The 144,179-nt window shown below is 42.1% G+C and overlaps 6 protein-coding genes across 9 annotated transcripts; 2 read left to right on the forward strand and 4 right to left on the reverse strand.

Moving 5' to 3' along the window:
* Positions 1-4,357: 4,357 nt before the first annotated feature.
* Positions 4,358-4,866, reverse strand: LOC128732861 (partner of bursicon). The gene is made up of 2 exons (XM_053826277.1): positions 4,713-4,866; positions 4,358-4,653 (listed from the first exon to the last, which is right to left on the reverse strand). The coding sequence occupies exons 1-2, from the start codon at positions 4,864-4,866 to the stop codon at positions 4,358-4,360; spliced, it is 450 nt and encodes a 149-aa protein (XP_053682252.1).
* A 14,592-nt stretch (positions 4,867-19,458) lies between these two features.
* On the reverse strand, positions 19,459-21,841 carry LOC128737762 (exonuclease 1). The gene is made up of 2 exons (XM_053832470.1): positions 20,393-21,841; positions 19,459-20,334 (listed from the first exon to the last, which is right to left on the reverse strand). Exons 1-2 carry the CDS (start codon positions 21,839-21,841, stop codon positions 19,459-19,461), a joined length of 2,325 nt encoding a protein of 774 aa, XP_053688445.1.
* A 424-nt stretch (positions 21,842-22,265) lies between these two features.
* On the forward strand, positions 22,266-36,936 carry LOC128737493 (acyl-CoA-binding domain-containing protein 5). Its single transcript, XM_053832138.1, has 5 exons — positions 22,266-22,449; positions 22,849-23,277; positions 35,254-35,365; positions 35,426-35,507; positions 35,567-36,936. Exons 2-5 carry the CDS (start codon positions 23,217-23,219, stop codon positions 36,266-36,268), a joined length of 957 nt encoding a protein of 318 aa, XP_053688113.1. The 5' UTR covers positions 22,266-22,449; positions 22,849-23,216; the 3' UTR covers positions 36,269-36,936.
* Positions 36,937-42,700: 5,764 nt separating this feature from the next.
* LOC128733087 (zinc finger FYVE domain-containing protein 26 homolog) lies at positions 42,701-49,731 on the reverse strand. Its single transcript, XM_053826692.1, has 5 exons — positions 49,594-49,731; positions 49,465-49,530; positions 43,552-49,395; positions 43,380-43,501; positions 42,701-43,317 (listed from the first exon to the last, which is right to left on the reverse strand). The coding sequence occupies exons 2-5, from the start codon at positions 49,522-49,524 to the stop codon at positions 42,879-42,881; spliced, it is 6,465 nt and encodes a 2,154-aa protein (XP_053682667.1). The 5' UTR covers positions 49,525-49,530; positions 49,594-49,731; the 3' UTR covers positions 42,701-42,878.
* Positions 49,732-51,873: 2,142 nt separating this feature from the next.
* Positions 51,874-82,377, forward strand: LOC128733027 (la-related protein 1). Of its 4 annotated transcripts, XM_053826566.1 has the most exons (9): positions 51,874-52,934; positions 62,337-63,199; positions 64,121-64,325; positions 64,397-64,485; positions 64,548-65,497; positions 65,555-66,695; positions 66,765-67,635; positions 67,694-68,045; positions 80,326-82,377. In XM_053826566.1, the coding sequence occupies exons 2-9, from the start codon at positions 62,510-62,512 to the stop codon at positions 80,765-80,767; spliced, it is 4,740 nt and encodes a 1,579-aa protein (XP_053682541.1). In that variant the 5' UTR covers positions 51,874-52,934; positions 62,337-62,509; the 3' UTR covers positions 80,768-82,377. The 4 variants fall into 4 exon arrangements, with proteins under 4 accessions (XP_053682541.1, XP_053682542.1, XP_053682543.1 ...); XM_053826567.1 differs by lacking the exons at positions 51,874-52,934; positions 62,337-63,199 and adding an exon at positions 63,400-63,615; XM_053826568.1 differs by lacking the exons at positions 51,874-52,934; positions 62,337-63,199 and adding an exon at positions 63,707-64,056.
* A 31,267-nt stretch (positions 82,378-113,644) lies between these two features.
* Positions 113,645-114,985, reverse strand: LOC128737794 (uncharacterized). Its single transcript, XM_053832502.1, has one exon. It carries the CDS (start codon positions 114,983-114,985, stop codon positions 113,645-113,647), a length of 1,341 nt encoding a protein of 446 aa, XP_053688477.1.
* Between the last annotated feature and the right edge of the window lie 29,194 nt (positions 114,986-144,179).

Here is a 144,179-nt window from a genome sequence, read left to right on the forward strand (position 1 = left end):
AAAAATAGATGAAAACGCCTCAAGAAAGCTTTTTGTTTCTGGAAAGTTACTAAATTCCATGAAGTAAAACTTTTAAGGGCACTTGACAGTATAAAATTTTCTCAGCCTTTGAATGAAAGTAACAGAATTGAGCTAGCTAGCATACTTTTTGTACTAGAGCTAATTTAAGGCACACAGAACCAAAAACTAAAAATGTTTAATAACTTTGTAACGATTCAGATTTAACCATATGCGTAGAAGGGTTATTTTCGTCAAATGTGGTCCTCTATTACCCCCTGAAATATTTGCACCGAGCTACCAAACATTCTGTAGAACTAGATCTGAGACTAATTAATACATGGGTGTGGTATAGTTTAAATGCGTAAAGCACTCGGGTACCAACCGAGAAATTGTGAGTTGGAGTCCACAAACTACCACAAACTACCCAATACTTTTAGCCGCAGATCGAAATTTTCCCAGTATTTAGTTGTAACAATTTTCGCACCAAACGCTCCTCTGTTTTAATCAGAATAGAGTTTACGTTTGACCGTGAAAAAGTCAGAGACAGTAAAACGAAGAAAAAATCTTGTAGAACGATGTTCAAAGTTATTGTCAGTCGGTTCTGATGCGAAGTGGCTCGGTCGTCGCTGTCGTGAATTTCCTTTGGCATTAGCTTTTGTTGTTATAGTTTGGTGCCCCCCAGAGCTAGCGCCCTTGGCGGGGGTCAGTCTGACCAACCGCACGCTACGGCACTGCTTTTATCTAGTCTATGGATGGTTCAGCTGGCTGGAGTCATATGTGGTCATCTGATGAGCGTGAAAGTGTGCGGATCCGCTGGGTCATAATACGGCGAACAACCGGCATTTAGGATGGCCTCAGTTTGAATCATGAAAGTCCTCAAATGTCAACTTCACGTCGTCGACGACACGCTTTAGGTGGGTTTTGACTGACTTCACGGCTGCTTCCCACAACCCTCCAAATTCTGGTGCATCTGGCGGGATAAAGCGCCATTCAATTTCATGACTGTGAGACAAAAGGACTCGATGGCGTTCACAGCTTGCTGATTCTGGAACTGCTGGTATAAGCTGTTCAATTCATGATTTGCACCTCGGAGATTGGTGGCGTCCTCCGAATGCAATTCATGAATCATTCCGCGACGAGCGATTAATCTTCGTAGAAATACCAGGAAAGCATCAGTACTCAAATCGGAAACGACCTCCAGGGGCACAGCCTTATATACCATGCAAATAAAGAGACCAGCGCCAGCGACGTGATCCTTAGGGAACCGACGTAATCCCGACCGGTTATGGCTGTTGGGGGCGATGGCACCACTCTTGACACTGGCCAGGTTGGTTCGGAAGCATTTCACGCATCGACGTGTAATGAAACGGATGATGGTTCGATTTTTTACGAAGTGCATTCAGTAGACCAGTTTGTCGGGTCGGGTATTTCTATTGACCACATTTAACACTAAAGATGGACGGGTTGCGGTCGGGTTCGGGTATCAAAAATAATAAACTTGCGGGTACGGGTCGGGTACGGGTTTTTACCTTTTTTCTTAATCGGGTACGGATCGGGTTCGGGTATTCAAATTTTCATACCCGACCATCTCTATTGAGAAGTCGCTCACATATCAAGAGACGACACTTTGTACTTTACTTGATATAGAAGGCGCTTTCGACAACACGTCCTTCGCGTCAATTATTACGGCTCTTTGTCAAGAGGGGATCGACCACACTACAATGAGCTGGATTCAAACAATGCTCTCGAGCAGAGAAACTACGTCGCTAACGATTTCGGTGATCAAAGGATGTCCACCGGAGAGAGTTCTCTTCTGGTCACTGGTGTCCGACGTATTCCTTCACGAGCTTGATTACGAGACCATTGCTTACGCCGACGACGTTCTACTTATCGTCAGAGGATAGTTTGACGCAGTATTGTGAAGTCACTTGCAAGGAGCTCTAAATACCACCATGTTATGGTGCTTACAAGAGGGACTTAATGTGAACCCCACCAAAACAGTCGTTATACCGTTCACTAGGCGCGAAGGATACATACCATTACTCCCCCTATACTGAGCTTCAGTAATGAAGTCAAACACCTAGGAATAATTCTCGATAAAAAACTGAACTGGACTGCCCACGTAGATTATGCTGTTTGAAAGCAGAACTAGCCTTTTGGTCATATACTACTATTGCACGGTCTAGGATAACCTATGCTGCAGTCGTATGGTGGCCAAAGGTGAATGAGGTGACAGCCCAGGCCAAACTAAACAAAGTTCAGCGCTTGGCCTGTCTTACAGTTACCAGTGTGCCATGCGTACAACACCTACTGCAGCCATGGAGGCAATGCTATGCTTGCTGCCTTTGCATCTTCATGTGAAGAAGGAAGCAAAGCTCGGCGCACTACGATTGCAAAGGAATAAAACTATACTCGAAGGTGACCAAACGGGAGTTCAATCTGACACCTCTTAGTAACTTCAGTCTCCGACTGCATGGAAGCCAGGCCCAATATGGACGTTCCATTTAAGGTGATTGAAATAGATCGCTCAATGTGGAATAATGGAGGGCCCGATCTTCCATCTGGTACCATCTGCTTTTTTACAGAGGGTTCAAAAATAGGGGCCTGCACTGGCTCCGGAGTCTACGGACCCGGCATCAGGGAAAGTATCTCATTAGGAAAGTGGTCCAAATTAGTTTGGGAGGGCAGCACAGCATTGAGGGAGCCCTTTATTATTAAGTTTTATTACTTTGGGTGCCCGGTCACTGCGGTATCGAGGGCAATGAATTTGCTGACAACCTAGCAAGACAAGGATCAGCTCAGCATGTTATTGGTCCTGAGCCGTTTCTTGGTACCTCCACATCCGCCGTGAAAGTCGAATTGATGACATGGGAAAAGCTAGAAATAGTATCCCGTTGGAATCAAACAAAGGGTTGCAGACAAGCTAAACGGTTGATCTGCCCAAATCCTGCAGTGGCCAAAAAATTACTCAATTTAAATCGTAGTGAACTACGCATAATCACGGGACTCCTAACCGGACACAGCCTCGCTCTTTATCATTTAAAGAATATCGACAAGGTATCATCCGACACCTGCCGCTTTTGTAACTCTGAACCTGAAAGTTCAGCGCATCTGCTCTGAAATTGCGGGGCTCTTGCATTGGGCCCTATTCTCACAGTCACCTCACCTCACCTTACTTCTCTCACGTGCCCTATTCTCACAGTCACCTCACCTCACCTAACGGCTCCCCGTTTGATTTGTACAGTCACCCAGGTGAGCGGAGTCACCTCACCTAAAAAATTTAGGTGAGGTGACTATGAGAATAGGGCCCATTATCAAGGCACAACTTCTTCGTAAGTTTCCTTCTTACTTCATATAAAGTATGGAGCCTAAAGCCCAAAACGGTCATTGGTTTTTTAATCATGTAGTACCGAATTGGGGCAGAGGATTACAACTATCCGGCTCAACTCTATTATTGGGTATGAGCAGTCCGTAAACTGTGTACAGCAATCGGAGCCTGCCACAAAAGACGACAATTAAGACTGTCGCAGTGGTCTTTTAAAAAATTTTAAAATTTTTAGCGGAGTACAAACGGAAAGCGGAGAGTGGCGTAGGTGTAAGAACCACGAGTCGTAGGCACTTCGTGAAGAGATTCCCATCGTACCCCTGGCGAAAGTTTGGAGATTATAGTGGGCCATCCACCACGCAAGGATGCCGGACGACTGTGTAGTGAAATCTGTTCTCTTCAAGAAGCACGAGACACCCGATTTTATGCTGTCAGAAGAAGAAGGCTGTTTTCGATTGGTTTTTGTATTTTAAACCCTGTAATGGGCACTATTTTCCGAATTCCTTTTTTTTTGGAAAATGACAACTTTCGAACGCATGATCAAAATATTGTTGATATAAAAATGACAAGAAATCTCTTCTGAATACATTTTTCGTACTGTCCATTCAAAACAATTTTCATACCTGCCTCTCTGGCACTAAAAGTTACCAATTAGAGGGTTGAAAATAGATAGATAGCACTATTGTACATTAACACATAATTTTAAAGAAACCAGCGCAATAATCCAAACAGAATAACTGCTTAAACACTTAAAGAGTGTACTACCGCTTGTTGTTTGAAACATAAATCCATTTGTTTTGCAGCATCTATTCTTTATTTTGATAGTCAGAACATATTTCAGCACTGTTTGGTGAGAGGGCACTTAGACTATAGCTCAAAACGAATTTTTTCCAGTTAAGCAGCATAACGATTTCGGGCACTGACTACGACAATCATCAAATCGAAAAAGGGGCCTCCAGTTCTCCATTACCGCGTCTCTTAGTTCTAATAGTATCATTGTATGTACACGCACAGTATCGGACTTAATTTTCTTTAGCGAACGAATTCACCACACTTGTAGCACTTGCAGTCGATCGGTTCCTTCAGGCGGATTTCCATGGTCGCGGAATCGTGGTCGGTCATCCGAACGCCATCCGGATCGTAGCAGTGGGTCAACTGCAGTTGACGTTCGCGCAGGAATGACTCCCGGCAGCAGTAGCACTCCTTCAGAAATCCGGTAGCCGTGATGACCGACGGCTGAACCTGACTGTTGCACTTGCCCTCGCACTTGTTCACCGTCACATCACCGTTACAGGTTCGAAATAACCGACCCAGCTCGTCGTATTCCTCTGTAAATTGACCGATATAAAATAAACCACCAGTAATTACACTTAATATGCCTTCGCACCTTTGATAAGATGAATTTCCGAGGGAAGAGTTTCGCACGTTTCGTCTCCCGGCTGGTTCTGTGCGTTGGCTACAGACCGGTAGAGCAGTTGAGGCAGCAACGCCATGCAACAGATTGCCGTGAAAATTTGCCCGGTGGCTGCAAGACTATACATTCTTGCGGCTGTGATTGCCTCCGCCAAAGAACAGAGTTTCTATTTCCGCTGCACTTTGTTGAATCAAAAACGTTGCACACGAATCCGGGCCACAGAACAGTTCCGTTCGAAATCACACGACAATCTGCGAAAAATCATCGTCCTGCAGCAGACTTAATAAATAATATCTCGGAGCCGATGTCACAGCCGGTGGTCTCTGCTTTCTCCTTTGTTGACGGTGAGGGGCGTAGAACATTGGGCAAGGTTGAAAATTTTCAGCCAGCCGCCCTGCTGCGAGTGAAACGATCGAACAAGCTTGTACACTATAGGAAACTCATGTGAGCAGGTTCCTCCCTCCCCCGGGAACGATTGGATTCTAGCTGTTGCGTTTCAATGAATGTAATGCATAATAGGCAAAATGACTTACTTTAACATTGAAGTCGATGACACGCCGGACATCGTTTTTTTTTTCGTTGTCAGGACGGAAGAAAAGTTGGAGTTCACGGAAATTCGATAGACGAAAGGACCGACCGACAACCGACAGGGCCAACCTGGCGACAGCCAGACTGTGGCCGAATTATCAACGGCTTTCGAACAGAAGCAATCCCAAGGTGTCGAAAAAGGTTGACTCCAGCCGATCCCGGTTTGGGGTACAAAAAGTTCAAGGATAATGGCGTTAATCGAAGACTGCGGAAAGGGTTTCGCTGCAGCGACGAAACATCATGCGGTCGTTTAGTTTAGTTTTGTATCGATTTTTTTTAGTTGAATGCAAAATAGTCTGATCATTGCAAAACTAGTGTCAACATAAGCAGGATAATCTGTAGAATCAAATTCTGAAATGAAAAATGAAGATTTGAAATGAAACAAAGTTAAGCCAAGTTAGTTTCAAATCGCAGAAAACAGTAACATTAACGAATCAAGTGAGTAAAAACTAAAACTAAATCAATAAATCAAGGCAAACAATACTAAAGCACAAGTAATACATTTTGTATAGTTCTTGTACATATTACGTTAGTGGTTTTTGCATTGATTTTGTGTTAGCTTTCCTCTCCTAAATGCTGCTTCCGATCTTTCTAAAGTTGAATCATTTGCTGAAGAATTCCAAATTGCAACGCCTCAAAACAAGAAATGAATTATCTTACTTAGAGAATCGCTACCATGGAGTTGCTAATTTTTGACAACGAACGCTCCGTAAAGGTCTCAGATTACTGAACAAATAGTGCGGTTCTTTGAATTTTATTAATCGAACCATCAGCAAGCAACATCTGAGCTTACCAAATTGCGCTCCTTGCGGAAGACCAGCAGCATTTGCTGATTCGGAACACGAAGAATGCCAAAGAAGCCTGGAAAAATCTCAAGAATTATCATGAAAAAATATATCTTTGCTCCAAACTTTTTGTTCCTTTTAGTTGCGCTGCTGAAATGCATTTGCAACAAATCGTTTAACGAAGGGGACGACACACAGCGGGACGGCTTCAACATCATCTTTTCTAATCTAATCTAATCCAATCTAATCTCACACTAACGCAGCCAATTCTTGAAGGCATCCTGGAAAATAACGATTACTTGAATCGATCATTTTTCTTGTCAACGGCCAGGCCAACTGCGCAGCATGTACCGCAGAGAGAATTCCAAGGAATCAAATGGAACCAGAAAAATATCTAATTCCATTAAACTCCTTGAAATCAAGCGGAAGGAAGAAAGCGTGGACCTCCCGTACCAAACGCTTCCCATATACATAGATAATGATTTATTTACAGTCGTTGAGAGTATCTTTGCTAATAAAGGTTAAGTGATACTTCGGACCCTCAGGGATGAACTAATGGCATTAAGACCAGAAGCCAGGCTGCAATTGGCCAAGAATATTGCGCCTTACTTCGTTCTCTGAAAATAGATTAGTTTGCCAAAAATATTAGTTTAAATCATATAATACTTGAAAATAAAGTCGTATGGTTTAATGGTTGCCGAAAATTACATTTGTAAGGTTAGGAATTGAAAACTGCACGACCCCGCACCTCCTAGCCAAGCTACAAATTGAAGTATTTCCAGGTATGGCCACGTGGAGGCGCTAGGTAGGGGTTTGGGATGGCTAGAGCTATGTTGGGCGCTCCTTCCTAGTTGCCTTCCCCATTTCATACCCTTATCGTGATCGTCAATACCCATTAGTAATAAATAGGAAACGAATTGATCCTTTCACATTAGCCAGTGAGTATTTGTCGATCCTTTTACTATCTCGAAAAACGGCAGGATATAGAAATTTAGCTGAAAAAATTATGGTTACCGACAAATTTATTCATTTGGTTTAATAATTGTTCAATATCCAATATTTTCAACTTTTATTTTCTGAAAACAGAATACCTTTTTTCCTTTTTTTTTCGGGTTATCCAACTGGTCGCTTATTAGCGTATAAAACTGCGCTGGACCCTTTTGTGATGTCAGGGAGACCTCAAACATCAGTTTTACCTGACGAGACAGGCAATGTCGCCCACTAAAACACAGGTAGAGCCCCAAGCATAGCCGACACGTCTATGCCCGCAGGCGGAGGCGTTTCGGCCCTGCGCGGACTCCACGAACTGACTTTGAGATTTCTCTGCCAAAGGCCGGAATGTCATATTTTAAATAAAATGATGATGATGATGGTGATAATGATTATGATGATGAGAAGAAAAATGATAGATCGAATTTATAAATGTGCTTTGCCCTGGACATTTTGTACTACTTGAGTTGCAAAATGTAGTATAGTGAAGAAGTAGAAGATTCGCCAGCCCCACCAAGCACCGGTCACTATCACTATCGCCCACTATCAATTTTCCAATACAAACTACCACAAACGAACCAATAGGAAAACCCATTTTGGATCGTTAGCGGCTATCAACTTATCAGGGCAATTTTTCATCTTACATTTCCCAGCATTTGAGCACTGTCCCAAAACAGGTCTACAAAGTAAATGGACGACCTGGACGTTCGCGGTAGCCGACAAAAGCTTTAAAATATAAAGTCGCACCCGCCTTCTAACCCTCGAGTCCAATAGCCAGTGCGGAGTATCTATAACGGATCTCCGTCACCAAACCTCAAAAACCGACCACTAGAAATATTATTACTGTGAATTAAATGTATAAGAATCGACTTGATTTTCCCATCTACTACCTTAGCACCTCTATTATTACCCGTAATAATTGTAGAATGCTCCTTCGGCATGCAACCCAGGTCTGATATCCCACTTACATCCCCTTACTGACCCTAAGCCCCCGGCCGACTCAATCAAACCGGCAATTTTTGGAGATGTTTGTGACAGCTGTGATAGATAGGGATGTACCCCAGAAACATTAATCTATTAATTATCAGAGATCCCCTTACTGGCTTTATTCTTAAACGGAATAAAAGCACTTTCTGAACAACGCAACAATCACATTTGGTAAATTTTAACCCCGAGTTCCACTTGAAATCATAAAAGTATTTTGTTATACACCCACATTCAGAAGTAAACGTGACCGCTGTTCATTTACTGATTAGCCCTACGCCACGTCAAGGTTCAGTTTTATCGTAGGGGATGGCTTCAACATCATCTTTTGCGTAGAAACTACTAAGTGTTCTGCATTTGTGTCTTCACAAAAGTTTCTTGATTTTCAAAGTACTTTTCTGTTAGACCAAACAAAAACTTGCGTTAAGGGGGTGGGTCAATAAATAATCAATTTAACTTTTTTATTTAAAGCTAAAAATAAACAAAGCATAAGAAATAGTTATAAAAAATGTTATTTGAGGAGTAACCGTAACACCGTATGTTACATCGTAATATACAGGGGTTAGACAAAATGATCGGGACAGGCAAAATTTTGATGAAATTCAAACGGCCATAACTTCCACAAAATTAGTGAATTTTAGATGAAACCAATTGCATTCAACGGGGAAATCATTCTAGTTTTTCTAAAATATTCTAAGATTTGCAAGAGTCAGCGGACACCGGAGATATTCCAGGTTATCTGGGGGTATGTCAAAAACTGATTTTTTTCATGGCTTGTATCTTTTTCTGTCATGGAAATTTATTCATATTCATATTTTATCCCAAAACTAGATTTCATTTCCAGTCGATTGGTGAAAAAAGAACGGAAATCCGACGAGAAAAAACCAAGTTACGGCCATTTTCGTTAAATCAGTACTAGTAACATCTATTGCTGCCAGTTTAGGACATGACGCAAACCATGTCAATATGAGCATCAAACGTTAAGATTTTATGAGCGATTGACACTGGAAGGATTTCCAGGTCCGCAGCGTGCCATGGCAACCCTGTAGCAGGTTGTAGGAACCCCGGCGGAGGTGGTCGTTTCAGGGAATATTCGAAATCATGTCAATATGGGTATCAAATTTCAGGATTTTCAACCTTCGTAAATTTTTGAAGTTTGACATCCATGGTTTTGGTCATGTTTTAAAATGGTCATACAGGTAAGACATTACTGGCAACATTTCCAGAACTGATTTCACCAAAATGACCATATCTCAGTTGTTTCTCGTCGGATTTCTGTTCTTCTTCGACCAATCGACTGGAAATGAAATCTAGTTTTGGGATAAAATATGTAAATTAATAAATTTCCATGACAGTAAAAGATACAGGCGATTAAAAAAATCAGTTTTTGGTATACCCCCAGACAACCCGGAATATCTCCGGTGTCCGCTGACTATTGTGAATTTTGAAATATTTTAGGAAAACTAGGAAAATTTCCCCGTCGAATACAATTGGTTTCATCTAAAAATGTTCAATTTTGTAAAAGTTATGGCCGTTTGAATTTTATCAATATTTTGCATGTCCCGATCATTTTGTCTAACCCCTGTACATATGAAATAAAACACACCCACGCAGTGCGTAAAGTAGCGGAGATTGGCTGCGCATACCTGCGCCCTTGTAAAATAAAGCCCCTTAAAAGTTGATTCAAAATTAGACAAAAGCTGGAATAGCTCGAAAACCAAGAAGGGTAGAGCTACACTTCTTTCAGCAAGTAATACACCTTACTATTTAAACTTCGTGGAACAACAAAACTGCGTAGAAATGAAAATAACCAAAAAGAATAAAAAAACTGGTATTAAAGGGATACATTATTTTGCAGCACTATAACTTCTTTCCCTTAAGAGATTGAAGTTTTCTTTCTTCGACAAAAACTTTTTAAATAACATTTTGTATAACTTTTTCTTAGGCTTTGTTTATTTTTAGCTTTAAATAAAAAAGTTGAATTGATTATTTATTGACCCACCCCCAAGAATTTTTTTGGTATGACAGAAAAGTGCTTCGAAAACCAAGAAACTTTTGTAAAGACACAAATGCTGATGTCCGTCAATTTTTGAAGCCGTCCCAATGTGCGACATGCATAATCATCTTTCCGAGCTGAAAGAGCTGTTCGCGAAACTGTCATGCGCTGGATTGAACTTGGGTGAACAGTTGATGGTTGCTCTCGTTCTTGCGACCCTACCCAATTCATTCGATACCATACGTTAACGACGGCGTTGGAGAGCCGGTCCAATGATGAGCTGAAACTGGAGCTGGTAAAGAGTAAGCTGCCAGATGAAATGAAATGGCAAAAAGGCGAAGTCCAGGATCTTCCAGTGCGGCGATGAAAGCAGAATTCTCGAAGAAAACAGAAGCCGATAACGTGCTATTTCTGCAAGGAGCCCAGGCACAAGCAGTCAGAGTGCAAGCAGTACGCGAAGGAATCTGACGACGGTAAGCAAAAATCTCCGAAAGCAAAAACCGGAGCGGAGCAAAAACCAAACTGTTTCGTTTGCTTTGATGGCGAGTGGACTTTTGAGCCTTGCTGAATGGATCGTGGATTCGGGTGCATCCGCTCACATGTGCCGTGATCGCGAATTCTTCGTGAAAGTCCAGGAAAGTACCGTGAAAACCATCACTTTGGGCGACGGAAAAATCGCGAAAGTGAAAGGTGCTGGCGCTGGAAAAATTTCGTGTTACCATGAAGACGGAAAAACAACCGAGGTCGACACCTCCTAAGCAACGTGCTGTTTGTTCCAAGCACGGAAATGAACCTGTTGTGAGTTCCGAAACTCGTGGAAAAGGGAGCTGCTGTAATGAATGATGAAGGATGTCGGATTCTCGTCGGCGGCCAGGTGACGACTGTTGCGTTAAAAACTGGTGGCCTTAAGGTGAAAACGACCAGTGAAATTTCGATAACCGTAAACGAGCACCACGACGTTGATTGCCAGCACGTGTGGCATAGAAGATTTGGACATCGTGTTCCTGAAGCTTTAGGTGATTCTGAGGCTGAATAAAAATTTTGTGACCGGATTAAAGGTGCACGACTGCGGCTTAAGCAAGGATGTAAATGCTGTCAAAGGGCGAAACTGTGCAGCAAGTCGTTTCCAAAATCAGTTGAACGAAAATCAGGTGACATCCTAGATCTTGTTCACACCGACGTATGTGGACCGGTGGAAAATGTATCGGTGTCTGGTTATCGTTACTTCATGACCGTCATTGATGACTATAGTAGGTTCTGTGTCCTATTTCTACTACGAAAAAAGCAGAGGTTCCTGATAAGCTGAAGGAATACGCGGCATTTGTGGAAACGCAATTTGGACGCAAACACCCAGCCAGCACCAACTCGTATATCAATGTACAAAAATTATCGTAAATGTCTCTTAATAAATTCGAAATCGTAAGTAATGGTTAATAAAGTGCGCCCAAGCTGATTTTCTGTCGTAAATAATGACAGTAACTGACATACATACGATATTCAGCACAAAATCGTATAGCAGCACGGAGTGAGCCGGGCGTAATCGGATATTATCGTATATAGTTACTTATATAGCTGAAACGCGTATATTTGTTTCTCATCACGTATATCGCCTCCAAAATAGTACGAATATGCCAGTTTTGCCGCATCAAATACGATTTATTAGCGTGTATATATGTACGTAATGCTGATTTTTAACTTTTTTATACATTTAAAATTGCTAGCTGGGCAGTCAGTCCCGAAAACATTCATGGAGTGGTACGAAACCGAACGTAGCACATTTGAAGGTTTTCGGCAGTATGGCGTTCGTCCATGTTCCCAAGCAGAAACGCAAGAAGATGAACCCAACCTTGGTGAAGCTGATTTTTGTTGGCTACTCTTTGGACCATAATGTGTATCGTTTTTTGGATCGCGCGACAAGAAAGATGATCATCAGTCGAGATGCCAATTTCGTTGAGGAGGAGCTAGCTTTGCCGGAAGTATCTAGTGTGACAGATGATGTGCCATCCGAAGAGATAGTCGAACTGGACATTGCAAGTAAGCTGATCAATTCTGGCGCTGAACCAGCCAAAGAAGCTGAAGAAGAAGACTCTGACGATGATGATTCAGGAAGCTCTCCGGTCGAGACGGAGCACTATACGGAAACGGATGTTGAAGATAACGATGAAGCAACTGAAATCAGAAAGCCTTTTCGTCAAACGAAAGGTATTCCGCCTTTGCGTTACAGAGGGACAGTTGGTGCGCCATCAAGCGATGATTGTGAGCCTCGTAACTACAATGAAGCCATTAATCATCCCAAGCATGAGTACTGGATGGCAGGAATAGACGAGGAGCTTCGATCATTGATGGAAAATAACACTTGGGAGATAGTAGATCTGCTCGAGAACCGTAAACCTGTTGGATGCAAGTGGTTGTACAAGAAAAAGGAAGACGTCACTGGAAATGTTGTGCGGTACAAAGCAAGGTTGGTCGCCCAGGGCTTGATGAAATCTTTGCTCCTGTAGCGTGTCAAGTCACATTCCGGACGCTATTGACCAATCGCTGCAGAACAGAGTCTCCTTGTAAAGCACTTGGACATAAAAACAGTGTGCCTGTACGGAAATTGGATGAAGAAATTCACATGAAGCAGCCTCCAGGGTACCAGGGAAACCAGTGGTATTGCGGGTGGAAAAGCGAAGGTATGCCGTCTCAATCGCAGTTTGGATGGATTGAAGCAAGCGGCACGAGTGTGGAAAAAAACCATCGACAACGTCTTCAAACAAGCTGGATTTCATCAGTGCAAATGTTCAACTGCAACTGCAAATCAGTTCAACTGCAAATGCATGCCTCTATCTTTGGACTTAGAATGCCCAGAGCTCGTTCCTTCTCATCTACGTTGACGATATACTGGTTGTGTGCAGCAAAGAGGAGGAGTTTCAAGAAATCGTTAACCACCTGAATCTGAAACGATGTTTCAAGTTGACTGTGTTGGGCGACATCCAGTTTCTTGAGATTCAGGTGACTAAATCTACAAAAGGCTCCTGTTTAAACCAACAGACATACATAACGAAATTCGCCAGTCAGTTTGGTCTGACGGATTCCAAAGGGTCCAAAATTCCTATGGATCCTGGATATCAGCAAAAGGAGAATTCTGTGGAACTACCAAGAAGTGACTTTTACCAAAGCCTGATAGGAGGTTTGCTGTATATCGCAGTGAATTCACGACCGGACATCTCCATTAGTTCCTCGATCTTGGGGCGTTCCGTCAGCAATCCAATGACCAAGGATTGGAAGAGGCCAAAAAAGGAACCACGGTACCTTGTACACGACGCAACGCAGACTGGGCCGGGGAGACGGAGCAGAAAATCTTCTGGCTTTCTCATTTTCCTCGGTGGCGGAGTTGTGAGCTGGGCTTCAAGGAAGCAATCGTGCGTGGCTCTATCATCCACAGAAGCGAAGTTTATCGCACTAGCTGAAGCATGCCGAGAACTTCAATTGATACTGAAGCCATTGGACGACCTCGGAAAGTCAATTGATCATCCGATTTGCATCTGCGAGGACAATCAGAGCTGTTGCATCTGGCAAGTAGAAAACGAGAAGGTAGATCAGCGATCGAAGCATATAGATGTGAAATACTGCTTCATCAAAGACATGAAAAATAAGAATGTCATCAGTTTGCTGTACTGTCCGACCGAAGACATGTTGGCAGATATGATGACGAATACGCTTGCCGTTAATAAGCTTACATAAACAAAACTAATGGAAATACAATTAGTCTTTAGTCTTTAGTCAACTGCCAATCTATTCTGATCATTTTCTCGCTCCTTCGGAATATACAATACGTCATCTACGTATAGGTGGATCAAGCAATATTTGAGAATGCTTCGAAGATCGCTTACATATAATGAAAATAAAACTGAGTCTAGAACTAAGCCTTGAGGCACTCATGATCTAACCGGAACATAGAAAATCAAGAAACAAACCAAAAAGTTTGAAAACGCTCTCTTAGGTATGAACTAATCAGTTCAACAACATGACTCAAAACTCCAAATTTGTTCACAAGATTTTGACACAAATTACTGTGCGATATCGTGCGTAATAAGTTTAACAATGCACTTACGTGAAGGTGTAATTTTGTTTCACTGTTCCCCAATTTGTTCACCGTTTTAAGAAGATTTATGAGTTGTCAAAATAAAGAATATCCGAAAGGCTGGTCAAGAATGCTTTCAATTTGCTAGTCCGGGCAAGTGCCTTTTGCCATGAACTTTTCGCCAAATCGTGTTTAATTTCGCATGCATTGTGTCTGTTCATTTTTCACTGAAGTTTTTGGAGCGTCTTAGCCTTAGTATTAATTCTTGTTTGCCATCTTCGCAGGTTCACCATTCCAGCCAACCGCCAGCGGACTGTTACAACCTCAACCTCTGAACGCAGCCAACAATAATATCCTCCTAGGCAACGGGACCGCGCCGTTAAACCTAGCAAAATCAGCAACTCCAAACGTTGGTACCACCTGGAAGAACGCCGGCAGCATCAATATCGATCTGGACAACCTGCTCGGCAATGCCAAGGGTGGCAAAAACAGCGGTAACGCTCCTTCCATGAATCAACTCAAAAGTATACACTCCAGCCCGGTTCACCAGCCCACCTCCTCGATGATGAGTTCCCCACCGATGCAAACAACGCCGATCTTCGGTACGACCGCATTTCCAGCGCAGGCCAACTTTTTCAACGCAACCGCCACGACCAACGCCAACAACAACCTAAACGCACGACAGCAAACTGCCGGTGGAGCTGCAAGCGGCGGGGGTTTAAACTTTAACGCATTCCAATGATCCTCGGCGGTGAACGCTGGCTACCATGGCGTGGCTGCGTTCTAGGCGCTGATCGTTTGTTCTTCTATTCTGTTCCCCTGTATCCCGCCCTATAGAATCACTAGGTTTATACGATTGCATAGCAGATCCCATCAGTCCTGATGCCAAAACCGACAAACGCGGATATAAAGTCCAAGCTGAACTGACCGATTGTTGAAGTTCATTTACCGTTTCGAACGATTTTGTTGTTGGTTGTTGTTTTCCAAACTACTAATACCTGTTGAACATTTAGCCACCCGCTTTCCCTTCCTTTTTAGAGAGAACTGGAACTGTTTTTAAGCGAAGTGAAATTTGTAACGATTCGGGTTTTTACTAATCAGCGTCGTAAATTGTAAATATTTGTTAGTGAAATTAAGCAAAGTAGAAAACAAAATCAGAAACTAGTGTTGATTACTAATTAACTGTTATACTACCGGGTGTGTTGAAGCAACAAACAGAGCCACAATTGTTGGCCCTCTGCAAACAGCAAAAGCAAAAAAAAAACAGTATTTAAAATAATCAACGCAACAGCCGCCGACAGACCCGAAAGGGCAAAGAATTCCTATACTATACTAGCGTAGCACCGGTGCGATTTTTACGGTTACATGTTTAGAGTTTCGTTTTCCCGCAAGCGGTGCATCAGTGGTAGTAGTTTTGTACATTCTAGCCAAGTTTACAGAGTTTTTTCGCAGGGTTTCTTCTGTGTGCGGTTGTTTGCCGGGGCAGTTTTTACGGATTTCACCGGGTGTGATAAAAACCCGTGAATTGATCAAGATTTGTGTGTGGATGAAGCGGAGCCACTAGACGTCAAAAACAGGGCATATACATTAATCAAACATCAGACAATTGCATGAAATAAATAAAAAAAACTTCCGGTTTCGAAAATTTGAGAAGGCACCTGAGTATAGATTGTTTATTTCTACCAGAGCAAACGGACGCTTTTAGTTTACATTCCTGAAGCTGCATTACTGCTCGACGTAACACTCCGCTTCCGGGAACTGTTTCAAAACCACAGAAGACAAATCCAACGTTTGTTGTAATACTAAATAATGTAAATATCATTCCCGTGCGTGTTTGTAGTGAAAAAAAGAGCGCATTGAATATAATAGTACTCTTTAGTAGACGGATGGCCCGTACTAGGTGCATTCGATGGTGGTGGTAAAAAGTAAAAAAAAAAACTAGCAGGATTATACACAATTGAATAGTACATAATGCAAAGCAAAAGTATCGGATTCAAGATTGATCGGCTGTTATTATAGCTGTTAGTAAGCGAAGGAATAGAATAATGAAGTAACGTGCATGGAATACAGACAACCGACTCGAGCATAGTTTCTTTACTTTGACTGCAGAATAGTCCTAAACAGTTACGTTTCAAACAAGGCTTCCATTTTTGTTGTTCGTTTATTTTATGTATACAGACTTTACAAGCACACAATTCGTTAATTTTACAAAGTCTAGCCTCTATTCTTTTCTGAAATTTTAATTTTCAATCAAACAAAACATAGCGCATGAGCATCGAAACAGCAACAGAATGTTACGAGTTCAGTGGCTATCATGCTTTAGCAATACGCTGTGAATTCCTGCGAAAAGAAGCAGCTCGGGGATGAGCCCAGAAACATATCACTTTGTTTTTTATTTTTCTATCGTGCTTATTTTAAACTTATAATTTATTTTTGCAAGCATAAATGCACACAAGAGATGCAATATTAAGTTACAAACAATCTTGGCTTAGAGGATAGTGCGAAAAAATAAAAATCTGTTTCAGCGTTGACCTGTATATTCAAAATTGTTTTACACGACAAAGCGGTTTTTCAAACAAACAAATAAGTTAATCTATGTTGAACGTTAGCACACTTGCGCAATACTACTTGAGCAGTTATAGGCTGCATGAATGCACCTGTGTGGAAAGGCAGCAGAAAATAAGCTGTTTCGCTGAAAGTTTCGGTCTAACTGTAGAAGAATAACATGATTAATACATGCAGAAGAAGAATAACCTTTCAACTTTGAGTGGCAACCGTTTTTAAAGGAATGAAAAAGAAATTTCCTCACTTACTACTTGAAACTACAACAAAAAATAAACGCTGGGTTTAAAGAATTTGGTGCCTAGGACAATCGGCTCATGTGGATTGAGAAGTAGATAAAATAAGCGAAACAATGGAACAGCTTGTAGTAATACAATCCCTGGATGTGAAAAATTAAAAAAGCAAAAATTTTCTTGACCAAACTCGTGACTTTAGTCATGACCTTGAAATGCGGTCAGGCATATATTAATATTTTATTTTGAAACGATGATTCTACAATTGATGAAGGGACGGTAAGGGAAAGTAATGAAGAAGGATTTTTTCGGGAATGAAGGGGAAGGGTGGAAAGGAAGGGGGGGGGGGGGGGGTAATAGGTAGCTATGGTTAACAAGTTGTCGTTGTGACTCCTATCTTTTGTCCAATGCTGGAAGCATCAAATCCTATTTATTTTTATTTTCCTTTTTTCTGCTATTAATTGCCATTTTAGAACAGGGACGAATCTGGGTACTGGGATCATTTCGGGAAAATTCCCATCCCCACACATGAGTACAATCTAGGGATTTACCGCGCCCGATAACGTGTTGTACAGCCTTACTCCCTTATAGAATAGCGAATTTTGAGTACTTACTCGTAGAACCGATGCCGAACGGATATCATTTGCTGATCTTGTACCATACCGGTGGATGTCTCTTCCTCGTGTGATCTTGGATGTCAAGTATGCTGGTGCCATGTCCTTTGCAATTTTGTGTATCAGCAGTAGAGAGAGGTACGTTACACGTTGCTTAATTGAGAGCCATTGTAGTGTTTGAAGCATTAGTAGAATGGAGGTCCTTCGATCGCATTTCAGGATGAGACGCATTCTGTATTTTTTGGAGGCGACGCATTTGCTGAACATTGGCGAGAAACAGAATCGAAGGGCAGAAGTCTATATGAGCCGAAATCAAAGTCTTGTATAAACGAATTAAACTCCACTGTGACAACTCCTTTTTTAACGGACAGAGTACTCCAAACTTTTTTGCTATCTTTTTCACTGTGTAGTCAATATCGCTTTTGAAGCTCAATTTATCATCTATGATAACACCCAAGTATTCAATTTGACTTACTCGTTGCAACAAATAATTATCTACAGTCACACACAAATTTTCACAGCTCTTTTTAAATTCAGAAACACCGCAATCCATTTTGCTTACTCTCCAGTTTTTCTTTGCACTTTGCTAGAACTAGATTTAAAGCGCTTTCACAGGAATGCTGCTTGCGGTATCCAGATTGTTCAGGAACGAGAAGATTATTTATTGTTACGTACTCCAACAACTGTTCTTTGACTACCAATTTCCAAACTTTTTCATATATTGGAAGCAGGTTTATCGGGCGATGTTCTTCGGCTTTCACCGTTCCGTTGACCTTTCCGATGGGCACTACAAGTGATTCCTTCCACGAATCCGGCATGTCCAGCGCTGCCAGTTGCTAGCGAGGTATTTATTATTTCCAACAACGTGTCACCAATAGCGTCGAAGGCATCTTTTAAGATTCTGGAACTGATCTTATCAGAACCAGATTTCTCCTCTAGGGACCATATTACTGACCTGAGTTTTTCAAGAGTAATTGGATAGAACCTCGATAGACTTTTATCTATGAAATGTTCATGTCTAGTTCTTCCTAGAGTACATGCGTACTCATTGCGGTAGACTTTGTATATTTGCGAAGCAAGGTCGGAGCGTTGCCGGATGAATTTGGCGAATTCAGGAGGTGCTGCTATAGAGTCAGTAGGATCTAGCCCCGTAACTGTCCTGTGCTCTAATAACTGGCAACGAAGTCTGTCAATAAAGAAGGGTCAAGTTCTCAACAGGACGTTTATAGCCATGGTTTTGCTTTTTTTGCATTGCTTCTTAATAGTTTTTCGTGGTGACGGCTTGCAAGAGCCCTCCTTCCCTGCCAGCATACGACCTTAGCTTCTACTGGGGTTAGTTACCCGATCCACCAAGGTTACTCGTATCCCAGCTGGTACTACGAGGAGGTAGGGACAGGAGTTGCTAAATACGGAGCTTTGCACCACTGTAGGGTCTATTTTATACCTACAGATGCGCAAGATACCTATGGCATTATTCAGCCCAGCCTATGATAAAAGTAATGTGATCAGTCGCTTACGGGAATTGAAAGGCCTGGGGAAACAGATCAAAATTGGAAAGGTCGTAAATGGCGTTGAATCGACTCTTCATCTGTCGTCCTTGCAGTTACGAAAGCCACCTTATAACTGTAAATTTGTTTATTTTATTTACGATCCTTCAACCTTCACATCCATTCAAGTCGATGGTTCACCGGTTTCTTCAGTAAATCCAGGGCACTTTCATTGGAAAATTGTGTTTTATTGTGTCAATAGTACCTATACAATCTCCAAAAGCAAACGAACACTTTAGTTGGTAGACTTGCTAGGCAGTGAGATTTGAGATTTCCATAATAATTGCCTAGCTCAGCTGCACTCTGCAAATAATTCGAAAATATAAAAGATTAATAGAACTGAACATTCCCACATTACTGCTGTATCACATACTTCTTTTGGAATCCAAACATGGAAAGTTTGCTCTGCGTTGGTCCTACGTCCTTTACCCTTTTTCCTTTAGCTAATCCTACCCGTCGACTAGAAGGCTTGGAATTTTGCCTACTTAATTGCACTCCTCTAGTGGTCGGATCAGGCTTATCAGTCTCCTCTTCGTCCTCAATGACAATCGCCAAATCGTCAGTCGATTCCGGCTGCTTCGCGTCTTGCGCTACAGTGACACTAGCACTGGTAACGTTCTCCGTTAGTCGAATGGGGTCCTGTTTGGAAAATAATTGCAACCGAGACGTTTTCCCATTTGTCACTTCATCTTTCACCGTGATCTCGTTCTCTTTCTGCGACGAGCTGAAGCCTTGTTCCGGTTCTTCAATGAACCCATTGTCCACTGCTTCCGTGCACTGGTCAAAACGTTTTGTCGGAGGATCTGGCGAGTACAAGCGCTCGACCAGTCCGGAGAGTGGTTTTTGCTTTTTGGGCGTTGAATCGCCTCGTTGGTGCAGCTTTGCTTCCGGCGAAAGCAAGTAAACACTTGTGGCGTCGACGGTACCGTCTTGGTTGCATTCTTCAGAAATTGTTTCGCTAGTAGCAATCGATGTCGAAAAAAACCTACTAATTACCTTTTGTCCATCGTCCACATTAGTTACAGTCGCCCGCTTAAACCGGCTTAGTTTATTAGTTTTACTGGATGTGGCTTGAATAGAATAACTAGTGGAACTAGCGGAAAATTCTATCTTCTTCACCGGACTAACGTTCCGTAGCAAAGAGCTATTTTCTATGGTGAGTTTCGTCGGTGATAAAACTTCTGACCTTGAGTCGCGACTCCTGATAGAAGTGGAATCGGTTGAACTTATCTGGAATATTAAAATGCATTGTAATGGACAAAATGAGAACGCAACTGACTGCATCTACCTGGAATGGATTACGCCGTGAATGTAGTTTACTGGGGCTGCATTCGAAAGATGGCATATTCTCAAGCACTTGTGTACTATCAGCAAAACTAATCGATGAAACAGAAGCTGTAGTCAAACAAAGTTTCTTCAAAGGTGGCTGTTCATTTTTTGATTTAATTCCATAAGCATTCAAGAGATCGTCGATAGTTTCATGCTTTTCAGCATTCTCAAAATCCGGATTAGGAACAGGTCGTTTTGCGTGCGTCTCTGCTGCTTTAAAGTGGTTTTTTATTATCAAATTTTCCCGAATACTTTCTGAACTCGGTCTTCGTGTTTGATAGTTAGGTTTCCAAACACTGGTATGCTTTGCAATTGATGATTGTTTCCAGCTCATCGTTTTTCCACCGGTCGGTTGACAGCCTTCATGATCCGGATGCCAGTCATCCATGCTTTTCATGCTGAAGGGATCCAAATTGCCCAAAGCAAGTTGAAGTGCCGTTCCTTCATCTAAAAAACTGCCTGCGTTGCAGCACAGCTCAGAATCCGTTCCCATCTCTTCAGGGTCATTCAACCTTGTTTGTTCTCTTTTCGTCGGATCATATACCACCATATGCTTAAATGTGGCATCTGCTTTCAGAAAATCCATCTTGTATTCGTCAGTTACTTCCAGGTGTCTCATATTAAGGTAAGCGGGTATTTTAGCTAGCGCTTTCCGTACATCTGTTTCTTCGGTCAGGAGAACAAATTTCCGCGCTTTGGCCAATCCTATTCCTGGAAGCGAGTCCATATAATCGCATCCAGACAAAATACACATGTAACGAAACTTATCAAAAGAATATTTTTCTTCTTTGCATCCCATAGCCAAGTATAGTTTATCGGCTTCAATCATCATGCCCTGTCCGTTAAGATCAAGTTTAAACAAAACCTTACTGCATCCGAAAAGCATCAGGTCGGAATCTTCCGTTATTACAGCCTGTGCAATGCCTTTCTTGTTGAGAAAAGCTAACTGAGCGTCGGCTTCATACGGGGCTACCACACAGTCCACGTTTCGCTTCCGGCACTCCTGTATCAGCTGTAAAGCCATACCGTGGGTGATGTCAACGCAACGACGCAGGAAACTTCTGGCTTCATCAATCCTACCATCCCGCAGCAATTCAGCTGCCCGTTTCTTAGAACTGTTTCTACTTTCTCGTCGCTTAGCTTCTGTAGCAGCTTTCGCCGGGAGGTGTCTGCCATCGAACACCAGAATCGGTTTGATATCGTGGGACAGCAAAAGGTTGACGTATTTTAGGCAGTACTGGATGTGAACGTCAGTCGGCTCTCCACGGGCAAGTTTGTCTGCACAGGCGAAAGCGCCTTTGTGTAGCCAACAGTAACTATCGATAGCTACGCACTGGCCCCGGAGGTCGCGCAAGTGAAACTGGCTGGACGCTTTTTCCAGAAACGGAATCAGCCCTGTTATACCCATGGTTATGCGAAAGAACACAAAATCGTGTTTAATATTAAATTCAATAGCACATCACAAAACACTCACAAAAGTACACAACACACTTGTAATACAACCTTTTAGTTTAATAATTGTTTATTGAACATGAAACCAGCAAAACAAAGCAGAACGAGCGGCGATAACTTTTCAATTTTCATTCAAAACAGAAAAGTGGCAGTTTTTCGCGCCAGCCGTACGTAACCAATGAGGTATAAAGCGATGTGCATGAAGAAGACACCCCTGTGACGTCCTCCGATTGCTGCATTGGCTGTATTATAACGTAATATTTAAACGGCACCCAAGTTACCAACACCACTGGTCAAACTGCCAGACTGTCAGCTAACATGTCAGATGAAAAAGTCAAGTTTGTTCAGTTCAATGGTTCATTCAGTCGTTCTTGGAACACTCCCTTTGCGTGTCGTGTTTATCAGCGTTCGTTGCTAGATGTGAGATTTTTTCCATTCGTTCATACATATTTTTCGGAATGATTTTTCCAAACGATAATCCGGTCATCGGTCAACTCGTGAGAACGCTGTGTGCATAACAGACAAATCCGATAGTCGAATTTGTTGGGCGTAAGCAAGTGTGAGGTAATGATAATTACTATACGCGGTTTCTCAAGTAAGCAAAGTACTGCGTTGCGTTGGTGTGTGAGGTGCTATCGGACGGAATAAAGCTTCGCAAAATGATTATTTTTTGCAACTTCTCGTGTTGAAATCTGGATTTTCCGGTAGTGAATTGACGAAAAGAAGTGTGTCCCGAGAGAAGGCAGCAATTGATATTAATGAAACAATAAGTTCATTGATCAAGGTCATTTGTTCAGCAACATAATAGTTTTTGATTGTTAAATCCAAAGCAACGTTAATGTAAACAAACGTAAAAATATTACAAATTATTTAAGAAGAAAGGAACTGCTATTGTACGAACAGCAACGTCGTGTTCATCGTCGTCGTCAGCATTTAATATGTACATATAATTACACCTTTCAGTCGCCCTGAAGTCGCTGTGGATACCGACTGGGAGTTGAACTTAGAAAATTGGCATATTGTAGTGCACCGGCCAGTCAGTCCAGTAGAGAAAAAACGCGTTTATTTACGTAACAGCGCGAGTGAGGTGGTGCACTGAGGCGCTGAGAGGTATCTTTGTCGGACGTTGGCATTTGGAGGACCGTGAAAGCGTATACTATTCTTCGTTAGGAATACTAATCCACTGCACTGCAAGCTGATCCGCTTCGCAAATATTAGAGAGAGGACAGACGGGGTAACGCAGTAAAATCAAGTTGGTTACGAATTCGTTTGGGCACGGTGACCGCTGAACGCAGCTGCGGGCTGCTAGCAGAAGCAAAACGACACGAACGATGTCTATCGAGGATCGATTCAATGCAGCCGTCAACGTGATTCGTGGCTTGCCAAAAAATGGTAAGTGTTTTATGGGTGTTTTTGTATGGAAATGGTTTATTTTTGTACTTTGCTTTGATAAGATTGCTTGTTTGGTTCGAACGGTTCGAACAAAAACATCGTATTAAGATGATAAGGTGTTTACTACGCGGTTAAAAATAATAAAATTTTAAAACAGTTTGTTATCATCATCGGCTATTCTCTATCAAATATTTAATAATTGACTGTATATGAGTATGGTCCTAATTTTTGATGAGAACGATATTAAAGTAATTTTGTACTGGTAGTGATTATATTTTATTCATGGTCACACAGAAAGGTAAAACCAGTTACTAGCATTTAGACTGGTTTCTCTTTAGTTATGTTGAGAAGCACCACGTACCGACCCTGCAATAGAGGAACCGGTCGGTCATATTTTGGATTAGCAAACGCTCGTATGTTTGCAGCGCACAACTGTACGCCTGTACTTTCTGTAATGCGACAGCAAAACAGATGACTTTAGCTTGAGCCGGCGCAAGATTTTTTTTACTCTCTGCTAAGCAGTACCTTTGCTCAACAGGTTATTAGCCAGTTCCGCTAATGTGAGCACGATCCATCTTGACCTTTACCACCATTAACGTTAGCACCTCGAGATTTCTATACAATTCATACAATACGGTGCCTTGTCGAAGATCACTTGCATCGAAATCAGCGAGGTATGGCGAATAACTTACAAGGTTCGCCGTAGACGGAAGATAAAGAACAGATGTGGCGGAATGGGACGAACCAGCGGTTAACGATGCAGAAAATCAATACAGTTGTTTGTTAGTTGCTTTTTAGTAACATTTGAAAATGTTGCACCGAAACTGGCAGACATGGTTCGGAAGCAATGCCAGTGGTGGACCTTGCGAAAAAATTATTTCGGTTGATTTGTTGATGACCACTTTTAAGCGTTCAATTCTAATGGGTCCGGAAAAAAGGAACAAGGTTTTTTGCCTTTGAGCTGTCACAGATTTTATCGTCCTTGCTCTGAACATCATCGTTTCAATGTTGTCCAAACAATAATTTGCAAAAAAATGGAATTTTCTAAGTTATTGTGAACGATCATTGGTTTGACTAGGATTATTAAAAAATTGTCACGTGTAAAATCGATTTATTCAAACATTTTATTCAAGCATTACTTAGCTCTACACCCTATTGATAAACACTTTCTGAAACAAGCAGCATTGCTTGCTTTGATTAGATAAAATGCCGCAGGGAGGTTTTTTCGAAAAAAGCACATTTGTCTCGGTATCTCTAAGTGCCGACTTGCCTACAAAATTGATAGAAAAAGACGCGTACTTGAAGTAAGCCACCACCACGAAAAACTATTAAACAATGAATGAGGAACAAAAAAATTCGGACTGGAATAATCGGAAAGTCCCGTGTGACGAAAAAGGACCATGGATTAGAAACTCGGGACATGAAATTGCCGAACTCTCAACTTCTGGACATTTCGTCTACCTGCTGCGGCTGCAACACACATGGGCTGGGTACAGCTTTCATAGTGATGGGCGAGATGCGAAAACGGGTGGTGGCCAATCAATCCTCAAATGTGCAAGTCAGAATGACAAATGTAAGAGCCGGTTCTTTAACATAAGCATTATCAACGTGCACAGCTCTCAACTCAGAAGTACTGATGACGACAAAATGGAATTTTACGCACAGGTCAAGATCGTCATCGGAGGTTTCAATGCTCAGGTCGGTCAAGAGGAAGAACACAAACCTCAAACCGGTGGTTGGAGGATTCAGCGCACACCCGTCGAACAAAATGGGTCTAAGACTGATCGACTTTGCCGCCTCCAAGAACATGGCCGTACGTAGTGTCTTCTTTCAGCAGAGATAACTACAAGAGTACGGCTGGAGGTCACCAAATCAGACAGAATCACAGATCGACCACGTTTTGATTAACTGTCGATACTTCTCAGACTTCATTGACGTCAAATCCAATCGAAGCGCTAACGTTAACTCGGACCGTAGTGAACAATATTCGGCACCGATGCCAACCTGCCTGGAAGAACAGGAGAATACGGAGTTAAAGCATCTGCATCGTTCTCAGGAACCGCGAAAGTTTTATCAAAAACTGAACGGATCCCGCAAGGGCTTTGTGCCGCGAGCCGCAATGTGTCGGGATAAGAATGGCAGTATTTTAACGGATGATCGTGAGGCAACCGAAAGGTGGGAGCGGCACTTCGATGAACACCTGCATGACGCCCAGACGGAGAACCATGGTGGTAGAAAAAGCAATTTCGGCGGCTCGACAAACGGGGAAGAGGTGCCAGCCCCAGCGATAGGCGAAGTTAAGGAGACCATTATGCAACTAAAGAACAATAACTCGATTGGAAAAGATGGCATCGGAGTGGAGCTTATTTCAATGGAACCAGAAAAGCTTGTCATTTGTATGCACCGGCTAACTGTTAGAATTAAGGATCAACTACCGGAAGCATGGAGTTATCTGCCCGATATACATGAAGGGCGCCAAGCTGGACTATGAGAACTATCCCGTTTGTTTGTTTATTTATTTGTACATCAACAGGCCTTGTAGCCCAAATAATACCCTAATCTAAAAATTACGTGCTGTTGATAAAAAACGGGTTTTCAGCACGTTACGGCTGACGTCAAATTCGAAGCTGGAGTAAAAACGGCGTTAAAGTGGCGTTGTAGACCGGTAATCTTGCTGAAGCTGCTGTAGTTAGTCCGTCGATTCGGCAATGTATGACTCCGGACTTGAATATCAAGGATTTCCAATATATATGGGCAATCCACTCGCGAGGTCAATAAATCGGAGACAATTATTGCTCTATTCACGATATCACGACGAACATGAAGGGGGTCTATGTCGATGAGCCTACAGCGTTGTTCGTAGATTGGCAGCTGGAAAGGGTTATTCCTTGGAAGTCTCCGAAGAGCAAAACGAATGAATCTGCGCTGTACTGACTCGATTCGGCTAACTCCATTTTGATAGCAGGGACTCCAAACTGGAGCACAGTATTCAAGATTGGAGCGGAATAATGCACAATAAAGAGCTTTCAAACAGCACACATTGTTGAACTTCTTGCCGATGCGCATAATGCACCCAAGGTTTCTGCAGGCTTTGTCCATGATGAACGCGATGTGCTGTTTGAAGGTAAGTTTAGAGTCGTATTTGACAGCCAGTAGTCAAGAGAGAATGGGTTCAGCTTTCTAGAAAATGTGATGACTTCACACTTGTTGGGGTTTAGCAGCATGCGGTTATCGACACACCATTTGGCAAAGATCGATAGTTCCTCCTGAAGGACAGCGGTGTCGGATAGATTTTCAACGTTTGAATACAACGTGAGGTCGACAAGAGTCGCGGACATTTAAGCAGGTAGTTGACGTCTTTGAAGTAAATAAAGAATGTTAAAGGACCGAGATGGCTGCCTTGTGGTATTCCAGAATGAGCAATGAACGATCCTGAGAGACTGCCTTCAATGTTCACCTTTATGTGGCGATCGGTTAGGTATGAACGGAACCAACGCAGAAACGGATCACCTATGCCTAGCTTATCTAGTTTGGCAGTGGCGATTTGGTTATCAGAGATGTACTGTTTGAAAAATGCAAATACTGGTTCAAACATGGCGAGCTCAAGCAGTTTCGAAATTGAGTTTAGAGCAGAGATTCCTCGATAGTTATCTACGTTTTTCCTATTTCCCTCTTTATGCACAGGGAACATGTGTGCCGATTTCCATGCTGAGGGAAAGATACCTGAGTTGACGGGTAAGCTGAAAAGAAGTCTCATTGGAGCGGCGAGAGCGTGGATGCATTTTTTCAGGAAAACAGGTGGTATACCGCCCGGTCCAACTGATCGAGAAAGTTTCAACTTTGCGGCGGCCGATGTAACCATCACTTCATCGATGGTGAGACTATTCAATGAATGGCCCAGGAAAGAAACACACTCGGTCGCTGTGGATATCTCTGCAATCGTCAAACTTTCTTCAGTAAATACACTGGAGAATTTCATCGAGAACAGTTCACCGTCGCCGTTTTATCACCCAGGAACATAACCGAGGGTAGACCGTCACCTTTCCGGGTTCCGGGATTTAGGGTTACGTTTCAATCTTCGCTCGACATTTCTCAGGTAGCTTCGAAAGTCGTAGTGGTTGCGGAGGGATAAGGTCCTATAACTCGAAAATTTCTTTAGAGCAGCTTTTTCCTTTCGGATTTGAGACGACGCAACATAGTGTTTAGCCAGGGTGTCTGGTTTAGAGCGGGAGCAGTTTTTTGGGAACGTGGCGATCGATGCCGTAGTTCCAGATATTAGAGAAGGTCGTGGCAGCAGTGTTTGTATCGTTATTATTGCAGTTGATGCTGCTTAACACATTTAGAATATCCTCAAATTCAGCATGGGCGAAGTCGTAGAAGACGGCTGGAGGCGCAATATTTACATAACGGAGTATTTGTTGGCTGGTAGGAATTAGCAGAGCTGGATGATGCAGAACATGCTTGACAAGCGGGGTAGGCGCCATCGTCACTTCCGGGGCCTGGCTACGAACACTGGCAAAGCATAGATCGCTGGGTATATCGTTTACTTGTTGAACGGTCGCAGTACTATAGCAATCGAGCAATTCAATATTGATAGGCCATAAAGTTGACGAACCCATGTCGGCGTACAGGAACCCGTAGCCGCGTTCACGCCATTTAATGCCAGGTAGATTGAAATTGCTCAGAATAAAATGGTCATCCGACGTAGATGCCATCGATGCTACTCGGTTAACTGAATTAATATGTGCATTCAGAATAACCGGGTCTCGGATGCGCTCAGGGGGTATATAGATAGCACACAACAATAGTCTACGGTTTGAAAGTTTGACATTTGCCCATACTTGCTCAACCGGCAACCACTCGACGTTTTCGATGGCGAAGGCCTGCAACTGGCGGTGGACCGCAATCAAGACTCCGCCTACCGTAGCTTTGCGGCTGTTGTGCACACTTCGATCGCAGCGAAAGACCTCGTAGTTCGGCCCAAATATCTGCCGAGAGTACGTACGGTTGTCAAGCCAGGTTTCGGTCAGCACAATTATCTCGTACGGACTGTCGGCGCATGCTAGCAGGTAACCAGGACTACTCGCGTTCATACCACCAACGTTTTGGTAATAGACGTGGACGGGATGGAGGTCTCAGAGGCTCGATGGCGATAAACTAGAAGCGAAGAACGGATCAGTAGGGCTGGGCTCAGCGATTTCAAACTTGCCTGGAAGGCGACTTTGGAAGCCCCGTTTCCTGCACCCGTAAGCAGGACCGGGACCGGTTGGTCGCTGGCTGGAAAGGCTCGACTGCGGCGGGGGGATCGGGGTCGTCCATAATTCCATCTACAGTGCGTCCCAGCATCACGATGGGCGATAAGACATGCGGATGTCTGAGGTCACGGTCGTCCTGGTGGAATATCCGGGTTCCAGCAGTTGGAGTGTCGAGCGATCATCGTTCTGAATGCCGCCTACAAAGTGCTGTCTCAAATTACTTTCCGCCGTCTATCACCAACTGCGAACGGATTTGTGAGAACTTATCAATCCGGCTCCGTTAAAGGACGGTCCACAACGGATCAAATATTTATCATGCGGTATATTCTTCAAAAAAGTCGTGAATACAGAGTTTCCACTCACCATTTGTTCTGTTTATTTTTGTTTATTTTCTGTGGAGTAGGGAAAAGCACTCGGGAGTGATACTCGATGTCGTTGTATCATCTCCCGTGGGCACAAAACCTCTCATTTTTTAATTGTACAACAGATAACATGACATGCTACAGTACAACATTGCTTATATACTATCCTATGCGCTAATTCACAAATAATACACCCAATTTATACACACTGATTAAATACTTATGAGGCAGATATAACAAGACGAAATTTCTTCTTTAACGTAGCACGAGAGACATTGAAATCGAATTCTTCATTACAAACGTTAAACACGCGACATACACTTACTAATGGTTCATTGTGGCCGTAGTTTGTGCGAGAACCAGGGATGAACAGGAGATTATTACGACGTAAATTTTGAGGCCTCACATTGAAATTGAGACGGTTAAGCAAATCGGGGCAGTCAATATCCGAGCGAATTAGATCGGCAACAAAGGTAGCCTTAGCAACATCGCGACAAACGCTTAGCAGGTCAAGTCCAGCTAGCTGACATCTACTTTCATAAGAAGGTAAATTATTAGGATCATTCCATGGAAGGAAGCGAAGGGCACACCGCAAGAATTTGTGTTAAATTGCTTCAATTTTCTGAATGCCATTTTGGTAATATGGTGCCCAAATAATAGATCCATATTCTAAAACTGAGCGAACCAGAGAACAGTAGACTGATTTAAGACAATGGACGTTTTTGAATAATTTAGTTACACGAAACATGAAACCTAGAGCGCGCCCAGCCTTTGCAGAAATGTAAGCGATGTGTTCTTTGAAGGTAAGCTTAGTATCCAATAAGATGCCTAAATCTTTGACTACAGTTATTCTATTCAATATTTGACCAAACACTTTATAATCGTATGATACTAGCGTTTTCGTAGCGTAGCGTTTTCGAGAAAATGAGATGACAGAGCATTTCGAAGCATTCAAAACCATTCGGTTGGTAACGCACCATAAGTAAAAGCTATCCAGTTGCTTTTGAAGAAAGATTTGGTCGTCTACGTTTTGTATAATATGAAACAATTTAAAGTCATCGGCATAAGATAATTTCTGGTATTCAATGGGTAGGTGGATATCATTCAGGTATAGTAGGAATATTAAAGGACCTAAATGACTTCCTTGCGGAACTCCAGATGTTGCGGCAAAAAATATCGATTGAGTCACCGATTTTTACTGCCATCTTGCGGTCATCCAAGTACGAGCGTATCCAATTCAGTATGGAGCCGGAAAATCCAAAACGTTCAAGCTTAGCAATTGCAATTTGGTGGTTTAGTTTATCAAATGCAGCAGAAAAATCTGTATATATTGCGTCAACTTGGAGACGTTGTTGCAGCGCACGGATGATTGCAGATGAATACACCATAAGATTAGTGTTTGTAGAGCACTTAGAAATAAACCCATGTTGTTCCTCCGCTATAAAATTACGGCAATAGTTAGTAAAGTCGAGTGTAATCTTTTCGAACAATTGGGAAACGGCGCTCAGAGACGCGATTCCACGGTAGTTGCAGCAGGTTGTTCGTTGACTTCAATGCCGCAAATGCTACCATCGACCGTAAACAGCCGCTTGGGCTGTAGTATAATGATCGACGACGATGAGTTTGAAGTAGTCGATGAATTTGTCTACCTTGGCTCACTGGTAATGACGGACAATGACACTAACCGTGAGATACGGAGGCGTAATATCAGCGGAGGTTGTGCTTACTATGGGCTTTATAAGCAATTGCGGTCGAACAGACTACACACTTAATCGGTTCGGTAAAATTTTACCGAAATCTAAACAGCAGAACGTTCGGTAGAATTTTTTATTGCACCAAACATTATTAATGATCTGTAAACGTCGATTGGCACCATCGAAATTTTTACCGAACGTTCAGCTGTTTAGATTTCGGTAAAATTTTACCGGATTCGGTGCTTTTTGTTAAGTGTGTAAGCCCCTGTACAAAGTGCACCCTGTAGAAGACGTTTATTAGACCTGTTGTCCTCTACGGGCAAAAAACGTGGACAATGCTCAAGGAGGTGGAGGACCTACGAGTGCTCAGAGTTTTCGTAAGACGAGTGTTGAGAACGATCTCCCGCGGCGTGCAGGAGAAGGGAGTATGGAGGCAGAGAATGAACCATGAACTCTATGGCAAACCCAGTATTAAAAAAGCGGTTAAAGCTGGACGGATACGATGGGCAGGGCATGTTGCTAGAATGCCGGACAACTGCCCTACAAAGATATCGTTCGCTTCAAATCAAGTAGGAACAAGACGACAAGGGGCGCAGCAAGCAAAATGGTTAGACCTGGTGGTGCAAGAGTGGGTTACCCGTCATGGCTTTCACCTGTCGTCAGGACAGCCCGGACGTCGTTTGCTAAGCTGCGTCGCCATGAGCCTCTGGGTCTGCCTCTTCTACGCTGCCTTTGCGGATTTCAGTCGAGTGCTTCTCGGTAGATCTCGTTCGCTCCTTTCCCCAAAGTGTGTCCGATCCACTTCCACCAACGTTCTCGGATTTCTGTTGCTATCTGCCGTTGATGACATCGACGATGAAGTTCCTCGTTGGATATCCAGTTGTGATATACCGCAGGCAGCGATTAATAAATGCCTGCAGTTTTTGCGTTATCTCCACTGAGACGCGCAACGTTTCGCAGGTGTACAGCAATACGAATTTAACGTTTGAGTTGAAAATTTTCTTATGTAGAGTGATTTGGTTTGAGCGCCAAATGTTACGCAAATCTGCAAAGGCACCCCTGACCTTTCTGATCCGTGTGGGTACATCAGTCTTGATACCACCATCGGGCATTGTCTGGCTGAAGTTTTTGGAGCGTCTATTTCAGGTTGTCTGGCTATCAAGATATTGAAAGGCATCCGCTTGCTCAACCTGTTGACCCGCTACTGTGAAGGATTATCATTGTTCACTACCATAGACACAGTCTTTGCTACATTGACTGTGAGACCTACTGCCTGGGAGCTCTCGGAGAAATCATCTGACTTAATCTGCGTATCAAATCGGCGTTGTGCGAGCAAGACAATGTCGTCGGCTAGGCCTTGGTCATGCGCCATCGTTAGAGTATTCTAAGGCAACGGTCAGCAGTCAATCGCTCCAACTAATATTTCATTCATAACGATGAGAAACAGCACCGGTGATAAAATACAGTTCTGTCTCACGCCAGCAGTAACCCTTCTAGGGTTGAACAAGACGCCGCACCGTGGGATGAAACCCAAATCTAGGTGGACAAAAGTAATTACGCTTAAACCGTTAGTCCTAGGTATAAAGTATCTTCGGAGAAAATTTGTTATTTCAACTTCCGCATTTTTTGCTGTATATGGCATTAGGGTGACCATCATAGTAGGCGTATGCAAAATATAAACTTTTTTATGGTTGAAGTTAGCTGAATGAAATGTTTTGCAAAGTTAAAGAACATTAAATTTTGAGTAACTTTGCTGAAGAAATAAAAGCCCTATCTTTTATGGTTGATGGACTGCGGTAATTTAAAGTTTTTTGGTCGGGGTGGACCTAAAAAATCCGTTTTTCCTTAATATGTCCTTTCGTGTTCATTTCTCACAAATCATACCTTCTGAGCACTTTCACATACATTGAAAACGCACATTTTATTTGAAGGAATCAGGTTGCTATCTCCTGCGGTTCTAAAGCTACAGACAGTTTTTCTAAAAAAATATGCTTTTTTCAAATGTCAATAACGTAAAAACTGCTCAAAAGCAGCACATGAAATTTTGTATGGATGTTTAGTAATATATTGGCTACCGAAATTAATTGAGATCGCATCGGTCCAGGTCGGCCCTTTTTTGCTAGACCGTATTGAATATGAAGTAAAAATTACCGTTTTACTTACCAAAATCACAATTTTTACGGTAATAAAATGGATTAAAAAACAAAAATAATTCTAAATATTTGTATTTAACTTAATCATGCAAAAAAAATACAAATAAATATTTTTGTTTTTTAATCCATCTTATTACCGTAAAAATTGTGATTTAGGTAAGTAAAACGGTAATTTTTACTTCATATTCAATACGGTTTAGCAAAAAAGGGCCGACCTGGACCGATGCGATCTCAATTAATTTCGGTAGCCAATATATTACTAAACATCCATACAAAATTTCATGTGCTGCTTTTGAGCAGTTTTTACGTTATTGACATTTGAAAAAAGTATATTTTTTTAGAAAAACTGTCTGTAGCTTTAGAACCGCAGGAGATAGCAACCTGATTCCTTCAAATAAAATGTGCGTTTTCAATGTATGTGAAAGTGCTCAGAAGGCATGATTTGTGAGAAATGAACACGAAAGGACATATTAAGGAAAAACGGATTTTTTAGGTCCACCCCGACCAAAAAACTTTAAATTACCCCAGTCCATCAACCATAAAAGATAGGGCTTTTATTTCTTCAGCAAAGTTACTCAAAATTTAATGTTCTTTAACTTTGCAGAACATTTTATTTAGCTAACTTCAACCATAAAAAAGTTTATATTTTGCACACGCCTACTATGATGGTCACCCTAATGCCATATACAGCAAAAAATGCGGAAGTTGAAATAACAAATTTTCTCCGAAGATACTTTATACCTAGGACTGACGGTTTAAGCGTAATTACTTTTGTCCACCTAGATTTGGGTTTCATCCCACGGTGCGCCGTTTACGAGTAATACAGAGCAACGTGATGCTCCGCTAGTTACAGTATTTAGTAAGGGCTCCTTTTCTAGGGACTTTGACCGTGTTCTGCACGATCAGTCAGTAACTGACCAGCTTAGTTCTTTAGCGGCTTGTTCGTATTCATCTTGGCACCACAAAGGCGGCGAGAAACATCGTTCAAGTTAGTCCAGGATCTCTTGTCCGACCAACAAGCTTGTTAAACAGCCCTTACCAGTTTGGCGTATCGTTGACGGGGAGCTGTCTTAGCTCTGGCTCTGGTTCGCTCAATACCGGCTTTTGCCTCTCTCCGCATGACGATCATCCTCCAAGTTTCATCCGAAATTCACTCCCTTCACCCGCTGCACACTTCTTGACGCCGGTCCATTGCTATTCGACGGTTCCACCAGGTGGCAACTCCGAGGCTGCTTCAATTAGCGATAAAGTTGACGCACCAAAATCAGCGTACAACTACCCATTGTCGGTGTTCACGTCATTTGTTCCTAGGCAGATTGAAATCGCCCAGAATATGATGCGCTGTCATAAACAGGAACACGAAATTAACGTGCATATTCTTACTTACACCCAGAACCAGTACAGTAAGCATTGTCCGCACTAGACGAAGAAAAAGAAATTGCTTTGCGAAATCACAAAAAAGCAATACTGCGTGGAAAACGATCAAAATTTATAGACTCTAATTGTGTTTGTCCATCTGTTTCATGGCCAGCGGTGGTGGCGAGCAGCAAATCGCTGAAGGGCACCGCACAATCAAATGGCTTTGCTTGCGCCATTGGCATCAAATGACTGGGTAAAATATTGTTTACGTCCGTGTGGTTTTTCGGCGCCACTCGTCACTTTTACAACAAAAAATCCTATCAATAAGACTAATTTACACACAAAATGCACAATGTGAAACTATCGTTTGGTACAAAAGCAATGCTTACCTACTAGGTATTGAAGTAAAAGCGAAAAAACATGGTTTTGTGTTTTAAAACTAAATATTGAATAGAATCTCCGTTATATCATTTCTCTTTAAAATTAATTCATTCCGGCGAGCTCGTGCAGCAAAAAGAAAACAAATCAACCGAGCGTTTCTATAGTCACGGAATAAATAATGCCATAAATTGTCAATAAACCGTAATACGGTACGGTATGGAACTGTGACTGCTTGCTTTGATTTGCTCATTCCAGTCAGGTCCAAAGCACTCCCAATGGTGGTGTGCAAATTTCATCAAGCTCTATTGACTTGCAGCGCCGTCCCGCCGTATCATCCTTGCCCGGATGGTGCTCGATAGAGTTTTCGTAATCCACTCCGGCTCTTGTTTTTTCTGTCGACCCGTTCAAGCTGGCGCTAAAACCGGTCGCTCTTGATGACCGGTGTTTTTGTTTCGTGTCTCGCGTCTTGCTGTGCGTCTTTGGTCAGCTGGAAGCGGGCCTTGACTAGCGCGACGGACCAATGTTATGGAGCTGCGTGACGAGCGTGTTTTACATTTTGTAGACTGCGATCTTTGTAGCTGTACTGGTACTCGTATAACGCCGTGTCATGTTGTTAACAATTATTAGTGGAAGTTGGTAGGTTCCTAAGTCGGGAGATTTCTCGAACTGAACAGAGGATTATTAATATCTAAAGTTTCCTTATCAACGTCGCAAAATTATCCGCTTGAGATGATAAGCACTAATATTGTTGTTTAAATTCTTCACTTTGCAGGTCCTTATCAGCCAAGCAATGATATGCTGCTTACTTTCTACTCGCTTTTCAAACAAGCGACTAGAGGAAAGTGTTTGGAACGGCGCCCGGCTTTCTGGGATGTTGTTGGAAGGTAAGTTTTCAATACCTACCTATAATTATTAGGCTATGACAATCGTCTGGATTTTTTTAGAGCCAAATACGATGCCTGGAATCGGTTGGCGGACATGCCACAGGAAGTGGCAATGCAGAAATATGTTGACGAGCTGAGAAAGGTTGTTTATACCATAAAAACTATCACTAGCAGTATCTAATTTTCTATTATACCACTTAGATCGTCGAAACGATGTCCTACACCGACAACGTGGCTAACTTCCTGCAGTACGGCAACGGCGATGACAGTGTAAGCATCAACGATCTGGAGATGGTCGCCCCGGAGGTAATACAAAAAGTTCGCTCTCGTCCGAACTCTCCGCTGGCATCCCGCGATGCCAGTCCATCGCGTAATTCACCAGTCACGACCGCTCAACAGCAGCAACCCATGGTCAATGGTTATCACAACGGTACGGCCGTACCGAAGCCGGTGCTCGCCAATGGCTACCATCACTACTACCAGAATGGAGGCACCCAGTCGGATCTAAGCGATGACGAGTACATCGATACGGTGGATGACTCCGAAACTGAGACTCCGTTCCGTCCTATCGAGTCTGCTGCGGTGTTTACGTCGCGCAGCCGGTCTGCGCACTCGGCCGCCGGTGAACGAGAGCTTTTCCATAGTCTTACCCCATCGGTTGGAGGTAATGCAGAAGTTGCAGCCCATCTAAACCGGGCCATTGAACGGCTCAATGCAAGTGTCCAACAAGCCAACAATCGAATCAATGTAATAGAGCAGACGGTTGCCGGTTTGCGGTCGCCAGCTAAAAACTATCCGGCATGGTGGCCTTTCGAGGACATTTCACCGCGGTTGTTGGCTATGATTATCCTCTGGCCACTGGTCGTTAACCGGATGATGGTTTGGCTACAGCGGAAAAAGTGAGTTCCGTAAATTCAGGCTGCCTTTAGCGTTTGCTTACGATGTTACTAACTTGAGTGCGGTGTAAAAAAACTGTAGTGATCTAGTTTAAGCTTTTATTGTTTTCATTGGACATTGAAGAGCAGATACAGCAATGGCCCGGATGGAGCACGGTACAACTAAGATCAGTTTTCACAAGGCAGTAGGGATATATAATTTAAAACACATTCCAAAGTGACGCAGAGTGACCCGCTGGCGGACTTTGATCCAACAATGGTACCTTTTTCGTCTGCCAACGGGACACAGAAGTTCTATTAACTAAATATGCCAGTGTCATTGCACAGGTAAACTAAAAGTATGCGTCCGCGTCGCAGAAATTACGTAAACTAGCGTACTTTTCAATTAGTGATAATCGACGGGATGGAAAGCAAGGCAAGATCGTTCAAATGATAGGAACAAAAGTGCAATTCATTTTTCCTTGGATGGGTACATATTATCGTTTAGGTTTATCATTTTCACTGATACAATTGCCAAGGTTCGGCAGAGCGCAAAGAGCATTTTTTGTAGTTTTATTTTTTTTACAAAAGACTAAAAGCATTTGAAAGTTACCATCACTTTTTGCTGCTGTTTTGATGACGGCGTGTTTATTTATTTTATTATTTGTACTACCAAGGTGTTTGTCATATGAAATTTGATTCAATTGTAAAATCATTTATGAAATAAACAATATAGAATTAGCAAAAGTCTTATGGTTTAATTTCGATTTTTTTTTTGTAAATGTTCGAGCTAATCTTTTGAGAATTGGGTCAAGTTCTTTCACTTGGACATCTCAATTTTCAAAGTTTACGAAAACTGACAAGAATGCAAATACTTAAAATTCCCGAATAAATTACTTGCGTAGAAAGCAAGCATGTCCGTAATTCACGAGCTGAAAGGTTACTAGATTTGGTGCACTCGGATTTAGTCGGTCCGTTGGCCGAGTTTATGGCCGAACGTCAGACAGGATGAAAGCTGAAAATTTTAGAGACCGACAATGGGACTAACTTCGTGAATGCAATTCTTCGCAGCAGTTGCGAGAAACACATATCCGTACACTCCAGAGCAAAATGAAGTAGCAGAGCGAAGACTTCCAAAACTATTTTGGGCCGAGGCAGTGTCAACAGCGACGTATCTAGTAAACAGAAGTCCTGCTAGATTCTCAGAGATAGCTCCAGAAGAAGCGTGGTGAATTTACGTCAAAAACGTAAAAAGTTTGATATTAAATCCCAGGAAAGCAATTTTTGTGAGATATGATGATGATATGCGTAACGTAGTGATAATGCAGGAAGGAAAGCCGCAAAATTTAGGTAGGTTCTTGATACTTTATTTTTACTTACTTAATCAGCTCCAGGCCGTAGTTTCTTCTGTTGTACGAAGAAGTCGTCTCCATTCCACTCGGTCCATGGCCGCAATTCGCCAGCCACGTAGTTTGCGTAGGGTCCGCAGGTAGCCTTCCACTTGATCGATCCATCTTGCTCGCTGCGCGCCACGCCGTCTCGTTCCAGTCGGATCATTATTGAGAACTTTTTTAACCTGGCTGTCGTCCGACATCCTCACGACGTGCCCAGCCCATCGCAGACGCCCGATTTTTGCGGGGTGAGCGATGGGTGGTTCCTTAGCAGCTGATGCAATTCATGGTTCGTTCGCCTCATCCACGTTCCGTCTTCCATCTGTACTCCACCGTAGATGGTGCGCAACACCTTCCGTTCGAAAATACTAAGCTCGCGTTGGCCCTCCACGAGAATAGTCCATGCCTCATGGCCATAAAGGACTACCGGTCTAATCAGCGTCCTGCAGATTGTTAACTCCATGCGGTGGCGAGTTTTGTTCGATCGCAGCGTCCTACCGAGTCCAAAGTAGGCACGATTTCCTGCCATAATGCGTCTTTGTATTTCTCTGCTGGTGCCGTTGTCTGCGGTAACCAGTGAGCCCAGATACACAAACTCTTCTATCACCCTGATTTCATCACCGTCTAAATGAATCCGGGGAGGGAGGTCAGCATTCACTTCTCTAGAACCCCTTCCTTTCATGTATTTTGTTTTCGATACATTAATGACTAGTCCAATCCTTTTGGATTCAGCTTTCAGTCCGAGGGTTAGCAACATAACGCTGAAAATCATAAGGCTGAAACACGAAAGGCTGAAATTCGAAAGGCTGAAAACTAAGTAACGCCTACATAAGGCTGAATGGACAAAAGGCTGAAATCTCATAAGGCTGAATGTTCGAAAGGCTGAATAACGAATGGCTGAAACTTTGAATAAACAATATGTATGTAATGCTAAAGGCAAAAATTTCAGAATTTTTCACAATTTTAACTTAAATCGAAGAAAACTTAATTAATTTTTGATAATTTTTTATAAATTATGAAAAATAATTACACTACATTTTATAGTGTCCTACGGGGACAGCGTATCATTTAAGCTTAACCTGTGCACTGAGAAGGCATTGCATGCTTTTCATCTCGTTTCAATGTGTTCCAGTAAATTTTTACAATGATCCCATGTTTATGTGCCAAATACATTCCTAGATGATTCAGGACGAGACGGCCGCAGGCCACGAGTGTTCGCCGGCGACCCGCCGTCGGAAGCGCCGGCCACTGCGGGGGGGCAGCCCCCCCGCAGAAACCATTTCTATTTAGGTGCAAGCATTTTCCTAGGTTTACTGACTAGTAGGGGTTATCCCTTAGTTGAGTCCGAACGAGCGGCAGCGAGTAAGGACAGCATATAACGAACACTTGAGCAGGCAGAAAGCCGCGAAAGTTTTATGACATACTCGCCCGTATGAATAAAACAGTTCTGTTTGCTTTGCTTTCCCCTGGCAAACCTTATAGACGAAGTCTTATATATTTTTCAGCCTTATGATGTTTCAGCCTTACGTGATATTCAGCCTTTTGATTTTCAGCCTATCGTAGCTTTCAGCCTTTTGAAATTTCAGCCTTTCGGTTTTCAGCCTTTCGAGATTTCAGCCTTTCGATTTTCAGCCTTTCGTAGGAGACCCCAGTCCGATGTACGTTTCCGCCATCCTCGCAAAGGTACATGCAATGATGTCAACGTCGTCAGCGAAACCAAGAAGCTGGACGGACTTCGTGAATATCGTGCCACTCGTGTCTATCCCCGCTCTTCTTATCAGTCCCGATGTTGAACAGCAAACATGAAAGCTCATCACCTTGCCGTAGCCCTCTTCGAGATTCAAAGAGACTCGAGACTGCCCCTGATACTCGAACAACACACATTACTCGATCCATCGTCGCCCTGACCAATCGCGTTTGTTAATCCGGTAATCCATAGTAGTACATAATCTGCCATAGCTAATCTCGATCGTGTCAAACGCAGATTTGAAGTCGATGAATAAATGATGCGTGGGCGCGAATATATTCGCGACATTTCTGCAACGCTTGCCGAAGCGTGAAAATCTGATCCGTGGTGGCACGGGTACCCATGAATCCCGCTTGATATTGACCCACGAGAACTCCTTTGCAAATGGTGATAATCGACGACTTAAAATTTGGGAGAGTACCTTGTAGGCGACGTTCAACAGTGTGGTTGCGCGGTAATTACAACAATCCAACTTGTCGTCCTTTTTGTAGATCGGACACACGATGCTTTCCGTCCACTCCTTCGGTAGTAGCTCCTCCTCCCAAATCTTAACAATGACCCAGTGCAGCGTTCTAGCCAGTGCGTCACCACCGTATTTCAGCAGCTCGCCGGGTAGCTGATCAGCCCCAGCCGCTTTATTGTTCTTCAGCCGACCGATCTCTTCTGCTACCTCCTGGAGGTCAGGGGCTGGTATTCTGTCGTCTTCTGCACATGCTCCAAGATCTATTGCCATATCGTCACCTTCATATTCAGCTACATCGCTGTTAAGGTGCTCATCATAATACTGCTTCCACCTCTCGATCCACGTTCGCTCGTGAGAAGATTACCGTCTGAGTCCCGGCACATATCGGCCTGCGGCACATAGCCTTTGTGCGAACGGTTTAACTTGGCGTAGAACTTCCGTTTATCGTTAGCACGGTACAGTTCTTCCATCGCCTCGCGATCTCATTCTTTCTGCTGGCACTTTTTCCTCCGGAAGACCGAGTATTGCCTGTTCCGTGCTTGTTTATATCGCTCCACATTCGCCCTCGTACGGTGTTGCAGCATTCTTGCACGTGCTGCATTCTTCTCCTGCACTAATTGCTCGCATTCGCCGTCGAACCAATCGTTTTTTCGGTTCGGATTCATTGTACCTGGTGCCACTAGAGTAGCACTACCGATGGCAATCTTAATGCCTTTCCAACCATCTTCAAGAGTTGCTGCGCCAAGTTGCTCTTCCGTTGGTAGCGCTGCTTCCAGCTGCCGCGCGTATTCCTGGGCAACTCCGGTGCCTCGTAGCTGCTCGATGTTGGGTCGAGGCGTACGACTACGACGCGTGTTATACACCGTCGAGAGTTTTGAGCGCATGCAGACTGTAGGAAATGGTCCGAATCTATATTCGCACTGCGGTAGGTGCGAACTTTTATAACATCAGAGAAGAATTTACCGTCGATTAGAATATGATCAATTTGGTTTTCTATTCGTTGGTCTGGTAATCTCCAGGTGGCCTTGTGGATATCTTTGCGGGGGAAGAAGCTACTTCGGACTACCATACTGCGGGAAGCTGCAAAATTCACGCATCGTTGGCCGTTGTCGTTCGTTGCGGCATGCAGGCTGTTTGGCCCGATTACCGGTCTATATATAGCTTCCCGGCCTACCTGCGCGTTCATGTCACCGATGACGAATTTCACCTCCTTCTCGTAATCGGGTCTCCCTTCCTGTGGGGAGTGCACATTGATGATACTGTAATTGAAGAAACGGCCCTTAATCCTCAACTTGCACATCCTTGCGTTGATCGGTTGCCAACCAATCACACGCTGGCGCATCTTTCCCAGTACTATAAAGTCGGTTCCCAGATCTGGTAGAAAGTAGCCGCTCGATGCCCGCTTTTTCATACCTTCTGTCCTGTCCAGCAAAGTTCCTGCAGTGCTACGACTTCGAAGTTTTGGGGATGTAGTTCATCATATATTATCCTATCGCAACCCGGGAAGCCGAACGATTTGCAATTCCATGTCCCGAGTTTCCAATCGTAGTCCTTATTTCGTCGCGTAGATCGACGCCGATTGTTCCGATCCCTATTTTCTTCTTCGTTGTTGGTAACTTTTTGATTTCCAGGGCGGCTTGTTGGGCCTGCCCCTTATTTTCTGTCTCGCCGAAGGACCATCGTGCACAGCACTGTTTAGAGTCCCTGCTGGCATAAGGACGAGTATAATAATCAGCCGCCCCTAACATGGAGAACAGACGCTGTTTGAGCCGCACCTCCTTGGTGAACAGACGCTTGTGTTTGACGAAGCATTTCCTCTACCGCCATGCTATGGTTACCGCGCCAGTATTCGCGTCGCACCACCTCACTTCGCTATTGCCAGACTGACAACATTGCTGATTGCAGATTGACAACAAATGTACCATATACAAAATGCTAATAACTAGAGGACTGGTAGTCCTCTACGGGCACGAAACGTGGACCATGGTCGATGGGGACTTGAAAGCACTGGCCGTTTTTGAACGTCATGTGCTTAGAAGTACTTAGGACTATCCCTGGCGGTGTATGTGAGAACGGTGGATGCCGGACGACAGTGCGACGAAAGTAGTTCTCTTCAACTCCATCCTCCGGCACAAAGAACAGAGGAGCGCAAAGTGCGAAATGGATCGACTTGGTCGAAAGCGAGCAGAACCGGTGTTAAGACGGCACGGAGCCTAGCGCCTGCTGATGACTAGAGTGTAACGTTACACTAGTGGACAGTAGAGAAAACTACGGTGACATCAGCAACTAAACTAACATTTACTGGAGTCGAAGCTGAAGGGGTTGAGAGGAGAGCGAAGAGTGGAGTACTTGTATCAATATCTAAATTGAGTGTGAACGATGAGGTTGCGCTGTTTAATCTGCAACGGACCTAGCGCGTTGTAATGCCGGCTCGGTTACAGACTTTGACTCAGCCTCTCCTGGTCGAGATTTGAACATACGCCGACTGGCTTGCTTGACCAACTAGAAGGCTGCTTCTGAGATGCAAGGGAAAATTGACGACAAGTGGCCCAAGACAGAGTTGAATGAAAACGACTGCCTTAAACAATATAAGCCACCCAGTTAATGCCCGTCATTATTTGCTCAGAACTGCTAGAAGCAGATGCGTGCTATGAACATTTATTGGAATTCCTATAAAAATATTCTTCATTTGACAACAAAAGATTGAAGTTAATTCAACGGAATTTGGAGATATCGAGATAAACGGCCTTCCTCGATTTATACAGTACTTTTTATATATTTTAATAAATTCTATATAATAATATATTATAATCATTGCTAAACTGGGTATCATAATAAACAATAATGCAATTGCTTCAACATAATATTTTTCGAGTATCACAATAAACATTGCTACAATAGGCCGTATGAATAAAAGAGTTAGAGCAAATGCTCCCATACGATTTAAACGGGAAAAGTAAAGTAAACTGGTTTATTCATACGGCTTAATATCTATCTAACTACAATAACAATTGTTAAAATAAAACTCCAAACCAGACTACTTCCTCGAACCATTCTCAGCCGCCAGCTTTGTTTCGCAAAGCCTTTTAACGTGCACTTGGTTGAGAGTTTCGGCTTGGCGTAGAATCTTGCGAATATCACTCATTCGAGCTGTCTTGTTCGCCAGCAGGTACGCCGTCTTAAGCTGCCCTGTTACTATGTAGCAGTGAATTTTCAACCCAACATCGCTGACTCGCTTGATAAGTGCCTCTAGGGCCGTCTTCACCTGGGAGCTGTTACCGTGGGTAGCGATCGCCGACTCCACCGAAACCTTAATTATTTCGTCGCAAAAGCTGTTGGTATCCACGTTGGCCGAACTGTTGCTAGCAATTGCCTGAAGTAACTTTTCCACATTTTCCACTTGTGAATGGTTCATAAAGTACTTTGCTGCCAGACCGTACACGCGAAGGTTGTTCAGATTAAAGTCCTGTATTACCCTACGAGCAATAACACAAGTTTCAGTCAATAACATAGGCAAATTTTAACCATTTCAACATACCTATATGATAATCCAAATCCTTCCTCGATGTTCTGCCCGCAGATGAGAATCAACACGGCTAGCTGCTGTTTTTCGTGAACCGTTCCAAACAAGGTTGGAATTCTGGATGATTCAATAAACAACTACAAAAGACGAGATTTTATTTTAAGTCAACTTTTTATGAATAACTCACCTTTGGCAACAGTCCAACAACATCCCGCCCCTTGGCTTCACAGTTCGACAGAAACTTTGTGACCTCCAGCTGCCGAAGGATAGTGTTGATATGGTTGTTCAACTCTTTCGGTTCCATCTTCATGAGCAAACTCTTATGCGTTTCACTTCGATCGCTGAGACTGTCGACGCTGATTTCTTCCCAGTTGCACAGTTCCAGCTCAGCCTGCAGGTGAGCTGCACTGTTCTTCAGATGGAATGTGTTGGCTTCCAGTTCGGCGAAGGATTTCGCATCCATAGAGTAGAAACGGACGCAAGTCATACTGGCTCGAATCGGATCTCGTAGCAGCAGCTGCAGGTTGTACAAGCAGTTTAGCATGCGATTCGTTTCCAGATAGCGGCACGTGTGGATGATGTAGTTTTTCCAAACCAGCAATGTTTCGTCCATGCTGCTCATCACTTGGATCACCGTTTCGAGTTTACCGGCTTTCAGGTAGGGCAGGAGAACAGTTTGAAGGAATACTTCCGGCTCGACCTGTTGCGTAAGGGTGTACTTCATCGCCGGTAGAATCTGGCGGTGTTTGACCAGAAAGTTGACGATATCCTGATGAGCTCCATAGTTCAATAGATAGTACATGGATTCTTCGAAGAATCTGGTACTCATGATGCAGTCAAGCGCATGCAGATAGTCCGTTGACGTGTTGCTGGTAGATGCCGCTGGGTCGCGGTTTCGCAGCGCTCGCTTTTCCGGGAGAAAATCGGTGAAATTTCCCTTGGTTATGTGTTTCAAATTCGAGAGGGTATTTAGGACGTTCAGAGCTGGTTCGTGTAGGGGAATGTTGTTCTTGGTTTTTCTGCGGATGCTCGACGACAGTGAAGTGTTGGAGCTTTTAATGACGCTTGCTCGAGCGATTACCTCCGGTGGCTGAGCTTGGGCTGTTGATTCCAGTATGCTAATAATTTCTAGAAGCAATGGAGGACTTCTAATAGGACGCTTAATCAACACTGTCTGCTTGTAATTGCAGGTATTTGTTTCCGGTGATTCAATGAAACTTAGGATTGAACTGTAATCGGTGTCTGTGGACAGTTTTTGTAGGCAATGGGAGAACTTTTCCCTAGAAGTTTCGTAACAGCCCGCACGTAGGCATGTTGTTCCCCAAGCAGCCATAACTCCGCTGGTAGCGAAACCACATTTCAGTGACAATTCTAGAGCAAGTTTCCATTTCTCTGCCATCACGAGAGCGTCCCGCAGTTTGCGGAGATTCGAACTGCTCATTGGTTCTTGCAACAGAAGAGATTCGCAATCGTTGCTCACGATCGACAGGACGATCTCGGCATGTTCTTTCATTTTATCAGCTTCCGAAAACTGCAGGCCTCGCACTCTGGCAGCAAGTGTGAGATTCGACAACATTCGCGCCACCAGAGCGTAGTCGATTTCCGGATTCGGATATCCAGGCAAAATTGGACGAAGGAGTTTTTCCAATTTGGCACAATGGTAGAGTAAAAAGCTCGATAGTTCCTCATTCTGACTGTGGAGATTACAAATGGCTAAGCACTGACTCGTGGAAGGTGCATATTCATAACTGTATTCATCCCGCATTATGTTATCATTACGTACATTCCCTGTTAGTTGCCATTGATCGGTTTCGTACCTTTGGGAGGGCTTTCCAGGACTTTCCACTGGAATGCTGGGCTTTTTGTGTGTTTGTTTTACGCAATCATCGCATGCTCTAACGGGAACTTCTTCGTAAAGTTCCGGAATCTCCAGTTTCTTCTTGGAACACGCGTGACAGACCACTCTGCCACACCGTCGGCAATGGTGACGCCTGTTTAACATGGAAAATACGCTCCTACGGCAGCACATACAATGCGAGGCGTCCTCATCTCTCACCCAGCTTTCCCTAGTAGGAACCTCTTTGGGCATTACAAATGCTCCGCACAATGAATCTAGGCTGTAAGATTCTACGCTTTGATCGTGCATGGATTCACCGGATGTTCCGTTGTCCCCAAACACTCTGTAATCCAATGCTTTGCCGGCGTAGATTCGCAACAGGCAGTCAATGCATTCGTTAGTGAGAAATTGATCGTCATGGCTGGAATCTAAATTGATCGAACCACTAAGACGGCCTGCCAGATGGAGATCTCGGATGTATTCACGCTGTTCGTAGCAAATCTGACATACATTATCCTTCAGTAAAGGACGAATCGAAGCTATCACCGCAGAAAGTAGCTCCAGTTTGGAGTTCATCAAATACTGCTCAATCACTAGCAGCGGTCGACTTATCAGATGCCAAAGTTTCTCCGATTCATTGCTTGGTAGGTGGTGAAAGATCTCCAAAGAAACGCAATATTTTTGATAAACTTTTTGATTGGTTCCATTTTTTTCCAGATATTTCACGGCATGTCGTATAATGTCTCTCTCCTTGACACCAAGTAGAATGGTCTCATAAAACCGCACCACTCGATCGATGGGCATTTGTTCAATCAACACTAGCAGGGCTGAACAGTTACCGTCCTCTTTGGATGCCTTAATAACGGCCAAAGTGAATACATCCAGCAAAACGGTGTCAGCATCATTGGTGATTGGATGAACTTGAATCCATCGGGAGCACAAATCATACTGTTTTTTCTGCACTAACTGATGAAGAATCAAATTTTTGTTGCTCTCGGAAAGGTTTCGAGCCGTGCGCCAATCCTCGATATCAAGCACTGCTGCGACTTGATCGTAAACTTCCAGATGGAAAAGATACTTTTCCAGATTTTGTCTCGTTTCGGTTGTTAATTCCGAGACTGTTTTTTCGAGCAAAACGCTTTTAATCATCTCCATATTTCGTTTCGCATTCGAAAATCGATCGATACACGTTAGTAAGTATTGTGCTTTACAGTTCACGTCTTTTGTAGCAAAAAAGATTTGTTCCAGTGAGTCGTCCTTGCCGGGGTTTTCTGAATTTAGCAATCGCGTTACGATTCGATGACGAAACGGTTCAATTTGTTGGTGGTCATCTGTCCAGCGTCTCGCCATGTTATCCAGTAGTCGAATGCATTGCTCATCGTCAGTGAGCTTTTCGAAAGAAGCTACATCCAACTTTAATTGGTCGTAATTCAAGGTAGCTAACATTTTACTACCATACAAGGGCTGCAAAGCATCCAACACGGTAAGCTGATTAAAACGTTTTAACAAATTATCGCCGTTTTCAACGGCAGCTAATTCTTTCAAGAGCAACCCCAGAAGCTCATTTTTTCGAGAAACATAATTCAGTATATCTGAAATATTCGTACCATCGAATGTAGATTGCTGGCCAATTCCGACCACAAAGCTTTGGGCAATCACATGAATCAGATTTGAATTTGTACGAGCCGCCAGCGATTCCACCGTGTGCAATGGGAGTACGTTCTCAAATGCCGCCCTACTTATAAGACTCGATACATCAGTTTTCATGGCATCTTCCGATGTGAATGCTTCCATATCACTCTTGAAGATTTTAGCAAGCTGTTTGGTGCCTTGTTGAAATTTTTCAATTTTCGCAAACGTTCTCCAATGGCTTTTCTGATCCTGCTGACGCAAATCCTCCGCAGATTTGAGCGTCATTAAACTACGACGTTTCTGCAACATCGGAACCAACTGGTTGGGGTCCAAAGGGCACACATCCGAACTTAATAACCCGTGTAGGGTAATCGATTGTGATGCGAACCCTGCGTTTCTAAACTGTTTCAAATCATCAATCAAACGTTTCAGGAAAGTTACGTAGCTCAAGTTAGCTCCATCCTCAAGTTCGGTTTTTTCTAAACTTTTCGAAATGAGATTATACAGATTTAGGTTTAAATCGTAACCCATGGGAAGTCCCAAAATAATATCCATAGCGTGAATGTTACGCAGTAGCTCCTCGCGAAAAACCTTCAAGAATGGATACTGGGAACCATATTTTCTAAGTAGACTTAAATCTTCCTCACTTTGCTGTATTTGTTGTCCAGCGGAGAAAGTTTCAACGGTGCCAATTATCTTGGAAGCTTCAAATCCGATTGCTGTTCTAGCGCGAATGTCTTCCAACATAGATCCGTTTTCGCTGAGCTTTTCCTGTTGCATTCGGTTGTAGTTTGTAATCAAAGTGGAAAGTCGCTCCTGGATGTGAGTAAAGCTTTCCAAGAAGGTAAGATTTTGCCCAATAGGACTGTTGAAGAGCTGATTATTTTTTATAATCATTCTAGCAGCTTCCAAATCACGATTAACCAAACAAAGGGTGGCGAGCTTTTCCGGCGTTCCAAACATCTTAGAAAAAATGCTCTTAGGCTTGTTAATCATCGCTGTGATAGTCGGATCCACAGTCGTGTCGATTCTGCACGGAAGTGGAAGAGATTGCTGCATGGTTTTGTTCTCGGTAGATCCACTTGATGATAGCTGCCATGAATATGGACGACGTCTGGAATGTTTCCTCTTTGGGAGAGTGGAATTTCTGTGCGTATAATTGGGCAATGACTCGGCACTATTGAAAACATTCTCATCCTGCCCCGAAAGTGAATCTTGCCGTTTTACGGCAATATTGCTGTAGTCGATATCTACCAGTTGGGGTAAAGAAGGAGTTTCCGAAATCAGGCCAGTAAAAAGCGACAGCCTCCAGAGCGCATCGTTGATAATGTCCATACAATTATCGATACGAATTTTTAACTCATCACTCGCTTTCGTATAATTTGCTGCATGACGTTTTGTAAGTGTTAGCACTTTTAAACTATTCAAAATTGTTTCCAAAACTCTATCTGAGCATACAAAGCCAATCGATCCGTGCGATTTCTGTAGAAAGTGTTCATGGCGTATAAAAAGCAGGATGATAACATTTTCTAGCAGGTCCACAAACATATTTAGGCTGTCGACTGATTTCAAGATACCTTTGATGCTGGTTATTCGACTCTCTAGAACACTTTCGAAAGACTTTACGCATGGTGAAAGTTTCATTACGTCTACTATGTACTGCCACAGCATGAAAGTGTACAAACACTTCAAATCTTCCGATTCGGCACTTTCGGTTTCATTTGGAAAACATAGCTTATTAATTTCGTCATTTAGTTTATCATTTTCATTAATGCATGCCAGAATCTGTTCATAGCAGGAAGGAGTTATTTTCCGGTTTTCCTTCAAAAAAATTTCTATCACAGACTTTTCTTTGGCGTACTCTTCAATTCGCAGAACGTTGTCCGATTCCCCTAGGAGATCTCGCAGAACCAATGTGCGCTTCATTTCAAGACCATACATGGTGAGAGCATTATTCATCGATACTTGTGGTTCTGGGTCAAGCCGTACGAACCCTTCTGTAGTTCCAACATTGAATTGTTTGATCAATTGGAAAAATCTGATATAAGATCTGATTGCCGGATCATGAAATGGTATTTCAGCTGCAACTATAACATCTTTTAGAAAGTGTCTCTTTTCGACGATAACACCAAGTAAGTATTGCATTTCCGGTGCGACGGGCATTTGCTTGAGGAACTGTTTAAGCAGTTTCTGAGACTTTCTAGATAATAAAGCTAGCAACAGAAGCTCTCTATCTACTTTCCTTTCTTCGAGCAACGATAAAACCTTTGGAACCAATTTATTCATAGCATCAGTAGAAAGTAGACTATTTGAAATCAAGTTATAAAATTTGTCCACATCATCCTCTGCATAACCCTCCAAAAAATCTACAATACCAGCATCGCATATCTCTCTAATGACATGATTTTTGTAAGGTATCTTAGACGTCGCCAGCAGACGTAACAGTTGGCAGGTAGGATAGGGATTCACTAGTAGATTTTGCAGCAGAAAACTGCAACTTCGTTCTGATAAAGATGCACCGTCCTCGTTTTCATGCAGTGTCTTGTAATACGTTATCAGTTCCTGGCAAACATTGGTAGACATACAAGGGCAGCGATTAATTATTGTAAAAAAATAGATGAAAGACCTTACCTTCCCAATCGGGACGCTTTTATCCGAAAGTAACTCCCAGTATTCATTGAATCTGTCCATGATTTCCTAATTTGAATGTATGAGCATAAGTTAAAGCTTATTTGTTTCGGCGCAATATACTGTACCTACCAAGATTTTCTATCTATGCACTGTTGATGATAAGAAACAACCGACCAACAAAGTCTGTATGCTGCAATCGCTGCAACTATTCGTCTCACTTGTTTACATGTCTTGCTGACCGATCCGTGTAGCAAGGCAATGAGATGACCGATCAAATAATCTCATTTTGTCTTAATCCTTTGTCTTCATCCTGTTTTTCTGTTTTCTTTCCTGTTTTTGGTCTTCCTTTTTTCCTTTAGCCCTTGTTGCCAGGTTTGTATAGACCATTGCACGGAAATTCTTTAAACCTATACCTCTTTTTTGACAGCACCTGGTGGTTTCCCAAAAAAATTTACATTGAAATTTAATTTTTATAACACTTCGGCTTACGTGGGGGCAGAGCTGCCATAAATACAGATATTTGTGCATGCATAAATTTGGGACCCTACCGTTTTCTCCGGATTATTTTATTTTCCCGATCTAATCTTTTAAATAACATAAATAGTTTATGAAGTACTTTAAAATTCAGGAACATTAGTAGAGCCAGAAATCACAGCAACTGAAATAATTGATGGAAAACTTGGACTGTTGGGATGGATGGACTGTTAAAAATAAAAATTCACCAAGGAAGCGCAAAAGTGTTCCCGCATTAATCCCGCCATATAAGACATTATAATGTCTATGGTTAGAGTATCGTTCCAATTAATGCGGGAACACTTTTGCGCTTCCTTGGTGAATTTTTATTTTTAACAGTTCCTGTCCAGCTTTTTACGCGCTATAATGGCGGACGCTATAAATTGTGTTCGTAATATCCATCCATTGAAACTGGGCACTCTTCTCATGTACGGCAGTGTTGCTCTTTCTTTCGTTTACGCAAAAGAAGGAGAGCAATAGTTTTGTTTACATTTCGCACATTTTTGCTCTCCTTCTTTGGCGTAAACGAAAGAAAGAGCACGGTAGTGTTGCAAGAGAAAAGTGCCAGATTTGATGTATACAGAGTTGTCAAAAAGATTGTTCGCATATTACGAACACAATTTATAGCGGCCATCATTATAGCGCGTACAAAGCTGGATAGGCGAATAAACGCAAAACTAATGAAGCCCATGCGACTCCTACATTTGGCTGTCCGAACTAGGAAAATGATGATCAGTTACAATTTGTGCTGGACGGATATACAAATCAAAACATTTTTTATTTAAATCTCAGTAAAATGAATACTGTGAACGTTAAGTTTTCTGCAGCGGGTTATAAATCTTATTTACTAGCTAGCAGGTGGTTGCAAATGAAATGTATACTTAGGACAACCCAGTAAACCATTTAGTTTGTATATCTCGATTGCAACTGAGGTATACGAAATCATATCTGAACGAAAAAGTTATATTTCACGCCATATAAGAACATATATGGTACCAAAGTGGAGGCGATATACGTGCGAAAATTTTGACAACTATTTGTAATTCTATTTTGCGCAGTTTTTATAACACGCAACCAAATACTCCTGAATATATGATTAAGATAATCAAATATTACAATTGTCTATCCTGCTTTATAATTCACAGTCATGAATTGTATATGAAGACACGCACGACTGCAAAACAACTTATTGTTCACTTCGATTTGACACACTCTAATCATTATACAATTCCAAAGTGAAATTGACATGAAAACGATTTAATGTGAACTTTCTATTACGATTTTGTGTTATCTGTGTTTAGGTGTGTATGGTTATGTTTATAGGTGCAGGTCCGAAAAATTTAGATCCAGATATATTCGTGAAAGTGTTGTACTTAATTGTTTAAGGTAATTGTAATGGTTTTAAGCAAAATTAAAACAATATTCCTTCCAAGGCATGCTAAATCAATGTCTATTGTTTAGTATTTATGCATTATGCAATGCAGGGAAATAAAAATTATAGTAAGTACATATGTTATTTTCTAACCCAACCTTAACATTTGATTGATTCCAATGCGCGTATTTTTAAAAAACATTCAAATTCGCTTCTGACGATTTTAGTTTTCTATGTGTTTTGACAGCTTGAAATAAAAAAATCGTCATTTATACCGCGACGCCAACTACTTGTCGAATGAAGCTTTTGTTTACCTACAGAAAAAAATCAACCAAAATCAGCAAACCGTTTCCTTTTCAATAGAAAATTGGCTCTTTTTCGATGCGACGTGTCGCACATCCTGTCATACTGGGTTAAACCTGATAAACTATATACCTTGATCACAAACGTCACATCGAATGCAATAATTTCTGCTGCGTGAATATCCTGCGCATTTCACCCCTGTTCTGCCTTTAACATTTCGGCTTTCGGGCAACAAAACGTGGTTTTGGAGCAACAAAATATTTATTTTGCTCATTTCGCAAAACTTGGCTCGCGTTCGGCGTAAAACTGTAGTGCGTTCGGTTACCTATCGGTGCGGGAATCGTAGTGCGATAAAGTTTTCCGGAATCGATCGATTACGGTCACGCTACGGACAATTCAAGTTTTGCCTATTCGAAATCGTTTCGATTGGCTGAATCGAATCGTCTGGCAGAGCAGAAAAGTAGTGAGGGTTTTCTTGTTCTTTACGTTAACGTACTCGCTTCGCGTTTTCCTCGGTGCTTCACTATAGCTAAGCATCCAGGAACGACTGTGCTGTGCTGTGGGAAAGAAGAACACGAACAGAAGGAACATTCTCTTTGGAGTATTAACCTGCAGGAAAGTCGAAATTGTGAGGTCCTTCCTGTTTTGGTGCTTAATAATTTTTCTGTTATCGTTGAACGGTATCGTGTAAATTGTTACGGCAGAACAAAAAATTCGATCGGAGTATTAAGAGAGTGGTTCGTTTTCGTTTTGCTTATCAAAACGTGATAGTGAAAAATTCTGTTCGTTTCGGTGGAATTTCCTGTGGTCGGCAAGGCGATTTGAACAGCCACTAGGATTATGTCATCAGGCTTTTATTGACAGTGAGATAAATACTAAGTGCATATAAAGAAACAATATCGTACGGTTCTCAAACCGCTGGTGATTTTTGTGTTCTCTTCAGTCCGGCCGGTCAATTTTATCATTTTATTTCTATAATGGCCAGTTCCGGAACGACTGCGAAGAGCCTCCTCCTCTTCTGAGCAGTAAGCACGAAGAGTGAGAGAGATAGCAAACCGCAAACAGGCCAACATGGAGCAAAACGGTCGATAAAGAAGTCGCCCATCAAGCGCAAAAGAGCAAGCACCAGTTCGTCTTCGTCGTCATCGCCATCTGCTGCATATAGTTCGATTTTTTCCACGCACCGGCTCTGGCAGTGAGTTGTGTAGGAATAACCAAGACAACTACAGCATTATTCTTTCTCTTTTTGTTTTGTTTTTATAATTCGTACAAAGGCTGCCAGGTGAGTGTTCCATAAAATTAAAAATGTCTTCTTCTAATTTGTAGTTTTATTGAAAATTGAAAACTGTAAAAAAACATCATTAAAAAGATTTTCAACGTCTGAGATACTACCGTCGTATTAACATAGGACCACGCAAAGTTTATTTTTGTATACTTGAGCATGCTCATCTAAATTATTAAAAAAAATTGGCAAATTTACTGAATTTACTGCCTTTCAAAGAGAAGTCTCAGTTTTCAGTATTGAGCAACGAGAAAAACATTACTACTGATTTATAAATTTGTTAAAATTTAGTATTCAGCATTTTTATCTTAAAAATCTTATTATACCAATATAATGATCATTATAATGATATAATATAGTGATAATGATATAATGATAATGACACGTTGAGAATTTCTCATTTGCAATTATAAGAGCTATTCAAAACTCAGGCCAGGAATTATCAAAATGTGTATAATTAAATGACAAATGCTTTATTTTTTGTGCAAACTTTCTCAACCGAAGTGAGGTGCCATAAATCCGTGCGGCGTCTAACTCCGTAAATGTGCTTGGTTCAAATTTGGCCGAAAGTTGGCGGTTTCGTAATGGAATATACGTAATATTTTTAGAAAAATGTTTGAAAGTTTACTCTTTCAAGCATTCAAATATTGTTGACGGAAATGTGCATGTTGTGTCGGGAGATTTCTGATTTAGAAAAGAGGAAGAGGAAACGTATTACGTTTTTTTTTGCTTTTTCGTCTCAGGAAGGTAGCTGGTACCGGGGCTAATTTCAGAAAATCAAAAAATGCGAGCGTCACGAAAAAATGAATGATTTTGAACGCTAATAGCCCTGCCAGTTATGGATGGATTTTGATGGTTTGAATACATATGAATTCATAATAGGAGCAGCAACTATGTGGTTTCTCAGGGTGTCGACTGAAATTTAAAAATAAAATTCCCTGACTCCCTGATTTTCCCTGATGCATCAAATGCTTTTCCCTGACCCTCAAAACTCGATTACAAAGAAAGCTTTTTTAGGCAATTTTTGACTTTAATTTTCAACCATTTTGTATGGCTTATGCGACCTTCTGAAAACTAAAGCCAGATTTTTTAGGTATTTAGGTCGGCAAACCTGTGCGGTCACACAGAGCCTCGCGCTTGGTGAAGACTAGACCGCAATGTTAAAAAATTCTAGAGGACCATTCCTGGTGGTATACAACACAATTGGCTGTTTAAAACATTTTCATGATTTCCGTTGTTTCCTTTTCTGTTTTATTCAAATGCGCAGTGCAAAGTGTTCAGAAATTATTAAATAAATAGGCGTCGCCGCTTTGGAACGGGTCGATACATAATGTACCAAACGACTCGGCTCAACTTGCACGCCGATTGTTTACGGAAGCTTCGATCAAATGGGCTAATGGGATCAACAAAGCTAAGTTGAACCAATGAAATCTCCAGGACTAGATTATTACGATTCAATTGTTACGGTTCTCTTTTAAAATGGAACCACGAACTACAATGAGCTAATGGAATGACCACACTCAATGAGCTACTGTTTTACCTGACTTACTGCGAATATACGTGTAATTGAAATAAAACGTAACCATACCGTTTTATTCGTTTATAACGCATATGCAGCTAATATCGATAACAAACGATTTTTTATAAGTTGTGCTCTTGTTATTGCATTTAACTTGTAAAAACTTGCATAAATAACAAGTAAGTTTCACAACACAATTATTGCGTACTACTGGTACTTGAAATATAATGTTTAAGTACGTTATTCAAAATTAACGATTATTTCGAGACAAGGACGATACTTCTCGAAACCTTTCGACCCAACCCGATCCCGCGAACATAACGCGTATTCGCAGTGAGTCAGGTAACGCAGTAGATTCAAGCAATGATTTTGAGCAGAGAAATCACAGCATCATTGGGAGATACGTCGGTTACGTTTCGGTGATTAAAGGATGTCCAAAAAGAGTTCTCTCCGCTTCACTTTAGACACTGGTGACCGATGCACTCCTTCACAGGATGTCGCGGCTTGATTATTAGATTATTACTTAGGCCGTCGACGTAGAACTTATCGTTAGAGGGAAGTTTGACACAGTACAGATTATTTACTAGGTGAAGGAAACATACTATTAATTCCCCTATACTGATTGGTGTCACTCTAATTCTGGATAAAAAACTCAGCTGGGCTGCCTGCCTATATTATGCTGTTGAGAAAGCAGCCCGTTGGAATCAAATACAGGGTTGTAGACTAAACAGTTAAACAGTTTGTCTACCCAAATTCTAACAGTAGCTAAAAACCTACTCAACTTAACTTGTAGAGAACTGCGCTCAATCACGGGGCGTCTAGCTTGACACTGTCCCGCTCTTCATCATTTAAAGAATATTGGATGATACCGAAACCCGCCGCTTCTGTAACTCAGAACTTCAAAGATCAGAGCGCATCTACTCTGCCAATACGATGCTCTTGCTTAATCTAGACAAAACTTCTTCGGAAGCTTTCTTCCCGGAGGCTAAATCCCAACAAGTCATTGATTTTATTAACTAGGTAGTATCAAATTGAGGCACAAGATCACAACTATCTTGCTCAACTCCATCAATGGGTATGAGCAGTCCGGAAACTGTGTAGAGCAATCGGAGCCTGTCACAAAAGATGATCATTAAGACTATCACAGTGGCCTTTTAATGCAATGCCCTTGGTGGCATACAAAAAACTACAAGGTATACAGCCCTAAGGGTTGTACGAAAGGGTGACGTAGGACTATATCAGATAATCAGATCAAAGACTAATGTAAACTGCATTTCTAGCATATGTATGTTTATAAGAATCTGTGAGTGCCATTGTTTAAGTGAATGTTTAAAAGAAAAGAGCGAAATATTCAGATTCAATTCTTCATTGAATGCAATGGTGGCTTTGAAAATACGTGGACGGGGTTTCATAAGTACAACGTCTGTAACCTTTGAGACATAGAGATTTCTTTTAAAAATCACTTATGTGCATCATAAAATTTGAAATGGTAATGAATGACCAGCCCACAGATTATTGTATTGAATATGATTATGCGTAGCTTGATATGTTTCAATAATCTTACTTTAACTCGCTTGAGGCCTTTAAAAGAGCCATTGGTTACAAATAACATTATAGCACAGAACAGAAGTGGAAGTAGAAATCCAAACACGTACATGCTACTTTCTACAGATACTAGCGAACCTGGCGGTAGCGGGTCACTTTTTCCCACGAAAACACACGAACGCATACGAATGCACACGAAAGCATGTGAAATCTGCTATGCGATTGGCAGCGAGCGTTCTGCTTATACTGCTGTTATTCGCTTTGATGCGAAAACCTTCCCAAAGAAAAAGAAAAACAAAAAAGTCTCTGTTACCAGTTTTGATCGCCGAATCGTTCGGACTTCCACTTCTGTTCTGTGATTATAGCCAAAGCTCATTCATCGCAAATATGACATGCCATTCGAATGTCCTATTTTCGATTCACTGTCTTTTGTTCCGAGTTTTTATTAGTTTACTTTCACAGCTTATCGCTTGTTACTTAGCAGAAAATATGGCACATGTGAAAGTAAACTAGTAAAATTTTTTCGGAGCAAGAGAGAGTGAATCGACGCCGCTAGCTTACGTGCCTATTGCCATTCATGTCAAAAGAGGACATTCGCCTGGCACGTCATATTTGCGATGAATGTGCTTTGGCTTTGTTTTTTGTAATGGCCCTTTTACAGGTCACAAGCGAGATACAGTAGGATTATTGAAACATGTCAAGCTACGCATAATCATATTTAACACAATAATCTGTGGGCTGGTCATTCATTACTATTTCAACCTTTATGATGCATACAAAAGCAATCTCTGTCTCAATAGTGGCAATGGTCCCCGTCCACGTATTTTCAAAGCCACCAATGCATTCAATGAAGAATTGAGTCTGAATATTTCGCTCTTGTGTTTTAAACATTCACTTAAACAATGGCACTCACAGATTCTTATAAACATACTCATGCCAGAAATGCAGATTACATTAGTCTTTGATTTAATGATCTGATAGGTTCCTACCTCACCCTTTCATACAACCCTTAGGGCTGTATACCTTGTAGTTTTTTAAGCGTGTAGACGCCACTATAGATGCTTAACCTTTAATTATTCGCACCCACTTAGATTCATAGGCATGCTAAATCAGAACATAATTCACACGAATCCTTGCGCCACTTGGCGAACAACTTACGAAACTTTGTCCACTGATTAAAAGATCTTGGTCTGCGGATCAACCTTGCTGAAAACAGTAGTTTTCTTTTAGCTTTTTTGGAATCGCGAGATATACGTTCTACAGGCGTTCTACAAAATACAACAACGCGAGTAACCATGAGTTAAACAAACTGCTTTTCTTCGTATAGATGTGCGATTGCTAATACCAACATATGGCTAGAATTGAATTGAATTAAAATTTTGGTAAATTGGAATGAAATTAATTGAATTGTAAATTGACGATTATGTTGCAGCACTTTTCTGTATTTCAATGCAAATTGCACAATTGTAAATGGTACAAACATACAAACATACATATATACACACATAGATTAAATACAATCGGTACTTAACTGGAATATTCTGTTTTTACACGTCTTAAACGGATTACATGACGCTTAAGTGTTTAAGTTTGAATAACTTTTGAATAAACCGTCCGATTTCCAATAATTTTGTTTCGTTTGATAGATCTTAACAGCAATTTTCGAGTAATGATAAATCGCAGAATGTTTATCATTGCATTATTGCTAATACGTTGGAAAAATATATTTTAAATACCTTTTTTGCGCATTTCTGTATGTAACTTTCAAACCACAAGCCCAATCATCATGAATTTTAGTGGTTATAGCTATAAAAGGGTCGCCTTTCATTTGCAATTAATTTTGTTCAAATCGCTGAGAAAATGAGGCCTCGTACTTTTTGTATTTTTATATATCCCGCATGTTGCACCTTACTGGACACCGCAGTCCAAAAGTGCGACAATGCGAATGCTGTGAGTGAGAAAAAGAAAGAGTGACAATTGCAATGTTGCGGTTTTGTTTTGTCATATGCATTGGCATTAGAGAAAATAATCTGGATTAATCCAGGTACAGCTGCAAAGCACAATATAACTTTTGAACTGAAAGTCCGATCAATATGAAATTCAATAGCGAACAATGGGATAACTAGAGCTTTCGTTTGAGACTAATATCATCGGTCCAGCCGTCTCTGAGAAAAGTGGGGTAGAAAAAAGCGTTACATACATGCACACACACACACGCGCGCTCTCTCTCTCTCTCTCTCTCTCTCTCTCTCTCTCACACACACACACACACACACACACACACACACACACACACACACAGAGAGAGAGAGAAAATGGTCAGTTTTCGAAACTGAGTCGAAAGGTATTGGACACTCGTCCCGCTGGGCCTCCTTTCGAAATTCGGTTTTCCGAGTGATTGCTATACCTTTATACTACATATTTATGGGCCCTATTCTGTAAGTCACGTCGAGTGTCACTTTGCTCGACTAGTCGACTTTTGGTATTATGTAAGTCACACGCGACCCGTTTTTGTCGAGTAACTCGACTGAGTTCACCGCCAAAAAGCTAGTGACTAAACGGTTAGCAAGTGACGCCTGAGCTAGCTTTGTTTTGGTCGTGCATTGCGCCGCTATGCTGCTCGTTCTTCTTGCACTCGACACTCGACAGTGACTGAGTCGAGCCGAGTTGCTCGACGTGACTTACAGAATAGGGCCCTATATAGTAGAAAGGCAAAAAATGAGCGGTCATCCTTTCCTTTTGCAAGAATTCGATCGAAACTATTGTCTTGCACGGGAAAAGGACTGATGGGATATTTGTTGCATGTGACGTGATGCAGCAATTCTCAAAGCTTAGGAAAATCAGAATCCGAGCATAGTTTTTAAGTTGCACTTTTATCAAGTACACAAATAGCTGTAAAGTAGAGTATCGAAATGTAAGTAAGATAGTAAGATGCAGAGGTCGTTAGCTAGTTCTCGGGTAGTTTTCAAATAGACCTATGTGACAATGAGAGATTCTCATCACGTCTCCTCTCTTCCGCTTTTTACGGCTACATAAATGCATAGCAAAGGAAATTTTCAAAACATTTAGCTAACTAGCGCCTCCGGTAACTGATTCATGCAAAGCTGTGTTAAAATGCATTAGCATCGCCGTAAACAGCGAATGAGAACAGACACGAAGAGAATCTCATTGTGACATAGGTCTATTTGAAAAATTACCCTAGAATTGATATGTCCACATGTTAGTTGTAAGACAATTGTACTTCAAATCAATCTATCATAATGAATTGGTCGGTGTTAAGTCAGACCGAACACAGAGACACAATTCTGTTTTCGTGAAAAACGCGTGCAAAGTTTGCTGCTCTGTATGCTTCAAAACTATTAATCGTTCGAAATCATCTCATAATTCCGGCTGTTTGCAACATTTATGCAATCTGATCAATGCAAAATGTAGCTTAGAAAATTCTTGATCGTTTGCGGTCATTAAATCATTTTTTAAAAATTTGCGATTTGGTCCGGTCTGATTTAACACCGACCAATTGTGCTATTAGGTGGAAATGCAAATCAGTGTTGTAAATGATAACCCAGAAAAGTTATTTTTTCGATTCAATCATAGCTGTAAGCAAGCTCCTTAAGTAAGCTAACTTCGTCAACTTGATTAAAATTACTCAAAATTCCCGTAAAGTGTACAAACACAAATTTTGAGCAGTTTGAAACCAAAATGTTGGTAGTAGGAACATGTATCATTTTTCGTAGCGAATAATCATTCAATTATTGGTAGCAAATAGCCAAAATTGTTTGAATTTTCTACTAAAAATTTTAGTTTTTTCGCTTTAACGGGAAACTAGCAGTCATTAACTTTTCGTCGGAAAGCCCAATTTCGGAAGCAGTTTTTCGGCCCAAAAGCGGGATTCTGTTTATAAAAATGTAAATACTGCATTGTTCTTGCCATTCTGAACACAGCGAATATATTTTCATAAACAAAATTTTTGTTTCAAACAAAAAAACTGCTTTTGAAATTGGCAGAACCGATGACGACTAATTTCACCTTCACCACCAGGCATTTTGATCCAGCTTTTAATGGCGGACAGCATAACCTGTTTTCGTAGTATTTGAACAGCATTTTTGACATTTCTGCGTATACATTGCACATTATTTTTTTCCCATGTTCTCATGACAAAACGGACAAAACTTAAAAAAGTGCGGAAATAAAATGTGCGATGGTAAACAGAAATGTCAAAAAGACTGTTAAAATAATACGAACACAGATTATTTATGGCTTCCACCATTATGGCTCGTAGAAAGCTGGATAGGTAATTTCATTTACGAGTGCATACCTTAGGACAGGGTAGGTTTTCTGTCAAAAAGGAGCCGACTTCTTTGGCTGATTTCAAGCGGGAAACTAGCTGTAATAACAAAAACTCACCAAGAAAGCGCGGTAGTAGTTTTTAAAGTTACTAGGTTTGTCAAAATTTATTTCTTGTGGCGTGTTGATATAAAAAAACTAAAATGAAATTCAAAGCGTCAATTTCCCAAAAATGTTGAAATTCGGGAAGATTGGACTTATTTTTGTGTAATTGGTGATCATTTAGGATATGTGGCGCAAATTAAACGTTCAAGGAAATACTCCGTTACCGTAATAAGTTTTGAAAGTTCAAAATCCATGTGAAAGCGTACTTGTGAGTGCTACAATCAAAACTTGACAACATTGAAACACGGAGCAGAGAATTCACGACCAATTTTCAAACTCGTGCTGAAGATTTAAATCATGGAGATGAACGCCTACCGAACTTACTCGAAATCGTATATCTCAAGCTGTTGTGATGACGGACTGTAAAGTTTGTTGTGAATATATAAGAATATCAGAAGAAGAGAAAGGGACTGAGTTGCCGATATAATAGTTAAAATGGTGTCTGAATCAGAGACTTCATTCCAATGGGTATACCTGTAAACGTTCCAGTCGGTGGAAACGAAATGGCGACTGCCTGGCTGAAGCTACAGAATCAAACTACTTTATTTGTTTATTTGTACATCAATAGGCCTTGTGGTCCAAATGACAACCTAACCTAAAAACTACGTGCTATTGATAAACGATTTTTCTGCACCTACGGCTGACGTCAAATTCGAAGCAGGAGTAAAAACGGTTAAAGACGCATTGTAGAGCGGTAATCGTGCTGAAGCTGCTATAGTTAGTCCGTCGATTCGGAGCTTGAGAAAGTGGCTATTGCGCAATGTACGACTCCGGACGTGAATATCAAGGTTTTCCAATATATACGGGCAATCCACTTGCGAGGTCAATAAATCGGCGATAATTATTGCTCTATTCACATCACGACGGACGAATATGAAGGGGGTCTAGGGTCGATGAGCCTACGACGTTGTTCGTAACTTGGTAGCTTTTCCAGCTACCAGCTTCCAGCGTGGGTTATTCCACGGAAGTCTCCGAAGAGCAAAACGAATGAATCTCCGCTGCACTGACTCGATTAGGCTAACTCAATTTTAAACCCATAATGAACCCACGATTCGGTTCCACGATGAACGCGATGGTTTTTTGTTAGTAAGTTTAGAGTCGAGCAGTATTCCCAGATCCTTGACGCAGTTTTCGTGACGTAATGGCGCATTTAACAGCCAAACAGTCAAAAGCGAATAAGCTCAACTTGCAACAATACTAACCTATTTCACATATTATTAATCACTTCACAAGTACAGTGTGAACTGACCCAGAAGTGATACTTAGATTATGCAGCAGAGCCAGGAATAGGCAGAAATTTTTTCCGAATTCCGAAAGAAACTCGTTCGCTCAGCCGTCTCCTTGCTGGACATGGTTTTTCACCGTTCTGGCTGTTTGGAATTAATATCACCAATTATTGCATATTCCAAGCCAGTGACCGCGCTCAAGATGCGCAACATATAGTTTTACTACATACTACATTTAGTACATAGTTTTAGCAAGCAGTACGAAACAACAAGAATAAACTATAACTTACTTTGGCGAATTCAACACTATTTATGAAATCTTTGAAACCAAGGACGTTGGCCATCTGAAAAATGCCGTGAAATTTTTAGACGAAGGAGGACAATACATCTGAACAATATATAATTGGATTTGATTTCTTACCCACTGTCTGACCTCGATCAGATCAGTATGTTCTGATATGAACACGGTTCAAGTTCATCAAATCTATTGTACTCCTAACAATTGAAGAACGTGTGTTTTTATACAATTTCATTTTCAAAGACAATAAATAATAATTCGAAAAAATATTTAAGCTAAATGATGTTTATTGCGTAATTTATTATAAAGGTTCAGTATCAATTTCATTTCACTGAACAATTTACATTTTATCTCGTTCTTTACAGATCCTGGAATCTGCAGTAGACCATCAAAATTCACAGTGAGAAAACGCACAACGGAATATTGTCCTCTGTCTAGCGGTCGGCCTCTCCGTCGTGTTCTAGGTAGGCCTTAGGCCTAACAATTTCGACGATCAGGAGACAACAGGGTACTACCAGAATCGGCAAACCTGTTTAAAATGGCCTCAAACGTTTCGGAAGAAACGGGTGCCAGTAATACTAACAACAACAATAATACCGCTTCCAGTTCCGGTTCTTCTTACGCAAATGTCCTGTTAAACATCAAGGAGCAAACTCAAAAACAACATCAACAAAATGATAATAACAAGGAAAACATTGGCAAGGAGAAGCTCGTGAATCTTTCGCCAGCTGCAACTGGTAGCGCTTCATCGCAAAATCTTGGCAAAGATAGTGGAGGACCTACGGCTGTTGCAGCGAGTGCGATCGGTGGGGAAGATCCGGAAGATGACGGTAGTTTTGTGCCGGTTGTTTCCCACAGCAAACGAGATCGCCGATCGAGACAGAAAGCAGCGGCGGTAGCTGCCTCCAAAACGGGAGACCAGTCGGAAAAATCACAGGCATCAAAAGTTTCCCGTCGTGCCGGAAAGACTGGAGCCATCGGAAAAGAATCCTCCGAAGGCAATGGTAATAATGGTGGTGGTGGTCCTTCCAAAAAGGAGGGTAAGCGAAAATCCGCCGATCGCAAAGTGGGCCGTGGACGTGGCGAATCGGATCGCGAGGAGAGAAATTCGGAAAAGGAGCAGGGCGACACGAGTACATCGACCAAGGTTAGCAGCGAGGATGGTTCGGATAAGGAAGTTCCGAAAAAATTCATCGAAGCCCCGCTGCCGAAAGTCAATGCCTGGAAGGTAAGAAGTTACACTTTTCTGCTGCTGCTGTTGTTGCCGTTGGTAGAAGACTGGAGTGTGAGGGAGAGGGCAGGTTAACGTTTGCAGAAATGTGAGTGCGGGATGACTTGAGCAAGCGCCATGCGGGCCATGTGTATAGGTTACATTTTTCTCTACTTCCTTCGCTGCACGCTTATTTTTTGTTGTTACTTTGCTTTTTGGAAGTGTAAACACATATGGCCGGCACGGTCGGTTTGCAAGAGCGAAGTGTATGTGCGACACTGGCTGGTGGTCTGGTGATTGTTGCGACCGGCTCTCCGATCGGACGAAAGGTAGTGTTGGATAAGTGGAGGAGTGTGCGCGACGCAGCTGATGATATGGAAGCGTTAACGTTGCAGAAAAATAGCCGATTTTTTACCCACGTGGTTTGGGCTCTGGTAGGCTAATCTTGCATTCAAATCACTATTTCAAGGTGAACGAGGCTGCGATGAAACTTTGGTCGTTGGCAATGCAATCTAAAGTTCATTTTATTCAGTCTTTCAGGGTTTGGAAATATTTGAGTCTGATTTGAGCCTGCGAAGATTGCCTAGACCGTCGTCGGTTATTCTTGTTTCTGAACAGATGACGTTGGTTTGCATGAATTGAACGATTTTATTTGCACAAGTGATAATGCATCTGCCACGAAGCGATTTTGTGATTGTTCTCGTGGTGGATTTCTTCCTTACCTCTGCTTAGTTCTTTTTCGTTCAGATTTTAACGCAATGTGCAGCAAAAAATTATTTCTCTTATAAGTATAATATTGTCGACCGCAAACTACAAAGAATGGGTTCGATATCTATAGTAAGATGATTTCCTGGAGAAATCTTCGTTTTTTTGTGGTCTTATCCGGACAATGTTTGAATATATATTTGAATACTAATGATAGGTTTTAATCCTCCTTAGGTTACCCCAACTGTTGAGCCGATGCCTATACCATCCGGTGACACTCGCCCTTCGAAGTCTGCCACTGAACCGAGCACAACGGCAGCCGCAGTTTTGGGCACTGCATCAGCTACAGTCGCTCAAAAGCTACCGTCCGCTGTACAGCCTTTACCCGAAAAGCGTGTCCTACAGCCGAAGCAGCAACAAACGAAAGCTCAAACTCAGCGTAAGACAAATGCCATGCTTATTCGGCTGTTGAACGAAAAACGCTAACCGATAATTATTCTTCTTCTTTAGCCAAATTAGCAGCAACCAAACCGGTAACAACTGTCGAAGCAACAAAACAAGCACCGCAAGCTAAAGAAAAGAAGCGACCTAGTCAAAAGGTAAAACACGCCCGAACCATACTCATTTGCTAACATTATTAGCTAAGCACTTTTATTTTCAGCCTAACAATCTCGTAAGCAGTTCCGATTGGCCCACACTGGACGGTCCGACAAAGTCGAACGAAACCAAGAAACAACATGTGGCTGTGACGCAAGCGGTTGAAACATCGCCTACTACGTCGGCAGCAACACCCGCGCCTGCAGCAGCATCAACACCAACGTCATCGTTGACTTCTACAAATTCTGAGCGAACTTTGGATTCAACTCCTGCTTCTATGCCGGAAATTCCCTCTCCGCCGACACCCAGTGAATCCGTAACCTCTCAGGCCTCAGTGCCAGCTGCTGATGCATCGCTTACTGATAAAAATCGTGTCAAACCTCCCGCGTCGACCGCAGCTGTCACTGAGATAAACGTAACAGCGGTATCGGCGGCACAGACACAGGCGCACGTTCCTGCCAAACAACAATCCTCCGAGGAAGACTCTAGTCGTCCCAAAAGTGCAGATTCTGGTGATCCTGCCAATACCGTCAACAATCGCAGCAAAGGTCCTCGTCCGAAATGGGTTCCACTGCCAATCGATCTGCCAAAGCAGCGAGTCCGTCGTGAACGAACGCCGAGACGGCACCGGTACGATGATTACGATGACGGTGGTTGGCACCAGGAGCGATCGCACGCGCCTCGTTCCAGTCGTATCCGTACCGGACGTGGTGGTGGACCACCGCCATCCTATCGTGGTGGCCGTGGCGGAAGACTTTCCCGTGGTGGTATTGTCCGACGAGGAGCAATGTCGACACGGGGCACTGGTGGGCCACGACATGGAGACAGAGATAGTCTCGGTCAACCGTTAGCGAACGGTGGTGATTTCGTTAAGGATTTCAACGGTGTTGGACGGGCCATTGGAAAAGATCAAACGGCATTCATGATGCCTTACCTCAGCACGTTCTACTACAACGGAGCGCCACTGATCGGTATGGATCAGATGAGCATTAAAGAGTGTATCATGAAACAAATGTAAGTTCGAAGCGGTTAAAAATTAGTTATTTTTACTAACGCATTGTTCCGTTGCAGTGAATACTACTTTAGTGAGGAGAATCTGAATCGTGACTTTTATCTGCGACGCAAAATGGACCCGGAAGGGTTCCTCCCGGTTACGTTGATTGCATCTTTCCACCGCGTACAGGCACTGACACTGGACTTGAACATCATCATCACGGCCATCCAGGAGTCTGACAAGTTGGAACTAGTCGATGATTATAAGGTTCGCACCATATTCGAACCAACAAAATGGCCTATAGATCCGGCGGATATGGGCACCAATCATTACGTATCGAACGGATCATCGGCTTCTGCCTCGGCTAAAGCTCAGACTGAAAACATAAGACCGGTGGGTCCGCTAGCTTCCAAGATTCTTTCAAGTATTCCACCTCCACCTATGCCGCGGAACATTCGAACCTCAATAGCACAACCACCCGCCATCTTCAATAAGGTTCCTTCGGTAGCCGCTCTGGTAAACGATAATCCATCAGTTTCACCCTTATCCAAAACACCGACAACATCGGAGTCGGAAAATTTAAACCCAAACGTGCCGGAGTTCATTCCCACGATGGCACTTCGCAAACTGTCCGCAGGTAACGCAACAGCAGCGGCCGCTGCTCAACCCAACCAGCAACAGCCGTCGGACGAAAAAGAAAACATTGCTCAGGATGCACAGCTTCCAAAAAACGAGCTGGGGAAATCTAACTCTGGTGACAACGGTAAGCTTCCCAACGCGGAAGCTCCCGCTGTGACCGACGAAGCCGAATTGTGGAAGGAGGTAAAACGTCGATCTCGGTCGGCTCAGCCGCACCAAGCTAAACGTCAGCAGCAACAGCAGCAGCCAGGAGAACAGAAACAGCAGCAGCAGCAACAACAACAGCAACAGCAACAACGACGACAAGTTCAAAAGAAAGACGTTCCGCTAAAAGCTGCTCAGCCTCAGGCGACACTTCCGCAAAATTCGGCCATAAAAGCAGCAACAACCTCTGCCACACGGCCAGCCCAGCATGATGAAGAACGGGAGGAGTTAGATTTCCAATTTGACGAAGAACTAGACATCCCACGAGGTGTTGGTCGTGTGAATCATTTTACGGACAACTGGTCCGACGATGACGATGAGTCCGACTACGAGCTCTCGGATCACGAAATCAACAAGCTGCTCATTGTGACACAGGTAAGCCTCCACCAGAGTCATTTTCCCCCAGTTTCCATTTTAAGCACACACTCTTTCCCTTTCCCAAAGGTTGGTCGAGCACCGAAGCACGAAGGTTACGATAGGACGGGTGATTTCACTACGCGTACCAAAATCACTCAGGACCTGGAACAGATCATTAACGACGGACTGCACAACTACGAGGAGGACCTGCTGACAATCAATTGCCGACGTGGGGGAAGCAACTACAAAACCATCAACCTGATCTCGCAGGAAGAATTTGACAAAATTATTCCCAAGCCACCGAGGGTATGTCAGGAAGTTCCACCTCCCCCGCCGCCGACTTTCGTCGAGACAGACGATATGCTCAATGCAAGTACGGCCAGTGCGGCCCATCGACACAAAGCCCGTTTCTTTGCCGTTAACAAAGATGAATTCGTTGATCCGATTACTCCGCGCAAACGTAAGACGAGACATTTGAATAACCCGCCGGTCGAAAGTCACGTCGGTTGGGTGATGGATGCTGTCGAACATCGGCCTCGTACTACCAGCATGGGCAGCTCCGCCGGAACTTCGCCTACGGCTTCCAGCTATGGTTCACTGCCCCAGAGCTTGCCAACGTTCCAACATCCGTCACATTCACTACTGAAGGAGAACGGTTTCACTCAGCAGGTTTACCACAAGTATCACAGCCGTTGCCTAAAGGAACGCAAACGGATGGGATCCGGGCAGTCACAGGAAATGAACACTCTATTCCGGTTCTGGTCATTCTTCCTGCGGGAGAATTTCAACAAAACGATGTACACGGAATTCCGTCAGGTTGCCCTTGAAGATGCGGTCGAAGGATTCCGCTATGGGTTGGAGTGTTTGTTCCGTTTCTACTCGTATGGTTTGGAGAAAAAGTTCAGACCACAGCTGTACGATGATTTCCAGCAGGAAACGATTCGTGATTATGAAAATGGTACGAAAACGAAATGACACGTAAACGCAAGAAAATACTAATATCAATTTAATTTTAGGCCAACTCTACGGATTGGAAAAGTTTTGGGCTTTCCTGAAGTACTACAAGAACGCATCGAAGTTAGCCGTTGATCCGAAGCTGAAGGAATATTTGGATAAGTTCAAATCGATCGAAGACTTCCGCGTGCTGGAACCGCAGATCAACGAAATGCTCGAGGGGGTTGGAAATCTAAAATCGTCACCGTCGAAGCGACGACCGCGCAGCGTGTCGGAAAGTGAAGGTGTCACAGTGGTAGCCGGACCAAGCAACGTCAAGCGAGCACATCATGCAGTGAGCGGCGCAGCCGGTTCCAGCTCGGGTTCCTCCGGGTACTCCGGTGGCTACAACCAGCCACAGTACCATCGAAAAAGGTTAGTATTTGTCTTAGATTTAAAGTACTATTGTGGTTTCTATGTTTCCTCTCAATATACGAACATTTCTGGAATTCCGCATGGCACCAATACGGGGTCGCCATTTTTCTCGCTATTTAACCAATGACGTCACTTTTCTGTCGGCTACCGGACAGAGACTTGTGTACGCTCGAGACCTGAAACTGGTTCTGGCAGTTGATGATTGTCGCCGCCTACAAGCTCTACTAGAAATGTTTGTTGTTTGGTGCAAAAGAAATTAGCTTATAATACCCAAAACCCCAATTTTAGTTACCGAATTGATGGGACTAAGTTGCGCAGAGTCGGTCATGTTACCGACACCCGTCACCAATTTCCCAGTTGTCTCAGAAGACGCAAATCCCTTTCGACCTGGTCGGGTCATCTTGCAAGTTGAGTCACCCTGTTCCTGATGTCGGTGGGGTTCAAGAGAACTGTTTCACTGTTGTTTTCGTCAGCATTTTGACGACGTGTACGGCCCGCCGTAGCCTACCGACTTTCGCCAGATGTACGATGGGAATCCAACTTCTTAGGCCGATTGGCACCGAATCGACGTAACGAATGGTTTGACGAGGAGTGCCAGCAGATGTTGGATGAGAAGAACGCAGCGCGGGTACAAATGCTGCGTAGAGCCACACGTCAGAATAGGGAGCGATACAATCAGAATCGGAGACAGCAGACACGACTCTTCCAGAAGAAGAAGCGTCACCAAAAGGAAAAGGAGTGCGAAGAACTCGAGCAGCAGTGCGGATTTCACGACACACGCAAGTTCGATCAGAGACTCTACGAATCTCGCAAAGGCTATATGCCGCGGGTCGAAATGTGCAGAGATAAAGATGGAGGTATCTTGACTGACGACCGTGCGGTGATCGAAAGGTTGAAGCAGCACTACGATGGACACCTGAATGGCTTGCAGGCGGAAGACCATGACCGTGGAGGACCTAATTGTTAAAGTTGAAGTTGAAGTTTATGTAGCCATCCAGTGCCTGAAGAACAACAAAGCAGTGGGAAAGGATGGCATCAAGGCGGAACTTATTAACCTTTCGTTACGCGCGTCAACTTCGATTTACAGGCATGCTAAAACCTAACAAAATTCACTCGAATACTCGAATGCCACTTGGTGAAAAACTAATGAAACTTTTTCCACCGTTTGAAAGATCTTAGTCTGCGGATAGACAGGATTGCTGAAAACAGTATTTTTCTTTATTGCTGGTATCCCGAGATAAAGTTAATGGTTCACAGGTGTTGTACAAAATACAACAGCGCGAGAAAGGGAGGGTTAAAATGGACCCAGACAAGTTGGTCAGCTGTTTGCATCAACTGATTGTCAAGATTTGGGATACGGAACGATTACCGCAGGATCGGAAATACCGAAGGACCGGCTTCATGGAGGGTCGGTCTATCAATGGACCAAATCGTCACCCTTCGGCAGATCCTCTAGAAGTGCCGCAAATTCGGAGTCCACACGCATCACCTGTTCAGGTGTTCGTCGAAGTGCTGCTTCCTTCTATCGGTCACCTCTCGATCGTCCGTCAGAATACTGCCAGTCTTATCCCGACACATTTCGGCCTTTGCGGAATCCGTTCAGTTTCTGGTAGAACGATGCAGCCGCTCCAACTCTGCATATTCCTGCTCTTCCAGGTTGAGCTTTTTCTCCCGAAAGGTTTGGTTTCGCTGCATCTTCTTCTGTTTGTGTCTTTCCACGTTCTGACGTGTGGCACTGCGCATCTTGGCCGCCCGCGCAGCGTTCTCCTCATCCATCACCCTCCTACATTTATCGTCAAACCAATTGTTCCGCTGATTCCGGGCCACATGCCCGATGGAGCTCTCCGCTACACTACTGATGGCCGTTTTGATAGTGTTCCTACAGTCCTCCAGAGGGGCTTCCTCCAGCTCGTCCTCTTCCGGCGAGAAGAGGCTTCTTCGAGGCTGGCGTCGGTACCGAATGTTGTTCACAATGGAGAGTCTTGGGCGCATCTTAGCCATCACTAGGTAGTGGTCCGAGTCAACGTTAGCGCTTCGATAGGTTCTGACGTCGATAATGTCTAAGTGCCGACTGTCGATCAAAACGAGGTCGATCTGTGATACTGTCTGAGTTGGTGACCTCCAGGTGTACTTATGATGAATTCTGTGCTGGAAAAAGGTACTACGTACGGCCATATTCTTGGAGGCGGCAAAGTCGATAAGTCTTAGGCCCATTTCATTGGTTCACTAGTGTGCACTGAACCTTCAATCACCGGTTTGTATTCCTCCTCCTGGCCGATCTGAGCATTGAAATCCCCGATGATGACCTTGATATCATGTTTTGGGCAGCGGTCGTATTCACTCTCCAACTGCGCGTAGAATTCATCCTTGTCGTCATCGGTGCTACTGAGGTGAAGGCTGTGCACGTTGATGATGCTTATGTTGAAGAATCGGCCCTCGATTCTCAACCTGCACATTCGAGGATTGATTGGTCACCACCCAATTACCCGTTTCCGCATCTCGCCCATCACTATGAAAGCTGTACCCAGCTCGTGTGTGTTGCCGCAGCTCTGGTAGATGGTATGTCCATCTCTGAACGTACGTACCGTTGAGCTCTTCCAGCACACCTCCTGCAGCGCTACGACGTCGAATTTGAATACTGCACAAAACGCTAATTAGACCGGTTATCCTCTGCGGACACGAGACGTGGAAACTGCTAGAAAAGGACCTGGGAGCACTCGGAGTTTTCGAACGGCGGGTGCGAACCATCTTTGGCGGCGTACAAAAGAACGGTTTGTGGAGGCGAAAAATGAACCACGAGCTCGCGCGTATCTTCAGCGAACCCAGTATTCAGGAAGTGGTTTAAGCTTTTGGATACGTTGGGCAGAACATGTTGCTAGAATGCCGGACAACTATCCTGCAAAAATGGTTTTCGGATCGAATCCGGTAAGAACAAGACGGGGAGGCACATATTACAAAAGATCAACGATACTGGTCGCAGTGATGAGTCTATGCAGGAGAAAAAGAGGGGCATAACGAGCGAGGTGGCAAGACCAGGTGAAGCGAGATATGGTCAGTGCTCGCGGAACTGGAGACCAGGTGCCATGGACCGAATTAAAAGGAGCAATTACGTTACGCAGGCCTTGTCATAAGACGGGTTTTGTACATTTGTCAGCTTCGTACGGCGTATTTGATCGCAGCGTTTTGCGAAAAGAGAAAGTAGGCCAAATTTCTCGCTCGAATGCTCCGCTGAATCTTCTCACTAGTATTGTTGACAGCGGTCACCAGCGATCCCAAATACACGAACTCGTCTACCGCTTCTATTGCGTCGCCATCAACGGTTACCGCATTTGTTTCCTTTAAACGTCTTGTTCAACGTAAAATCGCGCGGAGGTGGACGAAGCACAATCGTTAAAACGAGAGATCCGCAATATTCCGAAATGAAATAAATTTACGCGTTTTCTCGAATTTTCCGTCGCATGAAAAAAACACGTGTTAACTGTACGATTTTATTAGCAAGAATGAAATACAATATGTAAAGGCAGAAGAGAGAAAATATTTGATTTTATGTTGGTAGCAGTTCTTTCTAGAACAGGCGAATCCAGCTTCGCCGCAGAGTCGAGGGATTGCTGCACATCACGACCGTAGACATCCACCCGACCTTGAGGTAACAGCCTCAATCAGATGGCAGTAGCACCAACTTATGAATAGGGCGCTGATACTGGGTTTGACCTCTACACAGGGTCACGTTACGCACAGCTCCGTTGCGATCTGGATGAACAGCTATTACGCGAGCAAGTTCCCAATACGCCGGTGGGGAATTTTCATTTTTAACCAGCACTAGGTCGCCAAGCTTCAAATTCTCCTGTATGGTTCTCCACTTGTGTCTCGGTTGAAGGGTGTTGATGAATTCATTCCTCCAACGTTCCCAGATCTCACCAACGTAGGAACGTAGTCTTTGGTACCGGTCGAGACGATTCAATGGTATATGAGAAACTTTAGGTTCGGGAATCAAGTTCAATGGCTGGCCAATGATAAAATGTCCTGGCGTCAAGGCATCACAGCAATCGGGCGACGTAGATAGAGCACAAAGTGGGCGCGAGTTGAGACAAGCCTCAATTTGAACCAATATGGTTGAAAGATCCTCGTATGTGAGTGATTCCGTACCAATCACTACGCGTAGATGTTTTTTCATACTTTTAACTGCCGATTCCCATAGTCCCCCCATGTGAGGGGCATTGGGAGTTATGAACGACCATTTGATTCCCAAGCGACTGACGTATTGTTCAATCTCCGAGCTAGAGTTCAATGACCGCAGACTCTCTCGTAGCTGCCGATCAGCACCGATGAAATTAGTGCCGTTATCCGACCACATCTGACTGGGTAGACCACGACGACCGTTAAAGCGCTTCAAAGCCGAAATGAAAGCGCTGGCTGAAAGGTCCGTAACCGCTTCCAGGTGTACCGCTTTTGTTGTCAAACAGACAAATACAGCAACGTATCCCTTAACCGTTTTAGATGACCGCAGTGTACTCGAACGAATAATGATTGGTCCGGCGTAGTCCACTCCCACGTTCTCGAATGCTCTTCCTTCACATGTCCTTACTGCTGGTAAACTACCCATGAGTTGTTTTGCAGTCTTGGCTTTCCAACGAATGCACCGTACACAACCATTTATTACAGAACTAACCGCTGTGTGACAGCTCAGCACCCAATAACGCTGGTTTAGAGATGATATTACCAGGGTTGCTCCAGCATGGAGATTTCGTAAATGCAGATCAAGGATCAGTAGCGCTGTATACCGGTGGACCTTTGGGAGAATTATTGGATGACGTCTTTCATATGATAGATTTGAGTTATCTAGCCTGCATAAAACACGCAATGTGCCAGAGCCATCCAAAAACGGACAAATAGATTTGAGTTGGGCGTTGATTGGTTCTAAACCTTTACGTATTCTTTTGATATCATGACCAAACTGTTCGTGTTGAGAACACTGTGCTAATTGGAGATCTGCTTGATGTATTTCGGAAGGCGTAAGGCCGCCCTGTAGCTTTGATGTTCCTTTTGTTTTCGATAGTAGATTTACTTTGAATCGGTTCACCCACGCTAACACCTTTCTCACCAGCACTAAAGACGAGTATCGATTTAAAATATATGCTTCAATTTGGAATGTTGTTACTGTTTCAACCGCCACTGTCAAACACTTAAATTCTCGTTTTTCTTCGTATATGTTTTCCTCGAACAAAGGTGGAATCGGTTCGATCTTCCATTCTTCTTCATTCCTTTGTAACCACTTCGGGCCGAACCACCACAAATCATGTTGCACTAGATCAGCCGGGAGTACGCCACGCGAAGCGCAATCGGCAGGATTATCCGTAGACGATACATGGTTCCACGCGCTGCGCGGTAAGAAGTCCATTATTGTCGATGTGCGATTAGCAATATATGTCTTCCATTTCCGTGGATGTGATGATAACCACTCGAGCACGATTTTAGAATCAGTCCAGGCGTGAATGGTGACTTCTAAATGCGCGATGGCTTCGAGGATACTTTTCAAAAGCTCGACCAACAGAGCCGCAGCATTCAACTCCAACCTTGGCAGAGATACTTGGCGAATGGGGGCCACTTTGGTCTTGCTGGCCACTAGCGAAACGTATATATTACCTTCACTATCTACCGATCTAGCATATACGACTGCTGCATACGCGGCCTCTGATGCGTCAGAAAAACCATGCAATTGTATGCGCTTATCATGATTCACTATCCATCTTGGTATGTTAATGTTTTCAATTAACGGCAAACTCATTTTGATTTTGTTCCACTCATCGTTGATAACTGCAGGAAGTGGGTCATCCCAAGATAAATCCAAAAGCCATAATGATTGGTATAGAATCTTGATACGGACGATAACTGGCGCTATCCAACCGAGAGGGTCGAATAGTCGAGCGGTGTCTGACAAGATCTGACGCTTAGTGTTCGGTTTGTGCATATTAAACGTGAGCTTGTAAAAGAAAACATCTTTAGAAGGGTCCCAAAGAATACCTAACGCTTTAATGGTATCTGTTTCCGGGGATAGTTTCATGGGTATAGACTCGATTTTTGTTTCAGAATTTCTGTGCAACAGTTGTGGGACATTGGTCGACCACTTTCGAAGATTGAATCCAGCACCGGAAGCGATCTGGATAATCTGGTCCTTTAACTTCATGGCTTCCTCGAGCGTATCAGCACCCGAGAGGAGGTCATCGACGTAAAAATTCTTTTCTATTCTTTCAGCTGCAGCAGGAAGCTCGACATGACTATCTCTGGCTGCTTGTCTTAGTGATTCGATGGCTAAGTATGCTGCACAAGCTGTACCGTACGTAACGGTTAAAAGTCTGTAATGCTGTATCGGTTGATCGGGGTCTGTTCTCCATACAATCCTTTGAAAATCGGTATCTTGTTTGTGTACCTTTACCTGACGGTACATTTTTTCAGCGTCTGCTGTAAATGCAACCGCGTAGGTACGAAAGCGAGTTAAAACAGTAAAGAGATCCTCGTTCAGGTTTGGGCCAACCAGTAACCTGTCGTTCAATGATATTCCCGTCGAAGTTTTACATGAGCCATCAAACACGACACGTAGTTTAGTCGTAGTGCTTGAGGTTTTTAAGACAGCATGGTGGGGAAGATAGAATCGTTTTTCCTGAGCGATGCTCACTTCTTCTGCCGGAATAAGTTCCATGTGGCCTAGATTTAAATATTCCGCCAAAAACTCGAAATATTGCACTTTAAAGGTGGAATCTGCTTTAAATTTCCTTTCCATAGCTTTCAAACGCTGCGTAGCTGCTGTAAGAGACTCTCCTAGAGGTGGCTTGGATTGATCAAACGGTAGACTGACTGTGAAACGTCCATCGGTATCACGTTTGTGTGTTGCTCGAAATGATTCTATTGCTTTCTCTTCGTCGACAGTAAGAGGCTTTAGCTTCAATATTTCTTCAATCTCCCAGAATTGTCGCAACGTGCGATCTATGTCAACCTCTGTGTGCAGACAGATGATAGCAGCTCGACAGGTCAGAGTGCTAGCACAACCAACTTGACCAGCGACGATCCAACCAAACGCAGAGTTCATGGCAATTGGAATCCCCAAGTTATCGTTTACTTTGCCATCGCCTAAAATCGAAAGAAACACATCTACACCCAGAATTAGATCGATCTTACTTGGTTTGTCAAATTCTGGATCAGCCAGCTGCAACGATTCCAAACACTTCAAGTTGCCGGTGTTGATTTTCTGCTGTGGCAAATTACGTGTAAGCTTTGACAGCACATACGCCCTTGTGCTGATGATGGGATTGTAATCAAACCGCGACGCAATTTCCAAATTTACTGCGCCTCGTGTGGTTTCAGACGCACTATTTGTTACACCGGTAATAACGATTTTCGCATTCTGCCGTTTAAGTCCCAACTGAGTGACGCAACTCTCCGTTATGAGTGTAGCTTGCGAACCACAATCGATCATAGCACGGATTTCATGAAACACTTCGTTTTTTCCTTTTATGCGAACGACAGCCGTAGGTAGCGTACCGAAAACGCTCGTCGCAAAACTTGTTTTGATATTTGCCGAACACGATACTGCACTACTGTCATTTTCGTCGTTGTTCACTAGCACTGGTTGTTTTTCACTTCCTTTCGCCGCTGTTTTGCTATTCACCTCATTCAGTGATTCCAGATGACACAATAAAGTGTGGTGACGTTGTTTACATTCGGGTACTCTGCAAACCGATTTCGACAGACAAACTTTCGCGTAGTGTTTTGACCTCAAGCAATTGAAGCAAAGCTTGCTTTGCTGAGCTAAATTTCGTCGTTCTTCGACGGACGCTTCCTTAAACTCTGTGCACTGGTAGATGGTATGTTTTTCACCACACACTGGGCATTGTAGTTTTTGAATAGCCCCAAAACATTTCACTTCCTTTTTCACTGGTGGATATTTTCGCTCCTCCTTTGTGTCGTGCTTGGTTTGGTCGAAAGATTTGCCACCAAATGCAGCGCACGTCTCAAATGTATCACATTTTCGTTTTAGAAATTTTAGCATTTCACTAAAAGTTGGACTGTCCATATCAACAATGTGTTGTGCCCATTGAGATCGGAGTCCGTCGTCTAACTTTCTGAGAATAAGATGTATCAGCCATGGATCCCTTGACTCGTATTGTTCTCCTAATGCTTTAAGCTGCCGTATCACCTCGTCTGAGGTCGAAACGAGTTTACGCAAATTGGTTAAATTTGGCACCTTAAGTACCGGCTGATCACAAAACTCTTGGACAAGGGCCGAAACAGCGAACTTCGACTTGTCATAGTGTTCGACCAGGGTATCCCAAACTTCTTTGTAATTCACGTCAGTAATAGCATAGCTGCTTACAAGACCTTTTGCTTCTCCTCCTAAATGCGATACTAGAAGCTGTAATTTGAGTGCACCGGTCAGGTTTTTACGGTCAACACTGCTTGTAAATAAGTCCTTGAATGAAGACCACTGCTTCCTGTCTCCATAGAAAATTGGAAGGTTGAACGAAGGTAGCTGCGTATCAATCGGTTCAAGACTCTTTCCACGAAACTGGACAGCTAACTCCTCGACGGACGTTGAAGCTGCAGTTTGACGAGTAAGCAATACTCGTTGCGTTTCAAGTAATACTCGCACTGCTTCTTTTATATCACTGCTGGGATCCGCAATTGTTTCATTGCTTGCTGATTCGTGGTGTTCATCTTTCAGCATCGCCATGTATTGACTTTTTGTGGCATAAAACACTGTTTCGAAATCTGACCGCATATTCAATGTCGATGGTAAATCATCCGGTGATGACAATTCCTCGATTTCAGCTTGGGTTTTTTCGAACGTTTCCTCTAATTCGGCAAGCTTTTGCAATCGATCGTGTACCTGGAACACCGGCGGATTCTGTTCGCACAATTGTTTCGCACCCGCGTACTCCCGTTTAAGTCTCGCGAAGGCAATGTTCCTTCTATTCAACAAGACCTCCATATTCACAAGTTCGACGTTATCCGGAACCGAAGGACCATATGTTCAACGTAAAATCGCGCGGAGGTGGACGAAGCACAATCGTTAAAACGAGAGATCCGCAATATTCCGAAATGAAATAAATTTACGCGTTTTCTCGAATTTTCCGTCGCATGAAAAAAACACGTGTTAACTGTACGATTTTATTAGCAAGAATGAAATACAATATGTAAAGGCAGAAGAGAGAAAATATTTGATTTTATGTTGGTAGCAGTTCTTTCTAGAACAGGCGAATCCAGCTTCGCCGCAGAGTCGAGGGATTGCTGCACATCACGACCGTAGACACGTCTTTTCATGTATTTGGAATTTGGACAAATTTTTTTTAGCCCGATCCTCCTAAACACCACCTTCAGTCTGGCGTAGATTGCCGCCGCCGTCGCAAAGTTCCTGGCTACGATGTCAAAATCATCTGCAAAGTCTAGAAGTTGGCTACCCTTGGTGAAAGTCTTGCCTCTTGACCATGCTAACGAAAAGCAACCGCGCTATCGTATGATTCAATACTACAAACAAACATTTTGTTTGCGTCGGACCGACTTCGGGTGACAAACTATCACTGTGAGCAGCCGATTTGGAGACAAACAGAGAAACGACAAAATACGCCATCTTATGCTTCCAGTTAGTTTGCAGTTTAGATTATTCGATATGAACGCAAACCGGTAGAACGACTGTTGGCTTTTCTTGAGATGCCGCATGCATTATAAGACAGCAGCAGCGCGAGCGGCAGATTGACTGGATTCAAAAAACAGTCAAATGATCGTTCAAAAAGCGCCAGTTGAATGCGGAAAGCGTACGCATTCACGCAGTCACATTGAACTCGTGATCCCTTTTCAAGCCCTGCCATTCGATATTCGCACGTAGTTCTCGGCAGATTACGGGTTATCTAGCTGCCCGATGTTCAGCCGAGGAGGATGGCTTCGACGTTTTACGGTACGGTTGACAGTTTTGAGCGTACATATAGGGGGACCCGGGGCAAGATGAGCACCCTAAGCTCAGGTTCAGTTTTGGTTATAAAAAGCACCAGTTTAGCTTCAGCTAACTGTTGTTAAACAGTTATTCTATTATCCATCTAACTTTCCTATACAATTTTGATTTGAAATATTTGAAACTATATTGAAAAAAATGTAATAAGGAAATAGTTGTTTTTTCACTCGCCTGAGGCATACCGGGGCAAGACGAGCACCCCCACGGGGCAAGATGGGCACCTGTTTAATAAATGAATTTTTTGCTTAAAGTTACGTTCCTAGTTTTTAGTAAAGCCTTAATTACTAAACATTAGTTCCATAAGCGTCGTGTTAGATGAAAAAGACAGTGGTGGGGTAACATTTTTAAGCAACTCGATTAGTTTACCAATAGTCACTTTTAAGTTCCGAGCTTTAGGGACTGAAGTTTGTTAAAGGGTTGGAGGCTAAAGTTGCATAACTGTTTTTGAAATTTATAAATTTGCATGGCTTTCTATGAAAAACCATTGCATTTTTATCGAATGAATGAGATTTTGTTTTGTTTTGCTAGTTTGAATGCCAAAGCTCCAAGGGATCACTCCATACTAGCATTTTTAATTTGAAGGATGTGATGGATTATCGCTTTCTCTCGTTTCTTGCTGAATATGATTTTAAATGGCCTCATTTCACTGGTATTCGTTACCTGCTCAAGCATTTTGGGATATATTCAAGAATTCACATCGGCATGCCATAGTTTTTTTGCGTTTCTTCCGTATCGTCTAATGAAATAACCTTTCACATTCAACGCGCCAACGACAGCTCGAAGAACGTTATTCGTTAACCGTTTTCGTCCCAAAAACATTTAAAATAATGAAAATAATTGAATTTGGTCCCAATTTTTATTTTTGCAAGCTATGTTGTAAAGTTTAAGGGCGCCCATCTTGCCCCGGGAAATGGTGCTCATTTTACCCCAGCAAAATGACATATTTTTAAACTCTTACAAAATATAAAAGAATCACTAGAAAATATTTTTAAACGATTCAATTGGGAAAGTACATATTGTTTAATCGTAAAAGGGCTGTAATTTATAAATATGCATCTTTTATTTATTTAAAATGCTTATTTTCTGATGGCAAAATGTTATAAGAAATCAAGGCTGTCAGAACGATATTTTATTTCATGGAATTTTTCCAACAAGCGCGTGATATTTTATGTTTAACGCTAAAACATTACTTTGTTTCTACACAATTTACTAGTTTGTGAGAGTTTTATAACCAAAAGCTGTTTTGTAGCTGTGGAATGGAGGGGTGCCCATCTTGCCCCGGGTGCTCATCTTGCCCCGGGTCCCCCTACTGCTACTAGATGACGGTCAGAGTCAATATCTGTACTCCGTAGGGAACGTATGTTTGTGATGTTAGAGAAGAACCGGTCATCCCCGATGACGATCATGTTTTCCCGTGGCGACCAGCTGGCGTACATTGTCTCCAGCCTCGCGTAGAACTTTTGCTGCTCATCGTGGGGTCTACCAATTCCATGTATCAAGTTTCAATTCGTCGTCCTTATTTCAGGCCGATATCGACAGATCGATATTCCGACCCGTATTCGCTTGAAATTCCGTAGTAATTGACTTAAGCAAGTTACCTGATTAGTATCACGCTAGTGAGTCTGCCTCCTTCCCTTCCTGAATACGACCCCGGCTTCCACCGAGATTGGCTATCTGATCTCCGCTAAGATTGCTCGTATTCCGGCTGGTACTGCTGGGAAGTACGGATAGATGTTGAATAAGAGGCTAAGGACCCTATGGGGTCTGTATTTTCGCATTATCCAGCGGTTCACCAAGCCAAGCCAAGAGTTCTCAGAAAGATTGTAAAACGAAACAAGTAACCTGTAGTTGCGTACTGACGAATGATGCCTTCGAAACTTTAAGGCCTATGAATCAGGAACTCTAACAAAAGGTGTGCCTTCAGAAGGAGTTTCTGTCTTTTTGCCTCTTTGATGGTCTTTATTATTGGCCCGACTTTGCAAGTCACCGTTGGAGAAAAGTGAAACTTTTCCGTTCAATCTGAACTGTAGAATTTGTGGTAGAATTATTGTGACAGAACCGCATTTCACTCCATCAGAGCATGCTTGGAAACTATCCTCCCTTAACATGACTAGTAAAACTTAAAAAAAAAATAGAAACTTTTCTGTTCCACAGCATGCTTGGATCTGTCACTGGTATACAACCACGTTACATACTAGCGTTACGATCAGACGCGTTAGAAACTACATTATTGAAAAATAATAACTTTTTATTGCTTTTTTCTTGTTTTTTTTTTCTCAGGTGTGATTCGGCTGGCAATCGGTTCGTGGATGTAACGAATCGTCCCGGTCCATCGGGTACCTCGAATTCGCGTGCTCGAACCGGTTCGATGGGGGAGGGTGCAGCCAAGCAGCATACTACCGCCGGTGGTCGTCCGCGAAGCGGTTCGACCGGCAACAAGGTGGTGCGTGCGTCTAACGAACGTTTTTCATTTAATCGAGCGGGAACGGCGGCTGCAAGCGGGGCTGGGTCATCCAGCGGACCGTCATCAACGTTGTCGTCTTCGTCGTCGAGTAAACAACAACAGTCCCAACAACAAAAGGGACAACACAGCAGCAGCAGTAGTAGCAGCACGAAAGCGAACGAAAGCGGTGCTAATACTGCTGCAGTAACAGGCACTTTGTCGGTGGTGCCAAAAACATCGACAGAAGCGTCACCGTCGAGCGGCGCAAAGCCTTTGTAAACGGCGCTTTTTGCGAGGGACAATCCTGCGGCAGATGGGATAGAAGAAACCCAAAAACTGTGAACTAACTATGTGTTGCTTGTGTACACATTCACACAAATGTCCTTACACAAAATCGTCGGCATATCGCGCATTTTTTCGGTCTTATATCATTGATGATACGTAATTATTCGTTTTTTACTGTGTAGAAAATTTTGATATCTTCTTGATTTGTTTCTAACAGCAGGGTGTACCAATATTTCGATATTTTCTGAATCTGAAAATATAACATAAATGTTTTCACCGGCAAATACGGTTGGTATTACCGGATGAAGAAAGGATGAGCTTTTCTCGGGTCAATGGTTGAAGAGAGAAGTAGATTAATGCAGAACACATAGACACACACACATGCAAACACGCCAAGACACACTGCGATCGTAAAATTATGAAGAAGAAAATGCTTACTGCCATCCGATGTTCTCTTGTTAGCTTTTAGAGAACGGCGCCGACCAGAAATAATGCAAAATGCAATCGAAGCAGTGCAGGACAAAAATGGATTGTCGCATCGTTTAAGCTCTTCTGCTCTTTGTTTGAATGTGCTTTTCTGTTTGCTTCAAATTTTCCTTTTTAATCGTACATTCTATCATGGATTAACTATTACAAGTTAGAAATGAAATAAAATCTACTTCCTGTGCACACACATATACACATACACTTACAAACAGCCACGCCTATATATTCTAATCGACATCAGTAGGAGGGGAAAGTTGACAGTCAAAAATTTACCGAATGGATTAAGCTATTGAGTGATATACGTACAGACGAACGGGGAAAATGGTGGGTCCTCTGCGAAGGGGAGGACGTTCTACTAGAAGTCTCGGTCTCTGATGGTGATCGCATATAACCTATTTATGCTATAATAATAGAAATTTTACTGACAGGTAATTGCATACCAAAAAAACGATAAGAAAAATCAAGTAAGTCAGATTAGCTTGATCCACATGCTAGCTTTTTTCGGGACGGATATTCTGATCTTTTTCCTTCTTCTGATGGGTGGTGTAATCGCCTTAAGTTGCAGAGAGTTGTTTGTTGATTACTATAATTAATAATATTTAGGTGAGAAGAGAGTTTATCGGATAAAGAAAAACTGAATTATGTACTAAGAGCATTACCGAGTTTCTTTTTCATTTTCTGTTTGCGCCAACTGAATGGTTTTTTTTCTCTTCGTTCGAGTTCGATCACGACAAATAGAACTCTTTCTTTCACTAGACTATTCGTTTTCATCATCCGTAAGTTAACTAATTTTTAATGATTTGTTTTTTTTTCGACTGGGTCTATTATAGAAATGCATGGAAAGAAAAAAAAAGAATAAAACCGGAGGCAGGATTAAACCATGCTCCCGAATATCGCAGTGAACGAAACGAAAAAAGGGAAAACTGTGAGAAAAAAATATAAGTATAATTGATTTGAAAAAAAAAAGCGAAAAAAAGTTAAAAAATATTTAAAAGGCACATAAAAATCTATAGTCATACTGTAATAAAAATTGTGAATTAAAGGAAACTTATAAAATGTAAATAATAAAACTACTTATATATTCAGTAATGTTTAAAATAATTTAATAAATTAAGGATAAAAGCAAGCTTTTCGTGATATTTTATGCAAAGAAGGAAAGTCCCTGTTTCTCCATATATTGGGAATAATATAGTAGAGATTTGATGTACTGTGGTCATCGTGGTTCTGCGTTGTAGATCGACTGATGCTTACGGTAATGACTGTGGAACGCCAGTTTTGTGTGAATTTGCAAACTGCGAGACTTCAGCTGGCTACGTAATTCGTGGAAAGCTCGACTCGCAGCTGCAACTCGTCGTTTTACTTCGTGACTTCGCGAAACAACACCATTTGGGCTCACACGTTCCCTACCAGTAACCATGTACATCGTTTTTTTGTCCCAATCTCGCTGCTTCCCATTCAAAAGTCCTCTTCCACTTCTCTACGGTTGATTCGATGTCATCCAAAAAAACAAGAAAGCCTGTGAGATTTCGTGATGATAGTCCAGTTCCTTTCCATGATTGCTTTGCCCCAGCTTAGAGAGTGCATCCCCTTACTTCAGTCCATCCAACATCACGAAAGCGGCTGGGGTCTCTCCCGCTATTCTGACGCATGATTTCGACTCATCCAGAGTCGCACGAATCCGCGTAACTAGTTTCGTCGGAAAACCTAGTGTTTACGCGTATGTGGAAGTGGCCGAAGTATAACAAAACGAAAACCCGACGCGAAGTTACTATAACAAACTGGTTTTACTTTTATTTTGAATGTTTATAATAGCGAGATACAAAAGTAGGAGATACACAAAACGCGTCTATTCGTGTTTGCTGTTTCTTCTGGAATGAATTTGAATTTTGACTGTGGAAAATACAACGGATATGCTGTCGCTTCACTGGCAGCATTTTTTACTTGTTGAACCTGTCTTTCTTGACGAAAACTGCTCTGCTGACAAGGAGTATACCAATGCAAACCGCAAACATCCTCCCGGCCTTGAGGCGGATGCCTCAATTAGCAGGAAGAACTACCAATTTGTGAATCGGACGTTGGTAGATAGTCTGGCCCTTTTTCAGACTCACGCTTCGAACAATTCCGTTGCGATCGGGATGTGTTGCCACCACACGAGCAAGTTCCCAGTAGGCCGGTGGGGTGTTCTCGCTCTTCACTAATACCAGATCACCATTATTCAGGTTATCCTCGACTCTTTGTCACTTGGTACGGGGTTGCAGAGTTATGACGTATTCGTTCCTAAACCGTTGGCAAAACTGTTCAGTGACTTTATGCATCCGCTGGTACTTATTCAGACGGTTTTCAGGTACACAGCAGACGTTTGGCTCCGGTACTAAATTTAGCGGCTGACCGATGACAAAGTGTCCAGGTGTTAAGGCTTCACACGAATCAACCGAACTCGACAGTGTGCACAGAGGGCGCGAATTCAAACACGCTTCGATTTGAATTAAAACGGTAGAGAGGTCTTCATAATTCAGCACATTTGTTTCCAAAACGACTCGCAAATGTTTCTTCATGCTTTTGACGGCACCTTCCCAAATCCCACCCATGTGGGGGGCAGATGGTGTGATAAAGTTCCACTTCACGCCCAAACTGCTAAGGTGATGATCCACTTCGGTGTTGAATTTGGCTGATGCAAGGAGCTCCTTCAACTGCCGGTCAGCGCCGACAAAATTTGTTCCATTGTCGGACCACAACTGACTCGGTAAACCACGACGACCGCAGAAACGTTTGAGTGCTGATACAAAAGTGCTTGCTGAAAGATCCGTTACCGCTTCCAAATGTACTGCCTTTGTGCCAAGGCAAACAAAAACTGCTAGTAAGCTGGCTTTTATTGTAATTGGTCCGGCATAGTCCACACCAACATTTTCAAACACGCGGCTGCTAGCTGTTCGAACTGCAGGTAAACTGCCCATCAACTGATTAGCTACTTTGGCCTTCCAACGTGCACAGCGAACACAACTGTTAACTACGGTTCGTACTACTGATTGGCAACCAATCACCCAATAGTGTTGATTCAATGTCGCGATGAGCAAAGTGGGACCAGCATGCAGATTTTGCTGGTGTAACGTCGAGATGAGCAAGTGCGTGAAGCAATGTGATTTCGGAAGGATGACTGGATGTTTCATGTGGAACGAAAGATCGGAATTCTTTTTAATCTTCACGATGACCGGCGAAATGCATCCCAAACGATCAAATAGTCGAGCTGAGTCCGACAATAGCTGGCGCACGCTGTCTCCGAAGGCACATATTATTTAACTTTGATGCACCTCAGATTTTTCTTCACAGGCTGTTAGTATTGATCGAAACAATGAATTTAAAAAAGGTCTTAAAATATTCTATCTTGGGTTTTTTGAAAAATTCAATTTTTAAGTTTATATAGGGGTCATTTCGTCTCAAGTGATATTACCCGTTGTAATCGACCACATCCGATTTCAACCAAATTTGGCATAATTGCTCATTCCAACCTCACATTCAATTTCCCAAAGTTTTGTACGCATTGATCAATCCCCCTTGCAGTACCGCTTCTCGATTGTTCTGAGATTTTTGAAAAAACTCATTTTTCACTGCATGTCACTGCAAGGGGGATTGATCAATCCGTACAAAACTTTGGAAAATTGAATGTGAGGTTGGAATGAGCAATTATGCCAAATTTGGTTGAAATCGGAAGTGATCGATTACAACGGGTAATATCACTTGAGAGGAAATGACCCGTATATAAACTTAAAAATTGAATTTTTCAAAAAACCCAAGATAGAATATTTTAAGACCTTTTTTAAATTCATTGTTTTGATCAATACTAACAGCCTGTGAAGAAAAATCTGAGGTGCATCAAAGTTAAATAATATGTGCCTTCGGACATAGCGTGTGGCGCTTCGAGTTTGGCTTGTCGGTGTTGAATTTCAAACGAAACCCGAACGTGTCGGTAGTCGGGTACCAGTGTATTCCTAAAGCCTTCACTGAATCTGCTTCTGGATACAAATGCACAGGAACTGAGTTCTGGTTTACCTCTTTAGTCTCCTCCAATAGTCTCACATCATTCGCAGACCATTTGCGAAGATTGAAACCTGCCGCCGACGTGATGTGAATTATGTCTCGCTTCAGTGTTAGTGCTTCCTCGATTGCTGCAGCACCAGAAAGTAGATCGCCGATATAAAAATTCTTTTGTATGCGATCCGCAGCAACAAGAAACTGCAATAGACAATCGCGTGCAGCTTGTCGTAGTGTTTCTACTGCCAAATACGGTGCGCAAGATGTCCCATATGTAACGGTGAGCAAACGATAATGTTCGATGTGATCATCCGCCTCTGCTCTCCACACTATACGTTGGTAGTCAACATCGTTTCTGTGTACCTTTATTTGTCGGTACATTTTTTCCGCATCAGCCATGAAAGCGAACTGGTAGCTTCAAAATCGGGCCAGCACTGTAAACAAATCCTCGATGACCTTCGGCCCGATTAAAAGCTTTTCGTTTAACGAAACTCCCGATGCTGATGGGCAGGGGCGGACTGGGAGCCAAAGGGCCCACCGGGCCTTTGAGATTAGGGGCCCAAGTTTGCAATATTCTCATGATAGTAAATTAACACAAAAAACGATATCTACTCAAGAGACATCAGCGTTACAAGAACAGTATATCGAATAAATATGGGCTCTATTTTGTAAGTCATGTCGTGCAACTCGACTCGACTCAGGCACTGTCGAGTGTCGAGTATCGGGAGAACGGGCAGCATAGCGGCTCGATGCTCGAAACAAAACAAACTCAGTCGTTATTAGGACCGAGTTACCAGCTTTTAGTGTGTGCGTCATATTAGCGGTTCACGGTACTTTAGTTTGGACGCATTTTTCTTCAACGAACTAACTAGATTTGCTGAAGATTGTGCCTGTGTGTTGCTCCTTTCATAACATCCTGTAACGGCATGTTGAACAGCCCACATGAGGGACCATCACGTTGATAAAGACCCCTGGGAGGTTAGAATGGCCATGATTTTACGGTCGATGGTATCATACGCAACTTTGAAATCAATGAAGTAATTGTGCGTTGAATTCTGTATTCAAGGACTTTTTCGAGGATCTGCCGCAGCGTGAATAGTTGATTTGATTCGCGTGATAAATGATAGGATGAATAGTTCAATGTATATGAGTAGCTTACTGCGTCTACACGTCAGAACAGAACAATTCATAGTGCAGGCGATTCCCGTGCCGAGTTATAGCTATCCCTGGGATTAAGCTCCTATAAGAATCCTGCTTCTTTAAGCAAGGTATTCTGTGCGAATCCTCTGTAGAATTTCTTCACACGATTCCAATGTGAGGAATGCCCGAGAATCTTTTTGGTTCGTCCTGGTTGAGCTGCGGAAAAAAGAACCCACCGTCTAAAAACGCCAGTACGAAGAGCACGTGCTCGCCAGTCCAGAGGAGAGGTTCGCCAGCAACGGAGTTTCTGCAAAACGGTCAGGTGCAAGAATTTTGCCATGCTTGTGATGTGCAATGATAGTGCTGGCAAACTGCTTACTGACAAAATGACGATAGCAGCCAGGTGGAAGAGTATTTCCAGACGCTGTTGAATAGAGAAGTAAACACGAAGCTCAGCGGGTACAGGATAAGAACTTTGAGCGACGGCCAAACTGTGGAGCCACCAACACAGGAGGAGGTCGAAAGTGCAATCAGTGAGCTGAAAAACGGTAAGGTTGCTGTCAAGGATGGTATCCTGGCTGAACTTCTAAAAGCGGGGAGCGTGCAGCTGTACGAGACAATTCGCCACCTCATTGTCAGGAACAGAATATGGGAGGAAAATAAATATCGGAGGAGTGGTTGATTAGCCTCATTTCCCATAATTTAAAAAACGGACATAGACTTGAGAATAAAAACTATCGAGGCATTACGTTGCTCAATTTTGCCTATAAGGTGCTCTCCCTATCCTGTGTTTTAGACTGAGTCCGTTTGCTGAGTTCTTCGTCGGCGAGTATCAAGCTGGTTTTCATGAGGGTCGCTTCACGATGGATCAGATATTTACCCTGCGTCTAGTAACTGACGAGTTCCGGGAGTGCAACTTGCAGACTCATCATATTTTTATGGATTTCAAGGCGGCATACGGTTCAGTCAATTGAAATGAGCTGTGACAGTTAACGCTAGGATATGGTTTTCCCACAGAACTAGTTACGTTGATTCGTGTGACACTGGATGAGTAGAAATTATGAGTCAGAATAGCAGATGAGACCTCACGTGCTTTTTGATTTTGCGGATGACTTACAACGTTGTAAGTCGCAAAATAAAACGACTAATTGCAGCTGCGAATTGGCCTTTACGCATGCATTACATTTTGTAGCTTGAAGTCCCGAAGCTTGCAAATTCGCATAAAACTGGCGCTCTAGAGAACACTAATCCTCTCGGTGGCCCTTTACGGACATGAATCATGGACGCCTAAAGAAGCTGATCGACGAATGCTTGGGGTTTTAGCGTAAAATTTGGCAAAATCCAAAATGGAGTGTAGCGCAGATGCATGAACCACGAGCTGTATTAAGAATGCAAATATGCTGTTACATATAATGAAGATAGTACAGTGTAGCAGTCTGAGCTGGGCTGGCCACGTGTCTAGAATGCCCGACGAAAGAGTAGCCAAAATTATTTTAAGCAGAGAATCAAGAAGAGGCTGTAGACTTCGGAGTAGACATCGCACTGATAGATGTGCGCTGTCGAGGATGATGCACGTTCAGCTGGTGTTCGAGGGGTTTGAAGAAAGGTAGCCCAGGATTGAGTACTGAAGGACCATAATTCATTCGGCGCAGGATCGATAACGGACCGTCGCAACTGAAGTAAACTGAGTATGGAGCTTAAGCCGACAGTTCAATATTTATAAGTAGTCAAATAACTGCGGATAAAATACTAATTCTACTTTTAAATACTCTGAATTGTAGCTGGTAATATTTTCGGAGCCTGGACCCCAACAGCTCAACTTAAATGGTTTTATGAATCATGGGGCCCCAGCAATCGAACATTCGTGAGTCGTAGAAAGAGTTTAACTGAAATAAAAATTTTGGTAAATCTCATTTTGTGTAACAACGAAATTTTTACTGTGGCCCACCGGGCATTTCCCCGGTTGCCCGGTGGGCCAGTCCGCCCCTGGCAGATATTCCGTAATAACTTTTCATTACATATTTTTACAAACCGGGAGTTATGCCCTTGTCTGGGTCCACCAATGGAAATCAAATTTCAAAACTTAAAATTAAACTTGACTTTAGACTAAGCTTAGATTTTAGATTTTAATTTGAATTCGGGCTTGAACTTGGGCTTGAGATTTTATTTGTAATAAGACTCAAAAATAAACTAGAAATCATACTTCAAACTGGACTTAACATTAGATGTAAAATTGTACCTTGAAATTGGAATTTATCAAGATTTGAAATTGTTCTTTGTGAGGCATGAAATTGGACTTGATATTGAACATGAAGTGGTATTGATATTGCCTCTGATACCAGGGCTTAAAATTAGACTTGAAATAGTAGTTGAAATTAGAAATAAATTTGACTTGAATTCGGACCAAATTCCATTCTGATATCGGATATAAAACTGGATTTAAAATTAAACTAGAAATTGGAATTGATATTTGACTTGGACTCGACTAGGTTAAACTGGACTTGGAACTGGACTTGATTTGGTTTGAAAGCGGGCTTGAACATGATACATATTAGATTTGAAACTGGTCCTTAATTAGACTTAAATTTATCGTTACCGTCATCCGGGGATACTTGCAACATTTTTGAACTTTGACTTGGGCTAACTTTCGAAGTGTACCGTTGAGGTCCAAGTGTAAGGAACCAAACTTGTATAGTGGTCAGTACTTTTGATTTATGATCATGAGAAAAAATATCAACTAAATGAATCCGAAAATCCGAATCCGAAAGAACCGAAAATGGGGGTGTTGCAAGTTACCCAGTAAACGGGGTTACTTGCAACACTTTACTGAATTTGCGTTTATTAAGATTTTAAATTTGATTTTAAACCGCGAATTACTATTTTTAGATATTTCGAGTGTAAAACAAGAGATACTGGAGGTATGTTTTGCTTCCCAATTTCGTCTAGCGACTTTTTAAAGATATCAGAGAGACTTCTGAAATCGGAGATTTAAGGACTGTATCGAAAAGTCTTTAGCAACATCTATTCGTGAATAAAAATGAAATACGATTACCTATTATTTCAATTTTTGTTTTCGGTTTATTGAAGATCAGGACGACTTGAAACAATTACCCTTATTCTGCGAGGCGAGTGACGTGACTATGTTGCAGTCACCGCGAATCAGGTGACAATTGTCACCTAGGTGACTCGCCTTGTCACTTAGGTGACAAGGGTTTCTTACCTAGGTGACACGATTGTCACTTAGGTGACTCGACTCGCCGTGGCAAGTCACCTAAGTGACAATTGTCGTATTGAGTCATGTGACTCGCAGAATAAGGGTGAATAACATGGCTTACATTAGTCAAAATATTAGGTTCTAAAGAATGAGCGCACTTTTGATGAAACTCCTCCCAGCAAATTCTGTACACTAGCTTTTGTGCATTTCCTAGATGCAGCAGTTCAATTTTTCTTACATCAATCCACCAAATTGTCTAGAACAAAATGATTGACCTTAAAATTTTTCTATGAGTAAATTTCATGCTTTATTTCAATTTTGTAATATATCCGAATTGAAAAAATATCTGGGTAGAGCGTTAGACATGAAAAACCAAAAAGAGAAATTAAACCTTTTCTAACTTGGCGCTGCTCCAGATAATTATTTTTGCATGAAAATCAAAACTTAAGGTTATTTTGAGTGCTTTCATGATAAAATAGTCATTAGCTTGTTCGCATCGTTTTAACGATGTTGCTCGTTAGAGGGTTAAGCGTAGCTACCAATAACCTATCTATTAAAAGAAAGAAAGAAAAAAATATTTTAAATTTTTACAATCATTATTGTATATTATCATTATTATAATAGGTTCAAACTTCAATGAGCAAAAATGAGCAAAAAGAAGACCAATTCAGCGACGTCGGCAACTTCAATTAGCACAAGAGCCAGAGGAGAGAGGAATGTGAAGATTTCGACGAGATTGACGCCCAATTCTGCACCACACTAGTTAGCGAAACATTTCTGCAAAGTGTAGTGAAAACGTATGAAGGGGTAATTCTTATGTTTTGCTCAGCCAAACACGTCCGTTTACCAGGTTTACCATCCGAGTCATCCATATAGATTATGGACGGGACGTTTTAGACGGCCCTTCAAAGCTTTGCGCAGTTGTTTACGATACATGTAGGTGTGGGAGATGGCGAATTTAGACGATTCTTACCGTTAGTCTATTGTTTGCTACCGAAGAAAAGCGAAGCGACCTACGACGTCGCATTCACCGCATTAACGCACATTGCTGAAAAATCCGTTAGCGAGTTTGATCCCGATTTTATATTGAAGGATTTTCCGTTGGATCGCCGAAATCAATGCCGCGAAGAAGGCATTTTCTAAGGCAATTCTTCACGGCGGTTTTTTTTCCATTTCACGTAAAATTTAATTAGAAAAATCCAAGCGCTCGGACTACAAACTCAGTACGGTCGACACTACAAGATTCAATTAGATTACAAAAAAGTCGTAGGGTTCGCCTTCATTCCACCTGAGGATGTTCCTCATGCGTTTGATATGCTGCCTGCCGAGTGCGATTCGGTCTTAGAACCATTTTTAAATTATTTTTCAAAATATTATGTTCATGGGCGGAAGGTTCGTGGGCCAATTTTTAACCCGCGATTGTGATCCTCCTTCAAGAATGTCCAGGAAAATATTTCTAGGGCATCAAACAATCCAGAAGGATGGCACAACAAGTAGAATTCGCTATTCAGAAAAGGTCACCCAAATTTACCATTTTACCATTTACTCAGGCAGTTTAAGTTGGAAGAAAAAACACAAATGCAAATGCGGAGTTTATACGCTCACTAGCTGATCCGACAAACTTCGTATTGCCACAAATTAAACTATGTTGTACATAAATCGTGAATTTCGGATGACCTTTGTCACAATCTCGAGTTTTGCAAGTTTCTGAGGGGTTCAACCTTAGATGATTCATTTTGGCAGTTACGTAACTATGAAAGCATCCCACCCAAGTAACCAGTAAGCACTAAACACTAGTCCTTTGACAAGTATAAGCATACAGAACTATGATTAAAAGCTTACTTTTCTTTATAGACTTCTGTAGAACTCACATAATGCTAAAAAGGCGAAATTGCGGGTAATAAAATGCTACGCAACAAGCATTCAATAAACATTATTAGTGTTTATTTGAGGCTTAATCGAAACGTCACTTTGTGTACGTTATCGACATATCGAAAAAGTATCGACGGCATATCGTTTGCTTGTTATGGAAAATAAAAATAGATTCGGTCGGGATTTAAAAAACTAAAAAAACAGGCTATTTTTTTGCAGCATCTCAAGGGGAGCAGAATAAACAGAACCATTTTTTGAGATGCATAATAATGTTACCACCTACCTAGACAGGGGCTTGAACCGGGAGTTAGTCATGCAACTTGATTCATTTCCTTGCACCTTTGCTACCTAAACCACAGCGGACGTGATTGAGTGAGTTGAAATTAGTCGTATTTAAGGACAAGGTCGTCAGAGTCCATTTATGGCAGTCAGTATGGCACCGAATATCACTCTTCCCTTCCCTTCTTCAGTGTATCAACATGCTCCCATAGACTCGAGAAACCATCACAATGAATAAAATTAGTTCAACTAACCTGCTAGCCGTAACCGGATCTTGCAACTCGAAGCACTAAACATTGCGTTCTATAGGCTCTGTTACTTTTTGGGGTATAACTTACACTAAATACTGAGATTTCTGCCCAATTAAAATTCATCACTATATTTTCACTTTTTCTCCGTCCATTTTTCTTTAATTTTTTCCGGCCGTTCCATTCATCACATCACTCGCGAAACTTAACTTGAAACACAAAAAATTTTAATTTATCACCCGAACTATTCATTTGAATTGATATGAAAAACTTTACTTCGTTTCGATTGCAATTCCGAATCCGCGGCCGTCGTTGTTGATACGTTACCAAGGAAACGGGAGTAATGCCATATTTACGTAGCGTGAAATTGGTCAATACTTTTTACTATTAAATGAACGGTCGTAAAGTGTCCAAAATATACTTATAAAATTCTCTGATAATAAAATTCACCGTAAACAACATTTTATATGATAGAATTACTGTCGGATCTAGTTCAACAGCAAAAATAGATACGCGATTCTATGTTTCATAATTGTTCATAACAGATTATTACTATAGTTACTATATATATAGTTCGGCGGATAGAAAACCAGGCGAATTGGCAACTCTGATTTTTGAAATCAAATTTGAAATTATTGACAAATTTGAGTAAAAACTGCCGGCGTGTCGCTACCTGCTGAGATGGTGAGAAAAACGAAAACAAATGTCAGATGCGGTACATTCCATAAAAATTTTTCAGTAAATTTAATTTTTAACTGGTTTTCGATTGAAAACTTTACTAAATTTTTGTCAGATTTTGTAAGAAATTTGGTGTTTTACAAGTTATTTTAAAAACACTTTTAAAATAGTGAATTGAAAGAGCATAAATTTGAAGAATATTGTAAAAGTTAGTGTGGCGACTTAACTAATCGAACACAGCAGTGATCCTAAAGCGGGTTTTGCATATTATTGGAATGTTTTTCTACTTTACAAGATCCTTATGCTTGTTTTGTATCGGTTCAAGTGAAAGTTCTGAAGATTCGAATATCTTTCAGTCTTATCGAACCATGTTGCTCCGGCACTACAAGAAACTATGAATGTTCTCATTAGTTATCCTGTATCTTGCTTGCAATAGGTTTATATTAATTTCAGAAAAAACAAGTTTTTTACCACTCAAGCACGTGGATTTTTATAATTTAGCGTGATATGTAACCTGTTTGTTGTCGCATAAATATACAAAAACATTATTTTCTCGTATATACTGTAAACAAACCGCTGACAAAGTATATACCAAAAATAAAGTACTCAATTTTCTTACATTTTGCAATAATAATTTTACTTGTACATTGTTTCACTACATTAAGAAAAATAAAAAAGTGAACTTTTTTCCGATTCTTCAAGCAAACTGTCAACTTTCTCACCGTTCGGCTAGTTCCAAAGACCACCACCGTCAGCGCATAAGTTTCTGTCGAACAGGTCAATGGAGAAATGTGCAGGTTTTTACGGAAAATAATCGCTAGTGGGTGTTGAAAATGACTAGTTCTATGAAAATAAAGTGTGTCCCTCAATTCGAATTTTGAAAAACGTTTGGCTCCGCTTTTGACGTTGATTTGGCTTCCGATTTTTGTGTCCGCCGAACTATATATATAGTAACTATAATTATTACCACCCCAAGTAACCAAGAGTTCGAATAATGGTGTCTAACAAGGGTTAAACAGCTTTATGTATATCAATCTATAACTTGCTAAGCAGCGTCACTTTTAAGTAATTAACCGAACTTTCAAGCTGTCTTGGGTCCACTGCATAGAACGCTAAGCAGCTTCGAAATAAACTGTCAAAAATTAGGAAAAAACAAATTTAGCAGCACTTCTATGTTCTATTTTTATATTTCTACCTAACTTCTATATTCGTTGCATTTGCCTGCTGTTGGGTTTGAACCCGGGTGTTCCGCGTTGTAAACCTATACCGATCCACCTTTGCGTCACCTTTGTCGTATACAAGCGATGTGAATTTTGCCAATGAGTTGTTAAGTAAAAGTTCGTTTTAGAACTTGCAGCAGCTTTATGCAGCGCGAGTTAATTATAGAACATAAAATTTGGAACCATGCAATTAACTATAGTAGTGAGATACCGACAGCATATGCTACACAACACAACACAATAATGAAGAGCATTACATTCTAATTTATATTTGTAATTAGAAATGTGCGAGGATTACATTTATTCAAGTGAAATAAAAATAATTAATCTCCAATAGTTTCAGGTTCTGCTGGTTTGATCACCAGAAATATAAACAAAAAAGCAGCACGCAGAACTTGTTAGCAACTAAAGTTACTTCAGAACTTCATGTAGTATCCTAATAGCTTTGAAGTATCTATGAAGTACTCGCAGCACTTCTTAAGGCATTTAGTTCCACGTATACTTGATATACACTACTAATCAGCGAGAAAGTTCCACGAAACTGAATCTGAACTAATTATGAACTTTCGAGTTCGCGTGTCAAGTAATATTCGAACTTTTGGTTGCTTGGGACCTACTGTAGCAACTTACACTCAACCCCCGCTAATATGAAAAACAGCTCGTTCAGATTTTTTTTTTTTTTTTTTTTTTTTTTTAATTCTATATTAGAGAGGTTTTCAGCCTGCGGCTGGTTCGCCTCTTTGTAAAAAGTAAAGAAATTCAATTTTGTTTCTGCCAAAGCATTCAATTTAAATTTGGTCGAATAAGCTGCAGTCTTTCAGGAACAATATTATCGTCGTTTCTGCTACAGGATCGTCGCTCAGTGCCTCCCTTACGCTTGATGAGATGTTGTAGGTGCGTCGTGGTCCCTCGAACTCCGGGCAGAACGTAATTATGTGCTCCACAGTTAATGTGACATTGCATATCGAGCAGGTTTTCCTGAATTCTCCAGTGCCTGTTAGATTGTGCGTTATTCCTGTGTGTCCAGTTCTTAGCCTTGATAGTACTTTTCTTTCTTTCCAGTTCTTTCTTTCAGTCCAGGCGATAGTTGCGTTTTTTATTTTTCGTAAGAAAATATCTTCACAGCCGTGCCATCTTTCTTCCCATGCTCGTCTCATTTCGCTTTCCAACCACTTTTTGACGTCTATGTAGGCCACTTTTTTGGTGTACAAAGTTCCTTTTCGTCCGAGTCCGGCGAGTCTATCAGCAGCTTCGTTGCCAGGGATGCCACAGTGCCCTGGAACCCAGATGAAAATTGTGTCTGTTCTGGTGTCTTTCTGTGTTGCTTGAATCCACGGGTGGCGAGCTGTTTGTGATTCGAGTGCCTGAATTGCGCTGAGGGAGTCGCTAATAACTGCGATTGGTTGATCAGACGGTGATGTTGCTGCTCTGTATATTCCTGCTGCCTCAGCTGAGAAGACCGAGGTGATGTTCGGGAGACGGTGGAATTGGTCTATTAGATCTTCGTGGACGCCGAAACCGACACGTTCGTATGCCTTTGAGCCGTCAGTATATCGGTGTGTATGATTGGGATACTTCTCACGTAAAAGTTCCGCTGCAGCCATTTTGATGCTTTCAGGGTTGCGATTCCGGCGCATTTCATGCTGTAGACTACGGTCAGTGCGTAATGGGTGAAGAGCCCAGCCCCTGTCACCGGTCCAGTGTATTTGGGTCACGGATGGAAGCTTTTGCCCCATTGTCTGTCGTAATGATTGGTTTGCATGGGTAAGGAGGTGTATCCTTCGGTGTTTTGGTTTGGTTTTCTCAGCGTGTCCTGCGGCTCGTTTTGCGATGGTAAGGCTTACCAGAAAATCGAAAGGTAGTGTTCCCAGCTCGGCGTGGGTTGACAATGTTGGAGTGGAGGGGAGTAAGTTGGATATGATCCTCCTAGAATGATTATAGGTAGGACCAAGTGTGCGGACAAGTTCGGTATCAGCGCTGCAGGTCAGTTCAATACCGTATAGTAGCCTGGAGTCCAGTATTGCTTTTGCTACTTTCAGTCTCGTTTGCCTACTGCTGTTCGTTCTGCGCCCCGATATCGCTCTGAGGAGATTTATGGTGGTTTTGCAGCGTTGCTTCACCTGTGCAAAATGTTGTTGAAACGATAGCTTCTTGTCCAATAAGACGCCCAAGACTCGCATCGTTTTTTGATGCTTAATTGGCAGGCCGTTTAGAAGGATCTGTCGTGAACTGGTTTGGTGATTACTAGAGCAGCAGTGGAGTAGTGCGCTTTTGTCTGGAGCGAGCTGGAATCCGGATGTCGTCGCCCATTTTTCCACAGCTCTGACCGCTGCTTGTGTTCGCCGGAAGAGAGCTGGCATTGTTTTGCCACTGCCAATCAAAAGGATGTCATCGGCATAGGCTATTGCGTCGATGGTTTTTGGTAGGTTGCGGAAAACGGTGTCCATTATGACGAGGAAGAGAGTGACTGCTAGAACGGAGCCTTGAGGAACTCCAGTTTCCTCCTTCAGTATTCTCGATCGTGTGTTGCCGACGGTGACCTGGAACGTTCTATCGGTGAGAAAGTTTCGAATGAAATAAAGGATGTTGCCAGTTAGTCCCCATGTTATCAGTTGTTCGATTGCTTTTGGCGTCCAAGCCCTATTATACGCCTTCGCGAGGTCTATAGAGACAAGATTCGTATGCAGATTAGCCTCCTTCGCCTTGCCCAGAATATCACCTAGTGCAGCGAAGTATGTACCAGTTCCATGTCCCGATCTAAATGCATGTTGACGGTGGTCAAGGAGGTTTCCGGTCTTTAAAAAGTGTGTTAGTCTTCTGTTGACCATCCTTTCCATGGTTTTGCAGATGCAGCTTGTCAGTGAGATAGGTCGATATCCTGCGGGATCCGTGTTGCTGTTGTTCGGTTTGGGGAGTGGTATTACAAGGCTGTGCTTCCAACCTTCCGGGAATGTTCTTCCAGTCCATTCGCGGTTGATTAATTGTAGCAAGCATTTTTTGCCAGATGGGGGAAGGTTTTTTAGCATCGGATATCCCACCTCGTCGCTTCCTGCAGATTTTCCCTTGGCTTTACAGAGGGCGAAGCTGAGCTCGGTCATGGAGAAGGGGGAGTTAATATACTCATTCTGCCCTGATTCCGGGATGACGGTATTATGGATTGACTGGTTCGATACGCCGTTTTTTTTGACAAAAGCTAGAGAGTAGTTGTCGATCGATGACATGTCCGCGAAATGATTAGCGAGTGCATTTGCCACCGTGTTTGTGTCGCGCGTGAACTGGCCTTCGATTTGTAGAGTAATTCCCGTGGATCGCCGCTTGCCATTCATGGAATTGACTCGACCCCAAACCTCAGCTGGAGTCTGCTCCTCACTTATGCCATCCAGAAAGCTTTCCCATGATTCCCGCTTTGCATTCCGGATGACTTGCCTGCATTCATTTCGTAGGGTACGATATCGCTCCATGACTGCCTCCTTGGAAGGGTCTTGGTCTGCCATTCGTTTTGCGGCCCGGAGAGCCTTTCGCCTAGCTTTCACCACTTTTTTTACCTCCGGCGACCACCAGTGTATGGCCTTCCTGCCTAATTTTGAACTTGTTTTGGGAATGGCGACTTTAGCAGCTTTTACAATTATGTTCGTAAACCCCAGGATATTGTTGGGGCGATGTTCTTGGATCGTGGTTGACAAGTGACTGTCGAAAAGGGCCCAATCTGCCTGCTCGAACAACCACCGTGGTCGTTTGGTAATGTTGATTGGTTCGCTGTAGGAGTTGATAATGATGGGTGTGTGGTCACTTCCCATCATATCGACATTGATATTCCAACCCAGTTTTGGTAGCACTTTTTGACTGGCCAGAGATATGTCGATTGCAGACTGAGTGCTTCCTCGGAAGAAGGTGGGAGATCCGTCATTTAGTATCGTGAGCTGGGCTTCCTCAATAACGTCTACAACGATGGATCCTCGCTTATTCGCTTTTCTGCTTCCCCAAGCTGGATGGTGGCTGTTGAAATCTCCTAGCAGGAGACGGGGTTCTGGGATTTGTAGGATCGCCTCCCTCAGTTTCGATTTAAGATTCGGGATTTCCTGGCATGGCAGGTACACGCTAGCGATGGATATTTCAAAAGGGGACATTACCTTTGCTGCCACGATCGGCAAATCAGTATCCAGATGAATCGGTGTGTGTGGGGTGCCGGTTTTGATACCCAGAGCGACTGTGTGGTACACGTTACTAGCTTGGTTCTGCAACCAGCTGTATCTTCCTCCGAGCGTTCTGTCCATAGTACTTGGCGGAGCTCGGTGAATTTCCTGCAGTGCGAGTACTAGTGGGGCTTTGTCATGGATTAGCATCTCCAAATCATTCAGGTTGTGGAAATACCCGTTGATATTCCACTGGATTGCTAAGGGTGGGTGAGTGGATTTGGCTAATTGCTGAGTACTCGTAGAGTGCTCGGAGTTTTCCGAATCTGATGATCGATGACTGTTTGCCAAGTGGAATACGGGTGCATGTGGGTCTAGCGGTCTGTCGGCACATATCGGGCTGTGTCGTATAATTTGATCCCTTGGTGGATCACTTGCAATTCCACAGTTCGCTTCCGCTAGGGACTGTGGGGGGGTGCTACTCTGCCGAATCTTAGATGAGTTGTTCCAGGCGAAAATTTCATCGACTTCATCCGCCGTGTTTGCAGCGTTATCTGTGGGCCTGCCTGACTGGTGACGACCTATTTCAATGTCCGCTCCCAGGGGATGGGTCATATGACCCTTGTCCGTCCTGTCCGAGCATTTTCCTTCCTTGCTTTCTCTTTTATGCGGGGAACAGGCTTTTACGCCCTTGTGCGTCCCGCCCGCCGGGGGCCCAGAGAGCCGCAGCTTGTCCTCCGATTCCGCTCTTCTTGTAACTTCCGGTACGGTGGGGCTGCGACGCCCCTGGTGCCCCGAGCTTCCTGTATTATCCTCCAGGGGATAGGTAAAAATACCCTTTTCCGTCCTGGATCCTCTATAGCCTTCCTTTATCGGGGAACGGGTTGTTAGGCCCTTGTGCGTCCCGAACCCGGATGGTTGCAGCTTGTCCACCGATTCCGCTCTTCTTGTAACTTCCGGTACGGTGGGGCTGCAAACATCGCGGGCATTGCTGCCTTCTTCGGCGTGCGACGAAAAATTATCGGTGAGTGGTTTTTCGACCTCGTTTCTTTTAACACAGACCCGCTGGTCCAACCCCAGGGGCTGTGCGGGAGTACTAGTCCGCCGAGTCTCAAATGCAGGGTTCCTGGCGGATGTTTCCTCGACCTCTTCCGCTCCTTTTGCGGTGATAGTTGTAGAGCTTTCTGGTTGGTAACAATCTGTTTCACCGAGCATTGTTCCCAGGAGATTGGTTGTGGCCGTGCATCCTTCTCTGCTACTTTCACCATCATGCTGGGTGTGGGCTTGAACCGTTCTTTGTTGGTTGTTTGTCGTTGTGATGAGTGGTACTCTTGCAGGCGCGTGGGAAGGGATTGTGGAAATTGGTTGGGCCTCTTCTGTGTTGTCTTGTTTGGAGGATTTATTTGGTGGGAATTTTATTCTGCGTAGGGATTTGTTTCGTGTAGGAAGTAATTTGGTAAGGATTTTGAGGCCATAGGATATTGCACTGCGTTGGTCACTCAATATCGATGGTTTCACCTACCATCGGGACGTCTTGATATTCTTCAAATTGTTCATTGGCGTTTTGTTTTGGTATCTTGCTGCTGCGTTTTTCCTGTTTGATGTCGAATAGCGGTCGTTTTGGAGTGCTCTGTTCTGGTGGGTTAAAGATGCTGCTTAATGATGAGCGTGTGCTCATTGGACTGATATCTCTGGGTCTAAGGAACTCTTCTTTGTCAGTGTTGGAGTGTTTTGGTGGGTTCTGGGGGGATTGCACGGGGGATGGGCAGAGTTTCCTTAGCTTGGTTTTCAGTTGTGAAACTTCCAGCTCTTTTTTCGCGGCACATTTTTCCAATATTTTTATACGTTCTACCATATCCTCCATTGTACCGTATTTCTGTACTGCCCCCATTCGGTGGGACGCTGAAAGCTTTTGTTCCAGTGCATTAATCCGTTCGTCTTTTTCTGCCATCTTCTTTGTGATTTCGTCTAATTTTTTCATTAACATGTTTATCTGTTCGTCTTTTCCGGTATTTGTTATTCCAGCGAACGTACGAGGGTTATGGCTAGCCTCATATAACCGTTTTGCATTTGGGTAGGACACGCCTTGGTCGATCCGGGTATGTTGAATTTCATTCTCTTTTATATATTGTGGGCATATTTTCTCCGAAATGGCGTGGCTACTATCGTTACAACGACTGCAATATTTCTCCTCAGAGCAGGTATTACCTTCTGTTATTTCGTGAACTTTAGCGCACCGTCCGCAAGTTGACTTTTCCTGTTGGCAACGGAGCTTGGTATGGCCAAATTGCCAACATTTGTAGCACTGCATAGGTGCAGGGTAATATGGCCTGGTACGAGCACGGAGAAATCCGAATTCGACATATTCGGGTGCTGTTGTTCCATTAAAAGTTAGAATCATGGAAGCCGTGTTTACTTTGGTTTCACCCGCTCGTCTCGTAATTTTTCGAACGTCGATAACCTTTTGGTCTTTGAGGTGGTTTTTCAATTCCGCTTCGGGAATATCCCGTACATCTGAACATGAAACAACGCAGCGAACAGTGTTGAGGCTAGGGTGGGTTGTAACCTCCACGTGGGTACCATCTGTAAGTTTATCCATCTTAAGCAGCTTCTTGACCTGATCGCCATTCCTCACCTTGAGGGAATAATAAATTCCTCTATTTTCAGGGAAAGCTCCATCGATTTTTCCTCCTGCACATATTTCTACTGACGTACGTATGATGAAGGGGTTTTTAAGAACTTGCCCGTCTTTAGCTTGCAGACGTAGAATGCTCAGCTCTCCATTGCTATTGCTGGGGTCCATCCATTCCGGCAATTTTCTTCCCCTCTCTGATCCGTCTATTTTACCCGCGGATACCCTGGGGCCCATGCCTCCAGGAGGGGGATCGTACGTGGACATGATGTCCAGCGGCCGAGTGGCCGACGAGGTTAATGTATTCTAAGACTATATTGGTTACCTGGAGGTCGTCGTCCCGTTGGAAAAACAAGCACTGCCTTATCCCCAACTTAGGTATGAGATAATCTCCCAAAAATTTAACACTTCATACAGATTCTTCACTTGACTACTTGGGAACCGTCGTCCCGTCAGAAAAAACTAGTCTTCGTTTCACCCCGTCAGGAATTCTGGATTGATTTTATTAGCACTATATCGAATGCGATTTTCACGCTTACGCGTAAAATATATATATATCTTCACCACTATTCACTATTGATACCACGTGTTATTGCCACACTTTTCCGCGGTTTTTTTTTATCTGATGTCACTTTCACCGGCAATGTGAAGCTATCAAACTTCGTATTACCTTTTACTCCACCCACTGTTTAAAGACCACTCGAAACTCCCGCAATAAGTCAAAAATTCGCGATTGAAAGCCGATGCTTTTTCGATCGAAATGAGAACAAAGGCAGTTAATGCAAAGAACAATAGCACTTGAATTTCGATACGATCGCTTACGGAGTCTAAAGAAAAATGAACCGCACGCGACGAGTATTCGATCCGAACTGGTCGTTCAGATTGGGCGAGTTCATTTTTAATCTGAATATTTGGTAACTCTATTCATTTTCACATACGCGCAAGACGCGCACCCTATGAACTTGTTGTTTTGATTTGACGAAAACAAACGTTTTGAAAACATTTCAAACATGCGCGAATTCTAGAGGTTTTATTTGTAGAAGACGAAATTGGCTCGACAGTTTCAACTCAAATGGTCTATTTTGAGTGTTGGAGAGAGGTAAGTTGCATATGAGCTATATTGCCAAAGCTCCGAAGCAAGAGGAAACGCATTAAGATTTTTTGCTTTTTTTGAATTTACCGGTCAACTTTAACGTCAATAGACCAAATCAAAGTGACGTCATCTGGCAGATACTGGCGCCCTTGTTTACAAACAGACCGCAGAGTCCAAAAAAGTTTCAGTCGTTTAAACGGCAAGTTTGTTATTTAAACCGAGTTTAAACAGCATTAGGACTAAATTTAAAAGCCATTATGCCTGTAAAATGTTAAAACACACGCTACATTCGCTATAAACGGAAAAGAAAGTTTTCCAAAATGTAAGCAAGGGCGCCAGTATCTGTCAATTGACGGTATGATGATTTGGTCTATTGTGTGTGACGCTTGACCGGTTTTTAATGTGAACGCATTCATACCACCGGGGTACAGATTAAAAATGTTCAGATTAAAGAAGGTCATACCAACGGGGGTACACGGTAGCATTGAGTTTGCTGACGTTTACCGTACACACACATCGACGCGCGATTTGTTGTTGCTGTTGTTAGATTTTACATTGGTTTTTCAAGTTTGTTTTTGTTTTCCCCCAGTTATACCCCGGTAAAAAACATACGTTTGAGTGAAAAACGATAAGTTTTTGTAGCTTTTTGCACTGGGGTTAGCAAGCTCTATAAACAAAACGGTAGTGAAAACAAGTACTGAAATCAGTAAAAAAGCAGCTGGCATCTGACGACCTTCCCCTTAAATCTTGGTGATCTTCCCTCTCATATCATAGCTACTTGTCCTGCATTACCAATAGGGTAGAAAAAGACGGCAACCGTCAGGTGGAAGAGGGCACAAATAGTGGCCGTAGAATAGCAAAATAAGAAGTCAAGTACAAGCCGTTTAGCAACATTTACGGCTCGTTCTAATGCAATGCAAGTGACTAAATGCATTATATTGTTACGTTACATGCGCATATATCGCATTCTTTAATGCTGATTTACGATAATGCTTCTATGCATCAACAATGTTAATATACGTTTTATAAGCATTAAGATTGCTAATATACAAAAGTTTGGCACTAGGGATGCAGGATTATTTCCAATATACGGTTTTGGATTAATGCTTATGGTTACTTGGGCAGGTAACCAATAAGCATCACCAATGCTATTCAAATGCAAGCAAATAAGCATTTAAGTCGCCTTAATTACAGCTACTTTACTGCTAACCTTCTTATAGTGCTAACAATGCTAATTTGCAGCTAATTACCGACACGAAGAATTTGAATATAATTTTGGATGCCAATTTACAACACGTATGCAGTCAAAGAGCTAATATACAACAACGTGCAGTATAAAATGCCAGATATGCTAATAACCGGTTGATTTGCTACTTATGTTAAGGAGAAACCGAAAGTGGCTAACGTTATTGTGTTAGAGCGACAAATACTCTACTGTACATCTCATGTGTTCGTTGAAAACCCTAAACGTTAATTTGAATGTTGCATTAGTATTGGTAATATATTTCAAATAGCAGAGATTGCAAACATAAACACAGCTGATCCGCAACCAACCGCACCGACTACGAACATTCCGATTCATCTAAGACTTGCAGCAGCAATTGAATAATGCATAGGATCAATAGGATGGGTCATTAATCCGTTTGCATTGAAGGCCAGTTTTTGATTCCTGGTTTGTTTACTTGACTCTAAGGGTACCGCTAGAGTGCAAGCGACATGCGGTGCGACGCGACATTTCTTACTGTAGTTATACGCGCAGCTCTTTTTCGCCCGAAGCAGGACTGTGCATTTAGCAACATGAGAGCGAAGTCGTGTCGCTGTCGCGTTTACTCTGTACGGGGATTAAGCTTATCGCTGCGGCGAAACTTTTCGACCGTGCGGCTGTTTTTCGGAAATCGCTAATGCAATGAAATATGTGCTCAACCAAATAACTATTAACTAATTCCAGATTATACGTTAATGATCTATATGATCAGTTCAATTTATTTTCCATTAGCAATTATGTTTTGCTGAGCGTTTGTTGATATATAGCGGATCGATAAATGGAATGACAAGTTTTAGGAAATTGTAACAGCACTAGAAGCACTGATTACGTGGCGAAAGCATGCTCTGCCAATACAGATGCATTTTTAAGGCACAAAGCAATACATGCAACGAACGGCTGCCATTTATCCAGCATTCTTTGAGCCACTCTCGGTTTCCCCTTAATGCTTATTGGTTACCTGGGATGGGTAGTTTAATATACAAATCTGCAATTTTTCCTTACAATAAAGTAGAAAACAGCTCCCCTCATTGCTTAGCCAGAAAGCGGATAGCAATTTTCGCCGTGATTGTACAACATTTCGCCGAATACCATTTCGCGAAAAACCTTAAGCGGAATGTACCATTTCACGGAAAACTTTTTCGTAGAAAGTACCATTTCGCAGGGGTGATTCTTTCCTTATTCGCTGTCGCTCGTTTCGTTCGGACCCAACTGAAGGAAAATAATAGAGGTCAGTAGACCTAGGAAAACAAAAACCTAGACAGTGGTGATTTCTGCGGGGGCGGGGGGTAGCCCCCAACCCCCAGTGGCCGGCGCTTCCGACGGCGAGTTGCCAGCAACACTCATGACCGTCTCGCTCTGAATGATTTTGATTTTGAATTTTTGAATTCAGTGTTCGTGTTTGATGTTGGTCATCAATTTTGCAAATTGTGAATTTCTTTACGACGCCTAAAATTTGTTGGACATCAAATGAGAATGATTTTTTTTTTCAACTCCCTCCCCCTGCATGCGGCTATCTGCTGTTCAGTTCCGGGGCATCCGTGCAATTGACGGCCGGCGAAGGTACACATTTTCGATGATTCTCTAGAACCGCATGCCAACGACGACGACGATACGGGGCAGTTATTATCCGTTGTCCTTTCCATTGCATTGGTTTCGGACAGCACTCGAAGATGAGCGCCTGTTTGAGAAATTGCTCAACACTGGCGGGGGGCTGCTGGATTACACCTATGGTGATAACTATCGAATATAAAGCCGAACATAAATTAGATGAACAAGGCGACTTTATGGACGTTGGCATCTTCACAGCTAACTGACGCTTGCTAAGCCCCCGTGCTTAATGCCTGATAAAATATATAAATAATGCCTAAATCCACCATTGAGTTATTGCACTCCGAGGATGGCTTTCGGATGCAGTGGGATTTGAGGTCATGAAAACATTACACAACCGACATGTAGGGAGAGAGCGAGAGACAAATTGATCGATGCTTTGCCTGCAGTGCGGCTGCCCACAGATGGCCATTCCTACCGGTCTTTGGGTTCAGTTCAGTTCAGTACTGACCCCATTCCAGAATATGACTAAACCGAGCAAAAATAATTTATCGTTTTGTTTTAAATAATTATTTTATTCCCTCTTTGATCTCCGTTTGTCGCACTATTCAGATCACAATCTACTGCTCTGTTGCAGCAATACCATGGATGCTGCACCGGTTATCGGTGCAAATAAGCCACAGAATTTTCACTCATCCCACAAAGATGCTGCCTCTGCGCTGCAGCTGGGCGGACTGAAAAACTCTGCATTGGCTGAATTTAGTCTTTTGTGTATTCACAAACTTACACTGTAAAGAACGGATCGGTTTCGTTGTGTAGTGTCTTTTGTTGGCAAGGATGCTTGTTTTTGTTCGGAAGACAACTATGCACGTTTGCTGCATGTGTCTTTGGCATTTCCGGTCTTTGTCTTTTTAGCACTTCCAGCGCTAGAGGTCTCGAATTGCCGATGTCATATCGGAGCCGGAAAGCCAAACAAACGAACTGTGCTTTGGTGTAAAAGTGACACTAATTGTAACTACCGTAACACCGAGCACAACAATTCACCGTGTTACGGTGGGGTTTTCCTTCGAAGCACATCGCACGATCTGATAGTAATACCAGTCGGGAAAACCCGTTCCCACGGATGCTAGGGGTAAGCAAGGCAAGCATTCACCGCAACAGACAGATATGTTGTTTGTGCAATAGCACGCGCCGAACAGATCCCACCGCCGAAACATTAATATTATAAACACTATTTTATCATTTCGCCGCTGGCATCGCAGGGCCCCAAACTGCCACGGCCACGGGAAAGCTTTGCTCTGTTTGCAGGCAGCAGGAGCGACTGTGCAGCGATTTATGATTTTCAATAAGTCGATAACGACGCGAGGAACGTGTGCAGCAAAGTGCTTTTCTTTTGCGACCAAACTCCGAGCAGTACCTTTCCGTCGTCGTCGTTCCCGGGGCAGCTTAACTTGAACGAACAAACAAACAAAAAATAGTCAAACGTGCGCGGCCCGGCAGCAGCAACACAAATCGCAACAAAAAATCATCCAAAACTAGAACAAAGTCCTGAAACGTGCCCGTCTCCGGTTGCTTTGCTTTTCTGACTTTTCGATGCCCGCCAGCAGCAGTATAGTGAAGCAATATGGAAGAGCATATTGTTGCATGCACATTCCTACTCACATAACCCCTCCCTGTTGGAATATGAGCGAGTTGCCTTACTATAATTTTTAATATCGCGAAAACGATCGGATGAAAGTCAGAGCATGCTTGGGATTAATGGGCTACTGCTGCTCCTGCTGCTGCTACTGCTATGGTGATGGGAAAAAATGGCTACGGCAATGGAAGGATGGCATCTTCGTGACAGAATAGAAACACTTTCGGGTAATGAAAATCCGCCGTGGTTTGGTTTGGCCTCGTCGTGATGGAATATTTGCTCGAGCATGGACGTGATTTTGTTCGAAATTGTGTCACACAAACGACAATCTAAAAGGGGTTACGTGTTGTGCTTGCCCCCCGTATTACGAGCCGGTTTGGTATCTTAGATTTTTTTCCTTTACAAATTGAACCAATTAGGGGATTTTATGGTCCAGTCCAGACTAATATGTGAAGATGAATTATGATCAAACTGACGCGGTTTTTGAGTAATTGGATGAAGTCATACTTCGACGTGATTTGGATAACCTTAAAATATTGTTCACTGCAGTGATAAATGTATAGACTGTTTCGTGTAGCTGTAGCTGGCTCCAATCATATCAATTAATAGGAGCTGTTTTATGTCATCTGGTATCGCAACAAAATCCGATGAGTTAATCGCTATATTGCTGATAAACCTCATTCGAGCATAATCTAATAAAACTAATTCCAGGTAACTGAATCGTACGCTGTCCCTAATTCTGAATTTGAAATCTACTAATTCTTTACTACTCCGTTGGTTCTCACTTCTGAAATCACTGATTGAAATTAAAATCTCCCATATTTTTTTAAACGAATTACGCTGATCGCAATGGCACATTTCTCAATGGTCTGATTTTCTTTGTCGATGTTTTTTCTTGAAGTCGAAGGCATGTTCAATTCTTCAGAAGATTCCTCAACCAACTTCACTTGACAACGCTTTAACGTTTGACCCAGTAATACATTTCGTGAAAACCACAGTGTTATGATCCCATAAATAAAGTCCTGAAGCATTAAATCCGCTTTTAATGCTCTTTGTTGTTAATGTCGGAGACAAGTTTGCAGAACTCCTGCAGGTATAACGCAATCAGAATTAGGCCATTTCGATGATGAACAGAGTTAGATTTTTAATTGGCTTTGTTCGAGGTATAGGTTGAGGGTTTCTCGGATATAGTCGCGGATCTAGTGGTCATCCATCCAATATCCGATTTGGCAACGCCCAAGGATGATGGCACAGCCTTCACTAAACCCTGTGGAACACTCTTGTCGGTGGAACGCTCCTGAACGGTGAAACGTAAACATCACCGTAACATTTAGCTTGCTACCTGTGTATTTCGATGTCATAAACATTACAGCATTCACACAGTGCCAGTACTGGTTTTGTTTTGGGATTTGAAAGTCAGTTTCGTCGCCGTTCATTATTCTACTCGGATCAGACAAAATATGCATCAAATCCTTTTCAGTAAGGTTCGAGGCATACCATATTCTTTGAAACCAAGATTTTACATCTTCAACCGAAATTTATCCACGGCAAATATTAGTTGGAGCATAAACTGGCTCGTTTGATGATGACTATGATGATGCCGTATTGTCTATAACAAACGACGTACAAAATGTAGTATCGTTCCTAGATTCCAGACCATTGATTGGTGACCGTAAATCCTCGTCGTCGCATGTTGAAAATTAATTCTTTAAGGCGATCTTCTTCCTCTTTTGTTTCGTTCTTTCTTCCTTCCGGCACGAACAATTTTATCGATTTTATCCATTGAAATTCGTGATCGAATGGTAGACCTTAGTACTCCAAACAATTTTAGGACTTTGCTACAACACGTTTCTTCCTACTTACTTACTCCTTACTTTGGAGACAGTGATGATGATATCTGTTAACTTCAGGTCGACGAGGGCAGGGAATAAGAAGGACCCGAGTTCATAAATATATCAGTTATGTTGATCATTGATCGTTTGATAATCACTTACTTTAGTGTTTCTTACTGCCCTCCATTTTCCGTTCCTACTATAATCTTGCTCGGTATTTCAAGTAATCCGGCTGTCAACACATTACATTACTCTCCTAGCTATTCTTTTTTTTCCACTAATTTACCTTTGTAGCAATATTGCTCTCACTTTGGTCCTAGGGGGACCAACGCGGAATCAGGTAAATAGAAATACTTCTTGTAATTGTCATTTCATATTTTTGATCTAAAAAACGCTTTTAAGTTTGAGTTAAGGTCCAGACACAATGCATACGGATTTTAATATTTTGCGGAAATATGATAGTTTTTCCATGGATTCTCAGTCAAATTGCTGCAACGTATTAAAATCCGAATGCTTTGTGTCTGACCCTTTCTAATCGCCAGAAATGATGAGGGCGCTGCGGCTATTTCAGAGTTACGACACTATTGTGGTGTCTGTGTGATTAAAATTCCCAGCAAACCGTGTCTGTGTTGTACAAATCACAACGGTTATAAATCAATCCTCCGGATAACTTAATGGATGGTACTGATCGTACGCCCACCGTAATATCTTAGCTGCACAATTAAAAATAAAACTAATTTTTGGCATATTGTAAGGGCTTATCAAAGGTTTATTACCTATCAAAAACCACCTTTATCTATTTGAAGAAACCTGAGAAATTGCGATGAGCAAACAGCACCACCCAAGGGGGCCCTTCGGTAGACGGTATTTCAACAGCACACCAAAAGGGTGTAACCGTCGGTTACAGTTTATATTTCAGCCCCACTAAAATCAAAATGTTGTTTAAAGTTTATTCCAGTTTTATCCCCACAATTGTAACCCGAGGGGGTTCCTAGAGAACCTGGGAAAGCTACCAAGAGTTCCGTACGAACTCCTTTGGGAAAACGACCACCGACCGTCTTTGATTTCAAACGATTGGCTTATGCACCACCTCAAATGAGAACCAATCGTCGCGTTAAATGCCCAGCTTGAGGCTCTAACGGAGTTAGATCAAAATTGTATCGCTTCGAAAAGGTTCAAATGACGATTGGCTTTCTTCAAAAATCGCCTGGTCAGGTCTTATTCGCGAATCCCACCAATGACCGTTATCGACAACTTCAACATCACAGACTACCTACAGGAAAAAGCTTCTCGTTACAGGCAAGTTTCCTCCAAACATCGAATGTTAATACCTTTCTCTCGGCGTGAGAGGTGTGAATACTAACCGCTACACCGTTTTCTTTTAATCTTTTAACGTTTGTTGGTCGTTTTTCGTTGTTTTTAATATTTGGTATTTTATCATCGTCTTTTAGTTTCTTTTCAGTGATTTGTTTGTCATTTTTTATTGGTTTTGAGGCGTTTCAACAGTTTTAGCCAAAGGCCACGTCTATTCGTAGTCTTTTCGTAGTTTTGTATTGCTGCTTATTTGGCATTTTTGACGCTGTTTTTAACGTTTTTCGACGTCTTTTAACTTTTCATCTACTTGTCTTCACTTCTTCATCATTTCTTTTCGCAGGGATTTCGCTACCTGTTCTTCGATTATTTGCTGTCGTTTCATCGTTCTTTCATCGTCTTTTCGTCACCTTGCATTGTCTGTTCGTCACATTTCGTTGCTTTTTGGAACCATTTCGTCGTCTTTTTGTAATCTCTTTGCTGTCTTTTCTCCGTATTCGTCGTCTCATTGCCATTGCTCTGTTAAATTAGTATTGCCTTTTCATGGTTATTTTGCCATCTTTCCATCGTATTTTCGTTTTATGACATTTTGCCGCCTTTTCTTCGTTTTAATTGTCATCTTTTGATCATCTTTGGTCCTGTTTATTGCCAAGACAACAAAAATGTTGTCTTTTTCTTGCCTTTATATTCGCCATCTTTTCGTAGTCTTTTTTGCATGTTTTATCGCCTGCTTGACACTTTTTAATGTCTCTTTTCCATTCTTTGGCGTGTTTTTTTTTATGTTCCAGTTTTTTGCCATCTGTTTATCGTATTTTTGCCATCTTTTTATCACTGTTCCATTGACTTTGATTCACATTTTCGTCAACATTCCGCTGTCTTTCGTCGTCTCCTCGTTGTCTTTTCTATTTATTTTAATAATCTTTTCATCGCTTTCTGAAGGATTAAATGCCCAAGAGTTTTCATTTGTTGCATAAAAAACATATTGAACATTAATGTACATAGTACAAGGATTCCTTTTACTTGATTACAAAGAACAACCTTTAACTATTCTATTCTATTCGCTTCTTTTTCTTAGAAAGAATAAAGTTATGCTTTTCAGGTTAGGTATTATTCACTGCATGTACCGTACTCGTGCTTTTTGTCACTAAATGAAACTTTCAATCTTTTCCGCAAAGTTTATGAAAATCCGTAGATCTGGCATCACCGGCAGATCTCATGTGCACATGAATAGAAAAAAGTTTACTTACAGTCGACTGCTGGGAGACTTACGGCGACGGCGATAATTTTTATCTCCCTATTGTTCTGGGATGCTGCTATCCGGACTCGAAATGTCCACAAAGGCCCAGACACAATGGATACGGATTTTACTGCGTTGCGGAAATTTGACAGAAAACCCATGGAAAAACTGTCAAATTGCCGCAACGTTGTAAAATCCGTATGCATTGTATCTGGGCCTTTACTGACCACAGCGGCTTGCAACGGTGTCGATGAGGTTAACGGGGACGGTGGTGACGGTAAGGGTGTTTCTGACCTATCACAGTGAACTATCCGCCGACTTCACGAGCTGTCCGGCGGTGAACTCTCGGCGAACAAAATGGCTGATCGAAGGTGAACAGGTCACGAGGTTGGCGGCGTGACTCTTTTTGGCCACCGTGGATGGCTGGCCCGGTATCTTGTCCCACAGAATTTGACGGCGGTGGTTTCCTAACCATCGAAAGCGTGATTCCTGCCGCTATTTATAATTGAAGGGATTTGTAATAAAAAAGAAACACGCACTTGCACGCAGATTCTATTACCTTTCTTCGAGCTTTTCAACTGCACAAGTGGCCAATCACTAATAGCTGGCTGAATAACTATAATGTTCAAAAAAGAAACTTAGACTCGCTCAACGGATCTGGATGGAATGGACGAGTGACTTGGAAGTTGGCCCAACAAACACCGAAGCTGAATTAAACTGCTACTGATTTGGTCACAACTGATTTAATTCTGAATACAGGTGGTAGACGCTGAATAAATTAAAGTAAAGGCTTCTGTATTCTATAAGTGATTAAGCAGGCATGAATGCGCTGTAAATCAGCTGCTTCACATAATATTGTTACAAGCAGATTAGGCGCATCTTCAACCTCTCCACAACCCGTCAATATTCTCAATAATTGTGCTATACTAGCTGAATAAACGATTTGTCATCTTAATAAACAGTCCCCCATGAAACATTTATGCGCTGATTAAATATTTTAGCAGCCATTAATATTCAGCCATAACTGAATATGCTTCGAATAAAATTTATGTAAACAATTCTACAATACTTATTCAGCCGAAATTGGACTTATACAACCTATTTCGTTTGAGGCAGAAAAAGTCCATGCCTAGTGGCACTGGTGCAGGCTTGACGTAGGACTACGAATGTATAGCAATTCGTCTTCCAATGCTAAATCCGGTGATTTTTGTTTGAATTTCATATATAGATGCCCAAGTTTGCAACCGAATGACGATGCACAGCAAAAGGCATAGCAGCCAAAACCGTATCGTTCGCTGGCGGATGAGTCGATGGATTCTTCGGTTTGTTGGCGTCTCGCTTGGTGAATTTGGATGTCTTCGTTGCCTTATCCGGGGAAGCAGCAACAGCTAGAGCGTAAATTAAATACAATCATAAGGGAGCTTAACCCACGGTTCATCTCGTATATATTTCTGTCATCTGTGCTAGGGAAGCATTTATTTATTTATTTATTTATTATTACTTCATCTGACTATAGTCTACATGAATGGTTTCTATAAAATATTGGTGCTTCTTAACCTTTGTACAAATTTATACGATGGCTCGTCGAAATTAAACAATTCTTCCACTTTAGAAAATGTTCTAACACATGCAGTGACGGGTTCATTACATCCAAAGACGGTACGGTGGAATGGAGTTTGCAGTAAGCCGGTGGAACGTAGAGTCCGTTGCGAAGCACGAAAGTCCAATAGAGATAAAAGTCTGGGGGAATCAATTTCACCGTTGATGACTTTGGCCACGAATACTGCCTGGTGCGTTTTTCGTCGATAATCTAGCGAGTCTAGATCAAGTAGCCGGCAGCGATCAGAATACGGTGGGAGAATCTCGGGATGACGCCATGGTAGATGTCGCAGGGCAAGCCGAATGAATTTCCTTTGTACTCGTTCGATGCGCAGGTTCCATGTTAACTGCTGAGGACACCATACAATACTACAGTTTTCAAGCAGTGGCCGAACCAGAGCACAATACAAGGATTTCAGGCAATGCGGATCATTGAAATTTCGTCCAATTTTAGAAATGAATCCCAGTTGACGCATTGCCTTCGAAATAATCGATTCACGGTGTAGGTCGAATGTTAGCTTAGTATCAAGTAGCACACCAAGGTCGCTAACGTGGTCTACTCTGCGTAGCTCAGACCCCTCAATCTGATAGTTAAATAGAATCGGACTTTTAATACGGTAAAAACTTATCACTTCACATTTTGCCACACTTAGTGTGAGCCAGTTTCGTTTACACCAATCAACAAATGTATCGAGTAATTCTTGCAGGCGGCGACAATCATCAGTTTTTCCAATAGGTAGAAATAATTTCAAGTCATCAGCGTACACAAGTCTGCATCCGATGTCCAATAGCAACGTGACGTCGTTGAAAAACAGTGAAAAAAGTAGTGGTCCCATATTACTACCTTGCGGAACACCCGAGGTATTAGTAAATTGCGCAGAAATACACGTGCCAAGCTTCACGCGCAATACCCTGTCACGCAAGTACGAGCTGAGCCATCGCACTAGTTGTTGGGATGCACCGAGTCGAAAAAGTTTACGCAATAATATTGAATGGTCGATCCGATCAAAAGCTGCCTTCAAGTCCGTGTAGATTGCGTCCACTTGCTTCTTATTTTCTATTTGCGAGATACAGGTAGAGGTGAACTCCATTAAATTCGTACAAACGGAACGACCAGGCATGAAGCCGTGTTGAGCTGAAGATATGTAGTTTTTTGTACGAGACAACATCATACTGCTAACAATTATTTCGAACAATTTTGACGCGGCAGACAAATTAGTAATTCCGCGATAGTTTCTAACGTTCCGGCGGTCGCCTGTTTTATACACTGGGAACATAAACGACTCCTTCCAAATATTCGGGAATTTAGCTTGTTCGAAGGATTTGTTAAAAATAATGCGTAAGGGAACGACTAACGGTACAATACAGCGATTCAAAACTACAGCTGGGATGCCATCAGGCCCCGCAGAGAAGGAACGCTTCAGTTTTTTGCAGCGGTTATTATCATGTCAGCAGTAATCTCAAACACATTCAAGTTGACCAAATCAGCTGGAACGTATGAGGCAGCGGTTTGTGCATCCTGATCAGACGCTGTTTCATTGGCGAACACAGATGAGAAAAAGTTTGCGAACAGCTCACAAGATTCAGAAACGGATGTAGCATCAATTCCGTCAAGGCACACGTGGGAAGGAATGGACGAGCATTTCCTTTTCGAATTAACGAAATTCCAAAAATTTTTCGGTTGTTTACGGAGATCAGTTTGCACACGCAGTACATAGGATTTATACAGAACCGCATTCAAACGACGATATTCAGCACTGGAACGTTTAAAGTTGCGCTGTGTCAGCGTTGTTTTACGTTTACGATATGCACGCTGTGCTCGGTTGCGTTCCCTCTTCAACTGCCTAAGATACGGAGTGCCCCACGCAGGTGAAGCCGGTCGTTTCGCAAGAGGTACATTAGAATTCATCCATTCCGAAATAGTTTCACAAAACTTCGATGCCATCTCATCAACATCGTTAAACTCAAGTAAAGCCCTCCAATCAACAGAAAGCAAGTACTGATCTAGCGCAGAGAAATCCATCCTTCGAAAATTCAACTGTTTTGTTTCATCAATCAGAGCCGGAGCGGTCCTATTATCACAGACAGGCAACGACATCACAAGCGGTGGGTGGTGAGGGTCGACAGGCAGCAGCGGGGTAACACAACGATCGATCGACAGTGAGCATCCAGAAGTGCAAAATACCAGGTCTAACATGCGTCCGAGATGATTGCGCTGTGTGTTCACTTGTGTAAGGTTCAGAAAATTCATACCATCGATCAAAGCGGCACTGGCACAGGGCAGATGCGCTATGGATACATGTTGGCTTCCATCCGATCCCCATTCAATGCGAGGCTGATTAAAATCGCCGCACACCAGAAGCGAGCCCCGATCAGTACATTTGTCCCACAGCTCACAAATAGACGAAACGTGGCTATCGACAATGTCGATGCTGGAACTTTTGTCCGGCGGAATGTACAGGCAGCAAAGTAACAGCTGTTTGCCACGGACAGTAGCATTAACGCAAACTTGCTCTAAGTGGGCGCTGTAAGTAGATTCGGCAATCGAACTAGGGTAGCATTGTGCCACGGCAATAAGTACACCTCCGAAGCTGGATTTGTCACTGTTGCGTGGATTACGGTCGCAGCGGAAAACATTATAAGACGTGCCGAATAATTGCAGCGAGTCGATGCGGTCGTCTAGTCCAGTCTCCGTTAAAAATATTACGTCAAGATCACACTCATGAGTCGTCAAGAAAAAATCGTCAATTTTTGTCCTCATTCCGCGTACATTTTGTAGATAGAGAGTGATGTCATGCGCATTATCGACGTCACACTGCAATACGGAATCACTTAGGGCAGTAAGAACAGAATTATCGCATAAATACTCGCCTCTGATGGGAGCCCTAAGGTTCCCATCGTCCACATAAAAACGCCTTGTACTTAATTCATCTCCTCTTCCGATGCTATGGGTCGTCGGCTGTAGTTTTTTGGCTGGTTTACAAATTCCCTGAATAGTACGCCAGCCGGCCAAGATGCAGGATCCAAAGCTTGAATTTTCAGCGCAGGGTCAAGTCCGATTTTGTACGACACGAAGGACAATTGGCTAATATCTTTGTCCTTTGGTACTAGTCGCACAACTTCGATAGTATCGGGAACATTTAAGCACTGTGACACAATTTTTTGCACGTCACTGTTTGTAGCTAACGGATTCAGGCCAGAGAGATACAACCAAAATCTAGCTGCTGGTGCGGTGGTAGGCAGAATGGAAGGAACCGAAAGATCGTTCAATGTGATGTCCTTTGTTCCACGATCGGTAGCCGCCGCACTGGAAGGCAGCTGTTCTTCTCGACGACGTTTAACACCACGTACAGGCCAGATTGGTGAGCCGAGTGGGTTTTGCGGAGGAGCAAGCGGTGGCATGTCATTCAGTGAAATGTTGTCTATTTTGTTACTCAATGATTCGACGACATCACACAGACGCTGGCATTGCGCAGATAGAACGGATGGAGCGCTGGTTTGGCATTGTATATCCGAAATGTATTTTTTTACGCTGCGGTTATTTAGTTCGTTTCTGCATGCAGTACACACGAGTAAAACCTTTCCCAGAGCAAACGAATCTCTCAATCCACGTACGTTAATGCCACAGCATTGCTGGCTTATATGCATGTAAGCCTCGCAAAAACCGCAGCGCATTGGTTCGATATCATTAATTTCATTATTGCATTCGCAGCATTGTTTTTTCTCCATTTCGTTGCGTGCGTTGGTTCGTATCAGGTAGATAATTGACGTGGGAAGGCAAAAATATGAAGATAATAAAATAATGAATAGTCGTCTAATATTTTCTTAATTATTAAACGTCTGTTTAGGAGATATGTAGTCTACTGTGTTGTAATGGATTTTTTGAAAAATTTCCAATCGATTGATACCAATATCTTTAGAATCTATTGACGGATGACTGAGTTATAAGCGTGCAAACTATAACCACTTTTCGTTACATGTTCCCTTTTCGTTTTTCCATAGTGCACCCCCATATAGATAGAATAGAAAACAAAGACGTAGTCCTACGTCAAAACACTTGTTAAGCAATTATATGACCCTTTATATAACCTGTGTGCGCCTTGTTTCCAGCTTTGCGCAAATTGGTTATTTAAAAACGCGCAAAAGCTTCTATTAAGCTCCGTTGCAGCTTCGAAAGCAGCTGTTAGCAAGCCCGAAGCTTGATAAAATAACTAAATATACATGTTTAAGAGCTGAAAAAAGGTTTTTATTTCTAAAACTAAACCATAGTTCAGCCACAGCTAGAAAAAATTCAGCTATAAAAGCGTTTGATCTGACAGAAATTGTTACTTGGGAAGCTGCTTTCAAAGCTGCAATGGACTATGGAGCTTAGTAGAGGCTTTTGCGTGTTTTTGAATAAGCAATTTGCGCAATGCTGTCAATTCTATTTTTAGAACAAGAAATAATTTTTGCAATGCTTTTTCAGTCGCTTAATCAACGTTTCATCAATCTTTATGCAGCCAAAAAATAATCTATTTTTAAATTTCAAAAATGGAACGCGTCAAATTTATTTTGCTTTGGCGTCATAAGCTATATTTGAAATTTAGAATAACTTGAATTCGTATATGCAAGCTAATTAAAAATGTAAGTCGTCATCTTTCGGGAATTGAACCGCCATCTTCTGAAATAAAAAACTTTCCAATTAAATTCTGCTATTAATATTTATTCGTGACAGATACGTGTTTCGCCTGCGAAATGAAGGGTTCATCAGTGTCTGTTTTCAAAAAATCTTGTACACTGGATCGCCTTAAACCAACCCGTAAACAATAAGAGCAATTGCTGTTTACTAGTTGGTTTAAGGCGGTCCAAGCTACATAAAGTAAGCACCCAAATGGTATTTGACTAAGCGATGTTTTTCAAGTTTTTCCAAACCCGCTTTCCTTCAAAGCTGATAAACAAGCTTAATAGCGGATTTTTCTGCAAAACAATCCGCTTCTAAACAGCCATAAACATAGAACCGTTTTACGGTTGCTTAAAGGTGTTAAAGTGGCTTTATTAACCAGTAGACGCTTTCATTAGGCTCACAGCTTTCAAACTTCTTTAAAGCAGCTTAAGGGTGTTAAAGTGGCTCTACAAACTAATACCAAGCTTTCATTCAGTTCACAACACACATACAGTCAAATCATAGAGTTTCGCAATTCGACTGGCAGCAAAAATATGTCAGTTATCGACATTATCGACTGCTTCAAGTGTAAAAATATTTTCACTGTCTGTTCTGCAGATGCAGATGGGACAGATCATACGATGAGTGCTTATGGATCAGAAGATGGCGGTTCAATTCCCGTAAGATGACGACATGCAATTTTAATTAACTTGCATATACGAATTCAAATTATTCAAAATTTAAAATATAGCATACGACGCCATAGCAAAATAAATATGACGGGTTCCATTTTTTTTTTAATTTAAGAATAGATTATTTTTTGGCTGCATAAAGGTTGATGAGACGTTGATTAAGCGACTGAAAAAGCATTGCAAAATTATTTCTCGTTATAAAAATAGAATTGACAGCATTGCGCAAATTGGTTATTTAAAAACACGCAAAAGCCTTTATTAAGCTCCATTGCAGCTTTGAAAGCAGCTTCCCAAGTAACAATTCCAGGCTGATCAAACGTTTTTTAGCAGAATTTATTCGACCTGTGGCTGAATTATGGTTTAGTATTAGAAATAAACACCTTTCTTCAGCTCTTAAACATCTAAGTCAAGCTTCGGGCTTGCTAATAGCTACTTTGAAGCTGTAATGTAGCTTAATAGAGGTTTTTGCGCGTTTTTAAATAACCAATTTGGGCAAAGCTGGAAACAAGGCGCACAGAGGCGATATAACTGCTTAACAAGTGTTTTTCCAGCTAGAATAAAATAGGTTGTATAAGTTCTCCAATTTTGGGCTGAATAAGTATTGTACAGTTGTTTACAAAAATTTTATTCGACGCATATTCAGCTATGGCTGAATAATTATGGCTGCTAAAATGTTTATTCAACGCATAAATGTTTCTTGGGCGATCCTTTCTTGCATCTAGCTTTCGCGTTCTTATCCCCGATTTTAAGTTTGCATTTTAACCGAACCCACTACCGTCTAGCATTAGAGACTTCTCCAATCTCATTCCTCTCAAATCATCAGATGGGTACACCAGATTCTATATCCATCAGGCGCTTTATCCTCATTCTTAAACACAGTAACAAATTCTAACCCATCGTGGTTTTATGAAAAGCTCTATGCAAGCGATATCGAACTTTATAATCTAATATTTTATCACAAACTAGGTAACCGTTACACAATCTAAGGCCACCTCTGAGCTAACTTTGACAGAAATGCTAGCTCTCCGAGTCTTTTAGACAGAGTGGTCCCTCGCAGGGGAACGTTTTCTCATATGAAGATGTCTAGTAAAAGCATCCCTCTCCGGGAGAGCTATTAACGGTGTGGGTGATAACCTTCCAACTCCAGGGACGGAAGGGTGACTCATACAGGATGGCTTTACCGAAATGGCCGTATGGGTGATAGCACGCCACGTCTTCGGACGGAATGGTGACTCATACGGGAAAGCTTTTACTGAATTCACCACTGCTACTCACAGCTTCTTCCATACGGAAACCCACTATTTCCTCATGTCTTCCTTTAGATTTGTCCTCCTTGGGATTCTTCCGTAGTGCCTGGTTCATAATAGGCCAGTATTTTTCATTGGGCCTATGTTCTGGTGCGTCGGGGATGTTCATGTCCTTCGGTTCGAAAGTAACCCCGTTGGCTTCGTACCACTCCAGGACATCCTTTGAATAATGGCACGAAGCTACAGCCGGCCTGGAGATCGTAGGGCTGTGTTGCTTCAATAGAGAAAGCAGATGCTTGAGGTAGATCTGCCCGTTTACAATCCCGGTAGTCACGAACGGCGCACTCTGTTTGCAACATGAGCAGATCGCTTGGCAAATCATGTATTTCTTGGCAAAAATTGAAAGTTTCTGCATCCTACAGTAGCCCCGGAAGCTGCCGGAAGTCCGCCTTGACGTAAGTCTCATGATCCACGATGAGATTTGCCAATTTTCCAGGTCCTTGCGTAAAATAAATTCACGACGTTGGTTTTCAGATGATGCCATTTTGTCCAATTTGCGAAAAACTGACGGCGATAAAAATATAGTGTAAACAATACACTCTAAACTACTTCCACCCAAATTTTCAAGAGAAAATACCCAATGAGTAATTTTCTACAGCGTTTCTTCCGTGATACAATTTGATGCGGGACACCATTTGTTTTACAGTCGCCTTTGGACAGTAGGGACCTTCTGAACCTTGCACGTACGTAATCTAGATCAAGTTTTGGCCTCCTGCACGAAACTTTGGCTTAGATTCAATTTTTTTTTGCCACATCTCAAACAGAGGAGTTTGGTTTCCGGTCGAAGCCCCCAATTACGCGTTTGTGATCCTTAACACTGTACGGACGACTTATTCCCCTGCATCTTGGCTTACGAACGACAGTCAGACGAACACCAGAAACCGTAGAATTGGAAATTCCCAACTTTTTACCGAAGGCACGATGTGAAAGATTCTTATTTTCGACTTTACTCGTGCAGATTTTTTTCGCGAACGAGCTGTTCTTTCAATGCCATTTTTATACTCTTTGCGTCTCTGATGAAACAACTTACACAGTGTAAGCAATGTACTTTGAACTTTCTCTATGCAAAGTTTCAATTAATTTTACCCAACGGTTCAAAAGTTGGAGCAATTTGGGTGTGTTGCAATTTTACCGTGGACACCTTTTATTATACCCACTCGGTTGTGAAACAGGTTTTATTTGTTGGCTATAACTGTTGATAGGATCATTCAATTGTTTGAATAAAAAAAATCAATATTTGATATTCACCGAAGAAAGTTATTAAGCCGAGCGAATAAAAGAGTTTGCTTTACTTCTCCCATAAAGTTTTTCACGAGAAAAGTAAAGCAAACTGTATTATTCAACTAATCGATTAACAAAAAAAAATATTCAATTGATTTCGAACAATTTTCATGACCGGCTCCACGAAAAGGACCCACCGGTTGCGGTGGCGGATCAACAGGATTCAAAAAGCTGCAAAACTACAGCTTTAGTTAAATGCTAAAATCCTTTACTGCACAATCCGAAACCCCTCATAGTACCGAAGCGAAGCAAAGAGTACCCAGAATCGCTGATTTTATTCCAAACTTAACCAATCACGAATAGTGCTCGCACTTGCAAGAACACAACCACATCGTAGCACATTTTCTGCTTGATCTGGAACAACCTAACCCATCGGTTCGGGCATCGACAGCCAAGCTAATGTTACTTACCTATCGGTGGATTGGCGTTATTCGCGTAACCTTCCGTGTGCTCATCCCCCTCGCCCCGTGCTCATACATTCCTTAGCATCGGATGCACCTCCGTAAGTTGCCGTTCGCTTTCGCTGCTCGGGAACGGAACATCAGCTGAAGAGCAACCGCAGACTCAGGTAAACATGCATTCATAGCCGGAAGCCAACGGAGGTAAAATTCACTTGCTTCTCCTCGGCTCCCTCACCCCCGGTGCTTTTTAGTCTGTTTCTCAAAATCCTATGAACTCCTCCGCTACACAAAACCATAACGATGTTGCTGCTCCGTCGTCCATCAGCATTTGGCTCCATCGTACTATTGTAGAAGGCGGACTATAGGAAAACACTCGAGGGCTTGGCGAGAAACCGAGTTCCCTCACGCAGAGAAGCCGGGAAAAGTTTTGAACAAAGCAACAGCATCGTTGTCTCCCGGTCGACTACTCGATGGAACATTGTCGAAACAAGATTCAAATTCCGTCCTGCCTTGCCTTGCCGGGCCATGTCATGATGTTCTCTATACTAGCACGATATCATCGGTCCCGGGCATCATCATTGCAGAGCAATGTTCCTCCAAATTGTTTGTATGTTATCGTTATTCTTGTTCAAGCCGGAAAAACTGATAATCTTTTGCTCCTGTTAAGTCCACCCCAACTCCATTCCCCACCAACCATTCCTTTTCCTACTCAAGGTACCGACGTTGTTAGGAGACAACCAGAAGCACTGTCTTCGTGAATATTGTGCGATTAGCAAACGACTGCCGATGGCATGAAAGCACAGAAAGGCCGTTGCGAATTCAAAGTCCAGGTTAATTCAATTCACCAAAAAGCATTACGAAACAATTGCCCCTGCAGCAATTTCCGTTTCATTCCGATGCACGCCGGTGTTTCGCACAGTGGCAGGAGTTGTCATCATTTTTTTTTCTCGTTTTTTGCAGAAATTGTGGCAAGAACCTGCTGCCAGGCAGGCCACGCAGGGAAATTTTTCGGCAAGGTTTTGATAATACCGAACTCAGGTAATGACATTTCCGGCGGTAACCCGAAATGGTTAAAAACTAAATAAATTGATGGTCGGTCGGTTGAAGAAAGGGAGAACGGCTCTATTTTCCGACGTGTCGCGTCCCTTTCTTCGAGTAGCAAAAATAACATTTCAATCTTCCATACCACTTTTGCCACCATCGCATCGGCATCGTCTGCTAGTTAGAATGAAACAGTGGAGAGAAAAAAAGAATCACAATCGGCATTTGGAAAATGTTTTGCAATAGAAATGGCAACGAGTGAGCTGGAGCGAGAGCTAGGGAGAGACACAGAAGAATTGGTCGCCGCCGGCAAAACTGAAAAAGGCGTACGCAGAACACGAGCGGGCGGAAAAACTATTTCCGCAATAAAGAAATTGAATTTAATAATGAAAAGATTTTTCCCTTTCGGCATTCGCAAGCAGTTTTATTTTTTTGCAACGTCTTCTTATTCTGGCTCGTTCAACCTCAATTTCACCGCACTTATTGGGCTAATAGTTACGCTGCTGTACGAAAAAAAAACACGTAGAACAAAACGAGAAACAATGCAGCATCCAGCATGCTCAGCAGATCTGCAAGCCAAAGTCTGCGAAACGTTTAATACAATTTCGCACCGAAGCGAAGCACCGTGCAATCTGTATTCGCCCCCGCCCCACACGCATCAGATGCACACAATAGTGTAACATTATAATCGTAACATTATTTCCTGATATTCGCGCAACCAAACGGGTTTCCTTTCTCCCTAGAAAGGTACGGCAATCATTCTGAGATCCGGTTTGTTAAAAGAGTTAGATTCGATTTATTTTCACGAACTGAACATTTCGAGGGATGTAAACTTCTTTCTCAGAGATGGCCGAACCAATTTGGACGATTTTAGTATTAATTGATTAGACTTTTAGTCAAATTGCCATTAAACGTAATCATTTTTTATCCCTTCTTATAGACGTTGCTTCTTACAGACGTTGTCGTAATAGATGTTGCTAGTTTTCATCGCGATGATAGCTCATCGCTACCTCATAAGCGTTTTAAATTTTGTCAACTGGTAAATTAACTGGTAACATAAGTGTTACTTGTTTTTTTGAGAGTTATTATCCGATAGCGCATTTGCTTATTTCTTAAAATTGTTAATTCATCAAAACTCATCGCGATGATTCAAAATGAAAGCTTTTCGGCATCACTAGCGATCAATTCATGCATGAAAAAGTGTGAGTTTTTCTCTAAATTCGTTAATTCGCTTTTCTCTTACTCTTTTAAAAATATTTCTCAGCCGGAAAAGAAATGCCAGAGAATTTGACGTTTTGGAATCACCGTTGAGAGTGTTTCGAGCGGAATTAGTACTTTTATCGATGACTAACAACACTGCATAGGATTGGGACTCGAACTGGATTGGGACTTGGATGTGGACAGAACGTACTGCTCGAACCACCGGTGCTGATACACATGCTGGACATAGACTGGAATTGGAACAGGGACAGGAACAAGAACTGGGACTGGGACTTAGACTGAGACTGGGACGGGAAACGAAATACTGGGACACTTGACTTTAACGATTTCTTCATGCAATTGCCCTGGCCCTCGATGGTAAAACCACATATACTCTATACATCGTCAATCGTAGTAACCCTGTTGTGTACAACGTTATCAGTTAATTTACAGCAGGCATGGCGAAAATAGTCAAGCAACTACGCTCGATTCTTTGTTTGTACTGCCGTCGAGGCACTTCATGTGCACCGGATATAGTGGATATATGTGCCTGACATACAATATCCTCTCCCTTCTGGCGAGAACGTCTAACGGAAGCCTGGTTCCGGCCGCCTGATGGTGCTGCGCGACCGTAAAGTGCAGCAGAAGCCGAAGAGGAGGTACCAGAGCAAAGTGGCCTTATCGTTCCGCGCCTTAAGCCAGGAGATCGGAGCAACCGGCCAAACGACGAAGAAGTACCTCGCTAAGGTGGCCATTACGAGTACTTTACTACCCACGCCAAGGAGGTAAGCGATGACGTCAAATATATCTCCCATACCAAGTTTCTGAATACCGTTATTCTGTGGTTGACGATCAGCGAGAAAACAATGTCCATGCCGCTATTCTTTCATTCGGGGTTTGTGGTGAACGGCAACATATACAGTTCGAAATGCCTGCCGGAACTTGCCACCTTTATCAAGAAGCATCACACGAAGGAATATGTGGCCTTTTAGTCGAACCTGACCTCGTCCCATTATGCCAAGAGATCACTGGAGGAGATTGACTGGCTGGAGGTAAACCCGCCAACCCTCCCAACGCCCCGATCGATAGAAAAATCTACATATCTTATATATAAAAATGGATTTCTGTCTGTCTGTCGGGATGTTCCTTATGGAATCGAAAACTACTGAACCAATCGGCGTGAAAATTTGCATGTAGAGGTTTTTGGGGTCAGGAAAGGTTTTAGTGATGGTTAGACACCCCTTCCCCCACTAAGAGGGGGGCTCCCATACAAATGAAATACAAATTTCTTCATAACTCGAGAACTAATCAAACAAATTGAACCAAATTTGGCATATGAAGGTTTTTGGAGGCAAGAATTTTTTTCTATGGTGAATTGAGACTCCTCCCCACTTTAGGAAGGGAGGGACTCCTATACAAATGAAATACAAATTTCCTCATAATTCGAAAACTAATCAAGCAAATGAAACCAAGTTTAGCATGCGGGTGTTTTTGCAGGCAAGTTTTTTTTCTATGGTGAATTGAGACCCCTCTTCTCTTTTGAAGGGAAATTATGACCCCTCCCCCCTTCAACAGCGGGGAGGGGGCGGCTCCTATACAAATGAAATTCAAATATTTTCATAACTAGAGAACTAATCAAGCAAATGGAACCAAATTTGGCATGTGGGGGGTTTTGGAGGTAGCAATTTTTTATGATGGCTTGAGACCCCTCACTCCTTGGTAGGGGGATAAGGATTGTCATACAAATAAAACAAATTTTTGTGTAACTCAAAAACTAATCGAACTCGAGAAATTTTAGACTCTCACGAAACATTAGTCAATAACAAGACCACCAGAAACTATCAATAGTAACATTAGATGATTCAGGCCGAGACGGACACAGGCCGCGAGTGTTGCCGGCGACCTGCCGTCGGAAGCGCCGGCCACTGCGAGGGAGGCAGCCCCCCGTAGAGATCACCTCTATCTAGGTCTATTTATTTTCCTAGATCTACTGGCCTCTATTACTTTCCTCCAGTTGGGTCACCCCTGCGAAATGGTACTTTCTACGAAAAGATTTTCCGTGAAATGGTACATCCCGCGTAAGGTTTGTCGCGAAATGCTATACTGCGAAACTCTATATTCCGCGTTATGGTCAACCGAGAATTGGTATTCCGCAAAATGGCATTCGCCGAAATAGTTTGTAATGATGGCGAATATTTAAATGCTATCCGCTCTATTTTATCAGGCTAAGCAATGGCGGGAGTTGTTTTAAATTTTACTGTGATGAAAATTTATATATTAAAACACCCATGAACTCCTCAGAAACTTGAAATTGTGATAAAGGTCATCCCAGATTCAGGATTTATGTACAACACAGTTTAATTTTAGGCAATACGAAGTTTGTCGGGTCAGCTAGTCTATACCTATAAAGAAGGATTTCTGTCTGTCTGTCTGTCTGTCTGTCTGTCCTCTGTTCCTTATAGAATCAAAAACTACTGAACCAATCGGCGTGAAAATTTGCATGTAGAGGTTTTTGGGGCCAGGAAAGGTTTTAGTGATGGTTAGAGACCCCTCCCACCACTAAGAGGGGGGGCTCCCATACAAATGAAACACAAATTTCTGCATAACTCGAGAACTAATCAAGCAAATAGAACCAAATTTGGCATGTGGGTGTTTTCGGTGACAAGAATTTATTCTAGGGTAATTTGAGACCCCTCCCCTCTTTATAAGGGGAATTATAACTCCTCTCCCCTTTAAGAGGGGGGGTTTCCATACAAATTTCCTCATAACTCGAGAACTAATCAAGCAAATGGAACCAAATTTGGCATGTGAAGGTTTTCGAGGGCAAGAAAATTTTCTATGTTGAATTAGGACCCCTCCTCACTTTAAGAGGGGGGGCTCCTGTACAAATGAAATACCAATTTCCTCATAACTCGAGAACTAATCAAGCAAATGGAACCAAATTTGGCAAGTGTGTGTTTTTGGAGACAAAATTTTTTTCTATGATGAATTGGGACCCCTCCCCACTTTAAGTGGGGGGGGGCTCCTATACAAACGAAATACAAATTTCCTTATAACTCGAGAGCTAATCCAGCAAATGGAACCAAATTTGGCATGTAGGTGTTTTTGGAGGCAAGAATTTTTTCTATGATGAATAAGAACCTCTCCCCACTTTAGGAGGGGGGGCTCCTATACAAATGAAATACAAATTTCCTCATAATCCGAGAACTAATCAAGCAAATAGAACCAAATTTGGCATGTGAAGAATTTAAAGAAGAATTTATTCTATGGTAAATTGAGACCCCTCCCTCTTTATAAGGGGAATTGTAACTCCTCTCCCCTTTAAGAGGGGGGGCTTCCATACAAATTTCCTCATAACTCGAGAACTAATCAAGCAAATGGAACCAAATTTGGCATGTGAAGGTTTTCGAGGGCAAGAAAATTTTCTACGGTGAATTAGGACCCCTCCCCACTCTAAGAGGGGGGGCTCCTGTACAAATGAAATACAAATTTCCTCCTAACTCGAGAACTAATCAAGCAAATAGAACAACATTTGGCATGTGGGTGTTTTTTTTGGTGACAAGAATTTATTCTATGGTGAATTGAGACCCCTCCCCTCTTTATAAGAGGAATTATAACTCCTCTCCCCTTTAAGAGGGGGGGCTTCCATACAAATTTCCTCATAACTCGAGAACTAATCAAGCAAATGCAACCAAATTTGGCATGTGAAGGTTTTCGAGAGCAAGAAAATTTTCTATGGTGAATTAGGACCCCTCCCCACTTTAAGAGGAGGGGCTCCTGTACAAATGAAATACAAATTTCCTCATAACTCGAGAACTAATCAAGCGAATTGAACCAAATTTGGCATGTGTGTTTTTGGAGACAATTTTTTTTTCAATGATGAATTGAGACCCCTCCCCACTTTAGTAGGGGGGGGTCCTATACAAACGAAATACAAATTTCCTCATAACTCGAGAACTAATCCAGCAAATGGAACCAAATTTGGCGTGTAGGTGTTTTTGGAGGCAAGAATTTTTTCTGTGATGAATTAGGACCTCTTCCCACATTAGGAGGGGGGGCTCCAATACAAATGAAATACAAATTTCCCCATAACTCGAGAACTAATCAAGCAAATAGAACCAAATTCGGCATGTGGAGGTTTTTGGAGGCAACCATTTTTCCCATTATGAATTAGGACTTCTTACCTTTTTAGGAGGGGGGGGGGGCTCCCATTCAAACGAAATACAAATTTGCTCATAACTTTAGAACTAATCAAGCAAATGGAACCAAATTTGGCATGTGAGAGTTTTAGATGGCAGAATTTTTTTTCTGTGGTGTATTACGACCCCTTTCCCTTTTAAGAGGGTGGGCTCCCATACAAATGAAATACAAATTTCCTTATAATTTGAGTACTAATCAAGCAAATGGAACCAAATTTAGCATGTAGGAGATTTTTGAGTCTTGAATTTATTTTATGATAGTTAGAGACCTCTCACCCCTGTGGTAAGGGAATATGGACTCTCATACAAATAAAACAGAAATTTTTGCGAAACTCAAAAACTAATCCAACTCGAGAAATTCGAGACTCTTCCATAAAACATTAATCAATAACAAGACCACAAAAACTATCTATAGTAACACTAGATCATTCAGGACGAGCCGGTCGCGAGTGTTGCCGGTGACCCGCCGTCGGAAGCGCCGCCCACTGGGGGGCTTGCAAAACTCGAGATAGTGACAAAGATCATCCGAGATTCATGATTTATGTACAACACAGGTTAATTTGTGGCAATACGAAGTTTGTCGGGTCAGCTAGTATATATATAAAAGTGAACGTGAGTATGTTTGTATGGTTCTATGTTCCATCATAGTTCCAGAACGCCTTGACCGTTCTCCACAAAACTTGGCATACATGTTCCTTGATATAAGGAAATTAGCACTGGGGAGGTTTCAGAACGGGAGAGCCATAACTCCGAAACGCCAGGACGGTTCTTCAAACTTAGCACACACGTTCCTTGGCATAGGGAAATTAGCCCTAGGAGGATGACAAAATAGGGGATCCCTAACAAGAGGGGGGAGATTCAAGTAAATAAAAGGGGAAGCGTTTCTCTTGCATTTAAACCGATTGCAGTTGTGCAAGTGACTTTAAGAAAAGAGGGGAGTTCTACCGAGGAGGAATATATGGCAAAATAGACTTTCGTTTCGTTTCCTGTATAGATATTTTCATAGAGCATACGGGTGCATAATTATGTACGTGACAGAAGGGGAGCTTACTGAGAAGAAACAGGTAAGTTGGTAGGAGAACAAGGAACATAAGTATGAATGAGTGTTCCGTTCTAGTTCCGGAATTTCTAGACTGTTCATCATCAAACGTCGTTTGTCTTGTAACACATGTTTTTTGGTATAAAAGAATCAGCGCAGGGGGGCAGACAAAAGAGGGAGACAGTATCTTACAAGGGGAGAGGAAGGTTTAAATGGGTAAAGGGGCGCGTTTCTCCTGCATTTGAAACGATTGTAGTTGTGGATGTACAAGTAACTGATAGTCAAAGCGACCTCGAGTAAGATCGAGCAATCAACTAGTTTGTTATAATTTAACCAAGTTTATTGGAAGACTTGTTACTAAAACCAGCACTCTGTGCTTCTTTATAACCAAAATGTAACAAAGCGTACAAGTTACAGAACGAGATAGAAACTTTGTAAAACAATTTCTGTGTCATAAGTTCCACTATCAGATTATAACAAGCTTTGATAGAAATATAAACTGGAGCCACAATTCTCTAATACATATTTTTGTCGGAATCATTTGAGCTGGGACGTTACTTGCGCAAGAATTCAGTTTGACCATTGTCAGTGCGGTTGCAAACAAACTTGCGCCTAATGAATGAAACTGAATGCAAAAAATAAAGGTGTAACCAAGAAATACCTGCAAAGCCATGGGTAATAAACGTCCTTCAGAACTTGACCCTTCTTTATCGACAGACTTCGCAGCCGGTTATTAGCGTACAGGAAAATTACGGAGCTAGTGCAAAGATCCTATTAACTCTGTAGCTGCACCGCCCAGTCAAGATTCGAACATCCCGAGCAGGAGCGAAGAGCAAAATAATATCAAAACTATATCAAACTAAAGTATAATACTATATTTTGTAATGGATCATTGTAGGTAGCTTTCGCTCATGCTTACCGCTAGATGGACACTAAAACCCCACGTGGCATATTTAGAGTAAACTTAAAGGCTGATATAGATTACACGTCATAATTTCTTGCCGTTCCGTTGTTGTTGACGGTTTATAATGGTTAATCTGAACCGGTCTTTTTAGGTGGACCAATCAGATTGCAAAGCAGTTTGACAGTCGGTCATAGACGTTCACCGAGCGTTTTTGACAGAACATGTCTATGCTGGAGCCATCTGTGAAATTTTTTAGCTTTTTCAATGATCCATTGAATAGATATGGAGATAAATTGATAACATTTGACAATTGATAGTCGGAAAATTGCGATTTTTTGCCAAAATTATTTTTTAGTTTCAAATTGATTCTAGATTATATTTGTTACAAAAGAAATGATTTGCACTTATAAGAACTCATATTTAGGGTGATTTGGGGAAAAATGATCGAATGTTTTCGATACATATAAATATTTGCATGACAAAAAATTTTTTTCTGGCGAGGATTCTCTCATTGAAACTCTCTTCAGGTACTAAATAAATTTAATAACAAAGGTAATCAAATTTGTTGAAAGAGTACTTAAAATTTTAAGGACTTGCTAAAAAATTTTAAGGACTTGCTTTTAAAATTATTTTTCTCGGAAAACGTCAAATTATAGCAAACTTTTTATTCATGTTTTGATACAACATACTTCGAGCTTTCAGACGCACTGTAAGAAACTGCGGCGACAAGAGGCGATAAGAGTTGTTTTTTTTTTATTAAAGTTTATGAGAATTTCATTTTTATTAAAAGTAGCCTATGGCGCACCTAATTGAGTTTAAATTTGTTTTCATTTCATTTTTTAATAGGCTAAAATATCAGTTTTAAAATGATATATAACAATAATATTTACATCCGCGATAACTATTTAATATTTTGACTTTTTTAAAATGACTTATTTTTCAAACTTTTGAAATGGGCAACTTTGACGGCTTATTTCTACACAAATCTCGTTTTACGTCCACTACTGGGGGGACGTAAATCAAATCGGTCGTAAAAAAAGTGGACGTTAATTCAAATTTCGGACGTAAAACGAGAGGACGTTAATTCAAATTTTGGACGTAAAACGAGAGGACGTTAATTCAAGTTTTGGACGTAAAAAAAGTGGACGAATTGACATAATTGGTTCCAACATGGAATAACTCGTGATCCTGACCGTATAGAACGTTGGTGTCTTCGACAAAGTTGTTTAGCAGATCAAGGGCTTTTCGTCGGATTGTATGGATTATAGAATTGTCTCACTACGTGGCGCTAGTGTATATGTAGCATTCTTATACAAGCTGTACCTTACTCTGCTGACTATCTAGAAAGTTACGGTCTTCGGGAAGGTTACTTAAATAATTGCCGCCTTCAAAATGGTATGGAAAATAGCGCAGAATTGACTCACTACGTGGCGCTAGCGTATATATAGCATTCTTATACAAGCTTTATCTTGCGCTGCTGACTATTTAGAAAGTTGCAGTCTTCGGGAAGGTTACTCAAATGACTGCCACCTTCAAGATGGTATGGAAAATAGCGCAGAATTGACTCACTACGTGGCGCTAGCATATATATATAGCATTCTTATACAAGCTTTATCTTGCGCTGCTGACTATTTAGAAAGTTGCAGTCTTCGGGAAGGTTACTCAAATGACTGCCACCTTCAAGATGGCATGGAAAATAGCGCAGAATTGACTCACTACGTGGCGCTAGCGTATATGCAGCATTCTTATACAAGCTGTATCTTGCGCTGCTTACTATCTAGAAAGTTACGGTCTTCGGGAAATTTCGGAAAAATTTCTGTTTTATTTGTATGAGAGTCCTTATCCTCGTACCACAGGGGTGAGGGGTCGCAAACCATCGTAAAATATATTCAAGTCTCCAAAAACACCCACAAGCCAAATTTGGTTCCATTTGCTTGATAAGTTCTCGAGTTATGAGGAAACTTATATTTCATTTGTATGGGATCCCCCTTCTTAAAGAAGACAAAGGCCTAATTCACTATAGAAAAAATTCTTGCCTCCAAAACCCCTTACATGCCAAATTTGGTTTCTTTTGCTTGATTAATTCTAGAGTTATGAGTAAATTTGGATTTCATTTGTATGGGAGCCCTCCCCTCCAAAAGAGGAAAGGGGTCTCAATTTATCACAGAAAAAATTTTTGGCTTCTGAAACCTAAACATGCCAAATTTGGTTCCATTTGCTTGATTAGTTCTCGAGTTTTGAGGAAATTTGTGTTGCATTTGTGTAGGAGCCCTCCCTCTTACGCCCTCCTTAAAATTGCTCTTTCACCCATCCATAAAATTGCTGGTCATTTTATCTATCCAACGACATATAAATCATTCAGTTTCGTTCAGTAGTTTAGTAGTTTTATTCGCATTTGAAATCTTTCATTCAAACGTTACACTTCTATTTTCGTTTTCACAAAGTGGTACCCAGTCCCAGTATAGTAAGCAAAGACGTAGTCCTACGTCAAACTATTTTAAATGTTTGAGCAGTCAATGAAAACCTTGAGCTTTAACTCCATATTTGGTACCAAAATAATAAAAATCAATTCAGTGGTTCAAAAGTGATAAATTATTAAAGAAGGAAAGCTTGGCAAAAGTTGGGATATTTTGGGACCACTCTTTCTCAAAACGGGGTTCCCTAAGTGCCAAATGGAAAAATACGGATGTAAATTTTGTAGAATTTTTATGGACGGTTGACCAAGCGGGAAAGTGAGGGATAAAAAATAAACAATCATCCTAAGAAACTCCCCCGGCCCCAAAAATCCTTGCACGTTAATTCAAATTTTGGACGTAAATCGATAGGACGTTAATTCAAATTTCGGACATAAAATGAAATCACGTAAAATGAATGGACGGTTCGGTAACTTAAACTACCTTTCCGAAGAAAGGATCTTCTTGTACAACCAAGATCATGAGTTATGGCAAATACAAAAAAACATACACTAGTGCAGCCGGTTCCATACCACCTTGAATTTTCCATACCATCTTGAAGGCGGCAGTTATTTAAGTAACCTTCCCGAAGACCGTAACTTTCTAAATAGTCAGCAACGCCAGATAGAGCTTGTATAAGAATGCTACATATACGCTAGCGCCACGTAGTGAGTCAATTCTGCGCTATTTTCTATACCATCTTGAAGGCGACAGTTATTTGAGTAACCTTCCCGAAGACTGCAACTTTCTAGATAGCCAGCAGCGCAAGATACAGCTTGTATAAGAATGCTACATATACGCTAGCGCCACGTAGTGAGTTAATTCTGCGTTATTTTCCATACCATCTTGAAGGCGGCAGTCATTTAAGTAACTTTCCCGAAGACGTTAATTCAAATTTCGGACGTAAAACGAGAGGACGCTAATTCAAGTTTTGGACGTAAAAAAAGTGGACGTTAATTCAAATTTTGAACGTAAAACGAGAGGACGTTAATTCAAAATTTGGACGTAAAAAAAGTGACGTAAAACGAAATCACGTAAAATGAACGGACGTAAAACGAGATTCTAGTGTACATGATATTTTTTTTCTATCAAAATTTAATTCGCGAATCATAAAAATATAAACAATTTACTACAAAACCGCGTTTAAACATGTACTAAAATGTGAAATTTCGCATTCGGCAATTTTGGCCGCTACTTTATATGGAGCCCTTCTTATGTGGCATTGTTGTAAGATGAATTTAATAACTGATTTTGTTATCATATCTTATTGTGACCTTAAAATGACATTCGATATATTTCATAAATTTTTTTCATTGATTAACTTTTTAATCTGTCATATGCTCTACATTTGTTTTTCAATACCTTGATAATACTAAAATATGTTATTCCAAACTCCTCTGAATACAGTCATGTTATTGCTTTGTTATTCAAATAACACAAGTAGTTCTTCTTTTGGCCTTACAGGAATAAAATTTTGATATTATTTTTTGTTATTTTACGAACTATGTCAGCCAAGACCAGATCAAATTTTGATATGAGTTATTCGATTTCCATAACACATTTTGATGTTAATATGCTCTTCGCTCCTGCTCAGGATACGACGACCGGCTTGTTAGGCCAGCATCGTTCCCCGGAGCTAACTGGGCGGGCCAACCAAGAAATACAGAGATCTTAATTTAACAGTCTGAAAACTTTGCGATGAATAAACCAACTGTATAAAAATAGATCCAGCCTCAAATCACCTTTGAAACCCAATTACAAGTCGAATTTCATAACCGATTTCAAGTGAAAATTCAAATACCATTGTGAATCCAATCTAAATCGATTTTCAGTTTCAATTTAGTTCGAATTTCAAGTTCAACTACAAGTTCTATTTAGAGTCCAACTAGCGGTTCAATTAGAAAAAAATAAGTTCAATTTAATGTCCAGTTTTAGGTCAATTTCAAGTAAAATTTACACTTTTATTTTAAATCCAATTTCAAGTTCAATTCTATGTAACATTACGCAGCTTCAAATTCAATTAAAGCCGTATTTCAAGTCCTATTTCATGTCTAATTTCAAGTCCAAATTCAAGTACATGTGCGATGTTCGAATCTCGACTGAGCGGTGCTTGCTAGATAGAGTCGGCAGGATCGTAGCACTAGCCTCATAATTGTCCTGTACTACTCTAACAGCCGGCTGCGAAGTCTGTCGATAAGGAAGGGTCAAGTCATAGAAAGACGTTTAAGCCCAAGGCTTTATTTTCATGTCTAATTTCTAATTCAATTTCATATCTAATTTCTAACACGACTAACTAAAGAATACATCAATAATTTTGCCAAAGTCATAGTAGGCGTATTTTTTACAGCTTCTATCTCACAGGGTGTTTTATATAAATACCTCTCAAAAATCAGTTTTTTGTGAATTACCCTAATTACTTCAAATTTAATAGTTTTTTTGCATCACTATGTTTTACAAAGTTCTTTCTCTTATCAAAAGATATCATTTGGTAGATCATTGCATGTTGAAAACTCATACGCATAACGAGTTCTAACGTTTGTCGAGTGTTTTTTAGCCTTTTTCAGAAAAGAATATCTGAAAAAGGGACAAACGAAAAAAATCAAACTTGACCTTTTCTGAAAGCTTGAAATTTTATATCGAACATACGTGAAAATAAAACACTGTTTTTATCTAATTCGAGTAATTTCAGTTTAATTATTTCATGTTTGAGCATTTTATACAATGCAGCATTTTCTAATATCTTCTTGAAGACGATTAAAACCAAGTCAATAGTAAAAAAAATTGTGCTATGACACAATTTCTTCTGATTGTCACGGAAAACAGTCTCCTAATTCTGGATAAAACATCAGTTTTCTATCTGCACAAGCTGTTTTGGATAAATAACTATGTTTCTATTTTCATTACTCTGCAAATGTATTAGGTACTCATCAATATGTCTTTTTGACCAAATTTTCAATCAAAAAATAAAAACAAAAAAAAAAGTTTTGTTTATTCCACACGTAAATTTTGTAAATCATTATTTCAGTTGTTTACGTTTTTTTCGTTTGCCCCTTTTCGAGATATTCTATTCTGAAAAAGACTAGAAATCACAGGAAAAACGTTAAAACTCGTTATACGTAGAAGTTTTCAACATACAATGCTCTACAAAAAATATGTCTATTGATAAGAGAAACAACAGTGTAAAATATGATGCAAAAAAACTATTAAATTTGACGTAATTAGAGTAATTGACGAAAAACTGATTGTTGAGAGGTCTTTATATAAAACACCCTATGAGATAGAAACTATAAAAATACGCCTATTATGTCTTTGGCAAAGTTATTGATATATTCTTTAACTACAACTTAGTCGTTGAATTCACATTAATTGTCTTTTAGAGATGAGCAACTTTGCTGAATATTGTGGCGAATTATTTTGAACCACAAAATACTTTCCGCTTAATTTTCGTTGCTGGACCACTGCAAAATGTTAAATTAGATTAATTCCTATTTCGAGCTCAATTTTTGGGCCTATTCCAAATTCAACCTAAAGCTCAATTTTCAAGTCCAATTTTAAATGTAATTTTTAGTCCAAATTTAGTCTTTAATTTCGAGTGAAACTTCCTATCTAATTTCAGGTCCAGGTTTAAGCTCCGATCTTATGATCAATTTCAAATTAATTTTCAAACCCAATTTACCCATGTTAAATCTTATCTGCAATTTGATTTCAATTCGAATTCATATGAGAGCAGATTTCAAGCCTAAATTGGGCAAGTTTCTGTGCTGTCTTCTCTATAAAATTTAATGAGAAAAATGCTTATGATGTACCTCGGAAATCTTTTAGTCTGATCGGTCGACATCTTTCAGAAAAGCATACTAACAGCGTAAAATAGATCTGTCATCTTTCAGTTACTTGATTTTTCCAGACCAAAACAAGCTTCTAAAAGGTCGGAACGCCAGTGAAAACCAGTCAAAGCAATAACTGACTGGCTGAGAAAGTTTCAAAAATTTAATTCACTCTCTGTTTATGTACAGAAAAAGCACAGACCACACCGCTAGGTGTATTTATTCAATTTTTTTTTTTCAAAAATGATTACCCCCCGGGGGTGTTGTAAAGAAAAAAAAATCCACCGGCCAAGCTCTCCTTTTCAATTTGCCGCTCACAGTTCAGCTAGCTGCCGTCTTTTGGCCGAACGAGATCATCCCGACGAAAATTCCACACCATCGCCTTTCATTTTCGGTGGCTTATTTCAATTATATGTGCACATACACACGTACATACACACATACATACATGCATAACGAGGTGCCATATCGAGGTACCTATTCTTTTGTCGTTTTTATTTTACCCTTTCGCCATTGTGTCGTCCCGGAACAGCACTTGGCACGCCGTTTTCAGCACACTGCGAAATCGAATGGCATCCGGTGCGCTGCTGCCGATGCCGTGCTGCCGTGCGGGAACCAATCCAAGATGGTCATTATCGTTGTTGCGCTATTTTCTTTCCCCGTTGATTACCCACCAGCAGCTTATTGGGATTGTCTGCCGGAAATCATTATCAGAATGGAAAATTTCGACAACTTCACCTCGGAGCCACGTGCGAGCTATGAAATTATTATAAATCGGCTACTTCGATAGGATTTGGATTGCAAATGAGATCTTTCTGGAATAAAAGCGAGTGTCTTTGGTGTCGTTTACTGTGCTGGAATACAGATGGCGAATGAAAGAGGGAGAAAAATTTGCGTTGCTTCCCTAAACTCTTCTCGGGGTTCAGAGGCAACCGATTAGTAATGTTCTCCCAGAGCCATGTGAACCAGTCCAGCTCTTCTAATGACATTAATTATGGGGGGTTCATTGTTTGCCGGAGGGGCCGCTCTGTTTATGCTCTTTCGGTCACGGTCTCGGTATCCGGCATTTAGACAATGGACCGCTTTTGTTTGTCGTAACCTCGCCCGCCGGCCGCCGGTCGTTGGGGAAACGAAACGTATTGGACAACAACCGAACCGGGTACAGTTCGCATACTCAACCTCTGACCGCCAGCGGCCATTCATCGTGTGTAGTCGAATTCCGCACGCTGTCAGTCGTGTTCGGGACCGGTCCGGTTCCATTGGACCAGCTACCTATACACCGTCAGACCAAACCAGCTAGACTGGGTGTCCCTTTCTTTTGATGCCCGCACGGCACACACTGTATTGACAAGGGAACGAACCATTCCGAAAACATGCTAACCAAAGATTGGCTCCTAACTGCGTCCGGGCATCGGCTGGCATAAATTTAGTGCCGTGGAACCGGTATTTATCGTTTAAACTTGGTAGCGTTGCGTTGGTAGGTTTCGTTGCTGGAAACGTTTCGCTTCGTTTTGTATTCTTGGGTTCGATTTGAAAACGTAAAACGGACACGAAGGAATCCTTTCTGAATATTGACAGTAGTGGTGCAATTCTTTCTGGTTTTGTTCGAAAGATTCAGTCTTATTACAATTTCTATGTTTGGTTTGTCCGAAAAAAAAATCATGCAATATTTTAGTCAAAAAGTCCATCAGTAGTTTAGACCAATTAAAGCATTTGGCCAGTAACCGAAATAACCTAGGCTGGAGTCCCACCTGCCATTGCAGAACCCAATATATTTTTGGTCTACATATCGAAACGTTCCAGTTCACCCAATTAATCAGACAAAATTGTGTAGCCAAGTAGGAGCAAACTAAATGAAAATCATATTTTTGCGGTTGAAATTTTGTTTTTATAAGTTCCCTTTAAATGATTAAAAAAAATCAGTTGTCCGGCATTTTAGCAACATGTCCTGCCCAACGTATCCGTCCAGCTTTAACCACTTTCTGAATACTTGGTTCGCCGTAGAGACGCGCGAGCTCGTGGTTCATTTTTCGCCTCCATACACCGTTCTCTTGCACTACGCCAAACATGGTTCTTAGCACCCGCCCTTCGAAAACTCCGAGTGCTCGTAGGTCCTCTTGTAACAGTGTCCACGTTTCGTGCCTGTAGAGGACAACCGGTCTAATTAGCGTTTTGTACAGTGTGTACTTTGTAAGGGGGCTCAAATTGTTCGACCGCAAGTGTTTGTGGGGTCCGTAGTAGGCCCGACTTCCGCTGATAATACGTCTTTTAATCTCACGGCTGGTATTGTTGTCCTCTGTTGCCAGTGAGCCAAGGTATACGAACTCGTCGACTACCTCGAACTCATCCCCGCCGATTACCACGGTGCTGCCCAAGCGGACCCCGCCCGCCAGCATATACTTCGTTTTAGACATATTTATCTTCAATCCAATCTTCTCTGCTTCGCGTTTTAGTCTGGTGTACTTATCTTCCACCGCCTCAAATGTTCTGGCAACAACACTTATGTCGTAGGCAAATCAGATAAATTGACTGGATTTATTGAAAATCGTGCCCCGCATTTCGATCGCCGCTCGTCTTATAACACCTTCAAGCGTAATGTTGAATAGCAGCAGACCATCTCCTTGTCGAAGTCCCCTGCGAGATTCGAATGGGTCCGACAATCCACCCGAGATTCTCACACAGCACTGGATCCCATCCATCGTAGCCATGATAAGTCTAGTAAGTTTACCCGAAAAGCCGTTTTCGTCCAAAATTTTCCATAGCTCTTGTCGGTTTACGCTATCATATGCGGCTTTGAAATCGATGAACAGGTGGTGAGTGGGGACTCGGAATTCGCGCAGGGTGAAGATTTGGTCCGTTGTAGACCGACACTCCATGAAGCCGGCCTGGTAACTTCCCACAAATCTATTGACTATTGGCGATAGTCGATGAAAGATGACTTGCGACAGCACTTTGCAGGCGGCATTCAGGACAGTGATTGCTCGGTAGTTCTCACAATCCAGCTTATCACCATTCTTGTAGATAGGGCAGATAACCCCGTCTTTCCACTCCTCCGGTAGTGGTTCCGTATCCCAAATCTTGACAATCAGTTGATGCAGACAGCCGGCCAACTTGTCCGGGCCCATTTTAACAAGTTCCGCTCCAATAGCAGTTGTACAATGAACAAATAAACAAGTGGCCGGACGATAAATAGATTTCTGAAAGGGGGGAAGAGGGCGGCCATTGACAAGGGACAGGCTCAAAAATGTAAAAAAAAGGCTTTGTCTAGCTTTATAAGGATTACCGAAAAGAAGACAGATTTATGATGGGGAACAACAGAAGGAGGAGCTGGCAAAGTGTTTATAAACACATTCCAATGAAGAAAAAAGTTTAGTTTCTTGCAAGTGGCTGAGAGAGGGATCAGTCCCGGCGTAGTGGTTAGCATTCACGCCTCTCACGCCGAGGACCCGGGCTCAAATTCCAACCCCGCAGAAGTCACGAATGACCCAAGCTGTTAAAGTGACTATAATCTAACAAAAAAAAGTGGCTGAGAGACTAAGGGGCCCGAGTTTTAAGATCGGGAATTCAGCTGATAATTAGGCCATAATCACCAAACGGGTAAATCGTAAACACAACCTGGTATTCTGTTGTCAGCAATATTTCTTCGGTTATGATCACTTTTGTGGCGTAGAAAACGTTCGTATTGCTTGTCGACGTATTCAATGGCAATTAAACTATCGCTGTTATCGATAGCATCTTCGATTTCCGGTGTGTACGAATTTTCAATGTAACTTCTCAAGTAACAATTTCAGGCTAATCAAACGATTTTATAGCTGATTTTATTCAACCTGTGACTGAACTATGGTTTAGGTTTAGAAGTAAAAACCTTTTTTTTCAGCTCTTAAACTTCTAAATCTGGTGATTTTATCAAGCTTCGAGCTTGTTAATAGCTGCTTTTAAAGCTGCAATGAAGCTTAATAGAGGATTTTGCGCACTTTTAAACAGCCAGTTTGCACAATGCTGTCAACTCTATTTTTAGAACGAGAAATAATTATTTAATATGCTTTTCCAGTCGCTTAATCAACGTCTCATCAATCTTTATGCAACCAAAAAAAATCTATTTTTAAATTTAAAAAAATGAAACGCGATATTTTTATTTTGCCGTAAACATTGTTGAACGCGATATTTTTAATTTCGGATAACTTGAATTCGTATAAGTAAGCTAATTAAAAATGCATGTGTTTTTTCGGGAATTGATCCCGCCACCTTTTGGTCCATAAGCACTCACCGTATGATCCGCCCCATCTGCATCTGCAGATCAGACAGTGGCAATATCTTTACACCTGAAAGCAGTCGATAATGTCGATAACTGAGAAACTTTTGCTGACGGCCGAATTGCGAAATTATGTGATCTGACAGTATGTGTGCTGTGAGCCGAATGAAAACTTGATCGTAGTTTATAAAGCCACTTTAACACCTTTAAGCAGCCTTAAAGTAGTTTGAAAGCTGTGAGCCTAAGAGGCCATCCAGATACCACGTGGATAGAAAAATACCAATTTTCAACCCCCCCGTCCCCCTCCGTGGACAAGCGTGGACATTTGCTCAACCCCTACCCCCTCCCCTGTTTGTCCACGTGGACATTTTTACATTTTGCAAATTTTGGTTTTCAACTTCATTTATGCAATATTTATTGACAAAAGCTTACGTGAAAGGAAGCTCCAGTCTAAAGTCACCGACACAATGCATACGAATTTTTAGTCGTTGCGGAAATTTGAGTTTTTCCCTGGTTTTTCCGTCAATTTTCCTCAGCATCTTAAAATCCGTATGTAAGGTGTTTGGAGCTTAATTCATGTTCTACTGCAAATTATTATTATCGACTGCAAGAAAGTCCGTTTCAGCTTAACTTTCGCTTGACGATTCTTCTTTGTCCAGAGCATCCCCTACTAGCACGGTTGTTACAAAGTTGTTGTGGTAGCCGAAATATGACTAATTTCAGTCTTAATTAGGTTGCTTCAACTAAATGGACCTAAAGTGTGCTACTGGGTCTTTGTCTAACCAGAGCACTTCAGCTTGGCCGTCTACTTCAACACAACACAAGATCTTTCCGACACGATGTGCTTCGTAAAATTTTTTGAAGGCGAATCCTTTTGGAAATACGTTGCCCATGGATACCTTTTTTGTGGTGAGCTGCATTTGATGTTGAGGCAAAATGCCATCCACATTTGGTGCAAGCGATGCAATATTCGTGGATTCATCCAGGCTAAGTGTACTAACATCTAAGTGTACTAACGCAGGCTTAATCTTTTCAACAAGATTTATGCCAGATATGTGCTTTCGTAATGCTCGGTTCATGTATTTAGGTCAACATATGCCTGAGAAGATAAAATTTTATTTGAGGTGTAATTAGTCGTCATCGATTCTGCCAATTTCAAAAGAAGTTTTTTTGTTTGAAACAAAAATTCTGTCTATGAAAATTAATTCGCTGTGTTCAGATTGACAAGAAGAATGCAGTATATACGTTTTTATAAACAGAATCCCGCTTTTGGGCCCAAAAACTGCTCCCGAAATTGGGCTCTCCAACGAAAAGCTAATGACTGCTAATTTCCCGTTAAGCTCAAAAACAATCACTGATCAATGGTCAATGTTTTTAATTTCTATTTTTTGTAGGAAAAAAAACTTGTCCACGTGGACATTTTCCATACCCCCTCTCCCCCTTCCGTGGACAAGCGTGGACATTTTTATACCCCCCACCCCCCTCTAAGCTGTTCACGTGGTATATGGATAGCCCCTAATGAAAGCCTCTACTCTACACTTCAACACCTCTAAGCGGCCGTAAAACGGGTTGATGTTTATGGCTGTTTAGAAGCGGATTGTTTAGCAGAAAAATCCGCTATCAAGCCTGTTTATTAGCTTTTGAGAAAGAGCTGGGTTGAAGAACTTGAAGTAGTTTAACCACCATTTAAGTGCTTACTTTATGCAGCTTTGATCGCCTTAAAGCAGTCAGTAAACAGCAATTGCTCTTGCAATTCAGCTACTGCCGTTACTTGGGTTAATACCGTTCTCCTATGGCACTAGGTAAAACGCGCTTAAGAATCATGGTCAAACCTTATATAATGCTAACTGTAATCCACGTGCGTCGTTTCGCGCCTAATTGAGAACAATTTGGAGGTACGCTATGTAACGTTAACACAATGAGATGCAACTACATTACTTTTGCTCGTCTTCAATGCAATCTGATATAATTGGTTAGCGTCTTTGCTGAATGTGGGCGAACCCTATTACACCCTATTACAGACAAGGCTCTTAGATATAGAAATTTCTAGGAAGAAAAAGCAAAAAGCCCCTACCTAGGTACCTTACAGCTTACACCAAACGCTTTTTACCATTACCAAATCGTATAAAATACATGCTTGTTGTCTTTCAATAAACAAACACAGTCGTTGCTAGAGTAACTGGCATAGAAGTTGCCAGTTATTCAAATATATAGAACTTTGCCCACCTCACCTAGTTAGCAGTCGTTGTATGTTCAAATCTCGGCTGAGCGGTGCTGAAGAGTCAATAGGATGTCTATAAAGAAGGGTCACGTTCTTAAGGATGTTTGTACCAATGGCTGCAGTATGCTGACAGTGAAGGGGGGCTTTTATGAGCTTCGTTGGTTCTTTGGTTCTTTGGTTGGTTGGTTGGTTAGTTGGTTGGTTGGTTGGTTGGTTCAACAGATGCTGCCGACCTGTAGGAGAAAGAGAGTTTTTACAGCCAGCTGAACAGCGTGGTTGAGAAAATCCCGAAGGGGGACATTCAAATTCACATGGGCGACTTCAACGCGAAGATTGGCTCAAACAACGCGGACCTTGAACGCGTCATGGGACGCCATGGCCTAGGAGAGATGAGCGAAAACGGGGAGCTGTTTACAGAATTCTATGGTAATAACGACATGGTCATTGGTGGATCGCTCTTCCCCCGTAGACCAGTACATAAAGTCACGTGGGTTTCCCGCGACGGCTGAACAGAAAACCAAATCGACCACATCTGCATCAGCCGGAAATGGAGAAGGAGCCTTCTTGATGTACGCAACAAACGCAGCGCTGACATTGCATCCGACCATCATCTTGTTATCGCTGAGATACGTCTGCGCGTCGAACGTATCCAACGACGGGAGGAGAAAGTTGGGTGCCGCTACGACGTCCGCCGATTGGAGAATCTTGAGGTGAAAAGGGCCTTTGTTGAACAACTTGAATCTCGAGCCTCGGAGTTGCCACCTGGTGGAACCGTTGAAGAGCGATGGACCGGTATCAAGAACGCCTTCATCACAACCAGTGATGAAACCCTGGGCAAAGCGCGCAGTGGGCGGAGGGAGTGGATTTCGGATGAAATTTGGAGGAAGATCGACGAGCGGAGAGAGGCGAAAGCCGGCATTGAGCGAGCGCGGGCCAGATCGGCTAAGACAGCTGCCCGTCAACGATACGCCGAACTGGAGAGGGCTGTTAAACGTGCTTGTAGGCGGGACAAGAGAGCCTGGACTAACTCCCTAGCCGAACAAGGAGAAACCGCCGCCGCCAATGGTGATATCCGTTTGTTGTACGATATTTCTCGCCGCCTTAGTGGTGCCAGGATGAATGCAAAGATGCCGCTAAAGGACAGAGCTGGTCAGCTATTGACTGACCGTACAGAACAGCTTAAGCGCTGGACTGAACATTTTTAACAACTCTTCCGAGTTTCAAATGTCAGAGACCAACAAAACCAGCAGCGTATGACGTCTACAGTTCATCGAATTAATCGCGTCAACTCGGAGGAGCCATCGCTGGATGAAATTGTAGCAGCCATCAAGAGTATTAAATCCAATAGAGCGCCAGGGATTTGCACGCCGATTGGTTCAGTAGTTTTTGATTCTATAAGAAACATCCCCACAGAAATCCATTTTTATATATAAGATTCATACAAAAATCACCGGCTTTAGCATTGGGAGACGATTTGCGCTACATTCGTAGACCTACGTCAACCCTGCGCCCGTGCAGGCATGGCATGGACCCTTGTACTTGTTAACCATGTTTTTAAAATACACAGAAGTCGCTTTTTACGCGTTTTCTTTACGCGAATTTCAGAATTTACGCGGTTTTTTTACGCGATTTTCGGAATTTACGCGGGACGTATCCTTCGCGCAAAAAGCGACTTGAGTGTACCAAGATTTTTTTTCCATTCGAACAGATCGTTGAAGTTTGATCATTTGTAGTTTTTACAAAATCTTCTCTACTTCGCGTTTTAGTCTGGTATACTGATCTTCCACCGCCTCAAATGTTCTGGCAACAACACCTATGTCGTAAGTAAATCAGATAAATTGACTGGATTTATTGAAAATCGTGCTCCACATTTCGATCGCTGATCGTCTTATAACATCTTCCTCCGCAATGTTAAATAGCAAGCAGGCAAGACCATCTCCTTGTCGAAGTCCTATGCGAGATTCGAATGGGTCCGACAATCCACCCGAGATTCTCACACAGCACTGGAACCCATTCATCGTAACCATGATTAATCTAGTAAGCTTACCCGTAAAGCCGTTTTTGTTCAGAATTATCCATAGCTCTTGTCGGTTTACACTATCATTCGCGGCCTTGAAATCAATGACGGGTGAAGATTTGGTCCGTTGTAGACCGATCCTCCATGAATCCGGCCTGATAACTTCCCGCGAATCTACTACCATTATCAAATACGATCGATATCAGTATCAAAACGATTGACACCAATCGATGGATTGCTGATAACAAACACAAGTTACTTGTTCTCTTTTGCCTTTTTCATGAATACTGACGTTTTTTGCCTTTCTCGTGAACACTGCCAGAACTGAAACCGGCAAAAAAATCATTTCTCACCCCGTCGATTCCATTCCTTTCGGCTAATAAACCGCAAAAGTGGTCCCACCTGACCGGTAAAGCTGATGGTGTTCAATAGTCCTCCAGCGCTGCTCTCCTCTCATCACACCGTACTATTCACGGCACTGT

This window comes from Sabethes cyaneus, chromosome 1, assembly GCF_943734655.1.
Source record: "Sabethes cyaneus chromosome 1, idSabCyanKW18_F2, whole genome shotgun sequence".
Lineage (NCBI taxonomy): Eukaryota > Metazoa > Arthropoda > Insecta > Diptera > Culicidae > Sabethes > Sabethes cyaneus.

What these genes read in the sequence shown, in the direction of transcription:
- LOC128732861 (XM_053826277.1), bottom strand. Translation starts at nt 4,866, where the DNA reads ATGTATAGTCTTGCAGCCACCGGGCAAATTTTCACGGCAATCTGTTGC. An exon ending in GGAAATTCATCTTATCAAAG is followed by an intron (nt 4,654 to 4,712) that starts GTGCGAAGGCAT and finishes GTCAATTTACAG; the next exon opens with AGGAATACGACGAGCTGGGT.
- LOC128737762 (XM_053832470.1), bottom strand. Translation starts at nt 21,841, where the DNA reads ATGGGTATAACAGGGCTGATTCCGTTTCTGGAAAAAGCGTCCAGCCAG. An exon ending in CACGGCGTAATCCATTCCAG is followed by an intron (nt 20,335 to 20,392) that starts GTAGATGCAGTC and finishes TTAATATTCCAG; the next exon opens with ATAAGTTCAACCGATTCCAC.
- LOC128737493 (XM_053832138.1), top strand. Translation starts at nt 23,217, where the DNA reads ATGTCTATCGAGGATCGATTCAATGCAGCCGTCAACGTGATTCGTGGC. An exon ending in TCGTGGCTTGCCAAAAAATG is followed by an intron (nt 23,278 to 35,253) that starts GTAAGTGTTTTA and finishes TTCACTTTGCAG; the next exon opens with GTCCTTATCAGCCAAGCAAT. An exon ending in ATGTTGACGAGCTGAGAAAG is followed by an intron (nt 35,508 to 35,566) that starts GTTGTTTATACC and finishes TATACCACTTAG; the next exon opens with ATCGTCGAAACGATGTCCTA.
- LOC128733087 (XM_053826692.1), bottom strand. Translation starts at nt 49,524, where the DNA reads ATGGACAGATTCAATGAATACTGGGAGTTACTTTCGGATAAAAGCGTC. An exon ending in AAAGCGTCCCGATTGGGAAG is followed by an intron (nt 49,396 to 49,464) that starts GTAAGGTCTTTC and finishes AATGTTTGCCAG; the next exon opens with GAACTGATAACGTATTACAA. An exon ending in TTGTTGGACTGTTGCCAAAG is followed by an intron (nt 43,502 to 43,551) that starts GTGAGTTATTCA and finishes CGTCTTTTGTAG; the next exon opens with TTGTTTATTGAATCATCCAG.
- LOC128733027 (XM_053826566.1), top strand. Translation starts at nt 62,510, where the DNA reads ATGGCCTCAAACGTTTCGGAAGAAACGGGTGCCAGTAATACTAACAAC. An exon ending in AACGAAAGCTCAAACTCAGC is followed by an intron (nt 64,326 to 64,396) that starts GTAAGACAAATG and finishes CTTCTTCTTTAG; the next exon opens with CCAAATTAGCAGCAACCAAA. An exon ending in GATTCGTGATTATGAAAATG is followed by an intron (nt 67,636 to 67,693) that starts GTACGAAAACGA and finishes ATTTAATTTTAG; the next exon opens with GCCAACTCTACGGATTGGAA.
- LOC128737794 (XM_053832502.1), bottom strand. Translation starts at nt 114,985, where the DNA reads ATGAGGACAAAAATTGACGATTTTTTCTTGACGACTCATGAGTGTGAT.